This window comes from Lepisma saccharinum, chromosome 3 (genome assembly GCF_977018435.1).
Source record: "Lepisma saccharinum chromosome 3, izLepSacc3.1, whole genome shotgun sequence".
NCBI lineage: Eukaryota > Metazoa > Arthropoda > Insecta > Zygentoma > Lepismatidae > Lepisma > Lepisma saccharinum.
In genome coordinates this window covers 85,652,204-85,787,699 of record NC_139231.1, presented here as the reverse complement: position 1 = coordinate 85,787,699, position 135,496 = coordinate 85,652,204, and the positions used below count along the sequence as shown (strand labels likewise).

Here is a 135,496-nt window from a genome sequence, read left to right as displayed (position 1 = left end):
TCTTTCCAATCAGAACCCAAAAGTTTTCCTATTGAGACAGGGGTGGACGACGCAATCAAGTGTTGCGAATTCTTCGACCTCTTTCTTTTCTGACTCTCTAAAGTAGGACGACCATATTTTCGTTTCCTTTTTTCTAGGTGACCGACATTCCTTAGCTTTATTTTCCACCACTTTTTTTTTTTATTATTAAAGTTATGAATTTATCGTAGAGTTCTCAGATATAGTCAGATGAAACTACTACTGATAAAGTAAACGTTGATTTATGGATTAAACATTTCTGTAAAATTAAGAAAATCCAATTTAATCATTTATTTTTAAAAAAGATAACCTATCGACCAATATTTCTGAACTGGATTTTTCTAGATCCAAAATATCTATGTGTATATATGTACAATAGTTATGATAAGACCTTAGTATTATTTTTAATATTAGCCTTTAAAATGATATTATTTTATCATCTAACAATTTCACTTGACGTAGTAGGTTACTTTTTGTTGCTTTCGTCAACATGTGAATTTGTGGAGATAGGCGGGAGGATTATGATGAAGTAAACAATTCAGTTTCAAACTCCTTTTTAAGTAGAATATATTATAATTGAAACTAAAAAAACACCTATAAAAATAAAATATAAAATGTGCGCTCTCCGTGGCGCAACAGTCCTTTCCAAACGTCTGGTATATTCCATTTTTTAACTAGTCACCCATTTGTCCTGAGGATACTGGGTCAGCACGAAGAGGTTGGGTGGGGTACTGAACAGAGATCGAACCCAGTATCGTTTGCAACATTATAAAGTTTCTTTAATGCAAAATTTAATACCGCAAAATGTGTTGAATTATCTTTAATCGACAAAATGTTTGAAATCTATAATACACTTATCTAATTGTAGAAAAACACTGAAATCCAATAATTAACATAATAACTATTACAAGCTGCAAGTGATTGCCAAGAGAAAGTGTGCATATGACTTTTATTTTTGTATGAAACTTCTTTATTCTCTATGTTAATATTATTTAAAATATTCTCCTTTATGTAGTTTATAATATGTAGTGATCTAAATTTCATATACAAAAAACGTTGATGTAAACATGGTTAGGTAGAAGAGAAGGATCCACAGCCTTAAGTTCGTCATGAAAAAAAGGTAAAATAAATAAATTAAAACCATGAAAATGCGTATCTCATAACATGTTGCAATTTGTGTTAGTACTTCGCGTGGAAAACTTACAGCCCGGCATTCCACAGGGTAGAGAAGGAGAGAACCCGCGAAAGATGCCTCCACCCGCATACATTCAGGGGTATGCATTCTTCTTGTGTTCTTTATTTGTTTTATTTCAATTTGGTTTACAATAATTTATTGTTTACAATATATGGTGATATGGATTATTTATTTGTTTGTGTCCGGGACAGATTCAGGTTTTACAATATGATAGGTTTCAAATATACAAGCTACATCATTAGTTAACAATAGTATATATTTAAGAGGTGTAGAGGGAGAGGAATTTTGATAGACCTATAAGGGTTGCAGAAAAGTAGGAGTTTGTTGAGGATTTCCTGGAAATTCAGGAAGTATAGGTTCCTGTAAACGTCAGGAAAGGAAGATTGTGTAGTTGTGAATGTATTAGAGATTGATGTATGGAGAAACGTGCGTTTGCTTAATCGGTTTTCTGGGAGCGCGGGGAATTGGGATTACTAGGACGTCATGAAAAGATAAGGAAGGTGAGTTTCAGGTATTCAAAAAGATATTCATAGGTGTTAGAGTAGTGGTAGAAGGCGTTTAGTAAGGATGTGTTGATGTTTAAGAAGTTCTTGTAGCTAGTATCTAAATCTATCAAAATGATTCTTCCTTTTCTCTAGACACACCTCATCTCGTTGACATTATGTAGACTCTTCTTTACGAGGTGTTTCTCGAGGTACCTTGTCCTTTGGGCACTCCGTAGCTGGTGAGGGTAGAGGTTGGGTCAGTGGTGCTCTCTATCCCTAAGCCTCGCGGATCTTCTTGGTTGGACGTTTTCTGTGGCTTGTAGTTGAGGAGGTTGAGGATTACTTGAGACGGATTTATTGAGTTCTTCTTGTGATACCAGGTTCGCTAGGATGTTTAACTTGGTGAAATGCTCGGATCTGAATAGCTGGTATGTGCTTAAGTTTGATATTTCCGATCTTAATGTATTAATTCTTTCGTCGTGTATCGGGCAGATGTACACTCCATGTTCCGGTGTGTCGATAGTTCCTGGACAACTTGGGCATAGGGTAATGTAATTACTAGCATCTTGCTCATGTGACTGGCAACCAAACATTTGTTTAAATGGGCTACCCACACGCAAATGATTGTTCACCAAGCCAAATTGTTTTAGTAATCGTACGTATTTGTTTAGAGTTACCAAAGAATAGTGTATACTTGATGAGGGGATAGTAACTAAAGAACACCCACGCCCATGTCGATGTTCATGTCAGGACTCGAACCTGAAACTTTCGATGGATGGACCATGAGTCGGTCACTGAAAGTGCTTGGCCACGGAAGAGGTAATAGATAAGAGGGAAATGAAGAAAGAGATAGATAGAGAGAGAGAGATAGACGAAGAGACGTACGTAGGCTATATGTTGCAGAAATCACGAGCAGCGAGTGACGTCGAAATATTTGTAGGCCACTCCTGCTTTTGGGGATGGAAAAGGTCTCCCTCCCGTCCACGTGCCGTGTTTACCAAGAATACGTTCGTGGTGACGCAGAATCGACGCGCGAAGTGCGTGGCGAGGGAAGCAGTGATACATCGTCGCGCGACGCGGCCCACCAGTCGGTGAACGAATGTTTTTATTTTTGCCCGCCTGAGACGCCATTCACGCCCAGCCTGGGTTGCAACAGATCCTAGTTTCATCACTTTCGTTGCCTGATTGCGATTCGCTGTACACCCTTATGTTCCGATAAACTTATTTTAATTCCATATATTCGAATTCCAAATTTATTGTTATTTTGTTAGTGGTCTCTGTCTATAGTTCTCTTACGCAGGATTTTATTTTTTGGGGAGGTGAACCTGATTTATTGTTTAATTACTTCTACTTTCACCTAGCTAGTCTAACACTACGTTTCGACAGAGCACCTCTTCTCTGGTCTTTTGCTGCTGGTGGGATCGAATCTACGACGGATTTCTTTTGCTTACTACAAAACCCGGTGTGCTAACCTAAAGATGCATCCTCACTATGCCAGCTGGCAAGGCCGCGCCCAGAAGTCGTTCTGCTTTGCCGAATTCAATAGACATCCCCACAGCACTGCGGCTGCGGTATGGAGACGTGCATCAGTCTTGATCGACGGCTTGTTGGCAGCGCACGTGAAATACTCCGTGAAAATGAATGATTAGACGGATGACAAAACTTGTATTTTTTTAAAAAGAAACAAATAAAACAGTTTTTTGTTTTAAATATGTTTTAATGAAGAACAAAAAACATGTTTTAAACAAATGAAAAAAATAATTATTTTGCTTTATAATGCTAAATAGGATGCTAAATCTAAATCTGTTAATACTAAATCTGTTAATCATTAAAGGAAGGACTGTGTTTCTAATTATAAAGAAAACACAATTGATTAACTTCTTAAAATACCTATTTAAGCTACTCTCAAATGTAGCATGTAAGCTGTTCGAGACAGTTCAACCAATCCACACTATGCACGTGCTAGCTACCCTTTTTCCCTAAATACATTTAATCGTGAATGCAACAAAAGACATTAACAGCTATGTGCAGTGTGTCAACTGCGGAACAAATCTGTTTCATCCATATAAAGGGTCTACCAATTTGAACGTCAGATCTTTGAAAGAGTGTTATGGCAACACTGAATGGAATGACGAGATCGAACTGTGACATCTGTGTGCAGTAGTCTGTGGCAAGTTATCATGGAGATATACACAATGCAACAACGCATAGAAATTATGTCAATTCGTGTTCAGTTCGACAGACATTTCGTGCATTTTCCGATGAAGCACATTTTCTTCTTCATGACTACGTTAAGAAACAAAACTGTAGGATTTGGGCAGATGAAAATCCGCAAGTGATTCTGGGCGTACCCCTTCATCCTAAGAAAGTGACTGTGTGATGTGGTTTTTGGGCCAATGGCGTGATCGGGTTTTATTTTTTTGAGGACCAACATGGAAATCACGTGACTCAATAGAAAGCTATACAGGAATATGGTGGTGCAGTTTTTTTGGCCTAAACTGGTAAATCTTGACATCAACAATGTGTTTTTCCAACAGGACGGTGCAACTTGCCACACAGCTCGCCAAACAATGGAATTATTGCAGGAAAAGTTCCCCGGACGAGTTCTGTTCAGAAAGGGTGATGTGAACTGGCCACAAAGATCATGTGACCTAACCCCCTGGATTATTTTCTATGGGGTTATGTCAAATCTAAGGTCTATGAGACTAAGCCACGCACAGTTCGTGACCTGAAACGGAACATCGAACGAACCATTGAGGCTATACCGCTCAATATGTGTGCAGACGTGCTGGAAAATTGGACATTCAGAATCCATTCCACCCACCGAATCAGAGGAGGACATTTGAACGACATATTGTTCAAGACATAGAGCCATTGTTTGCTCTTCAAAATAAATAAATATATAGATATATATATATATGTCATTATCACTTGTGGTTTTCATTCTATCTAATTTTAAAGATCTGACGCTCAAATTGGTAGACCCTATACTATTCAACTTTATGAATGTTATAAACACTTCTAAAAAAAAAAAAGTAAATTAAACAGCCAGGTGTTTTAAACGTGCCCCACAGGTACTCATTACGATATGTTTTTGTTAATTGAAATTACATTTTCAGCCACTGAACAGACTTCTGTTCACAAATAACTACAACAGTGGCGTAGAAACATATCGCGAGACCCTGGGCGAGATTAAAATGCGAGGCCCCCGTTTTCTAAATTTGAAACAAGTGTTGTTCGATACAAAATCTCCAGTCATACGTTAGCAAAATTTTAACAACAATAATAATAATAAGTTCTTGCCATTTTTCATTATTCTGTGATAGTGAAAATTGCTAAAATTTCTACTGTGATCATCCTTTGGGTACTGTTCGTCACTCAGCAAAGGCGCAATGGGCCGTTGCGTACTATTTGGCAGCGCTGTTGATCACTTACAGGTAATATCCAAGGAATATAGAGATTAGGTAAAGCCATCCGAAGATTGCCGATCTTGCACGAACGCGTGACGTCACCGGAGAAGCAGTGAGCTCGGCTGAAGCAGACGTCCCCTAGCATTTATATGGGAAATTCAGAGAGCGAAAGTATATTATTACTTTTAGGAGGGGGAAAATAATAATTGTCATCCTCCAAGATGGTATTGAGGCATCCTTTTAATGATTAGTAACATAATTGAAAACGCGCTACTTTTGAAAGGGGGCAAAGTACATGTGAAATAATACATTTTGAAAATCCATATTCCTGAAACTTTCTGACCGATGCGCTACAAAGAAAGTTGCGTGTTCTCCTTTAGAATTTCGTCATTTTACAAATTGTAATATAATTTTAACAAAAACGTTGCATGCTAAAGAAGAATTAAGGAGTTTAAAAAAAATAATTGATTAATAGACTTAGATTCTTTTACTTCGCTTATCTGTCACATTATGGCTAATCGCAAAGATGAGGATGCGTGATGATATGATTAAATTGAAGAAAGGAAAGTAGACCCATGCCCGGGCGGGGATTCGAACCTGGGGGCCCTTGGCATATTAAAGCGTTGTGCTAACCACTTTGCCACGGAGGTCAGCATTACGAGGACATAAACAGAAAATGGCATCTATGTTTTAATATGCGAGAAACATTTGCGAGGAGGTTATTGAAGTAACAAATAATTATTACAAGACGTTGTGATGAAAATTATTAATATATTTGAAATATCGAGAGTTGACCTTGCAGTCTCTAAATGTACAAGGGTCGTTCAAGGTTGACCGGGATTTTCGTACGTAAAAAATCGATGAATAGCAGGATCATGATGAAACGTGCGGGTGACGTAATGTATTCCTTCGCGAGGAACTAGCGCCCGGCATGACGTATTTCGTGCATGTGCAGCAGTTGCAGCGAACATGGCGGCAAGCAGTGTGTCTGTGGCTGTGGAGCAGCGGTGTGTAATCAAATTTCTCGTGAAGGAGAAAGTGAAACCAGCTGAGATTTTCAAACGAATTCAAGCACAGTATGGTGAACAAACGATGTCGCGGACAAGAGTGTACGAATGGTGTGAGCAGTTTCGCGAAGGTTGGGAGCTAGTGACAAATGAAGCGCATGGATACATTCGCCCGACTGCAGTCACACCAGTGAATATCGCACGTGTTGAGCAAATGATTCTTGAGAACCGGCGAGTAACAATGCGGTATATTTCTGCCGAGGTGAATATCAGTGTCGGGAGTGTTGAGACAATCATTCACGACCACTTACGCTTCCGCAAAATTTGTGCAAGGTGGGTTCCCCGCATGTGGATTTTCTGGACAAAGGGAGCACGATTAATGCCCAGTATTACTCCACATTGTTGAGTGGTGCTGTACGAAAGTCCATTCGCAAGAAAAGACCTGGGATGTTGTCTGGAAATGTCATTCTTCTCAATGACAATGCCTGCCCTCACACGGCCAATGTGACAACAACAACTCTGGCCGACATGCGCTGGGAAGTTCTGCCCCATCCCCCCTCCAGTCCGGATTTAGCCCCCAGTGATTATCATTTGTTTGCACCCCTCAAAGACCATCTGGGAGGAAAGAAATTCACGACAGACGAAGCACTGCGGAGCGATGTCCTCCAGTGGCTACGACAACAACCAAGTTCTTTCTACGCCAAAGGAATTCGGGAGCTGCCAGAACGATGGCAACGGTGCCTCGGCGCGCACGGAGAATACTTTGAAAAACTGACATAGTTTGGTGTTTCTTCTGCTACCTATTTCCTCTGCAGAAATAAAAGTCCCGGTCAACCTTGAACGACCCTTGTACTTTTAGGGTTACGCAAAACCTTTACTCAAAATTGATAGTGTAAATTTATAAGCTATTAAAATTTAAAACTTATTCCTGTTCGAAAAGAGAAACTGCCAAGTCAAATTAATATTTCGTAGAAATACATATATTTGTCTTTCATGAGGCCAAGAGAGTATTTGGAGGGGACGCTGGCTTGGGAAGGCTATAGCCCCGGATCTCGATCTGCAAAGGGGCTTCCAGTGGGAAAACATTCCTATGAAATAGTCCAGAAGAAGGGGCAAAATGATTTTTTTTAAATGGCCCAAGAATACAAAGATATAAGTGGATATTTGACAAGCTTAGTCTAAAACTTACAACTGAAGTCGTACGTGTGTGGGGGTGGGTGGGGGGTGGTGGCTACGTGAGGTAACACAGTGGAATATGATTCACAATACTAAAATTAAAATAAATATGTGGGAACAATAGAAATCAAAATATGTTGTAGCTAGTGACAGCGCAATAGTAAAGATGGAGGGGTAAATCATATTTTCCTGGGGCAATCATTTTTATTATTCAGTTACATACAACATAAAAATGCATATTTTGGCTAAAAGAGCATTCATTCATTTATTTATTTTGTCGTTTTACTGGGGGCAGATAAGAGAGAGAGAGAAATTGTCGAACGAGAATTGGGGGGCGTTCCTGCCCCCCCCCCCCCCCGTAGTGTGGTCACTGCCTATGGCTATGCTGGAGAAGAATGCACCAATTAATACGTTATTAAATAAAACAGGTACTTTTAAAACTTTTAATCAAATTATTTGTGAACTATGATTTAAATTTAGAGAGAGCACATACCTGTTTAATTTAATTTGGATGAGTTAACTTCTGAAGACTGCCATTTCCGAGCCTTCTTCCGGTGTAACTTCACTGCCCTTTGAGCCCTAGCTGCTGCGTTCAGGTGGCGGAACGAGCAGAATACTAATTAAAACAAATATGTGACAAATATATATATATAAAAAAACAACGTGTTGAAGCTATTGACGGCGCCAAAGAAAAGACAGAAGAAAAAGAACGTGGAGAGTGCAGTGATATTTTACGGGAAGCAGCAGGCACGTATCCAGGATTTCCTTTCGGGGCGGCGGCTGAACACCATTTTTTAAAGGGGTATCACAATTATTTCTTTTTTAATAAATCGCTCCAATGCCCAGCCCGATACTGCCGAAATATTCACTTTAGAGAGAGACACCTTCGATCTCTTCGTCTTTCCACCCGAACTACTCGTAGCACTACTCGAAGTTCCGCTGTCGTCAATGTCTTTAGATTTGGGACCGAACTGGAACTAGTAGTAGACTTCGTTACTTTACGGTATTTAGTCCATTTCACTTTCGAATCACTATATCTTATAAAGCAACCAATGGACACTGACTGATCACTAATCGACTGTATGAATTGTCACACTTACCTCTAAAGTCTCCACCCTTATATTCTAGAACGTTTCGCAGATATCACGATTCGTAAATATTGCCAGTAGTTCGACTCCTTCTCTTTTTCAAGAACGTTCCCTCTCGCGCTTTCCAGAGATTAAAAAATTACAATGAATCCGAATCGCCCTACCTGCGGCGCTACCTTTGTTGTGCAGCTTCCAAATGCTGACAAGTCTCTTCTACATAGTGTTTAAGTTCGCTACGACAACACCGAAAGCGTAAGAAAAGTTTACGTTCAATATTATCAACAACAGGGTTATAGAACATTCTCCGTCTTGTCTTGATAAGTATTTCTCTCCTAAAATTATCGTCACATTATTCAAGAAGACAAAAACCTAATTTTATCTAGTGTAAAATGAAAACTTTCCTGGTGGGGGAGTCCACGAGTTACGATCCCCACCTTGGATACGCGCTATAAACAATAACAGGGTCCGTAGAACATTCTCCGTCTTGCCTCAATAATTATTTATTTCCTTAAATTATCGTCACATTATTGAAGAAGACAAAAACCTAATTTTATCTCGTGTAAACTGAAAAATTTCCTGGGGGAGGGGGCTCGAGACACCTGATGCCCACCTTGGATACGCACTATTAACAATAACAGGGTTATAGAACATTCTCCGTCTTGTCTCGATAATTATTCCTCTCCTTAAATTATCGTCACATTATTCAAGAAGTCAAAAACCTAATTTTATCATTGTAAACTGAAAAATTTCCTTGGGGAGCGGGGGGGGGGTGCTCGAACCACCTGATCCCTACCTTGGATACGCGCTATTAACAATAACAGGCTTATAGAACATTCTCCGTCTTGCCTAGATAATTATCTCTCTCAAATTATCACCATATTATTCAAGAAGCCAAAAACCTAATTTTATCTAGCGTAAACTGAAAATTTTCTGAAGGGGGGCTTGAGCCCCCTGATTCCCACCTTGGATACGAGCTGTTACCAATAACAGGGTTATAGAATATTCTCCGTCTTGCCTCGATAATTATTTCTCTCCTTAAATTAACGTCACAGTATTTTATTTGACACCACAAGAAACAAAAAAAATCTCATTTTATCTAGTGTAAACCGAAAACTTTCGGGGGGGGCTTGAGCCCCAAAAGCCCCCCCCCCCTTGGATACGTGCCTGGGAAGCAGTCACGTTTATTACACCCTTACATTTACATACAATATTATAAAGTTCTGTTTTTAGATCTCGCACAATGCCTTTTTCACAAAAATGGGCAATCTCGCATTTTTTATATCAATCAAGCTGTGATATTTTAGATTTCTTCCGTTAGTTTTCTGATAATAGTTTTCACAGCTTTCCATAGCATTTAGGCATGATTTCAGTTGACAAGAACAAAATAATCTTATTTCAAAACATAGAGCAAAAAGAAATCCAACGCGCTTAAGTTAAAACTCCCTTACATTGGAAGCCTGGAGAGAACAAAACAGGGGTTCCTTCGTAACACGATTTCTTGAAAACCATTTTACACATTTGAATCAACTTTGTGATAAATTGATTAGAAAGGATGAATCTTAACAGTGAAAGTTGTAACTTTTCCCTTGCTACTATATTTTAGAAGATATTCGTTGTCAAATTTCTCAATATTTGCATAAGGAACAAGCCTTTTCCGTGCCGAGTGTTTCGATGGTGACGTCATGCATCCACGGACAACTGCGCATACGATCTGCGCCGCCGAACGAGCACCCCCTGGGTATTATCCACTTACCTGGATCTTTGAAACTTGGTTCCGCTAAGTCTTTGCTTACTGATGAACAGGAACTCGAATTATCGGTAATACTTTACTATAGTACCGGAGACGGATTTCTTCAAATTTACAGGAGAAAGTACTTACGCAAATCATTTTCTGTAGCGTTGTTGATGTTCGGGAATGTAGTTTCGATCCATTTTAATGCGAATGCATGTGGTTTTCTACGAAAATCTATTTCCGACGCACTATTGCTGCCGCCATTCGCTTTCTACACGAGAGCACAATACGCTCTCGTATTGTCCGTATATCTATGCTAAAATGAACGAAAGGAGTGCTAATGGAACCTAACCTAACGGGCCTAACTAACCTATAGTAGACATACCTCGTCCCCGTGATGGTTCGTGGGACTATCGTGAATTTTTGGGCTAACGTCAATGGTTTTTGGGGCTACCCGTGGATGGTTTGTGGGAAATAAGGAACAAGAGTAAGTACTCGTTAATGTAAGAAATATACATTATTTTCGTTAGAAATTCATTATTTCACCTAAAGAAATGTTCCGCAATGCAGAATAGTACGTTAGCAATGTAAAATATTGCGAAATAAATCATTGATAGGTGTCTCCGGTATAGTAAAGTAGTACCGAATTATCTTCTATAGCAGTAACACAATGTAATTCATTTACACTATGATCTACACATGCACCATCCTCTGAATGTACCGGTTGACACTCATCTTCATGTATTTCATTAACATCACTTGCAACACTTTCCCTGCATTTGTTTTCAGATATTTCATCAGTGAACCACATGAACTTTTAATCTGTTTTGTTATTTCAGCTTTTCTTTTTCTCTTAGACGCACCAGACGGGAATTTTCTTTCCACATCGCGATCTCTACCCGATATTACTGTAATATCATTACCGAACACTACATACGATGGAGAGTTAATAAAGCGAGCAACGCTAAGAAAAGCTTGTTACCGTGCACAACATTCTGTGTGCATTGCTGTGTCTGGCTTCAAGGCTTCAAAATATGTCAGCAGTGAAGATCTTACAGTTACAACAATCGCAATAACGCTTGTGTTTAACAGAACTCCAAAACAGAAAAATTGTTGTATTTTTTCCGTCTCTTTTGCCGCGTAAGGTTTGGATTTCAATGCATTGCGACATCTACCGCTGTGGGTTGCAAGTTTGTAACAATAAGTAAGACTATTCTTTCGTTTGCGTTTCATGATATCAGAATTCAGATCTAACTTAAACCAGGAGACAGAAACCAGCCCGTTTTATGTTCAAAGGTTTCCAACACTGCTTCCAAGCGCATAAAACAAATGAATAATAGACAGAGAATTGATAAAACGGAAAATTATTTTATTCTTAGTTTGTTTACAGAGACGTGGCTTCTCAAATGCTAAACATGTAACGTATTCAGTATTACTTTTATTGCCGGGCAAACAATATAACTTTTTCACATATTTTTCTCACTTCTAATTATTATATATTTTTATCGTATAAACCTGGGAGCGCGAGGTCCTTTCAGGCGCGAGGCCCCGGGAGGTCGCACGCCTCGGCCAACCCTTGCTACGCCTCTGAGTATCAAATATCAAAATGTGTTTTGAACAATTTTTTAAAAAAATTACAACACTGTATTTTAAACGTTTTTAATATTTGTAAAAAAAATGGCGTGAGTTTTAAAGGTTTAAAATAAGTTATATGTTGTTCTTTATTTGAAGACTAAAATTGGTACACGCTGTAAGTGCCACAATAATTCAAACACCGTTTTCCACGTTAAACTGTGAAATGTGCCATGCTTTATAATGTGGTAAACGTGAAAAAAAAAAATTCCCTCAAAATTGTGTGGCTGGTAGCCCTCTGAGTAGTTCAAAGGGCGTGTAAAGAGATTGTGTGAACGTTTTTACGGGCTGATGTGCGGAACGATGCGATTTCCCAACACTTTCGCTTTTGGCACTTACAACGTTTACCACTTTTAGTCCTCATTTCTATAATGCTGTAACTTGCGACTTGCGAGGCCGTCCACTCCTCCACAGTCCACTCCACTCCATGATCAAAAGTTGAAGAAACAAGACCTAATCCTTCCCCAGACACACTCGATGCCAGTCGTTGCGTCCCCTACTTCGAGCGTCGGCACGATTTCCTTTGAAGAAACTCTAGTCGGGTTGGATTCGGCCTGACAACAGGCCTGTCGACAGAGGCCGACGACACGTATTTTGCGTGCGGGCCTTGCCACCTGGCATAGTGGGGACGCGTCTTAATACTAACCTGGATTCTATATTACTTTTAGCCGTGTATAAGTAGCTATTTTTATTTCCTTAGAAAGGGGGGCATATTTGCTTCAAATATAGGGTTTTGGGCCAGGACTACGAAGGCTGCTTCTTTGATTCTTTTCAGTTTTCAAATAATTTAGAAAGAATTACAAAGAGAAAGGTCGAAAATAACCGAACACGCAAGGAAAAAACCACATAAAATTCAATGGAACGACACCACAATAATGAAACTGGCGTGGTTGGTTTTTGCATACGTCTGTCGTAGGTTGGATCCACAGCGTAAAATGAAATTTATTTCCCTGAAGACGAGAGAAGATGTGCTCTTTCGAAACGTAGTATTAGAATAGGTATATGTAGCAGGGGTACTGGCCAATGGACAATGTCCAATTAACATTTAATGCTAATAAACAGGGAATGAATTAATATGTAGTAAAAATGTGCTAAATATGTAAATACATATTTAGTTTTTTTCACCAAAATTTGGAATTAAATATGGACTTAAAATTGTAAAAAATTACCCTTTTAATAGTACAAGACACTACACGAGCTTCAAAAAATACAATATGTATTGTTCGGATGACATAAAACTTGTAATTAACGCAATTGAAGGATATGAAAAGTTATAAACTTTCGTTTGTTTAACGTCACTTCAGACTTTGTCAGTTATTCACAATAAATTCACCGAACTTTTTCAGTCACATGGGGACATGTAATTATTGCGCGAATATGGGGTATGTGTTGAGAAATGTCCTGAAATACGGAAATAATGCGTAAAAATAACTAAAATATGAGCCAAAACCTAAATATGTACAAATATGGAAAATAAGAAGCAAATTTTTCGAGTCTACATGCCATGATGTGCAAAGATAATACAAAAAATAACCGATTTCAGTTTCATACAAAAAATATGTATTTACATATAAATCCGTTAGCTGCTAATAAAGAACAATTGTCACTAACATTAAAGATATGTTACAGTAACCTGAAAAAGAAAATTTATTAGCTTATTTCTTATTTTACATATCTTTACTGCCACTTTCGGCTAATGATGATGACAAAGATGTATTGTGATTAGAAAAAAAAAAATATAAAAGGACGCTCAAAGAATAACAACCATGCCCAGCCGAGACTCGATGCGCTTCAACTTGGTGTATTCTAAACCTATAATAACCAGACTTTGGTGGTTGATGTGCGGGGAAGTAAAATATGTATTGTTCATAGTAAAATCTTTCACGACCCGTCCTTTTTTTCCTAGGCGCTGATGGGTCTTAGGAGTTTGGAGAATAAGTAAGTACGGGGAAATGGGATGTGGGCGGAAATAAACATGTTTTGGCTTCGTATTTTTAGCTTTATTTGCGTCGGGAGTTGCTAATTGCGTAGGGCTCTCTCGCGTGCGTAGAGCGACACGCGTTGTCGTTTCGAAGTCCTTCACCTCTACGCAGAAACGTGGCGCGGTTTTACATACGAGGGGATGAATGGAATTTTTCTTCATTCTTCTAGAGGCTGAAGCTGGTGATAATTATGAAGACAAATCTCGAGTCCGATGTGTTCTGCCAGAACCTATCAAAAGGAAAGTTGACGAATTCGAATATTATTGTGCATTGATTACTGACGAGTCAAGAACTCGATGGATATGCATAATTGATCCGTTATTATTTTCGTATCGCGGGTTATGTGTACAATTAAGGATTTGAACGTCTCATTTTTAAAAAAAATCCATATAGACACTAAACAGGTGTTCAAAATAAATTATCTGATCTTTATGTTGGACTACGCATTTACTAATCATTCCTAATCATTCTGTTGCTCATGCTTATATTTTAATCACGGGGGGAAAGGGAACCATTGCATAGTATCCCAGTGTCATATGTATTTGTATTTGCATCTGTTACTACAAATTCTTTGGTTCTACGTACAAAAAAAGAGTGCATTATTAAGATTTATATGTTAATTCAACTAAAAGTCTGGAAATTTGACCAAAATATAAAATGTGAAATATGGCAATTATCGTATTAAAGGAAAAGTAAAATTTCGTTATTTATTTATGTAGGAGGCTAATTAAAACAGATAGACATTATTTATGGCTGTTTACATCTGTAAACAACGAGGCTAATTTGGACTGAACGTACAGTTCTGGATGTCTATGCTCGCCGAGAAAAAACATATTAGTTTGTCACAATAAGTATTACATAAATTTCTTTCATATATTATTATTATTATTATTATTATTATTATTATTGAAGGAAAGTCTAAGAGTGTAGAAGTCTCTTGGCGGACATGCCCTCCCCTGTAAGATTCCTCCTCATTGTGTAAGATTTTATGTGTTTAATGTGTCAGAATAGAGCTTGCATTAGATTATGATTACGTTAGAATATCTAAATTATCATCTTTCTCTTTTGTTACGAAAGTAGAAAATAGAACACCATTCTGTATATATAATACGAAGTCCTAATCTTTGAAGATAGCGTTTAGACATTTCTTTGATGGTTTGGTAACGTAAAGTGCATCCTAGTATAAATATTTTCTTCCTGTGTCCCTGCCGCTTCACTGACAACACGTACGAATGATGTGAAGGTTGACCTTGAACTGTTTACGTCGCTGATTGGTGATAGTCCCTGTTACCAAGTTGCTCTGCTTCTCAATGATCTTGTCAGTTTGTTGAGTGCACCGAGCCCCATTGCGTATCTGTTCCTCTGCTTTGGATTTTCCATCAGTAACTACATTCTAGATAGTACCATAGCTGTTTTTATGAGATTTTTTGACGGATCCAATTGGTTTAATAAACATTTTGCATCAATTGAATTATTCAATTTATTTGAATAATCAACTCAACAATTATTCGAAACACCACATTTGTAGAAAGAGTTTCGAAAATGTTATATATGGTTCAGTAGGAGGTGTGGCTCAGTGGCTCTTTATATCTCAGAAAACTATTTCATAAATTGTTAAAAACTTATTTTTCCGGCGCCAACACTGCTACGAAACTGAATCAAGTTATAATTCAAACAATATTCCACACTCAGAAATTCAAATCACAGTATATGGATGTGGCATTTCTTGTGTTTGATTAGTAAAGATTTGTCTTCGTTTTAGTGTTATTTAGAAATAAAAATGACAAGGGCATGGCTAGAAGGGTTTGGGGAGTTCAGCGTTTCCTGAACTAGCTAATCTCAAAGTACTAATGAAACATGAAAAATTAACATTATTTGACCTTATTTTTCCTTTTCATTCATTTGAATCCAACTAAAACTTGCATTTTTGTTTGTTACTTCTCTGCACCAGTAGGCTAATCGCAACGATGGGGTTGAAATTGAAATTCTAGCTCGATCGTCTCAGACTTTTGTAAAACGTTGAATACATTTTTGAAAATAAATTACTGACTTTGGTTTATGAACGTCCATTAATACAACATGCCGACGTTTCGGAGAGGTTTAAAAGAAACACCCTCTAAATACGGCCATGCCTCTGACCATTTTTTTACTGTCTGGATAACAGATTCTGTCTTGATAAAGGACGCTAAATATGCTGAATTAACACACTCGCTGCGTGGCTACGCCTACTTAGGCTATCTAGCGAAATATATAGTAACTTGTTGAGTTGGTTGCAATGAGAAGCACCGTAAATTTCTATCCTCAACAAGTTTTAAGATATTAATGCTAAAATTCGTCAGAGGCTTTCGGAACATGCTGTGTGTGCAAAATAATTTAAATGGAAACGGTCAAGATATGACATGGGTGAAAAATAAAGATTTCAATTCTTCACCAACCTGCCTCCACCCAGTGGTAGGTGTAGTCTGTAGTATATACATTTAACCTATATGCAACCCCATTAAACACATACTTTGTGTAGTGCATGGTGACTGTATATAATGCTCTTTGTTAAGTATAAGAACAATTATGAACATCGGTAGGGAAGGATCAAATCGGTCCATAGACCCCCTTGAACTGACATCGTTTATTTCAAGATACAAAATATTTTTATTGTTATTATTGTTAATAAGAGAGATAAAGTTCAGTTAGTTAGTTAGTATTCAAATAGAACAACCAAAGTAAAAACTTCGTTAGATCGAAAATTTTAGTGTGCAATACAACAGAAATCAGTACATGTATTTTTCATAATCTACCATTTCATCGAAAGAATAAATCGTTCCACAGTTTTGAAAATTGTAAATTTTAATTTATGTGAGAGATCAAACAACATAAAATTTATGACTACGAGGGTCACTATTTATATTTTGAGCCTAACAATGAAAAAACAGGAATTTTGCATTGAAAACTGCTTTATTGTTTTTCGAAGTATTCTCTTTTATGGTCAATACACTTTTGCATTCGTTCGAACTATTTGTCAAAGCAGTTTTTCCAATCTTCTTGAGACCCCTCCATAATACGGTTTTTGAACGCATCAACGGCGTCTTCCGCCGACGAAAATCGTTGTCCACCCAATTTATTCTTGACATTCGGGAACAAGAAGAAGTCATTGGGTGCCAAATCAGGACTGTACGGCGGATGAACATCAATTCGATTTTTTGACTGTTCATAAAGTCGGTTGGTAGACGAGCTGTGTGACAGCTGGCATTGTCTTGATGAAGAATGATCCGACGGCGTTTGTTTGTTTTCCGTATTTGACCGAAGACCTCTGGCAAACAAAGTGTTGTGTACCATTCAGAGTTGACCGTTCTACGTTCCTCTAAAGGCACAGTTGCCACATGACCAGTTTTCGCGAAAAAAACAGGCGACCATTTGTTTCGATGTGCTTCGAGCGCGAACAACTTTTGTTGGATTGGGTTCACCTTGAAACACCCATACAGTCGCCTGCTGTTTACGTTCCGGCTCATATGCATATATCCATGATTCGTCACCTGTTACAATCTTATATACGTGTTTTGAAGGACCACGATTGTATTTATTGAGCATTTGTTTGCACCAATTCACGCGAGCGACTTTTTGAGTTTTTGTCAAATTGTGTGGGATCCAACGAGAACATACCTTTCTCACACCTAAATGATCATGTAATATTTTATATATGCTGGTGGAACTAATTGTTCCTGGTTGCCTCAATCTCACAGTATGTCACATGACGATCTTGCAGTATTAGGTTTTGCACAGCATCAATGTTTTCTTGAACAACAACTGATTTTGGACGACCTTCGCGAATCTTGTCGGTGAGCGAATGACGGCCACGATTAAATTCGTTATACCAGCGTTTCACAGTGGCAAAGGATGGGGTTTCATCGCCAAATGTGGAAGTAAGTTGATCGATGCACTCTTGTCTTGATAATCCACGTCGAAAATCGTAAAAAATCATCGCACGAAAATGTTCACGAGTTAATTCCATTTTATTGTTGTCGCGCAATCTCCAAGGCAACATAAACAACACAAATGAAGCTATTGACAAAACATTTGTGGGCCTCCCCGATGGCGCAGTGGTAACGTCTTCGCCTTGTAATCAAGGGGTCCCGGGTTCGATACCCGGTGGAGGCACAAGTGCTTCGGATCCCATTTTAAACTGTAGGTCCAGTCCCAATTAGCCTTACTGTGCATAAAGTGGACTTAAAAAACAACAAATCAAATCAAACAAATCAAAATCAAACAAAACATTTGAAGTACGTTATGGTCAATAATGCCAGACGATTCCGTGCAAACGTCAAATCGCGCCTAACTTCATTCAGTGTTGCCAAGGCTCAAAATATAAATAGTGACCCTCGTAAAATTTCCATCTAATTTTGATAAGTTTTTCTTGAACAAAACAGTTATGCTGGATATTCATTCTTTCATCTGGTGGATCGAGTAGAAGCGTCATCTCAAGGATGTAATAATAATAATAATAATAATAATAATAATAATAATAATAAAATTATTTTATATTTTGATTATTATTATGTAATAATATTCATTATAATTGTTATAATTTTTATTCTTTCAATGGCCTGATCCCTCCTAAAAAGTCTGGCGAAGCCCCCTGAAAGTTTTTGCTGTCTACGGCCATGGTCAGATGGACGCGGACAACTAAAGGAGCCCATGTTGAAGAGTAAAGGCAGAGACAATACATCTTTCTGAGTTGCCGATTATAATCCCCCCTAAAAGTACAGCTCTGGAAAAACTAAAGAAGGTCGTACCTTACCTTGCTCACAATATTGACGACGCGTGAAGAGGTGTGTGGCCGCCACATATCTCTTCGATGTTGCGAACTCCCTCGCCAAAATGGTGGTCTGTGAATATATTTTCGTAGATAAAGTTGAGAAGATGGCACGGGGGGAGGGGAAGGCAACAACACGAAAAATGTGGCATCGGCGTAAACCTAGCCAGTGGCGTACGCAAGGGGGGTGTTACGGGGTTTAACCCCCCCCCTTGAGCTTTTGAAATATTATGAAAAATGCTGTGGAAAAATAAAAATGACCAATTTATCACTGTCAAGGACCTGCGACAGTACTACTACTACTACTACTACTACTACTACTACTACTACTAATAATAATAATAATAATAATATAATTTGAATTATTATTCCCATGCAGCACGGAGAAAGCACAGAATTCCAAACACGCGTCTTTAAGAGTGAATGCCTTGAAAATAAACACGAATTCTTGAAAATAATATATACGGGCAACTATGATTTTAAAGATCAAAAAAGTTGTTTTGTATCTCGGCTGCAACAATGTTCAATGATTATTTTTGTGTGTGTGTGAACAAAGAGCATTAAGTAAAGAAAGTTCTTGATTCGTTGAAAGCGTCTAATGCATAGACATAGGCTAGGTCGACAAGAGTAACTCAGTCATCAGTCCGCCTTCCCGCGGCACGTTTGAATTTCTGAATTCAAACGACAATGACCTTAATTATTGTAAAATGTTTTGTTGGTAATAACAGTGAGACAATCCAGATGTGAATAATCGGGGATATTTATGCGGCGACAAAGCCAGAAAAATTCCAACCAATTCCGGGAATCGAATCCGGATCTCCCGCATGGTTGTCAGATGCCCTACTGACCAGACCCCCGCAGCTTCTTGGATGAGTTCCGTACTTTGATTATTTCAATTTATTTTAATATATTTTCTTGTTTTTATAGATTTTCTTCACACTTAAAATGTCTCATCTCGTTGAGTAGACAATTATTTCGTAAGAAAGAAAAAATGCTCTAGGATTTGTTAAAAATCGAATTACTAGAAATTTATTTCGTTTTATTGCTTCCATAAATACTATATTTATGTAGATCTCTACTACTTAATAGTAGTAGTGGTATTAGTAGTATTATTAGTAGTAATTCAACTAATTAATTAATTATAAGTAATATTAATTAATTATGAGTATTATTATTTAATTAAAGTATAATAAAACAATGGTAATGTGAATTTGGAGAAAGTTTTAGATATAACCTCCCCCTTTTGATGAAATCCTGCGTACGCTACTGGGTGGATGGATACATTGTGGTGTGAAGACTGTATATCATGAAAGCCCATTTTGCGAATTCGCCTTTCTCGCGCCAGTAGGGAGAGCATACAAAACCAGGCGTGTAGTGTTGCCTACGAGACGAGACTTTGGCCTGTCTCGTCTCGTGGAAATGCTGTGAAATGCTGTCTCGTCTCGAAAATATTAGTTTGTCTCGGGACACACGATCAATCTCGTCTCGTCTCGAATTTTCTGTCCCGTCTCGTCCCGTGGGTAACACTACAGGCGTGGCAGATGTTTTGCTTCGGCCAAGCCTGCACAGCACGTCCATCGATGAGACGTATACCCTGCCCAGTAATCTAGGGAGCAAGGCCTCTTATAGCGTCAGAGAAGGGAAGAAAATCGAGTAGGCAGAGCTAAGCAGTACATTCTACTGGGAAGGCTGGTAACTGCAGTCACTGCCCCCTCCACTCAATCCCGTTCCTCTCACGTGTTCATTGGTGGAGCCGTCTCGCGTCACTGCGCAGACTTGTTTTCGTTCGCCTGCTCCAAAGATAGTTGGGACAGTGTATAGATATCCGCAGTGGCGTACGCAAGAGGGGGGTTACGGGGTGTTAACCCCCCTTGAAGTTGTGAAATATTATGAAAAATGCTGTGAAAAAAAATTAAATGGCCAATTTTTCAGTCAAAGATCTTGGACAAAAATATTACTATTACTACTTCTACTACTACTACTACTACTAATAATAATAATAATAATAATTTGAATTATTATTTCCATGCAACATGGAGAAAAGCACAGCATTCCAAACACACGCGTCTTTCAGAATGATGCATTGAAAATAAACACGAGTTTATGAGGTTAGGTTAGGGTAACCCTTCTCGCCCCCTAAGATGCGCTTCTCGCCCCCTAAACCGCCATTTCGGGAAAAGGCCGTTAAATATGATTTAAAAGAGAAAAAAGTTGTTTTGTATCTCAGTTGCAACAATGTTCAATACACTGCCGTACGCAGGATTTTTTTTCGGGAGGGGCTGGAATAGTAAATGTGGATAGCACATGGCTTCGTTTTGGAGGGCAGGATGCATAATAAAATATTTCGTATTTTTGGAGCTTTTCAGTCTATTAAAATTGTATTCAAAGACAAAAATGGTAATCGGGATTCACTTTAAAAGAGGTTTCGCATTTACACATTTTGATTTTTTAAAGTTCTTAACGGATTTTTATTTGAAAATTCTGATTTTCTCAAAATTTCGGTAGGGGCTGGAACACCATCGGCCATCCCTCTACGTACGCCAGTGTTCAACGAACATGTATTTTTTTGTGTGTGAACAATGAGAATTAACTAAATAAAGTTATTGGTACGTTGTAAGAGGCTAATGTATAGATAGACAAAGGTTGGCGGATAAGAATACAGTCACCAGTTCGCCTTCCCATTGTATTGTTTACCGCAGCACGTTTGAGTGTCTCTCTTTAAAATGTGTCACCTTGTTGACTAGACAATTATTCAAACGACAATAAGCTTAACTATTGTAAAATGTTTTGTTGGTAAGAACAGGGAGACAATCCAGATGTGAATTATCGGGGACATTTAAGCGGGGAAGAAGCCGGAAAAATTCCAACCAATTTCGGGAATCGAATCCGGATCTCCCGCGTGATTGTCACTTGTCGGACGCTCTACCGACCAGATCACCGCAGCTCCTTGGATGAGTTCCATACTTTGATTATTTCAATTTTTAATATATTTTCTTGTATTTATGGATTTTCTTCACCCTTGAAATGTCTCACCTCATTGACCAGACAATTATTTCGTAACAAAGAAACAAAAAAAATCGAATGACTAGAAAGTAATTTCGTTCTATTGTTTTCATAAATACTATATTTATGTAGATCTCTACTACTTAATAGTAGTAGTAGTGGTATTAGTAGTATTATTAGTATTAATTCAGCTAATTAATTAATTATTAATTATAATGTGGCCGCGGTGGCTCGGTCGGTAACGCGTCTGACTACCATGCTCAAGGTCCCGGGTTCGATCCCCGGCCGGTTCAAATCCGGGAACTTTTCTAACGTTGGCGCCCACCCAGCGTCGAATAATATGGGTAAGCGCTGGGAAAAGGCGCTCAGGGGCGTGATGCTGATCACCCCCACTCACGACCGGATCAAGAAAGTGTGGGGCGTTACCCCCTATACGCCTTCATGACGTGGTGCCAAGGACAGGGGAGCACTTTACCTTCTTTTAATTAATTCATTATAAGTATTATTAATTAATTGTGATTATTATTATTATTTAATTAAAGTATAATAAAACAATGGTAATGTGAATTTGGAAAAAAGTTTTAGAAATAACACCCCCTTGATGAAATCCTGCGTACGCTACTGAACCTAGCTTCGTGCTATGTTCCCCCGGTCCGTATGTTGGGAGAAGCAGGGTAAGTATTGTTTAATTTCAGATTTATGTCGGGAAGAAAAAAAAAATTACCAGGACTTTTAAGTTGCAATTTTCACTATTTTTTTGAGTTATTAATGAATGACTGAAATACGTCATGGACTTCTGGAACACCCTGTACTATTTGTCGTTTCTGCTACATTGTTCTACATTACAAATTCGTTGCCAAAAATCGTAATACTTTAACTGTTTTTGAATAATAAATAAACATAATGTGACTCACACAAACGTTTGTATTACGGTCTGAGAAAGCTGTTACTAAATCTATTTCCTTGCAAATCTAAAACAATCTGAATTTCGAACAGCGTCAATACTTTTACAGGGTATCGTTTCGATTACTTTTATCTAGCTTTTCTCTTGCTCGTACTGCGCCCTTTTTTTAGCGTCCGAGGCGGTTGCACCGTTCTTCCTCCATTAGTTATGGTTGGCTCTGTCAACATTCCAGACATTACATGTTAGGAGTTCGATAATGCAGAGATGATTCGCGACCTTCGTCATCAGAAACAGAAAAAAAAAGAGAGGAAAGGTTTGTCTGAGACAATACAATCAGACAGATAGATATTTGATGAATTCGACGAGTTGGTGTGTAGTAAATTCCACTAATGGTGATGTAGAGACAGGCGATGCAGCAGAATGTCCAGAACAAAGTTGAAACACTTGGAAACTTATCACGATTTGAAGCGATCTGATGCCAAAGTACACAGTCTTGTGTTAGGTTTTTGTTGTCGTGGAACGTTCCAGTTATTTCTGAAACAACCAAGAGGTGACCTGAAGGAATTAAGGGTGAATTATAAAGCAATTGAATCTCAGGCTGGCAGTATAAGGAAAAACTAAAGGGGCTCTGATAATCTTTGGCTGTTGACGGCTTTTCTGGGAAGCCGAAGATAAGAGCCGATATTTACAGAACAGCGCGGTTGGGGGGAATTCTAGATGCGTGCGAGACCTCCTCGGTCATTTCTGTGGCAGCGGGTGGCACCATGACGGAGCTGGTGATACTTCAGGGATCTACTGCAGGATGTTCAACGGACAGTGAAGTGGGGAGGTAAAAAGAAAGAAAATTTTAGGATCTTAAAGTTTTACCATTATATATTTTTTGTTAAATCATTGATTTTTCGTCTTATCCTTTTATTTATTTATTTATTTATTTATCGAACTCAACAGGTACATACCTAATTACAGAGCCCACGTGAAGTATACATAGTGAATACAATTACATATATTTCTGTAATATATATATATATATATATATATATATATATATATATACACACACACCTACATAAAATACATTTAAAATTATTTCCTATATATATACACACACACACTTGATCACATATCATTTCATTAGGAAATTATGTGTTTAAGCTTAGGTTATTGTATTAATAGTGGCTTTACTGAGGTCCCTTAGGTTCATAGAAAAGATGTCAATGGTGTTATTCTTGATTAGCAATTTATTGTAACTGGTGCACATTCTCCACAATGGAGATTTCTTTTTAATTTCCGATCTAGCCTTCTTTATAAGAAAAACTTCGTTCTTGACTAGTTTTCGACGACGGGATTCGAAAATTTATCTGGCAGAGTAGATGTTCAGCATCTACTTCGTTATTTAACGACTTCCACAAGAATACAATTTCCTGTAACGTTCTTCTATGACACAGCTTTGTAAACCGACTTTCATATATTAGGTTGTCGTAGTGTTCAAATGTGGGGTAAACTTTCTGAAATTTGTATTTTAAAAATCTAAGAAATCGTGATTGGACTCTTTCAATTGCTTCACTGTACTTTGCTGTGTCTGTATTCCATATAACAGATGCATATTCGAGTTTTGGTCTTACATACGAATAATGCAAAACTTTTAGTGTGTCTATACTCTTGAAATCCCTCCCCATTCTAAGAATGAACCCAAGGCTCTTGAACGCTTCACTAATTATTTGTTCTACGTGTTTATTAAAAGTAAGATTTGAATAAAAAATAACCCCTAAATCCTTGACTAAAATATTTCTTGCTAGATTATGGTTGTATATTTGATACTGAAATTCAACTGGGTTTTTCTTTCGAGTATATGATACAAAATGGCATTTATTGATATTTAGTGTTAAATCATTGTTTATTGTCCACGTTTCTAAATTTGTAATATCATTTTGAAGTTGAACACTATCATCTTGTTTGCTTATTTTCCTGTAGAATTTCAGGTCATCTGCGAAAAGCAATTTGTGTGAATTTTTTAAATGAATCAGGCAAATCGTTAATAAGTAATGTGAAAAGAAGTGGCCCAAGGTTAGACCCCTGAGGTACTCCATCCCTGCATTTTTCTCATTTTCCAATTCATTTTCTCTCGAGACTGTTTCCTTGCTTTTTTTACTTCACTTTTGTTTTTTCTGTATTGTTTTAGTTACCACCAGCTTTACTTCTTCGTGCTCAACTCTCCGTTTCTTTCTTTCCTTCGTGTGCTGTGCCTTCCGCTCCTATTCCACATCTAGCAATTTTATTCCATTCCACTGACTTCTTTTCTCTCTCTCCCTCCTTCCATCTCTCTCTCTCGCGCGCGGGGGCGCTCTCTCAACGTCAACTATATTATATACTTACTTTGCTCTCAACTGCCTCTTGGTATTTTAACTCCCATTTCTGCTGTTCTCCATGACGTTTTGTACTCCACATAAGTATTGTTTCATTCGTTAATCTTCTCTACATGTTTTTCCCTTTTTTTCATTTTTACTCTTACTTTTATTTTCATGTGGGTCTTTACTCTTTTTTTATATACGCAATTTCCTTAATTTATAGTTTCATGCTGTAATGTTATATGTATGATTTCTGCATTATCAGCAATTCTGAATTTTTATTTATATTATTTCTCTCCCATGTTCATACTTCGCGATGGTGTTATTCTCACATCTTTCATATCCGTAGTTTGATGTTATTCGTTCGCGTGATTTTTGTTCCTCTAATGCAAAAGAACCATTAAAGATTGACTTTACTGCATTATGACGGTATCAGTGGCTCGTCCAATGGCGGTTTCGAGCGAGGGTCAACGGGATTCACTAAGCCTCCTCTGGGATAAGGAAGAATTGTCTATTTATTTTTCCCTCCTCTCTTGAATTTGTAACTCCTTTCTGAGTTTTCTTAACCGTCTTGTCTTCTCAGCCGTACTCTCTCTTTATCTTTCCTATCTTCTTGGTGATTTTTTCTGTTTTCTCTCCAATTGTCTACTCTAGTAGACAATTTTTATTTATATTATTTCTCTCCCATGTTCATACTTCGCGATGGTGTTATTCTCAAATCTTTCATATCCGTAGTTTGATGTTATTCGTTCGCGTGATTTTTGTTCCTCTAATGCAAAAGAACCATTAAAGATTGACTTTACTGCATTATAACGGTATCAGTGGCTCGTCCAAAGATTCACTAAGCCTCCTCTAAAGTCTAAAGACTCTCTCTCTCTCTCTCTCTCTCTCTCTCTCTCTCTCTCTATTTCTTTCGCTTATTTTATTTTGCTTAGTCTCTCTCCCTCTCTGTCTGTCTTTTTCTGTATCTTCTTTATTTCTCTCCCTCTTTCACTTCTTTTCCCCCTCTTCTCGGTCTGTCTTCTTTAATTTTCTCCCCCTTTTCCTCTCTCTCATTCTCTATCACTTCTTTTGATCCCTTCTACCCCATTTTCCTCAAACATTCCTGTCTTCTGATGATACGTAAGCATGCCATAACGAATTCCCCTTAAAGAAAAAACTTTTTAGATTTTGACTCCATTTCGAAAAGGGTCCTAGACGTCTTTAATAATGTTCCATGCCTCACATTAGCAAGATATACATGTCACTTATAAGCTAAAATAAAGAATGACTTTTCTAGTTCATGGTGACAGGTTTTACGATTATTGCGTTGTAAATAAATATTTATGGTTTCGATCCGATGTAAAATTGTAGATTGTGTCTTTATTAAGTTCCATGAGTAAATGATTTAAAATAAATACTATTCATTTTTGTACGAACATGACTACTTTAACACACTGTTAAGAATAATCTTCTAAAACACATTTAGTGTTTTTGTTTCAATATTCTGTATTTTTTTCTCTCGATAATTTACGATATTTTCTTACCTTTATACAATGAAAGGCCACAAAATTTATCGGCATACAATTAATCTTGAAATATTTATTAAACAATTGACAATTCTATCAGATGAAATGTAGCCTATTGTGTTCGGAGGGTGGAATGTGAAATACATGCCAAATATATAGCCTAAAACGCTTACGTTGAAGGAAAAAAAAGCAGATATTGTCATTAATCTAAACTTTTCTGGGTGGTTGGTAATGTATGCATAGTGTAAGCTGATCTTAAAAAGTATGTTTCTTTTTTGTTTTCAGATCTCCTCCCAATCTCCGCCGCATCATGAAGGCCGTGGTCGTGCTGGTCGTCGTCGCCTGCGCCGCTACCCTTCTCATCAATAGGTGAGCACTTTTTTCCACCTACAGGCAATCGAAGAAATAGTCATGCGTAAGACAAATGACGAGTACATATCAAACAAGTAACGTCGGCAGCAAGGAAGTGCGTGGGAGATAATACTTTGTTGGGACAGTATCATTACCATACCCCTAAATATTAGAAGTAAAATATCACCACATTGTCACCTATAATTGGATGACTGGGTGTGTCTCTCTCTCTTGCCCCTCCTTTACGCCTATCTCCAGGATTGAAAGCAAGCGTAACACAATTATTATCAACATTTTAGACAAATTTTGATAATTGTGTTCACGCGTAGCACTCTCGTATTTGGTTCAATCCCCGGAGGGAGCTCCAAAATTTTGATGTTGACCCAGCATCATGAGTATATTGGGGAATTACTTGAAAGCCATAGTAACAGAGACTGGTTGCGAAATTCAGAAAACGGCGGTGATGCGACTCGATGCTGTGATCCCTAGTCACCCGATCAAAAGCCGCTTAGCAGACCCTGGACCCCAAAAGGCTGTTGCACGAAGAAAGAAAATGTAATTATAGTATACAATTGACTCAATTATGATTGTTCATTATATTTATATTTTACTCCGTGACTGCCATGGAGTGAGAGATAATAATGTATTTATTTTTATTTAAGTATAACTTGCAAACTGCTCACAAGGATATGTTCTTTCTTTTTTTTAATAACTTTCTTTTCCTATGGTGCATAGTTGCAGTATTTGAGACTGTACAGCATTATATGTGTATTTTGCGAGCTAACACATTTACTTCTACAACGAACTCTGAAAAAAAATCATTTGTTATTACTATTAGGTTCTGTGAAGGTTTTTTTTTTTTATTACCGCTGGTTTGAAGTTTGTAGATTTATTGATATCACAATATACATGTAACATCGAGGGTAGTTCACTGGCCGCCATATTGAATTTGCTATATTTGGTGAACTCAGATGCAAGGTTTTTGGAGGCTTTTAGTGTGCTATTCAGGATTATCTACAGTCACTCATTCTACTGTAAATTCCATACTTTACACCAATTTTGCATAGTAAAAAAACTGAAATAAAACATTATGTGACTAGCGTAACTTACCAAACTTGACTAACACAATTTAGCCGAACTTAAAACTACTTGTAGAATAACGTAATCTAAATCAACGTAACTTAATTGAATTCAGTCTAGCTCAACCTAACCTTCTCCATTGTATTAAATTAAGTATATATACTTCCATTGGAACCTCTTAGAATGTCTTTGCATTGAAGCATGTCTCCTTCTATTCCTACAGCACAGTGGCCTTTCCCCGATGCACCCCATGCCCCAACGGCATATGTGAGGACATTGAGGACTGCCAATATGGCGTCGTCACAGACCATTGCAAGCAACAGGTTTGCGCAAAGGTGAGTGAAGACAACCGAACATAACATGAGTTGGGTATCACCGAATGTAAACTGGGAATGGCATGTGAGAATGTGTGAACTGAAAGGTCATCCTGTGGTCATATCTATACTAGTTATATTTTCGTTTTAGTTCTTTGTATTTCTCAATTATCGTGTGTATGTCGTCTGTGGTTGATTTTTTTTTCATGTTCATAACCTGATATTTTTGGCGTTGAATGCCTTTCAGTTTCTTTTGTATTGATGCTTCGTGCCCATGTGAACTTTGTATGTGCTTTGGATCCACATCATAATTGTGTACAAGTATCAAAATAGTGTTATGTAGACAAAGTACTGTATTTTAGTTACAGTTTAGAGATGACACAATATGGCAATTACTACTAAATAGGCCATACCCCCCCCCCCCCCGCTCTTTTCCTAGACATGTATTTCATGCAACGCAAAATATCAACGTCGATCTCCTATTTACCACTAAATGGCGACACACCCCTATTGTAGAGTGTTATGTAAATGTTTTACCAAGCAAATTGTCCATGACCATATTTATTCTCTTTGTTTTACGCAATGAGAGATTCGAGAACTGAAAAGAGAATGCTAAACAAGATTCTGACAACCTCTGCACCAGCAGACGTAAAAATCCATTCCTTAAAAACATGCAGGAAACAAGAGAAAAATTCATGAAAAAAGTCATGGACAATTTACCGAGTAGTATTTGTGCACCCCACTGTGCAAATAAATAAACTAATCTTGCTTGCTTCCAGGGCCCAGGAGAGAGTTGCGGTGGACGTTGGAACATCAGAGGGATATGCGGAAACGGCATGTACTGCTCCTGCGGCAAGTGCAGCGGCTGCTTTCTCCCAACGCTCGAATGCTTCGAAAGCAACTGCGTCTAACCTCCTGCGCGATCCCCACCTGCCAGTATTACAGCCAGCGCCAGTCTCCACGGATGTTGATCTCAGGCGACGATCCTTTCCCCCAGTGATCTTTTATTTATTTTATTTACAAAGGATCATTATTATTGTACAAAAAAAGTATTAGTTTATTAACATTTGTACAAAATACCAGCTTGTCTATCCATTCTGCGCATGCGCAGAAAGGCAGAAAGACGGAGCAAATGAAGTCTTTTACTTTGCGGTGAAGCAACCGACACTGGAACTTTTCATTTGTAACTTACTTACCTCATTACACCACTAAGCAAATCCCCGTGTTCTCTTTTTTTTTTTACCACATTAAATAAACTAGTACATTTGTGAGTTGAGCGTTTTTATTGATTAAACAGACTGGCAGTTGCACCGCACTAGTATCCAAAGGGCAGTGGTTAACCTCATCCTCATCCTCCAGAGATTATGTTCTGGAAAACAGATAGAGTGAATGACATAAATATGTCAAAGCTATAGCTTGCGACAGAAAAGTGTAACAATACTCGGAAAAGGTCTTAGTTCGTGAAACTGCAGACAGTGGTGTTACAAGTGGGGTTTGAGTGCATGTGTAAACATATACATATGTATATAAACGTATATAAACTATTAACTCGGTTTTCCTGAACCAAAGGGAAAAGTCTGAAAGGTGAAGAGGTGGTATAATATGGTCATACCCCCTACTTTCTAGACACGCCACTGTTTCTCGTAATGCTATTTCTAATCAGAAACGTGTTTAATGGCAACTTTGCTTTTCTATTTACCATTATTAGGTATATTTTGATCGAAACAAGTCAACTAATCTTTACAGCGTTTCACTGTAGAGCCATGAGAAGTGACAATCACTTTTTCAAATGTACATGCAAGGACATACCCCAAAAATAGTTTCAAATTCGGAATTATTGTCTACTGCTAGAAAACACGATCAGAATATTTCTACATTTTGTTGCTTAAAATGAAATGTGGTGTATCGGCTGCTTGGCTACGAACATCTGTCTCGATACGAAGTAGCTCCCTATACGCCTTCATAGCGTGGTGCTAAGTGCAAGGGAGCACTTTACCTTTTTTTACTATAAATTCGGTTCAGTGACATCACTAAAGTTCTGTCGAGAGTTGAATTCGTTCGCAACAACGTAGTAGGATCTACTGTTTTAGAGGAATTTTAGAGAAACTATGACTACAATAGAAGCCTGAAGCAAGATAGGCAAGAGCAGCGACCAAAGTTTAGAGGTTGTTACTCCCTGCCCTCGTGTTCAGCAGAGGGAGGGTAACATTTGAATCGTTTTCCTACCTCGGTCTTCACCGCAGCAGATGTTTCACGTTGTCTGTCCCATTTTCGCATCATCTCTCTCTCTGTCTGTGTGTGTGTGTGTGGTGGGGGGGGGGGGTTCAGACTCGGATTTAGGTGGGGTCTTGGATGATTCCGGAGCTCCAGAAAAAGGGGAAACATTGTTTTGAAATGGGCACAAAAGTGTACTTTCTTTCTGGGAAGAAGGGTTCCGGTACTCTTCAAGTTGGTTTGTCATTGTTATTGTATTCATAATAAGAACTACTCAAAATGTTGTGTGTGGGCCTCCCCAATGGCGCAATTGTTGCGTCGTCGCCTTGTAATCAAGGGGTCCCGGGTTCGATTACCGGTGGAGGCTCATAGTGGTTCGGATCCCACTTTAAACTGTAGGTCCAGTCCCAATTAGCCTTACTGTGCATAAAGTGGACTTAAACCACCAACTCAATCAATCAAAATGTTGTGGCATGTTTATAGATTATCGTGCTTTCATGTAGTTAAAAGCACGTGCTTCTTTCATTAAATTAAATTGTTATTAATTTTATTCTCATTCATAAGGTGCCGGTAGGGCGTACTGCTATAAAAAACAGTGTGTGCATATGTGTATGTGTGTGTATACATACATTGGCCATGTGACATAAATTGGGCTAAAAGTAGTAGGTGAAATTGTAATATATAGGGAGAGAGAGTGTACGATGTTATGAGCCCTGGCCCTCTTCACATATAAATCATCCCTGCTCGCGCTGTCACTCCGTCACCATGTGTGTGTGTGTCTCTATATTTCTCTCCCCCCCCCCCTTCTCTCTATCTGTGTGTATGTCTGCGTCTGTCTTTCGATATTTCTCTCTCTCTTTCATTGTATGGATGTTTAGCCCCCTATCTCTCTCCCCTCCCTCTCTTCGAGCATTCGGTAAATCGAATCTCTCTTTGTCTATCATTCCCCTCCCCCTCTCTATCTCTGCTGAATTGACAGGCGATTATTTTAGCGTTTAGAGAAGGCATTGTGGAAACTGCAGCGCAACTTGGCCCAGAGGGAGCAAAGTCCTGTTTATGTCCGAAAATAACTCTCCTCGGACAGCGAACCTGCCTTCGAAGTGTTAGTAAGCGGCGATAAACAGAGGCTAATATATACAGTCGCCCGACCAACTGTTCCACAGTAATGTGCCAATACTTGATGTTTGTTAGAAGTGCATTATCTGAAGATATTATTGAATGATACTGGTTATAAATAAATATCCGTGTCTAAGCCACTCTAAACATGTATGATGATGGACATAAATGATATAATGAAAACATGGAAATTACGCAGAGAAAGCTATTTTTTCCTAAGGAATTGTACGTCTGTATATAAATCGTGCATACAGTATGTAACATTGTTATTCGTACACATAGAATTTCCGAGGAAAAAATGTCATATGTACTAGTAAATATAATAATTTTCATATGTACCTGGAATTTAATGTTAATGAAGGTTTCACCAACAAATGTCAATAAAAATGTATGTTCAAAGTGTATAAACAGAACATATAATTTGTGTGAAAAGAGAAAAACACGCTGTTTCATGCAACATTGTTATTCGTACAGGCAAGAGTTTCAATCTTCCTCGCATACAGCGCCACCGCTATTCCGGCGATTTCGTGCAGTTTGCAACTTCGTAACAAGTTTGAACATGCAGGCGCGCTCCCCAAGCTGAATACTGGCATAGGTATTGTTGTAGGCCTATCGTCTATCTATCATCGAGTTCGAAATGGGCAAGGTGAAGGAACTTAGTTTCGATCTGAAGGATGTTATTATAAATTTGGCCCTTAGAGGTTTTTCGTTAAGAACAATTGGCCAAACAGTCAATAAATCACACTCCACAGTTCAATACATATAAGTAAACAAATTTAGAGAGGAAGATTCCACACACAATGTGTCGACAAAACCAGAAGAGAGAAGGTTGAATAAACGTTATGAAAGCTTTATTTTAAAAAGAGTGCGAGAAAACCCCGACTAAGTGTTCCTCAGTTACGACCGTTAGTAGAAAATGTTGCTGGCAAGATGATGTCCGATCAAACTGTCCGACGTGCCTTGTGGAAGCATGGATATCATGGCAGAATACCACGAAAGAAAGAGCACATCCACAAGGACCAGGAATTTTGGGATAGTGTCATATGGTCAGACGAGTCCAAGATTTATATATACGGGTCAGATGGGCTAAATAGTGTCTGGAGAAAATCAAATAAAGACAATGATCACATTAACACAGTTCCAACAGTTAAACACGGTAGTGGGTCATTAATGATTTGGGGCTGTATGTCGTCCAAAGGTGTTGGTACCATCCAGTTTATTGATGGTATCATGGATGCATATGTCTATTTGGACATATTGAAGAACAATGTAAAACAGAGTGCCCAAAAAATGGACATGCCGCCTATCTACAGATTCCAACAAGATAATGACAGTAAGCATAAGGCGCGAGTTAACATGAATTGGCTAATATCGAATGTACCCAAACTATTACAAACACCAGCTCAAAGTCCAGACTTAAATCCCATTGAGCATTTATGGGCAATTTTGAAGAGGCGAGTCCATAAAGCAGGCGTCAAGTCCAAACAAGAGTTGAAATCTGTTGTGCAAGCCGAGTGGAATAAAATAAGCTCTGAAACATGTCGGAAACTGGTTAATTCTCTGAAGAACAGGTGCCAAGCAGTAATTAAAGCCAAAGGATACGCATCAAAGTACTAGAACTGTCTGAATATACTTTTTTCATTTATATTATTAAGTGTACGAATAGAAAAGTTGTACAAAAAATGGCATGTTTCTCTTTCAGTTTCATTTAATTTATTATTGTCATTGGTTATACAGAATTTGGGTAAGATTTTATGTTCATAATGATATTAGTTATTGAATTGTAAAGAAACAATTATTAAAGCATTTTCTTTAAAAATCCGTGTGTACGAATAAGAATGTTACATACTGTATGTAAATTACTTGCGTTGAAACTGTGTATACCTGTTATGAATTAGTCGAAAACACAAACATCGTATTCATTGGAAGACAAAAAATCAGTTCGTTATTGAAGGACCAACTTAGTAACAACAGCAGCCCTCGCTCATTCCTGTGATCTGCTGACAAGCTCACTGAGCAACATAAAAATAATCGGAACTTATCTGGCATATGTTATTCTCCTGCACAATTCAGAACGTTACGAATTAAAGAACACATGTTCACGTAACATTCGCATTATATCGTAAAAATTCGGATATTAGAGGTATTTCGAGATCTTATTTTGCATTTTAGCTGCATGTATGGCGACGAGAGAGATATCCAAAATCAAACTAAAACCAAATGACCAACAAGAACATCCGAATATTTAAACTGTAAATTATTCATTGTGTGAAAACCGTCAGAGCTACAAGAAAAAGTGATAAGAACATTTCTCGTAGAGTTTCTAATTGTCTTCCATTTTGTAACAATAAAAATTTTGATAAAATGAATCGAAAAAAGAGATAAGATCAAAAATAATTCTTGGGTGTCAGTTTTCCAAAATGACATATCCAGTTTGGCACCACATCACATTTTACTCAGTGGCAAAAGCTCTATCAGTGTACAAAATTCCACGTTACCATGACAAAAGTGAACGACTCGATTAAAGAATCGAGTTAAGCAAGTCTACTAATACTGCAAAGTCCCTTTACAAGCAGCGGCGTTTGACGTTTATATTATTATTATTATTTTGATAATGAGTTGGTCCAAGAAGGGTTATAGCCTTCCAACCCCCCCTTTCGGCATGCTATTATTCGGAATAAACTGACCAATAATATTTTGAAATTTTATTTAGGGAGGATATTTACGGGTTTAGACCTTCGAATCGATGATTTTATAAAGGAATTGAAAGTGGTGTAGATATTTATGATTTTTCATAAATTATTTTTGTTTTGATTAAAGGGAGAATTAAAATCCCCCCCCAACCGTAATCACATACAAATTCTAGGTCGCACGTGAAACTATTATGCATTTAGATATGCATTTCTCCTGTTTCGCAATTGCTACGCGGATTCGCAAGAAATAAGATCAGTCACCAGTTTAATCATAGCCACGAAGTTCATCACAAGACATTCGCACGTAACTGCTGTTGCGTCAGTGTCTTGGCTCTTATTCACCCGATTGTCGATATAGTTTGTCGTTCGTCCGCTAGGTGGCAAGAATGACCATAGGATTAAGTTCTTGACGATTGAAGTAGTTCCGTTTCAAACCGCAAATGACGCTTGCGTTCTTCAGCGACAGAAATTCAAAACGCCGTGATAGATATTGCATGAAATTCATTTTAGTACCAGTTGAGTTTTTCCATTTTACCAGTAGAGTAAAGAAAAATCTTTCATGCATGCTTCAAATACTTTTACCCCTTTCCCAAACACATAATAAGACAATAACAATGGCGCAGCAGAAGTTACACTTGGGAGGTGCAAATTTTATGGTACTCCACCAAGCTGAGAAGCGATTCCCACCTATAACAGCTTTGTTTTATATAAACAACATAATAGTATTATAAACAAGAACCGAGCTGGACCCCGTGGTATAGAAATTAGTGTATTGTCCTATTTAATTAGGAACAGTGGCGGCGATTGAGTTCCAAAACTGGAGGGTAGGGAGCGGCAAGATGCCAAAACTGGGGGGGAGGGGGCAAGGACAATTTACTTTCCTTTGGTGGATAAGGTTTAGCATAGTGTGGGGGCAAAAGTGTGTGTGTGTGGTGGGGGCAACCGCTCCCGCCTAATCGCCGCCACTGATTAAGAGTCTTGGCTTCGAATCCTGGGTAGTGAGAATAATAGCTAAACGATGGCTTCCTGAGAAATAATGAAAGGGCATACACATAAAATTACATTTAAAACCATGCAGAGACTAGCACTCGAACTTTTAAACAATTATTATCATGCGGTACAGTGGGATCCATGAGTAGTACCGTGCAAATTGTCCATCACCATGTTCGAACACTTTATTTGATCCAATAAGAGCTACAATAATTAAAAGGAAACTCAAAACAAGCAGTTGACAACTTCTGCACCAACATACATAAAAATCCATGGCTTAAAAACACATAGGATATAAGATAAAAATTAATGAAAATAGTCATGGACAATTTGCACGGTAATACTCATGGATCCCACTGTATAATTCTATTAACTACTACTACAACAAAAGAAAAGGTGCATTCGATAGTGGGCTAGGATATAAACTGGTGTTAATAAGTGTGGCGCCCCTAGAGGTAATATACAGTACTATATAATATACAGTACTAAGATGGAGTTGCTTCATTGAAGTTTTGAGGAACGTTCTTGATTTTTATCGTCAAATATCGAATGCATCATAGCCTTTTATTACACGAAACTGGTGAAAACTGTGATATCGGAATCCGTTTGCTACTCTTTTTCTTTTTGAAATACTACTTAAAGTGCAGATGAAAAATTTCCTTGAGTAGAATAGGTGACGTCAGACAGGCTGGGTGCTTGAACACCATAAAAAATGAAGAAGGTAAGTACATAATCTTTCTTCATGGTATGTTTTTACTTCTTGCAGTATCGAGAAAGTAGATAGCAATTTGAGAAATATAAAGGAGCATGAGGAACACTGTAACGTGATAGTTTAATTACTTTTACCTAAAATGTTTGCTGTGACTGCCCTTGCACACAAGATTCTTGCACCGAAAATTTTCGTTCGAAAAACAATGAAATGGCAATTCAAGATGATTCCGCATACAAAGTGCATTATCTGTAATATACACGAGAATTCAAGCGACAAAGAATACAACTATTTAGGTACGTTCGTACGCAGGAATTGATCGATAGCTTATCTACGCATGTTTCATTGCACTCAAGTTGGAACATGGAAGCACCTTGTGCCACACACGTAAATTTGCCGTTGCGTAGAAACGAATTTTCGTTTCCCTCTCTCTTAGCATCATGTGTTTTACCCCAAGACTACTAGAAGGAAAGGCTGGGGTCAGACACGCCTCTTTTCGCGACTGCCGCGGGTGTGACGTCATTGGGCGGACAAAACTCAGCTGAGTCTTTACCCCATACGGAAAGAAACGTGGAAAGGCTGATCTGTTTTGTTCTTTTCGCTCCTTTTTTCTTGTATTTCTCGATTGTTGGGTTCAGGGTGCGAAATCCTGGAGGGGACGAGGGGGATTTCCCCCCACCAACAATCTTGGCCACAAAAAAAAAAAAAAAACACCAAAAATTTCCCGGGGGAAAGAGTTTTTGTTATAACAATGAAAAGATAAGCAATTACTTTAAATTTCAAATATACTTTACTAAGAATAATATTGAAAACACACACAAATTAGTGTAGTTGTGAGTGTTGAATGCTTTCTGTCTCAAGAGATCATTAACAAATCTACATCAATACGCACAGTAAAAGTAAAACAAGAATGCAAAACAATAATAACTATGAAATCTAATTGATTTATATTAACATAGTGCACAAACTAAACAAAAACTTACACATAATAAAACCACTTCAACTGCCATAATTTATTAACATCTTTAACCGGTTAGTAAAGGAATTAGTTAGCTGCTTTACACTATCTGATATGTATGAAAGTAACAAATTAATTTCTAATTAATAATCACAATAATTATTTTAATTGAGTAATTTATTTTTACTTTTAATAACATTACAAATATGTACATCGTATAATTCACACATATGTTTGTGGGGAGGGGGTTGTAGGTTACGAACTTTCTCCCCCTCACCAGTTTTCAATGATTTCGCACCCTGGTGGGTTGTGAGGTGTTGCAGTTCACAATGCCTTCAGTGAGGTGTTACGACGTGTCGTGATCTCCGATGAAAAAATAAAAACAGCGGGCGACAATATATAACTGAACACATCGCATCTAACGAGACTTGTTAGTGGATTGCAATACCAGTAGTCTCATTACACAACATCAGGCTACCATACACTTCAAAATACACAACTTGCTATTTTTATACGAGTGATGCTTAAATGACAACGTAGTTCAACTTCCGTCCCCCATTGTTCTATTATTTATTCAGTCAAATTTTCATCACAATCCCCCCCCACCAAAGTTAAGTGGACTCAACCAGCTTTCACATACCCGCCTGTAGGTACCCCTGTTCGACATTCCACTGATTATATATACGTATAAGTATATAAAGTGACCCTCGACTTTCTTCAGTTCTATGTCTCAAGTTTTCGTTCAGTGAAAAGTTTTTTAAAGTGTGTGTTACATAATACACACGGAACTTCCTCACATTCCTCCCTGTGTAGTTCAAAGATTCATAAGACTCAGAATTGTAATCTGAATAAGGAAAATTAATTAAGAAATAAATACCAATAGTCGAAGCAAAGTTACCAAATTTGAAGAAGTTAAGTGAAAACAGCTCCTCTCTCACTCCTAAAAGAGAGCAATAGACGAGATTGTTTTCTTTTACATATTCAACTTATCCATAATTTTGGCTTTCTGCCTTTCTTTATTTAACAAAATTATTTTACGCATTCAACATATATATTTTTCTCTCTGCACTAACAAAATGCATTACTAGGTGTATTAACCGCAATTTTACATGAAACTAATGTTTCACAGAGGAATGTGACGACTTATAAACTACCGATAAAATGTGTGCGTAAATGGCTGTGTAATCCAACTGTAAGGACATACGTTATGTCGGATCCTAAGTAATTCTGTGTATTCACTCCAAATTAGCTTCTGGGCATAATTACGGCTCTTTTTTGTTCATAATTACTGCTTTGATTCGGCTGCGAAACCGGAGCGTAGAGCGATCTGTCCGCGCGTGACGTCACGCCTGACGTCAAGGACCACGTGATCGGGTATGGCCCCAGCCTCCTACTCTACTAGTCTTGGTTTTACCCTGCTCGAAAACCTTCGCTATTGTTGCCACATTGTCATTCCATTCCTGGACACACTCGCGCAAACATCATTGAAAACAATTTAATAGCGCTCCAGCTCGCGGTTCCCACCGTTCGGTAGGGACGCTAATGTGGCAATATAGCACGGCGTAGTGCTTGCTTCTTTTATGCATTGCATGTTCATTGGCTAGCTAGTAACTAGTGTTGCCAACTGTAATAATGAAGCACTATTTCTGTCACGGAAGGGGAAAAGGCAGGTAAAGTGGCGGTGAGTTTTGTTGGATTGGAAGCACCATATTTTTATTTTATACTAAGTATTTGACCGGTTTGACGTTGTGTGCGTGTATTGCGTGTGTGTATGTAAAAGTGTGTGTTTCCTAATGAACGTTAAATTCCATAATGCCTCCAGTTCTGTCGAAGTTGAAATCAAAAACCTTGCATTGCCAAGCTCGGGAAATTCTAAGCAACGTGCACGAGTTCATGAAGGAGGAAGCCGGTCATGGTGTTAGCATCCCAATAAAGCATTTTGGCAAGAGAGCAGCGAACAGCAGCAACAAATTGTTCATATTTCATAATTTTGGAATTATTCAAAATAAATAAATTATATGGCTCCAACATCATTTCTATTCTGGCCCCGGCACGTGTTCTTGTAGAAATTGCATAGAGGAGGCTGTCATTTTTGCTGCTTAATGCGATACATATTGTTTTCTGTGTTAAAATTGCCATGCTTTGATGGGTGACCAAGTTCATAGCAGGGCCGGCGGAAGGGGAGGGCGAACCGTCCCATCGCCAAGAGCGGCAAAATTTGAAGAGAAGAAAAAAATAAGCCTATTGAAAACTGTGATCGAGCGAGATATTATTTTGCGCTGAATAGTATTGAAATAGCATAAGAAGTCTCATTATTTATTTTATATTTTGATGTTTTAGTTAGGAATATATTGATTTTCAATTTTCCGTTGCTGCGTAATGACCGGGGGGGGGGGGGTCGAAATAGAGCGGCATCTGCCGCCACCTCCCAGGGAGGCAAAATGACTAGCGCCGGCCCTGGTTCATAACAAAAGAAAAAGCCGCGCAGCTTATCGTCTAGTGGCAGTATATGTACTTGTTATTGTTGTGGAAGCCGGCATCCTTTGTAAATGTACAACAAAGGCAACCGACTGTCGCCGATCTCAGAGAGGAAATAATAATACTGCTTCAGGAGGAGTGTTATGGTGCAATTGTAGCGGTTTAACACGTTGGCATGTTATTATCTGCCGTTGCAGTTCCATACCAGTGTATACGGGTTTTGGGAGTGAAAAGTTAGAACGCCACCAGTGCATTAATGCAATGAAAAAAAATATATATATTTTTTTATTTTGTTTGAAATCACTCAAACAAGGAATCGTATGAAGAAGTCTTCTTTGCAGCATTTTTGGTAATTTTACTTATGTGTTAGTTCATATTTTGCGAATTTTTAGTCCATATGTATGTAGATACATACAAAGCCACTTGTTAGTACATATTAATCCTAGTCCTGGTATAATGCATGACGTTTAAAACTCAACGTTAGATAGACCTGAATTCTCTAATTTTATTGTTGTACGTAACAGCTGTGCATCGGCGCACTGCAGCGATTTTTCTATCTGCTCCATTAGCAACACTGCTTCTTTAGTTGTTTCGCGCATCGCACGGCAGAATTATCTGCGCTGGACTCTACGCAAAGCCAATCATTCCGAAAGTTGCCAAAGTGGGTAAACTTAGAGTAGGTGTTCGTGTAATGAGGAAGACATTGGTAGTTGCTTTCCAAGTAGTTCACAAGTGAAGTTTGTGTTGTGCGTGTGATACACGGTATATGAATGATAGGGAAGTAAACAGGTAGAAATTGAACGTATCGCCAAGGTTACGTTAACATTAGGGATGTGACGAAGCTGAAAATTTGCCGATGCCGATGTACTCACCGATAATTTTTGGAACCGATTCCGATACATAAGACTATTTAACGAAAATAGAATGTTATTTTGAGCATGACAAAAATAAATTTCCTTTAAACACTTATATTTGCATATTATACACATACATATGTATTTTCAAAGATTTAGCATTAGTACAAAAGCAGTTCTTATTAGGCAAAGGACTTCCTGTTCTTAATAATGGAAGTTCAATTCTGGAAGATTCAACTTTAAAAACACGAGTTTTTGAAGCACTTCTGGAAGTAACCTATTTCTTTTCTTGTCACAAATCTGCCCAGCAAAACTAAACACTCTTTCACTAAACACTGATGCAGCAGGTATGCTCAAATATTTCCTTGCCACTTGCTTGAGGTTCGGATACTCATATTTCAATTTCCAGTACAATAGCGGATCCTGGTCACGTGGAATGGTGGGTTCAGCAATGTACTTCTCAATTTCCGACTTTGATGTAGGTTGCGCATCTGGATGCGAGTTTGCAATAATCTTGTCGCAAAAGCTCCACAGTGATGAAGTTTCAGCTGGTGTACTTGTACTTAAGGTTTCTGCTTCTATGCTAGGCTGCTTTTCAGTGGAACCTTCAATTTCATTTATCAGGCAACGCACTGCCCTGTTGGCGGCTACTGGAGATGAAAACAGCCTGAAATAATAAAATAGGATTACTCTTCTGATGATTAAAAATATATATATATGCAAACGTTAATAGCATTAAACTGATTTTGGCATCTTTCATTCCACTGAATGTAAATCATATTCAGAATTTTTCTTTTAAATTCACTTTGTGCACAAATGGACTAATCAGAAAAGGACCAGTGACCGACTCTACACAATAGAAAATTTATCTTTGAATTTAATATACAGATTTCAATGTTTTACAAAGACAAACTTGAATCGAGATGTGGAAGCTACACATAAGCTGTATATTTAGCCACGAAATGTGATAAGTTAGCATCAAATTCCACGTATTCCAGACCACTTTCTCCACTTTTTAAATATGATTTAAAAAATATGTAAAATGTAAATAAACGCAGGTATTGCTTACAAAATTAAATTTATAATGAAGAGACAGCAGAAAAATCACACCTACCTTGTTTTGTATTTAGGATTCAAGCATGTTGCAACCAAATAATGGTCTGTTTCTTCCAAGTGGGAAAACCGAGAATTCATTGAATTCATCATTTCACTCATCATGACCTTCATGTTTCTGCACTGTTTGAATGCTTCAAGTGCTTGGCTAATTGATGTTGTCATGGGAGTAACATCAGCAATCGAAGCTTCTTCAGAGCTTAAGAAAAGTGTAGCCTCATGAAAGTAGCGCAAAACTGACACCACGTTTTCAGCTAGTGTCCATTCCTGTGAAGTCAATTCTGCAGGTGAATTTCGTATTTTGCTTTGCCCTACAGTAATGGCAAGTCTTTGTTCAAGTAGGCGTTCCAACATAAAAAATGTGGAATCCTAGCGAGTTGGCTCGTCTTGAATAAGTTTATGTTTTGGTAGACCCAGGCTCTCTTGCACTTCTTGAAATATTGTTGAGTCCTTGACTGAGGAATGATAATGGCTTACAATCCTCCTGGCAACTTTGCACATATTTGAAATTGCAGTTTGTTTTAGACACGTTTCGTTTACTACCAGCTGAAGAGTGTGCTGTAAGCAAGGGACGGACTCTATCTCTAGTTTGTGAACAGCGCTGATCATGTTTGGTGCATTATCTGTTACAAGATACTCAACATCTATGTCCCATGCATGAAATGCATCATTCAGATTACTCGCAATTGCACTACCAGTATGAGAGATGCCATGGAATGGCAAAACTTCAAGGCTTACCCTACATGGTTAATTTTCCAGTAATTATCAATAAAATGAGAAGTTACACTTAAAAAATCACTCCCTGAGCAACTACTCCACAAGTCTGCTGTAGCGGAAATATGCATTCTATCTTTGAGAATTGTTTTGACTTTCTCTTTGACTCTGTCATAGAGTCTTGGAAGATGGGTGTACCGAAGTGATTGTCTTGACACCATCTGATATCTGTGGTCCAAATTATTAATAAGTCTATTGAAACCAATGTCCTCTACAACTGTGAAAGGTTGCCCATCAACACAAATAAATTCTAGTATTTTCCGATCAATTTCCACAGATCGTGGGTCTGATCTAGCGTATGGCTTGGTGTTGTGTACATACTCCTTGAGTGTGATCTGTTTTGATTTACTCGTGCTTGGGGCACTTGAACTGCATAAAACACTGTCACTGCACACGATATTTTCCTCACTACATGTTGAAGCAGAAGATTCCTCAGGACATGCAGAACTTTGATCGGTAGTTTCATTTGGAGATGATCTTTGCAATGTTGTGTCCATGCTTGAAGATACGAATTTCTTAAGTGTAGTCAACTTTTCAGGCTCAGACACACTATGCATTGGTTTACTTGTGCATCTTTTTATGTGCTGCAATAAATTTGTTGTGCTGTAAGTTCTAGTTGATTTGCCGTCACGTGAAATTGCTTTATGGCAATTTATGCAGATAGCTTTACTACGATCATCTTCTTTTATTTTGAAGTATTTCCACACGTCACTTTGCCAACTCATCGTTTTTTACAAACTATTCGCAGGTGTAAATCTTCAAAAAAACACAACCAACAAAGAAAACGTTATCGCATGAGTCGTTGTTTCATGCACAGATTACTACTTACTTTAATGTGCATCAATAAGAACAAGAAGGTAAAAGTAAAACAATTTTCACTTTCTTTTCGGAATGAGGATCGATTAGGGATAATAATTTTCCAACACATCGGAATTTTTTTTTCAACGCGCGATATCTTCCTGTCCCTGATATAATTGTCATTTTTTTCCTCATATACCAACAAAAACTTTCACATTTAAAATATTCCTTACTTCTGATTTCCCGACCATTCGTTAATATGAAGTGTGTGCGAGACAATTTTTTTAATAGCGATGGAAAATGTTTTTTAAGTCACCGCTTTCGGAAAGAGAAAAACTCATAATTTCCCAAATAAAATGCCGAAAACATCGATAATAAGCTACTTTCAATCATGACTATCTGGTATTATACCAAAGTTCTTCCCGGTTCCTATTTATCAGGATCCCGCATATCCCTAGCTTCTGATATAAAAACTAAATTGTAGGACTGTGCGTGATCCGGAAAAGTTGGTACCGGGATCGGAGAAAATATTGCCCATTTCGATATCGTCTTCCCGGGATCGCGAGCTGTGAGCAAATTCGGATTTGTCATGTTTAACTCTGATTAAAGCCCCTATCACACGGAACTGGATTTCTAGTTAGTTGGCGATGAACTAACTTTCTGGGTAGTAATCATGGCCGCCTGGCTGACTGCTTGACTGGTTTTGAGGAATAGGACATGTTCTAATTGCTACTAACTTCTTCGACTAGATTCTGTGGAACAGCCAATCAGAGCAAAGTTTGGCCATGTGAAGATATTCTGTGAGTTTGTAAAGTAGCCTTTTTTTGTCTGTGGCTTCCGAGTGCATACAACACGAAAGGCAAGTTTACAATTGAAAAAGCTAAAATATTCTTCCATACGTGTATAGTAAACGTTGTAAAGTACGTATTTTATCAGCGCCGTTCTTCTCTACCTAAAACCATTTAATGCGATGCGATATTCCTCTCGGTTGGATAGTTATCGTATTTTAAAAGTGTGAAGTGATACGTTGTTTACATCTCGCGCGGCCGCCATTATGGAAACGAAAGACTATCGACAAGTACGGTATAACAAGTACCGTGTGAGGCGAAAACTAGCAAATGGGTAGCCAGTCCAGCGTCAACTTGAGCATTCCAAATAGAAATCCAGTTCCGTGTGATAGGGGCTTTATTCTCCATTTTTTTTCCTTGGTATGGGTTTGAAACATTCCAGAAATGCAAAAAGAATCACTTCACAGGAAAAAGGCACCTACAATTTGAGATTTCTAGTGTTGGGAAAAATTGAACATTTCCCGTACTAAAATATCCTAACTTGACCAGGAACTTGTACATTTTTCCTATCCCAAACGTCAGGATTAAAAAAAAAAAACGTCCTAGTGCCATTCCGATCAAAACATTTCTATCCCACACATCCGTACTAATTTAAGAAAATTTCCGATAGTCAAAGTGAAGAAAGCATCGTGAATTAACCCCTTTTAATTCGATTATTGGACAATTTCTGACACTCCGGGATCCCGAAATGTTGGGAAATTATTTCCCGAAATCGTGATCGGGATCTCTTAAAATCCATGAACCGATTTTTCGGAATCACACAACTGAATGCTGATTAGGGATCACATGAAGCATGTGAGAATAGTAGGGGAGTAGAGGCGTGCCGGACAATTTTTTTTTTTTTTTTTTTTTGTCGGGACGGGAAAAATTCGTAATTTCCTGACTAAATTTTGTGAACCTCTGGAAATCTCAAATTCTACACGTCATTTTCACCCTAAGTGATTATTTTTGCATTTCTGAAATAATTAAAATCTAACAACTTCCGATAAGTTCCAGATATTTCCAATGCAGAAAATGTAGAGAATTGACGACTTTTTAAAACAACCTTTCGGTATTTTCCGACTGCTCAGGATCCCGAAAAGTCAGGAACTCATTTCCCGAAGTCGAGATCGGAAGGGAAATGTTTTTTCCGGATCCCGCACACACCAAGAAGAGGGGCGATATTACACTTTATCTGGCACCAATGACAACTTGACTCGAGTTAGTAACACTGGTTACATACACAGGTTCATACTTCATTTTATAACCTGTGTATTAACCTTTTTCTTCTTACGGCGTACGTGCTGTTGCAATGTATGTTAAAATGAGATTATGTCATTCAAATAATAATAAATATATTTTAGTTGTCGATGCAAATATAATTTGGCTTAGCATTTGCTGATTATCCAACCTAAAACACATTAATCATAATAAAATGGAAGAAAGAACTGTACACAGAAGCTCTCGGAAGCAAGTCGGTATGTTTTTTTTTTTAATTCGTTCATTACCGGTATTGTACTTCAGTTGGTTTTCTGTTGTTTATGTGAACATTATAACTACAGTCTTGGATTTATCTCAATTTAACCTAATTTTTAATAAATCTTACAAAATTAAAATATAAAAGGTAAAACTCTAGTATAATCGGTACCGGTTTAAATATCGGACTTTTGCCGATGCTGATGCCGAAGCCGATGTATCCATTTCGGCCGATATTCGTACATCGGTAATCGGCTTCGGTACATCCCTAGTTAATATCCTCACAATCTTTATGAAGGAAGAAGAAAAAGGGGATTAGTCGCAAAGAATTATGCAAGTTACATTATGGTTAAATATTTCACAACACAATACTGCCTTTCAACTGTAACCTACGTCGAATATAAACTTTACATAAATGTGAACCCAGTATTAGCGGCATAAAGAGATCTACTGTGCATGATTTTAATTGAGGGCTGACTGACCGGGGTTAGATCGCAATTTACTGGCGTTGTGGGCAAGAGCGTGCCGAGAGCAGGGTTTTGGGGTCCAACCATCCTCCCTCCCCCAAATTTTTTTGAGTTATTAGTGTGATATTCACATATATTATGAAACACTTTCTTTGCTTACTTCTGTTACGTACGTCGCAATATTTGAACTGCAAAGCACTATCCTTTTATTGTTTACTATTTATCAAAACCGCTGACTTCACTGTGTTTTAATGAAAACCTTTTTAAAGTTTTAAAACCATAGTGATAAGAATATAGCTTGAAAAATCTATCTTGCGCAGTAAATAAAAACTTTTAATTTACCTTGCAAGTGATGGAGAAAGCGTTATCACCAGTGGCGCAACCACAGGGGGGCATTCCCCCCCAACCTTGAACGTAAACCAATTCTAGGGGAGGGGGACATTGAAGTAAAGAAAAGCAAGGCTAGCAGAATCTAAGAGTAGCAGGACAAAATGATACTCACGATGAAATTAGTTTTCATATATTTCTTGAATTTTTCTTCCAGACGGCTAAGTGTACCTGTAGAGAAGGGAGGCACAGAGGCACAATTGCCCCCCCCCCCTCCATTTCAAATTTCATGCAAATAAAAATACGTTTCGTAAAGTTTTCTTGCTCGCTTCGCTCGCGGTTCGTGCTTTTGTTTAGAGTCTCATCAAGTTCAGAGCCCTAGCTAGGGACCGGCAGGAGTCGGACCTGGACACCAAACGATCTACGAGGGGCGATCAGGTTGCTCTGACCCTAACATAGAAAGAGCGGCAATAGGGTTTCAATTATTTTTTTATTTTTCAACATACTCCTCTGCAACTCCAATGTACTTCTCCCATCGGTGCTTCAACGCCTGGATACCTTGAAAAAAAACATCTTCCGACTGGTCCTCCAACCATGAGTCCACAGCCCTTATCACCTCAGAATCATCAGAAAGTTTTGCCCACGAATGTCATTCTTCAAATGTTTGAACAAATGGAAATCACTGGGGACCAAATTTGGGGAATAGGGTGGGTGGGGAAGCAATTCGAACGATGCATCTGCGATAGCGGCCCTCGCAATGCGTGAGGTGTGGACAGGTGCATGGTCCTGGTGAAGGAGCACTCCACGGGTTAACATCCCACGCCTCTTTTTCTTGATAGAATCACGTAATTTCTTGATTAGGTCACTGTAGTATGTGCCAGTGATGGTTTGGACTCTTTGTAGATAGTCCACAAGAAGGACAGCCTTGCAGTCCCAGAAAATTGAGGCCACCATCTTCTTGGCTGACGTTTGCACCTTGAACTTCTTCGTTGGTGGAAAATGTGGGTGTTTCCACTCCATGCTTTCTGATTTTGTTTCTGGGTCGAAGTGATGGACCCATGTTTCATCCATAGTTACAAATCGGGCAAGGAAATTGTCCATATCAGCACGAAACTTGTCAAGAAGTTCTTGACTGATGAGCACTCGGGTGCGCTTCTGATCTGGGGTGAGGTTTCGAGGGACCCATCTTGCAACATTTTTTTCATTTGCAATTCCTGGGTAATTATGTATTGCACAGTGCCATATGACAGGCCACACATCTCAGCAACATGACGGATAGTGACTCGACGATCCTTCAGCACGGTATCGTGGACTTTGTTAATGTTTTCGGTCGTCATGACAGTTTTTGGTGCTTCACCTGCATGTTCATCCTCACACGACTCTCTCCCACAATTAAACTCACGACACCATCTCTTCACCATACTGTATGAAGGAGCACTGTCCCCTAATGTATCCACCAAGTCCTCATGAATTTTGGATACCGTCCACTTCTTCTTCACAAAATATTTGATCACCGCTCTCACCTCAGTTTTCTCCATTCTGGCACATTGACACAACTTCATTCAATTAAACCCCTCTAAAAAGAAAACTGTACGTTATCTAGACTTGTAATTCAGAATGAAAGCATATAAAGGATCACTAAACAATAACAAAATAAAAAATCAATCATAACGTCATTCCTTCTATGTTAGGGTCGGAGCAACCTGATCGCCCCTCGTAAATGAAACAAGTTGTAAAAGAGAGAATACCCTGGCTCTCCGTGAAATTATTTGCGCCCTATTAAATCAATATTGTTTACAGTTTGCAAAAATTGAATGATTTTTTTTTCTCACTTCGCTCCCAATATTATTATTTTCTGTAATGCATTGTAAATTACCAGAGACAGAAGGAAGACCAACTATGTACTTCAGACTGTTGCTGTTAAACGGTTTTGTTTTAAATGTAAGCTATGAAGAATTGTTTTGAGGAAAAGAAGCACACACATGTGAGATACAATTTACGAGGGAGAGTCAAATGAAAACCGCAAAAGTACCATTAAAATCTTATTTTCTTTCTAGGCGTTTTGGAATATGCAGACACAGTCCTTGACGTCTTTCCGAGCTGGTTGTACGAAGCAGTGCCGGTAGGTGGGGTTGGATGTTAGTAACAGCTGATCATCGAGCTGTGACAGAGGAGTCCATAGCCGCAGCAGATCGGCTTATTCAGAAAAACCGGCGTGTCACCCTGGCTGAAATGGCTTACTTGCTGAATATGAGCTTCGGTTCAGTACAACACATAGTGTATGACGAACTCCGATACAGAAAAGTGTCCGCCAGGTGGGTTCCTCGTCAACTGAAGCAGGAACTGAAAATCCGTCGAGTTGACGCATGTCAAGAGTAGGGATGGCCAGATCCGGATCCTGGCGGATCCGAAATCCGGATCCTAAGGATCCTAAAATTTTTCGGATCCGGATCTGCGGATCCGGAATTTTCATATCCGGATCCGGATCCAGAACTTTCGGATCCGGATCCGGTACTTTTGGATCCGGATCCGGAATTTTCGGATCCGGATCCGTTTTGCCATCCCACATGCGCTTCTTTGGAAAGTAAGAATGTGCTTATAACATATTGTTACCTGCTAATATACATATATATATATATTTATATATAATATACATACACATATATATATAGTGTGTGTGCGCGCGTGCGCGATTTGTAATTAATTAATACACTTACAAGGGAGGTCTAAGTCTCCCCCTCCGATTTCCATGAAACTTGGAAGGTGTATAGAGCACCCCCCCCCCTCAAATGTCAAGATGAGGAGAAATTGAAGTGGGGATCTGACCCCGAAACCATGTAAATATGGCTTAGGAAGAAACAGGGAGCATAGGGCCTCTCTATACACCTGTCAAATTTCATGGGAATCGGAGGAGGACACAGGAGTCAGATGATCCCCATGTCAATTTGTCCTCATCTTGACATTTGAGGCGGATTTTACCCCCTAAAACAGTTTTTTTAGCCGAAACAAAAAGAAACACGTATTTCTTCCTTTGAGCCCCTCTATACACCTGCCAAGTTTCATGAAAATCGGAGAGGGACACAGGGGTCAGATCCTTACTTCAATTTGTCCTCATCTTGACATTTGAGAGGAGGTTGCCCCCTAGAACAGATTTTTAGCCGAAACAAAAAAAACACGTATTTCTTGATTTGGGCCCGTTTATACACACACCTGCCAAGTTTCATGGAAATCGGAGGGGGACACAGGGGTCAGATCCCCACTTCAATTTGTCCTCAACTTGACAATTGAGTGGGTTTCGCCCTTTAAAATCGTTTTTTAGCTGAAACAAAAAAAAACACGTATTTCTTCCTTTGGGCCCCACTATATACACCTGCCAAGTTTCATGGAAATCGGAGGGGGACACATAAGTCAAATGCCCACTTAAATTTGTCCTCATATTGACATTTCAGGGGGGGTTGTCCCCTAAAACAGTTTTTTAGCCGAAAAAAAAAAACATATTTCTTCATTTGGGCCCGTTTATACACACACCTGCCAAGTATCATGGAAATCGGAGGGGGACACAGGGGTCAGATCCTCACTTCAATTTGTCCTCATCCTGACATTTGAGGGGGTTTTGCCCCCTAAAACAGTTTTTTAGCTGAAACAAAAAAACACGTATTTCTTCCATTGGCCACCACTATACACCTGCCAAGTTTTATGGAAATCGGAGGGACACAGGGGTCAGATCGTCACTTCAATTTGTCCTCATCTTGCCATTTGAGGGGGTTTTGCCCCCTAAAACAGTTTTTAGTTGAAACAAAAAAACACTATTTCTTCCATTGGGCTCCACTATACACCTGCCAAGTTTCATGGAAATCGGAGGGACACAGGGGTCAGATCCTCACTTCAATTTGTCTTCATCTTGACATTTGAGGGGGGTTTGCCCCTTAAAACCGTTTTTTAGCTGAAACAAAAAAAACACGTAATTCTTCCTTTGGGCCCCACTATACTGCCAAGTTTCATGGAAATCGGAGGGGGACACCTAGATAACCTCCCTTGCGAGTCTTACACTTTGTAATTATATAACACTGCATATATCATAATGTTTTATTTTAATTTGTAAAACTGTAACTGTAGAACAATTGTATAATTTTTGTATAACATTTCTATCTTGTTATATGTGTTAAAGGTTTCATCCTGGAATGGAATGTCTCACATTCATGTGTGTTTTCATTTCCACTACATTCGAATTCGAATACATTCGAATACATATTCGTTTCAATGGCATTTACAAAATCACCTCTGACATTTTATGTTAAACAAGTAAGATTATTTTTGTGCACGAGTGTGTTAGCCGATGCGTAGCAAAGTATTTTAGGAACAACACTTGAAAAAAATTCTTGTAGGACTAACGAAAAAATTATTTGTAATGGAAGATCATAATACCTTTTAAGGTGTTGTAATATTATAATGGGATTGAGATACGAAACTCTCGGATCCAGATCCGAAACTTTCAGACCCGGATCCGGAATTTTCGGATCCGGATCCGTTTGGCCATCCCTAGTCAAGAGCTGCTGAGGCGTTATGAAGAGGAGGGTGAGGATTTTCTAGCTCACATTGTCACCGGGGATGAAAGTTGGGTGCACCATTTTCAACCGCAGACGAAACGTGCAAGCAAAGAATGGCGACATTAGTCTTCGCCGAAACCAAAGAAGTTTCGCAGCCAGCCCTCTGCAGGGAAAGTCATGTTGACTTTATTCTGGGATAAGAAAGGTCCTATTCTGGAATACTACATGCCCCTACGTACGACAGTAACTAGTGCCTCCTACACCGACCTTCTCAAGAACCATTTGAGGCCAGCGATACGCACAAAGCGAAGAGGATTTCTGAGTGCAGGTGTTTTGCTTCAACATGATAACGCCCGTCCTCATTCTGCTCGTGCAACCATGAAAGCCATCGATGACCTACGCTTCAAGTGCCTACCACATCCGCCATACTCACCAGATTTGGCACCATCTGATTTCCACATCTTTGGTCCATTAAAGGAGCACCTTGGAGGGCAGAGGTTCAAGTCTGAGGTTCAAGTCCAATCGGCGGTACACGAGTGGCTACACAGTCAACCGAAAGAATTTTTCTCACGTGGTATCGAAGCACTACATATCCGATGGCGTAAGTGCATTGAACTGGGAGGGGACTATATAGAAAAATAATGTACAATCAAACATTATCCCTGCATTAAAATAGTGGAAAAAAATAATTGCGGTTTTCATTTGATTTTTGCTGTTGGTTTGTTTATGAGGCGGATGAATTGATTATGCAATGTATTTAAATAACATATAGGTATATGTATTAAAGAAGCAAAGATTTAAAGAATACGTGCACAATTTAGTGTTAACATATTGCACATGTATTTTCTTATTTTACGTCGTCCATGTCGCATATGTGCAAAACATGTTCTTCATGAAAGTTACACATGTCACATGTACAAAAATAATTATATTTGTGATTTTTTGTCTTTCAAAAATACAGTTTGTGTGCTTGTTTTCCATTATTAGCTAATGTGTAATTTAATGTGTTGAAAAAATACCAAGAAAAATGCCAATAATATTATTATTGTTGTTATTATTATTATTAACAAGTTTATGCTCCTGGTACTTGCCCCCGAGACAAGAATTCGTGGTTGCGCCTCTGGTTATTACACCTTTAAGGTGAACCACACGAACTTCGATTTGGATCCAATTTTCGATCCACATTAGACATTTCTTTCGTATCTCAACTTGTAGAAAAAAGTAGCGAGACATCATGGTTAGGGCCTGGGTCGGACTGGGATTGTGAAGTGAGTGGTGGCAATTTTCATCAATAAGACGTCTCTGTGAATAATGCGATAGTAAAGAGTCGTTCATTGTAATATAAATTTCTAACAAAACGTGTACAATTTTGTCTCAAGTGCGTGGACTATTATAAAACTTCTTTTTTGTATTCCCTGTATTAAGATAAAACTATCCTGCGACAAAAAGATCGAATCTGATATCAAACCGCTATTCAAAAGACTTAAATTAAGTAGATAACTACATTTTTGCATTGCAATAGTTTAAAGTACTACATTGCCAAAATCCTCCTATCCAATATTAGTATAGCAATTCCCCAAATCCAACCTCTTCTCCAACCACACACTACGTTATTCGATGGGCGTCGCCAGAAATTTTTGAAGGGAGATCACGCAATTGATAAAAATTGACTAGTAGAAATAATAATAATAATAAGTTATTATTATTAAATTTAATAAAGTTATTCTTTGAATGAAATGGTAGAATATGATAATAACTAGACTCTCGCTAATCCGGCCATTCCTTGCACATATGGGTGCCGGATTTGCGGAAGTGCCGGATTATTGAGAGGGTCGGAAATTACGTACTACCGTGCGTCCATTTCGATCTTCAGCCGAGAGATCGGGAGAAGCGTGGCGGGCGGCGCTGACGGAGATGCCAACATTTGCGTCCTGTAATGCCCGCTTATTTTTATGGACATATGCATACATTCATATAAATATTGCAAAACGAGCGCTAACCTGTGTTATAATTCATCATCTGTAATTCATCCAAGTTCTGCCCTTATATACACAAAAAAAAATACGCTTTAGAAACGATGTTAAGAGCCACAGGTAATGAAACATTTTAATCATAGTTTTGACCAGTAACGTCCTGCTTAAGTTTATATCCTTGAAAGAGTTTTGTGTCGATGGGGATCGTTTGGAGGTTTCGAATGTGCAACACTGCATCAAGATTACGCTGCAGGCGAAACCGTTAAAAGCCAATGGTTTTCGTGAGCTTCCTTGCAATCCGAAATCTCCGAGATCGAGTTTTTTGTTCCTTCGTGACTAGATGAAGACAGAGCTGTGAATATAGTGGTGAGCAGATGTAAACCAAGAGCGTGTTAATTTCGTACTGTGCGCAAGAGTGATATTCTTGGTTACTTGCCGTTACTTGTTTTTGTTATTGCAGTGTGTATGTGTGTGTTGTGTCAGTGAGACGATTGGAATGCCAGCCGCAAGGTTCACGTTAGAACAAAGTATTCTTATGTATGACACTTACGTGAAAACAGACTCTTGTCGAGACGTGTGTAGGCAATTTGTACAGAAATTCCCAGGCGTTTCACCTCCACATAGAGATACGGTTAGACATCTTGTCCTTAAATTACGAGAAACTGGATCGTTAAATTTTAAAACACCTAAGCAAAAACGACGGATTCTAACCGAAGCAAAACTCGATTAAATTGGTGCAGCGTTAGAACGTTCTCCAAACAAACCTCTACGCCGTGAGATGGACGTGTCAAAATCATCAGCACATACAGCTACTAAGCTACTAAAATTAAAACCGTACCCTTATAACACAGGTTAGTGCTCGTTTTGCAATCTTTATATGAATGTATGCATATGTCCATAAAAATAAGCGGGCATTACAGGCCGCAAATGTCGGCATCTCCGTCAGAGCCGCCCGCCACGCTTCTCCCGATCTCTCGGCTGAAGATCGAAATGAACGCACGGGGTACTATGTAGTTTAAACACATAGGGACTATACAGGCTGTACTTTACGTGTTTCCTTTTAGAAGCCATAGTATGTACTGAACTTTACTGTAAGAAAGTCACAATTTCAAATACTGTACGTATGTATAGCATTGTTTAACATTTTTAACTAACAACATTGTTGAACACGATAATTCATTGTTGTGCGCGTCATTTCTGCTTGAGTGACTACAGGCCGGATGTGGGTGTATAACCTGGTTCGTGTGTTTTACACTAACTTTTTTCGATCTAACGCAGTTTTTACTTTAAAAATAACAAGCTTTCTTCTTTATTGTAACTTGAAACGATTACAGTTCAGTTTCTCAGACTTTTATTATGAAATATGAAACTTTATACCCGATGAGGCTTGGTGAGGAATTTAATAAAAAATATAATATTTTTCTCTGTGAACGTTAGGGACCAATCAATATGCAACGTTTGACCCAGAGATGTTTTGAATTTTCAAATCTATTTTTTCGATACAGTCTATTGTACAGAGAAGAACAATTCTTGGTTGTAACCACTCTATTTACTTTCAATCGAATCCTTAAAACCCTGAAGTGTCCGTGACCGTAAGCACGTTACCTGTGACTAAAGAATGGTTTAGTTCGCTAATCCATACAGCCCAGCTATCCCCTATAGCTACTACAATGTAAATTGTCCAACACTTTTTTCCTTCTTTTTCTCTTGCATCCTAATTGTTTCTTAGGAATGGAATTGTACTGAATTGGTGCAGAGGTTTCTGGTTGCTTCGTTGGAGATTGGTTTCAATTCTTGAACCTCGCATTGCGTAAAACAGAGTACACCAATAATTTACCAAATAATATTTATGCATTGAATTCTTTGCGGGTCAAAGTCATATCTACTGGGGGGGTCGGTCACTTCGGCCACCAAGATAAAGAGGGGGTGCTGAATGAGCACAAAGAGAAAAAATGGAAAAGAGTAAACGTAGGGGTCCAGGTCTCTGAAAGTATTGGAACCCTATTAAATTAATATTATTATTATCAAACAAATACATTTAGAAACTTTCATGCTCGCTTCGTTCTGTCTGTCACACGTAGGCTATTGACATCTAATCATTTGTTTTGATGATGATGACTAAGTAAATGTATATGCAAAGTCATTGTGCATTACCCAATAGAACAGAGAAATAATGTCAAATGTGGATTTCGAACCTTTTCGAAGGACAATTTTGTCTTAGATGTGCTATAGTTAAGGAACAACATATTTTTGTTGTTCGCGGACGCGAGACCAATTGACCTTTGGCCGACGCCAGCAAAGTTGTTTTGAAAATTCCTCTCCTTTCGAAAAATCGCTATGATATTTCTAATTCTGAAAAATTCCTTCTCGAACATTCATACGAATCTTAGTGTGGTTTGCTCTGCTTTCGCTGTTGTCTAGATATTCGTAATAGTTGCCACAGCAGGCATATAGAGTCACGTGAATACTCTAGAAGGAATTCTAAGCAGACGTAATTGTTCGGACAGGGGGACGACTTCTTCGGTCAGTATCCTTGCAAAAGCGGTTCTGGGACCCATCCAATCTCTCATCGCTGTGAGCTTATCACCCCCCCCCCACTGTAGCCAAGATCGAGAATATGTGGGGCATTACCTTCTTATTGCCTCATGGAGAGATGTAGTAGATAGGGGGAGTTCAACTTTCATATTTTATTATAACTTGGAGAAAATTTATGTGAAATTTACGACATGGGCTTCGTCAGGAATTTTTGTTAGTATCCACAAAGTGCATGCGTGTAAGTAGCCTACCTTCAGCCTCTTTCTTCGAGTAACTTGTGGGCTTCCTCAATGGCGCAGTGGTATCGTCGTCGCCTTGTAATCAAGAGGTGCCGGGTTTGATTGATACTCGGTGGAGGCACATAGTTGTTCGGATCCCACTTTAAACTATAGGCCCAGTCCAGATTAGCCTTTCTGGTCATAAAGTGCAATTAAAACAAAAACTTAAATAAAAAAACAACAACTTGGGAGTAATTTGTAAATAGTTCGCTGTTCAGGGCACCATTATGTAAAGCTCCGATATTGTGTAAAGAAATTATTTTAAATTATATTATTGTGGAGAGAAATTTAATTAAAGGGTACCTTTCAAGAAAGGAATTATTTTCTTTCTTCATTCAATATACCTATTTCGACTATATTTAAATTCATCCTGTATTGGTTTATTTTTCCTATACGAATATCATACATTACACATATTGATATAAAATTCAATAGGAGAAATAGTAATAATAAACTTACAAAACTATTACTACTAATATCATTAGATCCTATGGGGACTCCTCGATACACCAGATGAGGCCCACTGGCCCACTTTTTCTTTTATTTCATATTTCACATCATTAATGCATTGAAATAGCTACATAGTTATTCTCCTATTTTCTTATAACTTGCACCGGTTTAGTTATAAAAAATATTTGAAAGTCAGGAGGGGGTTGTCATGAAGTTTATGTTGTGTAGGCGGTCATATAAAAGTCTTATTTTAGATTTCAGAAAACTCTCACCATTTATTCTTTAGATTACGTGATATAGATTATGAAAACATCTGGTTCCTGTATTTTGCACTCTAGTTTTGAAGTTCGCAAATTTTATCCTTTGGTTATTCTGCAGGAATACTGGTAACTATTTATGTTATTGGTTTTTTTCTTTTTTGCATGGAAATGTAGGATGTCGATTTCCAGGGCGAGGGCGACGTCCATGTAAACCAGGGATTGAACCTAAGCCATTAGAATTCTGAACCAGTCCTTTACAACAGCACCACCGGAGATTCAAATTACGAGAAGGTCATAGGTTAGCTTGGTAGCTCTGTGGCGTCATGTCCTCAGTGGCGGATTGGTCAATGTGGCGCGCCGTGAAGCATATGATCCAATCATAGGATAACGTACTGGAGCTTGCGTTTGTCGTAATGAAGAGGTCAAAGGTCAAATTATTTTTTTTAAAAAAAAAAAGTCATAAAAGAAGTGACAACAGAGGTAGATTTTTTAAAAGTTGTTAAGAGCTAATTTTTTAAAAAAAGTACGACATTGGCACAGAATACCAAAGACTCACTTTCGATCCCTGGTAAGCTACATTTTTCATGTAACTTTTACATAAAATATAATAAGCTATTTCAATCAGTTGATTTGGTTTGTTATCTCAATACAATATTTTCAAATATCGAATATTTGTAACAAATATTTTTTTCTTTTTGCAAAACTTTTTCACTGGCTGCATACATTCATATCTCATAATAATAATTGGACCATGACTATTAAATGGAAGGAAGTGAATGATTATATATCTAATTTCTCGATGTCGTTTGCTCCGGAACTTCATCAATAAATGTCAACTAATAAATATAAGTGTGATAACGAATAGTTGCAATACTGTTACTACAGTAAACTGTGAAATAACTATGATTTCAAAATACTTGAGTGTCAGATCTCAATTTCTTCGAAATCAATGGCAAATGTGTAAACAAAATCTTAGTTTAGAGAAATCGATATTGCTAGATAATATAGTAGACAGTTAAAGCACAGATACGTCTATCCAGGAATTTATTGACATGGGTTGCAAATTACTACAGGGTGGCTCAAAAAGGCACTTAACACCCTCGGTACAAGGCCACAAGGTTCACGATTCGGGTTCAAGTTTATCCAGGCGTTGGGGGCCATTTATCAATTTCATATAATAGTCATTCACCTTCATTTTGCTAAAATGGCAGAAAAGCGACGCAAAAGAACAAAACAGAAAACTGTTTTGAACGTGTTCCTTTTAACAAAGGAAGGACATTTGTATCAGAGAATTTGGTTTCGTACTTAATATTCTGACATTTCACTTAAACTGTGTCAATTTAAAACTCCCTTTGTCCCCATACGCCCGCTTGATAAGTAGAAACAATATGCACAACAAAAACAACATGCTTTGATGTATTATTGGCAGCCCTGGCTTATGGTGACCCTCTGGTGTACATAAAGTCACCATTATTGAGGTGAAGATGTTGTTTGGCGTTTGACCAAGCGTCTCTTCAAACGTCATCACACCTACATTAAATGTATATATTTCCGAATCCAAACACTAACATGTCAGCCATTTCCTACCAAGTCCAACGTGCAAATTAGGAACTAGTTGTTCAGCCCAGGTGTCGAGAAATTTCTGGCACATATCCAGGCCTGCGGAGCCCCAGCAACCGAAGAAAGAGAAAAGGCAGATTTGGACAGAAATGTAATCAAAACACATGACTCTAGATATAGACCTAGGAATGTTATGGTTACATAAAGCGTAGAATTCGGTCAGTGTCTCCAAATCATGTGGGAGTTGGAGTTTCTGGTTCGATGCAGGAATAACCGACCAATCAGCTCCTGACAGATCTGGCGCAGTGTCAGCTGCGAAGGGAACAGAAAGTAGTTCGTAGTTATTGCATTCCTTCTCCAGAAATAGCTCAACGTCGCAAGTGGTGCCAACTTCACCTGGTACCAAGGGCGCTAAAGCAGACTGATCTTGCAGCTGTAAGAAAACTTCTCTTCTACCATATAAACAAAAACACAGAGGCAAAATCAATTACAAATATCAGAAATATTGTGTAAATGACAGTGAACAACAACTTAAAAGTAATAATAATTAATTACAATAAAGATGCATGTTCAATGTCAAAGAAAGCATGAAATATTAAGCGTTTGTAAGTTACCTTAAATTTGAGAAAATCGTTATTTCTGCAAAAATAAGAAAACATATTTTTAAAGTACGATGTTGCAATTAATTTAGATTTTTTGTTATAATCAATTCCCTCAATTAAGAATGATACCATATGTGTTGAAAATATCATATTTATTTACTTGGAAGGCACTGTAGTACATCCCAGTACATCCCAGTAAGAAACATAAAATGCTTAAACTACTCGTCTTTCTTAAATGCAGCAACAATTGTCTTAGAATCTCGTTTTCCTTTTGAAATTAATTAACCAGAATAATTTTACCAGTGACTTACACTTCATAGGATCTTGACAACCGTATCTATGTCGACATTTCGTATATGGGTTTGGAACAAAATTCTTATTTTCGTGTTGTGAGTCTAATTTGCAAGGTTATAAAATATGGCAAAAATGTTTGTGAACTAGGAGTATTTCAAGTAGCGTATATACTTTCCATGCAAACTACAAAGTTGATTCAATAAACGTTGAAATTGTAAAAATAAAAGTTGCAACTTTTTTGCAACAACAGTTTTTATAATATATAATGTATGGTAATCGCGTGTGTTGCGTAAACTAACACTAATTCTAATGCACAAAGTACAAGGCTCTAAAACGGTATTTGCCATTAGCTAAATTACGGAAAGAAAAACCTCAGTCGGACATTCAGTTACTATCACAGCCACAATTCACTCACGAATCTGATGTTTCATGGATTAGAAATACATACGTAATGTACAGTATACCCTACATTATTGCTCCTAGTATGTGTTATCGAAGTGATTCTATGGTGATTACTACTCACCCATTTTTTTTTCGTCCACAAGATTTCCTCCAAGATAACATAACATAAATTTAACACCACTTACATTACAAAACATCACTGCGTAAGGCACAATTCCAGTACACTTATTATAAAACACGTGTTTGCAACTAGATATGTGATTTTTTTGCTGAATGATATGCATTGCAAATCCTTTATGCATGTATGGTAACGTCTCACCAGGGTTTGCCACACTGTTCAACCTTCGCAGCACGATACACCAGGAGCTGACGAAAATATAGGGGGAAAACATAAGATCTTCAATTTTGCTTGATTTGCGCCATTTGTTGTCGCGCTTTGAAACCCCGAAAACCCGCTTGAATTTTCGTGGCAGCATCGGTTTCCTTCTCCTTCTTCTGGACTATTTCTTCTTTCTTCTTTCCGACTTCTTGACGCGCTTTGAACCCTCTGAATCCTGCCTGGATCTTTGTTGCAGCATCCTTCTCCTTTTCTTCTTGGTGTCGCTTGGTGGAGATTTCATGACGCACTTTATAACCTCGGAAACCAGCTTGAATTTTTGTCGCTGCCTTTTCTGCCAATTCGTCGTTTTCCTGTAGTCGTTCCTCACCGTTCAGGGGATTCTCGTCTTGGTCCACGATTTTCTTCAGTTCCTTCCTCGTCTTGTATCCTCGGAAGCCAGCTTGTATCTTAGTCGCGGCGTCAGTCATTGCTTTTTCCGCTCCGTTTGATTTTCTTCTTGGTGATGTTTGCCCTTTCTTCATCTTCTGCCTTACTAGGAAACCACGCACTCCGGCTTGTATCTTGGTGGCGGACTTTTCCTCAGCAGACATCGTTCGCCGAGACTCCAAGAGCTTTCTGGGACCGTTGCTATGTTTGTCTCGCAGATTCTTCCGCACACGGTAGCCACGGAAACCGGCTTGTATGCGAGAGGCGGCGTCGTGCAAGTGCGACTCTCTGACGTTCATCTCCTGGCGCGTTCGGTATCCCCGAAACGTGGCTTGAATTTTAGTCGCAGCCGAATTCAGAGCGTCGTCCTCCGCCGTTTTTTCTTCTCGCGTCTCCTCTCCCCCCTCCTCCTCCTCGTCCTCCCCCCACGTCACCTCTGCGTGTGCGATTCCCGCGGGAACGACCTCGTGCGTCGGGCAGGCGTCTATCTCGAGAATTACGTCGTCGCTTTTGGTCTGGACGAGGCGATGCGACGCGACATCAATAATGTCCGAAACTCTCTCTTCTTTATCTTCCTCCTCTTCCCCAGGATCGGGCTGAGGCAATTCAAGGCTTGATTGCGGAGACAGCGTTTCTGTGTCTAAATCTGGCGGAGGAAGGACCAGCTGGTCGTGGAATTCGCCAGAGTGACGCATTTCGATGGGAGCAAAACCTGGCTCCTTGGCATCAGCCGCCATACCCGGGCCTGCCTTGCGCACTATATATCCGCGGTAGTTAGCTTGGATTTTTGTTGCCGCTTCTTTCTTCTCCGTCTCTTCCATTTCTTCTTCTAATCGCCTCCACACTTTCTCCCCGTCGTCCTCTCCGATGCTCATTGATGCTCTTGAAATATCATCCAAAATCTCCCTGGTCGATCTTCCTCTGAGGGAATCCGAAAGCGACGAGACTGGTGACTTGTTGATACGTTCGATGTCCAAATTCTCGACAGCTTCTACTGAAGGCACCGGCAGCAAAGGCTTTGTACCTTGCTCCTCCGTATTAGCGCCGACGTCCTGGTGCACTTCGGCGGAAACTGTCATGGAACCGGTTTCGTTGTCCTGAGATTGGTTGCGAGGTGACGATGGAGGTCTTACATCTACCGTAGGGCTTTGGCTGCCCTCCATTGGCAAGGAAGGGATCTGGTCTAGAGAGTCAAAAGGCACTGTGTCTGTCGGTGTTTCCTCCATACGGCTAGCTCTAATTCTCTTCACGCGCCTCCTTGCTAGGAATCCTCTGACGCCAGATTGTATTTTAGTAGCTTCGGCGTCAGGGTCTGCGTCCTCTCTAACCCAAATGCCTTGCATTTCCTCGGATTCCGTCCTGCCTTCATCATCTTCATCGTTTTCTCTGGGCGAAACCGGCGGTGTTCCGTTTTCTTCTTCCATGGCTTCGCCAGTACTTTGTCCTCCATTTGTTTCTCCTCCGTCCTCAATCGCTGGTAACTCCACATCTGGGCTTTCAGCCTTAACAGAATCTTTGTCTATGCTCGCTTGCGCCACTACTTCAGGACTAGCAGGTTTTGATGAGGTTTCTTCTACCTGCTCAGGATTGGAACTTTCATCTAGGTTTATTAGATCAGCTGTTGTCACTTCTGCGCCTTCAAGATCCGCTGGTGTTTCGATTTGACTTTCAGTCTCATTCGGCTGTGGTGAGGTTGGATTTGTCGATCCTTCCTCGGGACCGAGGGCCGTTGGCGACGTTTCTGCGGGCATGAGGGATTCGTCTGCGCTCTCTGGTTTCGGCGTCTCACTCGGAGATGTTGCTGGTTCCGTCTCATCAAGCTTTGGTGTTGATTCATCAGCAACAGGACTTTCTTCAGGTTTAGGGGACGTAACGTCTTCGTCCGCTTCGTTAGTCAGCTCCGGTTGGGGGGAGCCTGGACTAGATTCCTCAGGTTTTGGCGATTCAGCTGTTGTAGAAACATCATCCACAGTGGGGGATTTAGGCGACTCAGGATGCGGCGATGCTTCAAGGCTATCAGGCTTTGGTGAAGTCTCAAGTGGACTTTCAGGCTTGGGTGACAGAGCCTCTTCACCCTCATCAACCTTAGGCGACGCTACTTCTTCGTCTGGCTGCGGTGATGCTTGACTTTCGGGTGCGGATGAGGTTGCGTCTGTTGCTTCTGGTTGTGGATCTACTGAACTTTCTGGGTTTGGTGTTGGACTTTGATCTTCCGCTCCAGGAGAAGTTCCTTCCGTGTTCTCCGGTGTTGCAGGTTTGGATGAGGTTTCATTCTGCTCCTCGGCGCTGGGTGGGGGAGCTGGGGATTTTTCTTCGTCGTTTGATGCTGGAGAACCCTCCTCCTCTGGTTTGGGCGAGCTTTCAACTGGGCTCTGGGGCATCGATGCTATCTCTTGACTCTCATCTCTAGACCGCTGTTCCTCGGGGGTTGGAGGTTTAGGTGAGGCTAGAGCCGGGCTTTCAGCGGGATGAGGCGACCCTTCCACAACCTGTGATTCCACAGACGGGCTCACTGGCTTTGAGGACGCATCTTCTTCGTTCTGTGGTGAAGACGTACTACCTTCATGATCTTTTTCTTCTTCAGCTTCTTCTCCTTGAGCACTTGGGTTTGCTGCAGAAACACTCTCTGGCCTGTCTGTCACATCTTCATCGGGAGGTTGTGCCTCGTCAGCTGCAAGGGGCGCCGCCTCTGCATCTTCTATTTGATCCTCCACGCACCAGTTGTCTTCTACGATCGGACCAAACAATGAATCATGTGCGCTACCGCCACGAGCGTCGTTTTCTGGCAGTGGTGACTGGAAAAAACAAAGAAATTGATATAAATACAGCATAGCATACAACAAGTTATTCTTAATTACTTGCTTAACTACTTGGGGACTGAATAAATCCTTATCACAAAATCTAACAAGTCACACGACAAGAAAGTACATGTTGTATGAATGACCTATAAAGTAGGGGGAAAACTGGGTAAACTAGAGACTGCCAAGAAACCAATATCTAGCCATTTGTAGCGTGTTTGCATTGCTAACACCTACATATTATTATCCACGGGTATATTGTATGCGCTATCACGGATGTATTGATTCATTTGTAACTATTACTGTCCATAAGAAGCATTTTCTCCTCTTGGTTCAATAGTTGTTGACTTTTTAAAGTGATACTGTATTTACCTCGAAATTGGGCGCCATTCACTTCTGACGCACAACTCGCTGCTGATTGGCTATGCTACGCGTGATGCTAAGAAAATTAAGACCGAATCTATCTGAAAAATATGTCATGGAATATGGCGTGGCATCGAAATGCTAGAAGATTATTTTCCGTTGATATGTTGAGATTTCCATCGAGAAAGGTTAAGAAAAATGTTTCCGTCTAAAGCACTCTAAACACGAGAGAGGGATAACTTGGAGTAAAGGTTTGTTTTGATTATCAAATTCCCTCTTGCCTGTTGTAGGGTACTGTCCGCCTCCTGTGCCCCGTCTGTCGTCGTCTCTAGTTTGTATACATCAGAACCGATTGACAGCTGCCCAAAGGTAGAACGAGGATCGGTTTGTTTTGTCACTTTTGCACCACTTAAAACAGTTGTAGGAAAATCATGCCATCTCTTTGCTGTCAGACTCAACGAACTCTCAAAAAGAAATCTGCGAATTTCTGCTTCCGTCGTGGATCTTTCAACACCAGTTCACTTGCAGTAACATTTCTGAACTGTTTATTCGTTCCTTGTGATTTATATGTTGTAAATGCAATTCTCGAGGGAGGAAGAAGAGAGTTGATGATAAAAAATAAAATAAAAATATGATGATCAGTATAGGATTGCCATTTTGTCAGTTATAATGGTAACGTCTTTGCCTTGAATCAAGTCTCTCGGGTTAGATACCCGGTGGAAGCACATAGTGGTTCGGATTCCACTTAAAAAACTGCAGGTCCAGTCCCGATTAGCCTTTCTGTACCTAAAGTGGATTTAAAAACAAACTCAAACAAACAATCTTATCAGTTAAAAGTGCTATTGGACAATGGCATTGCAAAAGCCCGTCAGTTTCCGCTGCCATCCAACTTCAGTAAAAAGATATCATTACCGTTTATAAAGTATTAAGTGCGATTACATAGTTATCCTAATGAATGTAATTTTGTGCTACAACGCCAGGGCTCCCGGATTTGAATCCCAGCCGGGGCATGGGTGTTCTTTATGAGTGTCACTTCATCAATTTAAGCATATCATCATTCATCCTCATCTTCTTGATTAGCCAAAAGTGGAAGAAATGCGAAGTAAAATAAGCCAAATCAATCAATCAATCAATAATGTAATTTTAAAGAGTCAATTTTAAAAAATATATTGATGGTGCATGCAACTGTAACTTAGAGCTATAGTCATTATTTATTTTCATGGATGATAAAATATTCAAAACACGATGTCATCTGGTGTCTGTAAATTTTCAAGTGTATAATTTTAAAGTGTACCAATTACAACAGTAAACGAAAGGTTTATCTTAGAATGAAACAGAAGAAGAATTTTGACAGGACGTTCGAACATGGTAAGAGGTGTATATAAACTAACAGAATATCTAAGCGGTAAAATTTCACAAAGCAAAAGTTTAGGCTGATAATATGAGTAATCAAATAAAAAAATTAAAGTTCAGTGACTTTATTGACTAGATATTAGAGCGAAAGTAATTGGACGTCGTATTATTTTAAGGTTTGTGTGGTGAGAACGCAAGAAAGGAGGGGGTAATTTTCGTGACGATGTTACTGTTGTTCAATACCCGGCCAAATTTCAGTTCTCCCTTAATTTTTCTCCAACATTAACCATTTATTTATTGATATGTATATATATGTTATTTTGGTTTGTTATCTACCTGTGCATTGACACATGTTCAAATAATTGACAATTAATTTCTCATTTTACATAACAATGTATGATAATAATTTTTTGGCAGTTTTTGGAAATTTACTGAGCTACTGAGTCATTTTGATCAAAGAGTAACTCTTTTTGACATTATTTTAAAAAAGGAAATGAGTTACCTTAACATTTACTTTACTCTCGATAAGATATAACTCGCAGAGGTATTGCATGCCTGCAGTGGCGGCGATTGGGTTCCAAAACCGGTGGGGGGGGGCAAGGTTCCAAAACTGGGGGGACAAAGACAGTATATTTCCCTTTGTAGTCAAGATTTAGCATAGTGCGGGGGAAAAGTGGCGAAAAGTTTGGGGGCAACTGTCCCCCTCGCAGCCACTGCATGCATGAAGCGCAAGCGGGTTATTTTACTTTTCTCCACTTACCGTCTAAAATTAATATAAATTTTCACTAAATTATCATAACCTTCATAAAGTTTAAATTCGAAATTATAGTGGCAAAAAATTCAATGTAAACCCTTATTCTGGAAAAAATAAATACTTCACGCAAAATATTTTCTGGTAACACAGGCAGAGCCTACCACATAGCGTAGTGGTAACGTAGTTGACTTGTAATCAAGGAGTACCGGGATCAATATCCGGTGGAGGCACATAGTGGTTCGGATCCCACTTTAAACTGTAGGCCCTGTCCCGATTAGCCTTCTGTGCATAAAGTGAATATAAAACCAAACTCAAAATTAAACAAGAAAATAAGGTAATAAAATATTGTTAATCCTTACTAAAATAAGTGAGTTACCGTTACTCATTAAAAAAATTAACTAGTTAGAGTAACTCGATAAACTGCTACTTCCAAACATTGTTTCCATAATTTGTTTTTCGGTATGAGCGATATTTAACCTTTATTTACTGGACTATAATCAGAAAAAATAATTATATAACAGGGCTACAAAATTCAAAATTCCGTGAACAAGAAGATCTTAAAAATATTAACTCAAAGTATCATAAATTACATAGCCTACTTATACTTACGAGTAAACACATATACCACCTCAATAATTAAAAATTTGACACACTGAAAGACAATACCAATTCAACAGATCCACCCGTTTGTCCACGAGAGTCGAACAATAATACATAGAAGTATGTTTATAGAGTTGGAAAGATTAATTTTTCAGGACTCAAATACATTCCAAATTGTAATTTAGTTTAGTGTTAGTCAATTAGTGTTCACGTAAAGTCGATGGATATCGCCTGATCTGTTGATATATGTATGATGCAAGTTGCAAAGGCAACACTGTGATCGAGGAATCTGAACGTACTTCATAGAAGGTATGAGGGTTGAGGGGTCGCGGGTTCGAACCCTATTCTGGGCATGAGTGTTACCTGTGAGTGTCTTTCATCAATTTCATCATATCACTACTCATCCCCACCGTCGCAATTAGCCAAAAGTGGAAGAAAAGCGACGTAAAATAACCTAATTCAATCAATAAATTCAATTCAAAGAGGGTTGGACGAAAAACACGATATCCTTGATTCCATATTAACAATATCTCCTTTTCATCAGAAAAATAAATGCTAGGTAAAGCAGAACTCTCTCAGAAGAAAGCCAAGTTTAGGAGTTCTATTGCGGAGCCGTAACAGTAAAATATATAGTATACATAAAGACAAAAACATGATAAGCAGCATAACGCTCAACCACTGAAGATGGCTTGGTTACTTAGTGAGAATGCACAATAAGAAGAAAGAGTTAGAAGGCAAATAATCCAAGTCACAGTCGAAGGCGAGAGACGCAGAGGAATACTATGATGCAACTGGTATGATGCGGTTCTAGCAGTAACTTGCACTGATGAGTAGTTAGTCTAGCAGAGATAGATCAATAAATTTTACATCTCTAATTATTTTCAAATCATTATCTATGGTCTTGTTGAAGACACAGTTCGTATGCAACACTATTTTTTCACGCGCTTCTCGTCCCTCGGTGCCATTAGCGGACAAGGCTGCAAGGAGCTACTCTAGCTGGCTTTTCCACCGCCTCACCAGTTCCAGGTAAAGACGACCGCCAGAAGGAAAAGGGAGGATTTCTGCCTCTACCTCCCTCGCCCCCCGCTGCAGTGGTTGAAAGCCCAAGCCCGTGGTTTCAACAACCCCAGTCTATCGCCTATAGGAACAGATAGAAGTTTTTTTTTTCGATTTCTTAATAAATCCTCTCAAGAACTCGGGGGAGAAATTTCTGCAGTACTTATGTTCTCTGTATTTACACCACAACCTTTTACACGTTGTATAATATGTATGTATAACATGGGATGTAGTTTCATTATTTATGAAATGGGAATGTATTATGTGTGGACAAAAATATTTGGAAATGTTATGCTTTCTTTTTTTTCTAATATGGAAGATATAATGATTAAAAGCAAATATTTACTTACATACACACTCACTCTCTCTCACTCTCTCTCTCTCTCTCTCTCTCTCTCTCTCTCTCTCTCTCTCTCTCTCTCTCTTGTTTTAGAAGTGTTTTATTGAAATAAATTGAATCTCCTGGCCTCCAATGAAAACAATTGGGAAATAAATACGGTTGTATTTATTTGAGCAAGAGAACACGCGTTCTTATTGTTGTTATTGCTTTGGTTTATTTTACTTTGCTTGGTATGGTGAAATTGATGAAGGGACCTCTCAAAGAACATCCATTCCCAGACCGGGATTCGAACCCCTGACGAGCGCCCATTTTTGATCCTACGTGTTGTACTCTGCAGTGTATAATGAAATAATGTGGAATGAAAATTTTATCCCAGAACTCAAGAAGTCAAATGAATATTATTGAGGGCCTCCCCGATGGTACAGTGGTATTCTCCTTGTAATCAAGGGGTCCTGGGTTCGATACCCGGTGGAGTCACAAGTGGTTCGGATTCAACTTTAAACTGTAGGTCCAGTCCCAATTGGCCTTACTGTGCATAAAGTGGACTTAAAACAACAAATCAATCAATCAATATTATTGAAGAAACTACAATAAGTGTATTTTTTCACCAGTTTATCCTCCTTTAGTTATTGAATTTTTGCCATCTCCCATCACTTTTTCTAGTTGTACTCGTATAGATTTAATCGCGATAATCAGTAGCTAATGAGCTTATGGGAGCCATGAGATACAATCATAAACAGAGAACTCTAGATTGCTGATTTTGCAGTGCCCTGCAGATGCACTGGAAGGAAATTATTTGTAATTAATTTCTGCCATGACGATGAACGTTAATTAAATTAAACGGGTTAATGGTGGATACAAAAAGACACTCATGAACAGGCTAAGGCTTGAGCCCGGATCCTTCAGTAACGAAATCTTGAGATGGAGGAATTGGGGAAATCAAGAAGAATACTGCAAAGTTTTTCAAAAAACATTAATCACATACAACGATGGTGTTTCAAAAATCCAATTGAAAAATACCACTGTGGCAAAATGCAGTTTGCTTTACCGATACCCACATATCCGAATGGTTAGCGCTTTCCTCTCGTCTTTGTTGTCGCCCGACCTCCGTGGGGGAGTGCTAATCACTACGCCACCACGGGTTCCGGGTTCGAATCCCGACCTGGTTGCTACCTCAAGTGTCGACGTCACCGCACGTCATTGGGTTCTAGTTGATACCAGAGACGCAGAAACTGAAAACTGGACAAAAGAGGAACAGATGGGAAGGAATTGAGGCAAACTCTGATGAAGGTAAGTGAAGGTTTGCCTAAGAGTTGTTAAACCATAGAAGAAGAAAGAGGAGGAGTTTTTCATAACTTGAAATGAGATTAGCACTCGAGAACTTCCAGAAATCAACTAGTTAGGGGTTAGGTGGGAAAACAGCCACAAGCGGAACCTCGCCCATCAATAAAGAAAATTTGAATTTGAATTAGTCCATGATCATAGTAATTTCATACAATGCTCTTATTCCCTTATTTTCATCATTATTCTCCATATTTTTAGTCTCTGGAAGGGTTGGTATGGACGTCGAGCTTCTTCAACTTTTTCATAATTTCTTTCCAATGTCCCATCTTTTTAACTCCTCATTATTTCCACTGCCTGATTATCTCATCGAGATTCTAACTTCCCCCTCTGGTTTCCCTGATGGGGTAGTGGTAACGCCGTCGCCTTGTAATCATTAGGTCACGGGTTCGATCCCCGGTGAAGGCACATTGCCCAGTCGTTCAGTTCAAACTTTAAACTGTAGGTTCATCCCCAATTAGCCATTCTGAGCATAATGTGGATTTAAAATAAACTTTGACATCTTATCCTTTTATTCTCGGTTCAATTTATAATGAAACGCCGATTTTGTCTTGAGGACAGATAATATTCTCCTGGAGGTACTTTTGCTAACCTCATGGAAACTGAAAACTAACCACACTTAACATAATTGCACGCAACATGGTGATGTGCGATTTAAAAAGTAACGATTATAATTCGTAAATCCACCACTTACCTTGCTTTCTCCGCCAGCCAGGCGTTTCCGTGTTCTATAGCCTCTGTAAGTGGCCTGAATCTTCGTGGCGGCTTCGTCTGGTGTGTAGGCGACACTTCTGGATGGCGGGCCTTCCGATGCATCAGCCGCACTGGACGACACTGCGTCATCCATTGCGGAATCTTCGACTGGCTCTTGGAGTCCGTCGGCATCGTTCGCAACAGGGGAACCGAGCACATCGCACATCTCAGAAGGCTCTGCTTCTCCCTCTATCAGGTTCTCTTCCTCTGCGGAACTTTCAGGACGACTCTCTGCTCTCACAATGCTTCCAGTTTCGGCATCCATCACGGTGTCTGCTCTGCTTGGTGCGTTGCTACCTTCCTCCACGTCTACACTACCTTCAGGAGCCACAGAACTTCCAGGCCGACTGCTATCAAAAGGCAAATCAATTGACTGAGACTTGCTAGCATCATCTACGTTTGATTCTGATTCTCCGACAGGTGATTGGACTGTTCCAATGGACTCTGCCTGGCTAGATCTGCCTTCTCGTTCAGCAACTGACGGTGTTCGGAGCGCAGTTGATGGTCTACTACATGTATCCAATTCCAAAGACTGCGATGGGCTTCCTAGCTTGCCTTCTGCATCCTGGCTTGCACTATCTGGTCTGCAGGTTCCTGGTGAAACTGGTGGTGCCTCGGTGCTACCTTCACTTATCAATGGTGGAGGAATGGTTTCTACATCAGCACTTTCAGCTTCAGCAGAACTACCAGCTCTGCTGCTCTTTTCTGCGGCACCATCTTCTACTTCAGTTGGTGAGTGGCTTAGTTTATCTCCAAAAACTACTGAATGAGCAGTGCTTGCTGGTCTACTTGCACCTTCCTCAGCATCACCTTCATCAGCTTCCTGCTGTTCTTCAGTGCCTTGATCTTCATCAACCTTTTCTTCAACAGGAGTCTGGTTCTCATCTGCTGCTGCAACTTCACTTGGTGGCCTGCTACTTTCTGCTGCCTCCTGAGCGACGCTAGTTGCTCTAGTACCGTCTTCATGGACAGGTGACTGAGTAGTGCTTGTAACCTTGCTTTCATCTTCAGGTACTGGTGACTGAATTGTATTTTCAGTTTCGCTGCCATCGTCGGGCACTGCCGGCGATTCAGCTGGACTTGCTGCTGTGCTGGCACCTTCGGGAACAGCTTGTGACTGAGTTGCACTTTCAGCCCCACTGCCGTCTTCAGGAGCAGTGGGTGACTGAGCTGCACTTCCTGCTGTGCTTTCATCTTCAGGCACAGAGGGTGACTGAGTTGCACTTTTAGCCCCACTGCCGTCTTCAGGATCAGTGGGTGACTGAGCTTCACTTCCTGTTTTGGTCTCTTCTTCAAGCACAGCGGGTGACTGAGTTGAACCTTCAGCCCTACTGCCGTCTTCAGGAGCAGTGGGTGACTGAGCTGCACTTCCTGCTTTGATCTCATCTTCAGGCACAATGGGTGATTGAGCTGCACTTCCGACCTTACTTTCAACTTCACGTACAGTCGGCGATTCAGCTGCACTTTCTGCTCTGTTCTCATCTTCTGTAACAACGGGTGACTGAGCTACACTTTCAGCTTTACTTTCATCTTCAGGAACTGTGGGTGATTGAGCTGCACTATCATTCATGCTGCCATCTTCAGGGGCAACGGGAGGTTCAGTTGTACTTTCAGCTCTGCTATCATCTTGGGGAACGGTAGGTGACTGAGCAGTACTTGCTGCTACGTTAGTGTCAATTTCTGACTCATTTTCTGGCGCTGCAACTGATTCATCTTCAGTACCAGGCCTATCGGTATCTCCCTCCACGGCTGGAGAATGAGGGCTCACTACAGTACTTGCTTCTTCTGGAGCTACTGATGCTTGTGAAGGACTCATAAAATCTCTAATTTGTTCACCAAATACAGATTCAATTTCCTCGAGAAGTTTCGGCGATTCAGTTTTGAATTCATCGAACTCCATATCTTGCTGTTCGATATCATCAGAGACCTCAGCGGCAGGTTCCTGCATAGTAGAGTTGCTTCTTGATTTTGCTGCTTCATCACCAATAAGCTGTTCTTGGGCTTCACTGACAACATTATCCTCTTCAGCGACTGGCGAACTTGGACTACCTTCTTCAGCAGTTTCTGGTGTCTTTACTCTGCTTTCAGTTCTACTGCCATCTTCAGGTGTGGGTGATTGTTCTGTACTTTGAGGTTTTTCTTCTTCAGCTTCATCCTTAGGGCTTGCTGGAGGTTGCTCATCTGTGCTGATATGTCTGCTGGATTGTTCTACGTCTTCTGCTATTTGTTCAGGTGATGCGGTTGCCTCTTCTCTTGTCTCGTCTTCAAGTATAGTGGGTGACTGTACTGTACTGGTCGGTTGGCTCCCTTCTTCAGCGACGCTTGCAGATTGGCTAGCACTTTGTGGCCTGGAACTTTCGTCTGCTGGAGCTGGTGATTGAGCAGCGCTTGGAGGCTTGGAAGCATCTTCAGAGCCCTCTGGAGACTCTTGCTGTGCAGTATCAGGTGTCTCTTCCCCATCTTCTGAAACTGGCTTTTCACTGGATGGCCTATCATCGTTGCCAGTTTCTGTGGATTGAACGGGGCTGGCGTCTGTGGGTTTCTCAGCATCTTCCTCTGGTTCTTCTTCGTCCATAGTCGCGGCAGCAACAGCTCCCAGTGCTGCTACAGCTGTAGCTCCCCCTCCAGCTAATGCTGCCGCTTTTAGCATTCCATTTCCCTCTGCTTCTTTACTTTCGTCGCCATCTTTGCTGTCCGTCGTTTTCCCGCTATCGAGGTCTTCAATTTTGAGGCCATCCTTCAAGAATTCCGGCTCGTCCGTTGGTATCTTGATGTCATTATTTTCGACTTTGCCACTTGGCGATTTCAGTGTTTGGCCTAGAAATAAAAAGAAAGATAAACTTACATTAATGTTAAAGTTTGTATCATTATACAGGAACAGAAATGAATATATCATGTATAAAGTCTCCTTTGTTATTCTCGTGGTCCATCTTTTGGTTAGTACTAGTATTTATTGGGTCTTATATCACTGGCATGGGCAGGTACAGTCATCTAAACGTAATTTAATCTGCTGCGCAGTTATATTACACTAATTTAGTACACATGTAAAATTTCCGTTATTTTTTCTGATAATCTTATACAGAAAATGGTGGAGTGATCACACTTACGCAGGGATTTTTTTGTGCTCGAATTGTACCATTTAGTGCGTGACGTTGCAAAAAAATGTTTATACTAGGGTAATGTGTACTATTCTGTGCGTGTGCTTGCGAAGAGAGGGGAATATGGGAGTAGTTAACACAACGCATGACAGGACATACGAAAATAGATAGTATGTTTGTAACCACTTAGCATTTATAGGCTTTACACACAGTAGAATGATATGTGTAGTCACTCTTGGATAAACAACAGATATGTTGAAAGCTCTAGGTAAAAGAAGAATTACCTTAAATGTTTTTCTCCCTTTCTTCCAAGATTTTACATGCTATTGTGGGCTCTTACCTAGCCGCATTATCTATCTAGTAATCACAAACTAGAAGCCGTGCAAGAAGTTAATTACAGTGAGCGAGTTAGTTACCATAGCCACTTATTCTATTGGAACGATTTAGAGTTATTTTTATGTGCATCCATGTTGAAGACTATCGACTTTTATATCTCAAGTTCTGGCAACACTGTTCAATGCTATTATTGGGGTCAAATCTGTACACTGCTCAATAGGTCTTGAGTGTCGGTGACAAACGTTTTCATAATACTTCGAGCTTCTAAAAATAGGTTTAATACTTCGATTGAAGGTCGAGGAGTGTGCGTTATTTTCAATCAACAAGGATCACATCACTCAGTTGGATGTCAGCCATATAGACTACGTAAACGCCTTGCAAATATAGCATGTCATTCATCAGCTGGAATTTCCTCTTCCTCTTGCGTTGAATGTTTTGCTTCTGACGTATGCAATTCGTACAGTCAACGGCAAAGATAATGGTAGGCAAAATGTCCACAGCTATTTTCATTACTTTTTTATTCTACATCCTGTGTTGATTTAAGGAATGAAACTATCTTGGTTCGAAGCAGGCATTGTTCTCTGCTTATTGAAGTCATTATTTCAATTCATTGTCATCATATTGTGTAATTCAGACCGAATGAAAATGGTGGTGGACAATTGCATACTGTTTCTTTCGCCGTTGGGTGTACAATGTGTAGGAAAATTTACTGTTCATTTAGTTTGTAAACAATTCAACGGAGCAATTAATCTCGTATGAACTGTATGAACAATCACTGTGACATTCGAAAACTATCCAGAAGGGCTGAAATTCCAGCAACGGCTTTTGAAGGGTGTGTGACTCGACGGCTTTGTGAGGGCCAAGGATGATGCATGGAGAGTGTATCGAGTCCCATCGACATTGATTCTTGACTATCGAGCAGAGATGTCCAGCCTCCGGAGGCCGGGCCTCAGCCTCAGCCTCGGCCTCCAGAGCCTTGCGAGGCTGAGGCCCAGTGAGGCCGGAGGCCGAGTTGGAGGTCGGAGGCTGAGGCCCTGTGAGGCCGGAGGAAGTGTTGGAGGTCGGAGGCTGAGGCCGTGTGAGGCCGGAGGCCGACCTTGAGGTTGGAGGCTGAGGCCATTTGAGGCCGGAGGCAGAGTTGGAGGTCGGAGGCTGAGACCTTGTGAGGGCGGAGGCCGACCTTCAACTTGGAGGCCGGGCCTCGCGAGGCCGAAGTAAAATGGCCATCTCTGCTTTCGAGACCGGAGCTCACCACCTCTTTTTCACATTTCTTTCTCACGATGTTGCGTCAAAACAGAAACTTTTGTAGATCTCATTGGTGATCGATTGATTGACTGATTTGGTGTTTTAAGTTCACTTTATGCACAGTAAGGCTAATCGGGACTGGACCTACAGTTTAAAGTAGGGATGGCCACTTTTTTTTCTTACGAAAAATTGAAAATCGAAAAATCGTTTTTTTCGAAAACGAAAAATTGAAGTACTAATTTTTTCTCTAAAAACGAAAAATTTGTCGAAAGAGAAAAAAATTTCGAAAAACGAAAAACATTTTTTCGAGAAACGCAAGACTAATTTTTCTTCCCCAAAAAATTGAAAATCGAAATATTCACTTTCAAAGTTGGGTGATTTCACTTCAGATCACACAGGTGCTGTCAACTCAACATCACGAATTTTGCTGAAAAAATATATGTTAAAGAACCACATGATAGATGTCCAAAAAACAAAATATTTTTCTTTTCTGTTGATTTGTTACAGTGTTTCAAGCTCTCGAAGAAAGACACTATTTGATAAAAAAAAAATACGCAAGGAAAATATAACAATATTCAAACCACTATAAATCAAAAACCAAAAATGGTAGAGACTTAAGGTCTTCCAAAACCTTATTAAGGAACATATTTATGAAACTCTCTTCAATTCTAAAATTAAGAATCAAAATACGAAAATTTGTAAAAAATTTCAGTTATTTTTTTTTTTAAAAAAAAGTGAAGAACAACAGGGCATGAGTTTTGCTAGGATAATAGAATATTGGAAGCGGACTAATTATTTGCAATGGCATTTCTGCACGAACTTCTAACGTTTGTAGAAAATTCTTTGTAAAAATGAAGAAAATGCATTTTAACCTTTTTTCAGAAATAATTTTGTCAACACACCCATCTCAATATTCTTGAAAATTGTACAATATAGTCTTTGGTTACTGTACTTGCAGCAGGTGCAATCAGACCTTGCAATATCTTTGTGTGTAACTGGGTAGACTTTTATTAAAAGTGCCCTCCATGTTCCATAATATTTTGTAAAATATATTACACTGGCAACACCGTGTCTGACTGCTGCTTGTCAGGCAAGCTGTAGTAGTGGTGAGGAACTACTTAAAATAGGGTCATTTCACACCATTTCAAACAACCCATGTTACATCATAATTTTTAAAAATATTTATAATTTAATAACTTATTTCTATATCCTTCAAGTGTTTATAATCGACATTTCAGGCATGCGTGTAGATCTGCCGGCCATTTTTGATTTGTCGCATGCGATGATTTTACCGTTTTCAGACGTATCTGAAAATAGCTATAACTTCTGTTGTATAATTCCATATGTAAAGATCCAAAATTCATTTTCTTCAGAAATAAAATCTCGCGTACTAGAGTTACCCAACTTTGATATTAGTTTGTAAAATATGACGAAATTGTGAATGTGATTCTATCCAGCGATAGGAGATTAAATGTTCAGAGGAAAGTGGCGGAAATAAGTTCTATCAGATGGAATGTGCCTAAAAATGTTATGTTGATAGAATAAATACTCGTGGGCTTAAAAATATCGTCCCACTGGAAATCAATATTTGAAGCCACTTTAAGAAAGGTTCGATCTTATTGCTTTCACGTCAAAAGATTCCAAACATTTTGCTTGAAATATTTCGTCAACTTGCAAAATACCAAGCACACTAACAATACTGCAATCAGGTTCGTTTTGTACAAAATAAAATGTATTTCATTTTTGAACTTATCCAAACGACAAAGCAACTGAAATCGTGTGACAAAGGTATTATAATATCCAAGATGCCCATTAGACCATCCCCTACACACTGAACTTAAGTGTTAAAATACCGTCATTTTTTGGAATTGTACGTAAAACTTATGCGATATTATATTTTAATATAAAACCCGTCTACGGCTTTTAATGATTATATCTTAAATAATACACTTTGTTGCTATTTAATGTAATAGCGCCTACAGTAGATGTGCAAAAAATAAATTTCTGAAGTTTACCTACGATGGTACCGAGACAGATACGACCTTTTAAAATCGAGACGTGAACGGGTCCATGTCTTTCGAGGTTTGTCAAGAGACCGAGAACTAGAGAAACGTCTGTAAAATAGAGACGAGACTAGACCCAGTGTCTGAGATATTCGGTCTCGTTCGAGACATCGGTAATCCATAATGCATTATGCTTGAATCGCAATTAGGCAAAAGTAGCAGAAAAGCGAAGTAAAATAAAGCAAATAGATCAATCAAATGAATATTTTACCAAAGTCAAAATTATTTACCTGTGCGACTTGTTCACCGAGCGGATATCTACTTAATTATTGCCAAGTTAAGTTATTAGTGGTAACTGTGATATTGTCAAGCGTAGTTGCATACATTCAGGATAAAATTACGATTTTCTAGTGTTCGTGCCGACATTCATGGCGGAGTTGCTAGCACAGCGTGATAAGACGCCAGAGATCCTCGTGTTTGAATCCCTTTTCGGCCATAGTTGTTATTGGTGAGGGCACAGATAAGGGTGAGTGTCACTTCATCAATTGTAGTATATCATCACTCACTCTCATCTGCTTGGTTAAATAAGTAAAATAATCTAAATCAATCAGTGTATCAATCAAGTGTTCGTAGTGTCGAAACGAGCTGTATACGTTGATTATGCTATGAATCTCGAGACTCGAGACAGGCACCTCGAGACGAGACTGCCAAGTCGAATACTGCTCCTACACAAACTAAATGTCTAACTCCTCCCTAGTATTTTGCCGAAAGGAACAAGATCAAAAGTGTGCTTCAACACTGCTTCAGCCAATCAAAAAGAACTTCAATTCCCTAACAGTTTTTTAACGATCGCCTATTATTTGAGAACGAATCGCATTATTGAATCAAAAATTGGATCGTGGGTGTTAATCTTGGTACACACATCAGCCTCTTGTTCCCGAGACCATGTTCTGTGAAGTGCATGTTCGAATCAATTCCCAGGGCGGCCAACTTGAAAGGGATTCTTTTTGTCCAACCCCAGTGAGAATTAAACGCAGATAGAATGTCTGCACGGGGGAGATATCTGGACTCTCTCTTCAATAACCACAGATTCTTCCTTTACGTTAGAGTATGTAGTGTTGCCAAACGGGAACAGCAAAAAGAAGCTAAATCAGGTATGAAAATCACTATCAAGGAGTTATATTTACTAAAGCGTTCAGTGTTTCTATCCTCCAAAATATGGCACATCGCGTTCCTAGGCTAGAGGTCCACGGTTCGATTTCCGCATGAAGGTGCATACGCATGGGGGAAAGACATAAAGTGTTTTCTAACTTTCTTATGGAAATAACGCGTCAGTGGCCGAGTGGGTTGAAGTTTCCGAGTTCGAGTCCCGGCCTGGGCATTGGTCTGTGAATGTCTCTACATAAATTTCATCTATTTGTGTGGAGGCACAAGTGGTTCTGATCCCACTTTAAACTGTAGGTCTTGTCCCGATTAGCCTTACTGTGCATAAAGTGGACTTAAAACAGCAACTCAAACCAAACTCATCTATTTGTATTTTATATAATTTTCGATCGCTTTTCTTCCATTCTTAGCTGACCTCTATGATGAGGTTGACTAATAACTACATGAATCTTACGAAGGGACACTCGCAAAAGGAATACCCGTATCCGGACTGGGACTCGAACACGGGATCTTCGGTGGTGAAGTCGTGAGTCGGCCTTTCGACGCGCCTGGCAATCGAGCCGGCGTTAATGTGAATTTATCATAATTTATCATCTCTCATTGCCTAAAGTAGTAATAGTAATTTATTTTGCACATTAGCGTCGTCGCCTTGTAATCATGGGGTCTCGGGTTCGAGGCACATAGTGGTTCGGATCCCACTTTAAACTGTAAGTCCAAACCCGATTAGCCTTAACGTGCATAAAGTGGACTTAAAGCACCAAATAAACCAACCAACCAAATCAATCACTGCCAAGCCTTTCTGTAGTAGTACTGAATGAAAAGTTACGTATTGGGGAGAAGCACAATGAGAAAGTTCTCCTGTGTGATTTGCTTAATACATTAGGGTCTCTCATTCAGGAGGTCAAAGGTTCAAATCTCAGCCAGCTTGGCCATTTTTTTCTTTCTTACTGGGATACACTGTGCGAATTACGTTTTTAGCTTTGGGGGTATGTGCACTCAGTGGCGTATTTGTGATTTTATTTTGAGAGGAGATTTTTTTCGGAATGCAAATTTGCACGTATATGTTACCAGTTAGTAAACTAGATTTTGATTTGATTTTGATTTGATTTAGTTTATTTTACTTCGCGTTTTGTGCCTCTTGGCTAATTTGCGAAGATGGGGATGAATGATGAAATGATGAAATTGATGAATGGACATTCACAAAGAACCAAGCCCGACCGGGATTCGAACCCGGGACCCTTGGCGTCGCAGCGCGATAGTAAACTAGACTATTGCTTTGTGGTTCTAAGTACCTTAGAACATTGGTTCCAACCTAGGTTATAAAACCTTATGATAATATTTACACGTTATTTTAAAAACACTTACTATATTTACATTCTAAGAAAACCTAAAGTCATACACAAAATGAGCTATCGAACTAGCTAGTGGGATGTTACCTTGAATGAAGGCCTGGAATTTGTTCTCCCAATTCTCTTCTATGGTGCTCTCGCCTTCTCGTCGCAATTAACCTACTGGTTCCAACAAGCGACACTCAGAGAAGCAACAAAGTATAATAAAGTGCTGATTTTTTCCCTTGCGTAACTAGAAAATTGTGTTTGCAGGGGCTAAGCAAGAAGCACCAAAGTACTAGATTTGGCTTTAAAAATCGTAATTGGCAACAGTGAAGGTGGAGAACCCCTCATGGCAGATCGATTGCTCTTCTACACCCTCCGACTGGTCCCCTTGTTCTGAGTCACTGAGGTGGGCACTAGGGGGAAAATATTTTGGGGGAGGAAAGGAAAACTTTCCCCTCTTCTAAGAGGGAAATGATAAAGAACTTCAGCATAAGGGAAAGTTATCAGCACTTCGTGAAGAGGAAAGAAGACGAGAATATGCACTCAGAAAGAAAAAGTACTCCACACTGCACTAGAACTGGCGGGGATTCGGAAAATGAAGACACAAACGTTTAATTAAGGATTCAACATTCGGTTATCGGATACAGGAACTGAGATTCGGATATCGCATCCAGGCTTGGGCTTCGAATGTTGGATCCAGCATTTAGGATTCGGATATAATAGCCCGTGCTGCAAAAGCCCTTGAAGGTCAGGGCTTACCTACCGACCGCCCACCTCACTTCCACGTCCCTCAACAGAGGTGGGCGATCATTCAACCAGTTACGGATGACGTGTGGTCAACACGATGGCCCCTCAGACATTGTTGAAGGTTTTCCATGACCGGCTCACGATGGTGGGTGGCCACCGGCAAAATCTCAGGAGAAAAGTTGTTAGGCTGCTCCCAGGAGACTCGAACCAGCGCGCTTCCCGTAGCTCGAGTCCAAAGCCTGACGCCATACCGTACAGATACGGTGCGAGGCGGGATATAGGATATGGGATTCAGATATTGGTTTCAGGAATCGAGGTTGGGATATCGGACATGAATCCAACATTCAAAATATGCGATTCTGATATCAGATCTACGATCCATATGTAGGATCCAGATTTCGCGATTCAGATATATGGTATATGGGATTGGCACATCGTATCCAGGATACGAGATTTGAATATCGATTCACATACGTATTGGATTGAGATTTCCCGATTCAGATATTGGATATTGGTTCCAGGAATCTAGATTCGGATATCCGCTGCGGGATTCGGATATCAGATCCAAGACTCGGGATTTGTGTATTACATCCATGATTCTAATCCAATAGGATTGTAATAATTCAGATTGGTTCGCTTATCCATAGCCTCTCTCTGCCTGTATTCGACAGGACGGCATTCGTAAATATGAATTTCAGGTGTTATAATGTGAGCTTAAGATATCTTATTCCTATTCACAGTATGTAATGTGAGTGTGAAATAATATGCTACCAAGAGAGTACAGCACATGTGTGAACGTGCATGAACATAAATGTCCCATGCATGGCGTGGAATGTAATTATCAGCTACCTAAAGGACCAGGTGTACTGCCGAGATTCTTTTTGGATACTATAAGCACGTGTGAACTTTTTTGTGGAGAGGAAGTATACAGGGAAGGGGAGAAGAACACATACCTACACCTGCAGAGCATAATAATACATTGTTTGAAACACGTGCATGGCTTAATCCTTCAATAATTTCTTCATAGTAACGGGCAGGGACAAGGCGGGGGGGGGGGGAACCGCGTCTTTGGGAGGTGGGAGAGTTATACCTTTTAAAAAATTGTGATTATTACTTTTTCAATAAGTTCTGCATCCCACTGCCACTAATACTTCACCTTCGTGGTGCTGAATAAATAATTTCGAATATCGTGTAAATATTGTAGGATCATTTAAATTAATGGGGTAGGTTTTCAAAATCTGCCATCCTACCGTGGGTTGTGTAAGTCGTAATTTTCCTAAAACGTCCGCATAAATCCTATCCTTCCGTCAATTACTAAAGCGAGTTTTCCTGCATGGGCAGTAACAATCAGTGGTATGCACTGGCGCACGCAGGATTTCATTTCTGGAGGGGCTGGAATTGTAAAGGTGGATAGTGCATAGCTGCTTTCTAGGTGGGCGGCATACACAATAAGATATTTCGTATATTATAAGATTTCCACTTGCAACAATGGCAAAGAGGGTAATTTTAAGCCGAATATGCACTTATGACTGGTTTTTCTCTAGTTCTTCACCGCTTTCATTTGAAAATGTTGATTTTCTCAAACTTTCGGAGAGGGCTGTAGCCCCTTCCGCCACTAATGGATTGGCTTCGTGATTACTGTAAACAAAATATGTGACTTATCTATATAAACGGTCAGGTAGGCATTTCAGAAGAAGTCGCAAACAAAATATTTTTTGTTCACATAAGCGTTTCCCGAATACGAAACTCTCGGACACTAAATCTCAGTCTCGTATGGATTTTGCAGAGGTCTGTCTGACTCTGTATCGCCTCGACAAATCTCGAAGGATCTTGTCTCGTTATCGTCTCGATCTCTGTCTCATCTCGCTAGCAACCCTATTCAATACTTAGGATGTTCCGCCAGTGTGCTGCTGAATCCTGTAGGTTTGAAATTTGTATTGCCCACCCGGTAGCGTCAAACGAGATTTTTTTACGGGTGGCCTCAAGGGTGAATGAAATATTTTCAGGCAGGTTCTGCCTCGGTGATCGAAATGATCTCGTTCTCTCTCTTCTCCTATCAACATTTCTTTAAGCTTTCTCTCTTTCTTTCTTTTCTCTCTTCCTCTGTTGCTCCTTTTCATTTCATTTTCTTCCATTTCATCTTCCTTCCTTCTTTTTCTCTCTCCCTGTTCCTTGACTGATTATTCCATTCTCTTTATTTCTTTCTTCTCCCCCTCTTTCTCTCTCCTCCTGTTTCATGAACTCTTTCCCTCTTCGATCCTCTTTCTCTCGCCTTTCCTCGCTGCAAGCGGAAGCAGGTTGGGTGAAAACTGAAAATCAATTTTGTTTCACTTCGAAAGTGTTTGTTATGAGTTCTTAAAAATCATGACAGGAAATATGACAGACAGACACTCATCTGAAACTCACAGAACACATACACACACACACATGTTTATTATACTGCTTCCCCTTTCCTTTCGTGTTTGGATTCGTCTACTCGAGCAAATGTGTTTCCTCAGTGTTCAAACGGTCAGTGATTCATACACCCTTTTAACACTTACCAAATTATCTCAACACCCCCTAAATTGGCTACAAAACCCAATTTATCGGTTTTTTTGTTCAAAATTTACACTTACGCTCCCACCCCAAAGGAAGGTGGATGTGGGGGGGAACAAGAAAAGAACAAAAATATGAAGCGAGTAGGAAAATAATTGAGAGAAATTTGGATTGAGAACTTGAGAAGAAGAAGAAACGAACCATCTCGGTTTGTATGAAATAAACGTTTATAGCTATTATTGAAATTTTATCGAAGGGTTTGTTACTTTAGTATAAAAATGCGCTTCTTTTTATATTTTAGTACTTTTTTAAAAAATGTCGCTTTTCTGATAATTCTGTAACAACGAGTAAAACAATATAGTTTATACAATAACGTCGTGGCGTTGTAATCAAGGGGTCCCGAGTTTTATTCTCGGCGGAGGCATATGGCTCAGTGGTTCGGGTCCCACTTTAAACTGTAGGCCCAGTCTCGATTAGCCTCTCCGTGCATAAAGTGGGCTCAAAACAACAATTATAAAATTTCTACTACACGCCATGTTTTTTTTTTCTCCTGCTTCAGCACCGTCAACAATGAAGTCACCAAACAGATATTTACGGCAGGAAGTAAGGGATGAGAATTTCATAACAACACGACCAGTGACGGCTCAATAAATGATAAACTCTGCCTCAGTCTTCCCCATTCTCAGTTTCAGGTCACTCGCGTCGTCTTTCCTTCGTTCCCATGCTTCAGGAATGTCTCCACTCCCTTATCTTTGCTGCCACTGTCGCAACGGTGTCCGCGTTTCGAAGAAGGAAAAACAGAGGCTCTGCTGTCCCTTCGCGTTCGCCACATTCTTCACCTTTGAACCGGCGATGCTGAAACTAATACTGAGCCAGAGTTCTGGCAGATAAGGAAGGCATTGAAGAAAGATGTCAAAACATGCGGCCGACGCTGGCATTTGGATGGTTTATGATATGGAATCTCTGTAACCAGGTGGCTTTCACTGGTTGCGTCAACTACCATAACCGCTTTCTACTGGCTTTTTTAGATAGAAGCAGTGGCGAGACGAGACTTGGCAGTGTCGGTCTCGTCTTGCGTTGTAAATGCCTGTATTGTTCTCGCTCACTACATAGCGTGTAAGTAAAAAAAAGGGGGGGTTTGCGTAGCCAAATGGTTATCCCTCTCACCTTTGGTGCGAGAGGTCCCGGGTTCGATTCTGGGTGGGAGCTCCCAAATATCGGCTTTGACACAGCATCGTGAGAGCAGTTGGAGAGCTACTTGAAAAAGAAGTAGCGATCTCCGGTCTCAAAACGCTGAAAACAGCGGCGATGGGACTCGATAAGCTGACCACGAGACACCCAGGCCAGGCCCTGGCCCTCAGAGGGCTGTTGCGCGCAAAGAAAACAACTTTTGTCAACCATGTTTTTCTGGTAGACGCCTCCTTTTACTATGCCAGGGGTCCCGAGTTCGAATCTACGTCTGGGTATGGTCGTTCTTTCTGAGTGTTCCTTCATCAATATCATCCTTATCGTCGCGATTATCCAAATGTGGAGGAAAATCGACGCTAAAGAACGAAAAATAAAAAATTGCAACGCTACGAACCCTGAAAAAACGGGATTTTATTCTGCATATACACACACAGATCTCGAAATGCCTCAAATCAAGGTTAATGCATTTTAATGCATCGATTGGCATATTTAAATGTGTAATTTTGTGATCTTTGAAATGATCTTGTCTGATCTTCCCAATTGATGCATTTTTAGTGCATCACACGGAGCACCAGCTGATAAAAGTACCTTTTTATGTATTTCTGTGGATATTTTGGCACACCAAAAAGTGCATCATCTGTGTCAATTGACATGCTTTGGGATCTGTGAGCTGCTACCACACAGCTCCGAGAGGTTCGACGACACGTCTCTGTCACAACTCGAAGGATCTTGTTTCGTTCTCGTCTCTTTTTTTACCGATGGTTATGTACATATAGTTTTTGCAACATTAAATTCCAATGAATAATAGTTCTCTTCGTAGCATGCAGGGAAAGAAAGATCAAGGTTGCAACCTACATATCGTTGGAACTTCAAAAAATTATTCAGGAAGATCTGTTGCGTGCCAAAGGAGGGTAATTTACATTCAAGAAATGCATTACGGTCACAAATTGAATATTTTAGCACTTCTAAGGTATAAACTAGGACTGAATATATCGTAACAGGACACGTGACTTCACTCTACTGCCTACTATGATTATAAATTGTTGTTGGATGAAATTAAAGGGGCAGTCACCCTTACTAAATTTGGAAATTTTCGCTAAATTATTTGGTAACCATGAACAAAAATGCATGGAAGCCTTCACTAAATATAACTAATTATTTGGTAACCATAAGCAAAAAAACATGTTAGCCTTTACTAAATACGCTAATTTGGCTATTTCGTAAACATAAGCAAAAATGCATGCTGGCCTTTTGTAAACCTGGTAATTTTGACTAAATTATCTAGTAATTTAAATACATTTGCCGTTTAATTAAAAAAAATTATTATGGTGAACAATAATTTGTCGCCTAAGTAAATAATTTTTCGGTCACCAGCAGCTATTCTTTGGTTATTGCAAACATTTATTTCAAGAGAATTGAACCACCCGAAATAAGTTTCCAAATTCGACGCAGGGGAAGAAGGATGACGTCATGTTATTGGCATTGGCAAAGGATAAAAACATACGCACACTGTAAACCCACAACGGGATCAAAATAGCTCAAAACTGGCCTTGCACTGTCCTTTTGATGTGGTTCACGCAGGTTTCCGCATAAAAAAAATGGAAGGAATTGATTGTGGTGTGATAGAGAGCCAATGTTCAAGTGCCAAAATCCCCCCCGCTCAGTCTTCCTGTACAAGTTCCAATGCCAAATAGTCTTTGCCAATTTTTTTGGTGTCAAAGTTAATTGCCGAGAAATCTGTGTACTTCTTTCCGAGCTTGTATACCAAATTTTCTTCTTGGACATCACATGCTTGTTTTTTAACCACTGACCTACGGCTATGGTTCTCTTCTTGGTGCTGTGACCTAGGATGTGTTTAAATTTTTATTTCGTTTGCATTTGACACTCCTTAAATGCATCTTGTTGTCGCGGGCCCGCAGATCGTAACTCAATATTTAAATTCCAAAGTACATCAAACATTGATTTCGAAGACAAAATCAAAGTTCGTTTTAGTCCGTTTTATTCAGAGATAGGCCACTCATCAGGAGACTGAACCTACAGTTTAAAATGGGATCTAAATCATTATGCAATGTGCCTGCAATAGGGATCGAATCGGGAACCCCCGACAGCGTTACCACTACGCCATCCAGGTCCTCCTCAAGGGTATATTATCAGTTATACAATACAATCGAAGGGGTCGGGTGTAAAACCTGGTAAGTGACATTTTGGTTATTTTTGAGTTACAAAGTAAAACGTGCCATCCTTCAATGTTCGAGTGAAATTGCCATGTCATGCAATTTGCATTGGACTCAGTGAAGCCTTCTGAAATTGGTAAACACAATACGAAAACAAGTTATCTATAGTATAGCTTCTAATAAACTTTTTCTTAATAAACTCATAAATGACCAAAATGTCATGTTTTACACCCGAGTCCTTCAATTTATAACTACACTCATTGCACGGGGGGAGGGGGTAAATAACTGAATGTTGTAATTGTGAGCAGGGCCTGATTAAGACGAAATTGGGCCTGATGCTGCATACCGTCGATTTTTTTTCTGTACAACTAACTTTCAAGGTGAAAAATTTACTACCTGTGTCTAGGCGTCCGAAATCGGGGCTCCAAATTTCATTCTAAGATTTATTTTCAGGTTAATATAGCAAAAGAAAACTGTTCAGCTTTCGGAAAATTCTCGTCTGTTTTCGTCTGGGCCTATTCCAGGAATGGGCCTAATGCTGCAGCATCAATAGCACCCACCTTAATCCGGCCCTGATCGTGAGTTCTTCTCTAGCAAGCCGTGGAACATACGAGCCTCGAATCTTCGCAATAAACATAAAAGCTCATAAGAATTCTGCAAGGGAACCTCCCGGAGAGTGCATGGCGTTCCACCCCATTGAAGTCCGTTGACCACAGGTTATGAAGCGCCGATCTATTTCATTCTGGAGCTACAGACACGTAGGTTATCTGGACGTGGTCACGTCTTGAATGGGTTCTCGTCTACTTTGGGAGAGATAAGATAAGAATAAGGACGCCTCTCTTTCTCTCGTTCTCCGTTTAGTCTCGAATTGCAAATGCCGACGCTAAAGAGGGTCCAAGTTGGGCTAGGCCTCCTTTCAGAAAAGTAATTGTCCTCCCTACTCCCTAGTTTTGAGAAAAATATTTCGACAGCCAACATATAATGGCATCATTATTACCATGCAAAATATTCTTTATTAAATTTCGAACTTCTTATATTTTTTTTTCTGCAGCCCCTCCCCTACCCCGGATTTTTTGTGATGTGTTTTAAATTCTAGCGTGAATAAAATTTTATGCAAATTGTTCCAAATTAAAACTGTAAATTATTGTTTACGCTTTGCACCACTTGGAGGTCCCCATGGAGATAACTATGTATCTTCAGTAAAAGTATCTGTCAGCGTTTGACAGCTATATAAAAAACCTCATTCGCCCCCCCCCCCATGAGAAAAGATCGTAAATCCGACAGTGACTTAGCACCTTCACACAGATACTTAAGTCGCTGCTTTTTTCAGCGGATTTCAGAGGATGAGTTCTAAATTCTAATCCTGAGAAAGACATGGACGAGCCACTGAGTTCGTCACATCTTCTATTTAATTAATTCAGCATTCATCCTCATCGCAGCGATTAACCTAGAGAGGTGGAAAAGAGGAGGGAATTGACTACAATAGAAAAACAGAGCTGCTATGATTCCTGATACGGCAAAAAAATAAACTGTAGGATTTCCGACTCAAGGAAAGGTACAAGTAAGTTGTACTGTCAAAATCTACCACATTTCTTTTTACCATGCATGGGCGACGTTATGTTAACGTTGTCATCAGAAAAAATAAATGTTTCAAATTGTGAGAAAAAGAAGATAAAGAACGAGAGAGAAGAGGAAGGAAGTGAAAGAAAAGATGCGATAAAGAAAAACGAAGGGAAGAGAAATCAAGAAGTGAGTCGGAGAGTGAGAAAGAGGAGACAGAATGCACAGTTAAACTGTATTAACACTTCAGTTTATATATAAAAGTGCGCTAACGATTAACATACTATAGTACCCTTTTGATTGAAATCCACATTTGCGGTGAATCATCAGTTAAAGTGATTTTCACAAAAAGAGCTTGTGCAGCTAACGACTGTGCGAATTTGAACAAATTATGAAAAAAAAAAGAATTTGTACCATTGTAACAAAAAAATATATTTAAAACAATTGCACCATTGTAACAAAGAAAATATTTAAAACAATGTTCCAATTCAGTCCATCAAATCTGGCGAATTCGAGATTTCAGTCAGTACAACATCAACAAAGCCCTACATCTTTCAATATAGGGAAAGTCAAAGGCACGTAAAAAGCTGAAGTATGCAACAATTGCAAATATCCATTTTTTTTTTGCCACGATTAAGCAAAATAGGCACTAACCATCAAAATAGGAATTTATAGGCACTATAAAAACGTGTTTTCAGAATAGAAACTTCATGAAACGAACTTTAAAGTTTAAACATGAAAGCCTATGTTTTACTACAAATGAATAAGAAAGGCACATAGGCAAATTTCCGCACCCCAGTCATTAGCATTAAGCGCTGAGACTGCTGGAACGCACGTAGTCTGTGAAATTCCTTTTCGATTGATTGATTTGGTTTATTTTACTTCGCTTTTCTGCCACTTTTGGCTAATCGCGAAGATAGGTATGAGCGATGATATGAGATTTTGATGAAGGACACTCACAAATAACACCCATGCCCAGGCCGGGATTCGAAACTGAGGCCTCTGGTTTGCTAACTACTCCACAACGGAGGTCGACCAGTTCCTTTTCGAGTTATACATACGCGATACAGAAATGCGTAGTGAGAATTATGATTATTAAGTAATATTTACTTTCATGAAATAACGAAGCGAAAGTGTAAATTCAACAATGATCTTGCAAGAAAATATCCAGCTTTATAGGATGAAAGAAACGAATATGGGCTAAAGTGTAAGGTGGCTGCCACTTTCCCCTGCTGTTGAAAGAGTGCTAGAAATGTTCGTGGCATTAAAATCATACTTCTCTACCCAATCTAAACTACCTGAAATTTTAATTTGGATTTTCGAAATAAGTTAAGCGAATCTTACTTGTTATATTTGCATTCACTTGTGGGAATATTTCAGTCTAATATCCAAGAATTAGAAAAGGAGTAAAATTCTGTGCTTCAAATTATAGATAGTCTTTGTCATTTGTGAAATAACAGATTAGGCTTTCTTTGCTTAAAGGTAAGAAGAAGTTATTGAAAGAAATCTTATGAAAAGTATCTGTGAGCAAAATGTTGGTAAGATTTTTTGTATATTGATTAAATTATGAGTATTGGCAAGTGTATAGCCATTTTTTGCGATGTCCTCTTTTTTAAATGTATGTGTCTGGTCACCCTACTTCCATGGGGCCTTCTACGTCTTCAATAAGATTATGATTGTTCCGCTTTCAGAAATATGCCAATGACAGAATTATTAAGGTAAGATAAATGGCATTCTGCAATTACCACACTATTGCAATCCTGGTTGTGACAGCGAAACACCTTGTCTTCACTAAGAGACGAATAGAAATCTAACCTACACATTTAAAGGCCATGCATTTTTTAAAGCTCGTAACACGCACATGTACGTACTACAACAAGCAGCAAGATTCCCTCACTTGCATGGAATGTGTAGCTAAGAATTACAAATATCTGATAGGAAGGAAGCTACAATATTGTCACAGTAGAGTGGTGAAGCGGAGCATACTTGGTGAAATAACAAATCCCTTTCACTCCAATCTAAACCTCCTTGTACTTATACGAAAACAAGGAAACGTTTTGTCGCTCGTGAGTTTCACGGAACAGTAACTTCTACCTCCTTTTTTGTGTGTTGCGTGTGTTAAAGATATTGCCGAAGCGTTTTTACGCTGACAATGGAACTAGGATTGTCGGCTAATATTAGTCGCTTTTTTCTAGGTTAGATTTATTTGTTTCGTCTTATTTTCCCATGACAAAGTTCAATTTAAGTGCACTATATGTACGGATATGAATTCGAGAACAGACTTGCTGTTTAAAGCAAAATCTGAACCAGTGACTAATGCCCTTCTTTCCCTCCAATTTCTATTGTGCCTCTTTTATTTCGCTTCGTTTCTTTCTCGCTCTGTCTTGTTTCTTTACTATTTTTTTTATTTATTATTCATTATTTATCTCCCCCCTCTCTCTTTGTCTATGTGACTTTGTGCTTGCGTGTACGTGTGTGTTACAAATGGGTGTCTTTTTTATTTATTTTCCTCACTCCTTCCTATCATTATCTGTTTTACTTTCTTTCTCTCTTTTATAACTCAAAAAATGAGGACACCCTAAAAAATTAGGCCAATGAGTTTTTTCACTTTTAGTTTTTTTTTAGACTCGTGGCTAATCACGTCGACTAGGATGAGTGGCAATTAGATGAAAGTGACGAACGGACATTCACAGAAAACTTAATATATGCACAGGCCGGGACTCGAACCCGGGAAATTCGGTCGCGAGATGGAAAGTCACCCTCTGCCACCAAGCCAATACTTTTCGATATGGATTCCCCTTGGAAAATACGTCATGATAACGCATGCAGACACCACACTCTACTCAGCATTCTTCATGCTTGTTTTGTAGAGCTGTGCACGTGTTCCGACGTCGCTCTGGAGTACTAACCGTGCGCTAATTCAGTTCTCCAATCACCGCCCTTATTTCACATTGCGGTTATTTTTTAGGTGACAAGCCGTGTTCCTTGCATCTTTATAGGAAGCAGGATCAGGTGCGGCGGAAACGCCAAGTACTTGCTGCACCTGCTCCTTGCAATTCATGCGTTAGTTCCAGAAGAACTCGCCAGGGGCAGCTGAGGTGTCGGGGGTGAATGGGGTCTGTCTGCGCTCTGTTTTATGTCACGCTCCCTCGACTGTTTATGGGCCCAGACGCCGAAGGGTTCGCTGGAAGGGGAAACTTATGATCTGACGTCCAATTTCTGCACCACGAGTAATTTTCTTTTGCCGCGAACCGTTCTTACAGCGAAGTGGTTCGTTAGTAGGAATCGTTCTCGCTGAATCCTGAAAAAAACGGTTTCGAAGGTAACTGAGTTCAGTCCCGTGTAAATAACTCAAAACAGCAAGCTAATTTCCGAATGGTGCAAGCAGGCCCCTACCCAGGATCTTTTTGAGGGAGAGGCCAGATCCGAAAATAAGGAACAAAGGCGAGACCCGAAATGCTGTTGGACTGATTGAATTAGGATATTTACGTCGCTTAGTTCCACTTTTGGTTAATCGCGACGATGAGGATGAGTGATAAAATTAATGAAGGGAAACATATCCAGGCCGGCATTCGAACCCGTGACCCCTTAAGTCGTAGCGCGCTGTGCTAACCACTTCGCCATGGTGATCGGCGAAATGCTGTTGGAGTATTAGATGTGAGCACCAATGCTATGGTAGTATTGCAGCTAAAGCTAAACGTACAAGCATAGAATTGCAATATTATGGTCCATAATAACGGGGGAAAACTCAACTGACCGATAGAACCTGACAATGAGCAACACAGTTGCTCACAGACCAAGGTTGTCACACGGCGGCGTACAGCTTGGTGCTTATTGTTTACATTCAGTTCTCAGATGTACTTATTCGAAGGGCATCAATGTTTTCAATTTTCCTTTAATTTTCTTATACCAGGACCATTGAAGAGCCATGATAACTGTATGTTTAAAAAAGAATATATTTATAAATATAAAGAAAGGTGGGTACTATTATCGTATGGGTGAAACACCTACGAATCATATATTTCGGACTTCTTTACATTGCTAACGTGTTGCGGAACATTTCTTAAGGCGAAATAATGCATTTCTAACTAAGATAATGTTTATTTTCTCTATTTACGAGTACTTACTGTTACTTGTTGTTTCGAATCTGTAACACATTATGGCCGTCATAGCATACGTGTTTAGGGGGCGTTCTGAGAGTGTTTTGTCGATTTATGCAGTGGTGCAACCTCGTTCACCGGAAAATATCTACTTTCGTGCCCCTATTTGAAATTATGCTAATACGTCGCATTTACGTGTAGAACTTGTAAAATAACCTTGCGATTTACCACGTTCATTGTCCATACACAGCAATTCGGAACCATCTTTCTTTCGCAATTCGTTAATGCTCTTCCTTTACGCACAACACTCTTGCAACCTTGAATATTGACGTCAGACGAGGAATGCCTACGTGGTTAGGTTAGGTTCCATTAGCATAAATACAAAGAAAAAATAATATTGTCGCTAAGAGACGCGTTACCTTTGTATTGCCTAACATGAAAAAGGTCTCTCCTGTGACGTCAGAACACAATGTTGCTAGAGTGTTGTGCGATAAGTGACACCCATTCGGGTCGGAAGCATCTTTCTTTCGAAATTTGTTAATGCTCTTCCTTTACGCACAACACTCTTGCAACCTTGAATATTGACGTCAGACGAGGAATGCCTACGTGGTTAGGTTAGGTTCCATTAGCATAAATACAAAGAAAAAATAATATTGTCGCTAAGAGACGCGTTACCTTTGTATTGCCTAACATGAAAAAGGTCTCTCCTGTGACGTCAGAACACAATGTTGCTAGAGTGTTGTGCGATAAGTGACACCCATTCGGGTCGGAAGCATCTTTCTTTCGAAATTTGTTAATGCTCTTCCTTTACGCATAACCATCTTGCAACCTTGAATATTGACGTCAGACGAGGAATGCCTACGTGGTTAGGTTAGGCCTGTTGGGTTAGGTTCCATTAGCATAGATACAAAGAAAAATTATTATTTTCGCTAAGAGACGCGTTAGCTTGTATTGCCTAACATGAAAAAGATCTTTCCTGTGACGTCAGAACACAATGTTGCTACAATGTTGTGCGATAAGTGACACCCATTCGGGTCGGAACCATCTTTCTTTCGTAATTCGTTAATTCTCTTCCTTTACGTACAACAATCTTGCAACCTTGAATATTGACGTCAGACGAGGAATGCCTACGTGGTTAGGTTAGGCCTGTTAGGTTAGGTTCCATTAGCATAAATACAAAGAAAACTTGTAAAAACAGCTCTCTCCTGTGACGTCCGAACACAATGTTGCTACAATGTTGTGCGATAAGTGACACCCATTCGGGGAAAATGGCTTGTTCCGAACTCGACAGGTGGTTCTAGTGAAAACACGGCGAGGCTGAAACACTGGCTACGGGGTTGCATCGTCTTAACACACGGAACATTGCACTCTCATGCAAAAAGCAAATGGCAGGAGCAGAAACAGCGTGTCGGACAGAGATTTTCGCAGAAAACAAAACGCATTCACATTAAAATGGATCAAATCTACATTCAGGAACTTCCAAAACGCTCAAGAAAATGATTTCCGTAAGTACTTTCTCCTGTAAATTTGAAGGAAATTTGAAGGAATCCGTTTTACCCATACGATAATGTTACCGAAAGGGTGTTAGAAATGATTATTAAAATTAAGGACATGTATATATGTGAGATAACCAAAAAAACGAGACATTTTTGCATCACAACAGCAGTTAAAAAAAGTCGGGATAGGGAAATTACTCAATACTGCAGATTGCAGAATTCTGAAGCCTGGTTTCCCTACAACAAATCCATTTTTTTTATTGAAGGACGAAATCTAAATTCTTGCAAAATCTCAAAAAGTTGTTAGTGTTATTTTGGTAGGATATTATGGGTTCCCATTCAAATATTTCATACTTCGAGGGGGGCATGGATGCCATGGTCCCTCCTCTGGGTACGGGCCTGCAGTTATGTTATTAGACGAATGCAGTAACAGCGAGAGATGCTAAAAATAATTTTCGGTAAAAGCTCCGTCAAAAGTTTACCGGTACGTCATTGAGAAGATAACGACAGGTGCAATTGCTTGGATCTTGGATAATAGGCGGGGAGATATTGCAGGGCGGGAGTAAACGTTGACACATTCCCTCAGAAGTCGTTACGTATCATTTGGCACGGCCTCTGAGAAAAGGTTGCTAACTCCACTCAAAACAAGCTAAATCCAGTGAACTAAAAACGAAACTTGTGGCAATCACAAAATTAACGTGATTATTAAGAGCAACGTGAGAAACAAAAAGGGAAAAGTTTTGGATAGCGGAAGAAAAGATATAGTAGAAGAGGTAAAACAAATGTGAAGAGAAAACGATAGGAATATATTACAAAGAGAAAGGAAGGTAGAATACTATGGAAGGAATGTACTAATATGAACATATTAGAAGGGGAAAAGGTTGAGGAGAAACAAGGAGAAAAGGAAATGGAATGAAATTCTCGAACACCCAAAGATATGCCTAGAAGTCTCAGGAGAAGGGCATTTTATGTTAGTCAACCCAATTTACCCAAGTTGTTGTTGTTGGTCTGTTAGAGTAATACTAATTCCAGAGTCGCCGTGCGGACAATATATATTCGTCAAATACACGAAAAGAATAAGAGAGTATTATTTATTAAAACAATAATAATTTTGTATTACCAAATGCATGGGCGTTCAGAAGGGAAAGGGGCCACTCCCACACTTGGAAAATGCCATGCGATAATTACAGTTCTCACGTATGTGCATTGTTACCGGGGTCTGATACACAGACTAGTTACAGATTCGTATCATGAATATCACGCCAGCACAACTTTGGAAAAATGTCTTGCTTGCTCCTCCATCAAAAGGAAGGAACTTCACCCAACGTCACCCGTTTTGTTCCGTGTTATTGGAATATTTCGCATTTTTATCTTCAGATGGAACTTTTTTTTTCACAAGAAGTAATATAAGAAACAACAGAACAGAAAATTATAAAGCGAAGGAGAAAATATATAGAGATACTTAGAAAATATTAAAGGAGAGAGAGAGAGGAGAAATAGAAAACAAAGACGAACGAAAAGAATACAAGTGGAGGAAGCAAGAGATAGAAGAAGCATATAAACTCAAGATGAAACAGAAGATGGCAATAGTTTAAAGGAAATAACATAACATATCCCGTGACTCTACATCCCTGGAAGGACCTTGGTATTGGGGTGTCGTGAGGTCAGCACGTCGAACCCTCAGTCGTTATGGGAGATTTTTATGACCGGGTTACGCTACTCACTCGTAGCTCCCCAATTCCCTCACGATGGTGGGTTGCCACCGGTTCTAAACACAGGCCGAAACCCCAGGAGGACCCAGGAGGACTCGAACCCATGCGGCCCCGCAGTCGGAGTCCAAAAAACAACGCCTTAGACCGCACGGCCGCGGAGGAGGACAGTTTAAAGGGAAGAAAGGCCAGAAATGCATCTTAGTACGGCTCGGTTTATTCTTGTGTTAAAAAAAGTCCTCATTATTCGGTATATGTAACAACTCTTTCCACAGGCAATGTTTAGTGCTGGGTACAATTTACTAATTTTTTGTGTACCCCAAACAAATCCGTTCTCTCTGGGTGGAGATAGTTTTTTGTCCACATTTTTTAAAAACTTTTGTAGGTTTGTTACACTACAGTAAACTAGCAACATGCCAATTAGCAATTAGCACGTTGCTAGTTTACTGTAATGTAACAAACCTACAAAAGGTTTTAAAAAATGTGGACAAAAAACTATCTCCAACCAGAGAGAACGGATTTGTTTGCGGTACATAAAAAAAAAAATTGGTAGCCGTTAATGGATTTGATAATTTTGACTAAATTCATAACTCTAAACAAATGTGAAAGATTAGTCAAATAATTTGGTTCTGTGAACAAACATTTGTTTCCAAAAAAACATTTTGTTCTGTGTATCCGGCGCTCTAAGAGAAACAAATGCCTATTTATGAATAAAATTAAGAGAGTGTTGAGGAAGTTTTTGGGGGTTGTTGTGAATATGTGCATAAATCACCGTCAAGGTGATCAACCTTTCTTTGCAACGTTATGCTCGCTAAGGACTCGTTTCAACCTTACGAGACCTGGTAAAAACATTCTCCATCTATGCAGGCCGCCGCAACCGAATTGCGCACACTTTAGATCCAGGATTGCGCACAAATCTCACTGTCTTGTTTTGCGCACAGATTTTGATCGAACGTTGCCACTTTGATAGCTTTAAAGTCTGTGCGCAAAACTGTTTTTTTCCTTAGACAAGAAGAAAGAGAAAAATTAGAAATAAAATAGTAAATCATACCAATTTACTCAAACTCAAAAGTTTGGTTAGGTTAAGGACTGCAAAAACACGTGTAAGTCCACATACACACACAAAAGAACACAACAGAAGTGAGAACGGCTTGAGAACATTTTACATCTGACAACATAGCATCATTTTTTGTGCGCAATCATGTACATTGTGACAGTTTGTCAACGGCTTATCAGATACCACTGATAAAACCGGAAAAGTGTGCGCAATCCGGCTGTAGCCATGCAGGCAAGCAAATCCACGGTTGCCACTGACAGGCAAAACAGAGAATGGCCACCAAAGCAGGGCCCACTCATGGGCGTCCGGAAAGAGGGGCAAGAGGGGCCGTGGCACCCCCTGGAAAATGAAAGTCAACCAAAAATTATGTATTTCACACATATAATTTCATTTTAGCCACAATAATATGTGTTAATTATTGCATTAACACCATAAATTCAAATTTAAGCAATGTTTTTTTTAGGGAACTACTCTCTTTTGGGGGGAAATGTGACTTGTTTGCCCCCCTGGAAAAAATAACTTCCTTGCCCCTCCCTGGAAAATATTCTGCGGACGTCCATGAGCCCACTGAAAATATTTTGTCCATCCATGAGCCTACCAAGATTCTCCACTGACGTCACGTTACAGTCTACCCTACTAAAGCCTCAAATGAGACGAGAATATTGGACAGCAAAGTCTGGACAATTCTCGAAAGGGAAAGTCGTCGTGATTTTTTAAAACAATAATCTCCGGAACATGACTGTTCAGCTCATCCGCCCGTTCGAAGGCAAACCACTGCAATTAGGCGCGTCTCCGTTCTTAAATTTAAACATTCCCATTTCCGTTCTTCTGTAATAAGAACTGCAACTTGTGAATGAAGCGACAACCACCCCCAGCTCCATACAGAGCACATGTTAACCGAGAAAGACCGATTTCTGTAATGTAAATTATTGTAAAGTTTGGCCTAGCTAGGCCAATAGCGAGCCCTGATTTGGGAGTTTCGGTCCTGTGCATCCACTTGAAAACAAAAATTGTTTTGAAAAGGACCATAAAGTTAAAAATATGAGGTACTTGAAATGTGGTAAAATATTAAAAACAACTCAAATTATGTCAGATGGTTAGTTATTTCTAATATATGCATATATTTGTATGTATGTGTGTCAGAGTGGAAGGGTGTTACGATGCTGTGTTCTCGTGTCGCTAATAGGGAACGGAGCTGGAGTTGAAGCGAGATCCAACTCAATGTGCGATGCGTTCCACTGAGAATCGAACGCGAGATCCAATCACTGTATTCACTCTTCATTGTAATGAAAACTTAGTTGAGACACGAATAAGCTCAGTTCCATCCTATCTGGAAAATCCATGAAAAGGCCAAACTAGGGAAAGGAAACAAAGTACTTTCTACCGTGCCATGAAAGCACATCGAGTGTGCAAAAATAGGGCTCTACTTGTTTCGATCTCGACCAATGACGGAGGATGTGTGGCCAACACCACGTTTCCTGCTGCCTTTACTTCCCAAGGTGTGCCTGGGGCCGTTTTTACAGGGATATTGACGGAAGAATTCTTGCCTGATATCATTAATCCTGAGAATCGAACTCGGGTCATCCTCGAAACTACAAGTAATGCTTTTGATCTCTTTCACGGAGCACAGATGCTGCTATCTTGATTTCGAGACAGATACGTAACCTCGGCAAATAATAATAATAAAAAAAGTTGCACAAGTGAAATATGGTCATCATTCCTCGCTTCCCATCTCCAAATGGTACTCCACCCCATCACTTCTCCCCATAAGCTGAAGGTGTGGACTTCGATTCTCCTCGAGATATCTTAAAATTGTATTTTGCCTAATGTATTATTTCTATAACGAGCGTAAATATGTCAATGTGCAATAATTCACCGTGTGGCGAAGGCGCGTAAATTGCGTGGAGGTAAGGTTCCACACATTCTTCATTTCGACCATAATTGAAGTGATATCAGCTTCAAACTCAGACCGCCATTACCCTTTCACGGTTGCCCCCCCCCCCCACCACCACTGGTGCCCATTGTTGAGAGGCTGAGTGAGCTCTAGATCCCACCTGCGATCACACACACTAGGAATCGAACTCTGATCAATCATGACAGTCAGGCACTTTATCGACTGTACAACTGGGGCTCAATCCTCACTTTTCTGCCACTTTTGGCTAATTGCGACGATGGGACTGGATGAAACTGATGAAGGGACACGAACAAAGAACGCCCATGCCAGGCCGAGACTCGCCCGGTGGCGAGATTGAAAGTCTTTCACCGACCAGGAGGATGAATAACGAGCAAGTTGTCAAAGATGTGAGGTAAATCTACGGAATCGAACATTGGACTTCTAGCTTCATAGGGCGACACGGCAACCACACTTTGGCTCTAGATTCTCCGGTGCCACAGACTCCCCACATTTAATGACTATTGGCCTAAAATATATTTTTGGGAATGTCATCAAATAAGAAAAAAAAAATGTGTATATACCTTCACAGGCAGCATAAGCACTCTTCCTGAAGTACGACTGCACACACCCCATCGCTCCTACGGGAAGAGTTCTTGCATCCCAGTTCCAGTCCTCCGATTTCTTTCTCCACACACGGGAAACCGTCCACAGACACCAACAAAAAGCAAGGATGTCCACACTGCCACTACACCACCACTGAAATCCCTCCAAAAATGTCAAGAAACAAAAGAAAAAGACAGTTGAGAGATGGTGACGTCACTGAGAACAAGGTCTTGTGCGTACAGCGTTCGCTTATAGACTGGAGCAACCAGCGTGCGCTCGTTATTTTCAGTCGCCGCGATAGTCCACTGCCTTGTGCCTTCCTCCTCGGAGCGTGAGTGTGCTGGAGGGAGGGGCGACCTCTAGAGGGATCTCTGCGATTGAGCTTTCAGGGCCACCTCCCCTCCTCCCCCTTCCTTCCAGTCTCCCTCGCAAGCAGACGTCGGGGTTCCCTTGCAATGACCCAGCATCATTGAGGTAAACAAACCAATGTGCGAGGGGAAAAACCTTATCGACTACAGACGAGCCCTCAGCCACATAAGTCAATCGCTTGAAACAAAGCACATGGGACATGCACACAGGTTACAAAGTCTTTTGTCTTTAGAATGTTGTTACATTCGCTCCCTCTCTTTACAGCCCAACATTTACATAGTAGGGGAGCGGTTCGCCGAAAGAATTGATCTTTTTCCAGCAGTGCTTCCCCATATGTACCTTGAATTATCATCACCGTATGTCAAATCCAAGCATCCATTTGATGCAGTTTCAAAGCATGGGCGTTGCCAGTTTTGTGTGTGTGTGGGGGGGGGGCGTGTACTTTATGTCTTATTGCTTCTTTATTGAGAAGCTGGAGATGATTGTATCGTTTGATATAAATGTGTTTAAATATTAGAAATAATAAACTAATCAGAACGTATAGCACCTGTTTCCTCATTTAAGTGTTTCATTATTACTGTTGCCGGCCCCCGTGGCAAAGTGGTTAGCACATTGCGCTACGACGCCAGGGGTCCCGTAGATTTGGATCCATTAAGTTTTCATGTAACTATTTTTTTTTCCTATTTTATATAATTTGGTACTTTGTAATATTTTTTCTTCTTTCGATTTTATATGATGTGACAAGGGTTTGTTGTTTCGAGGCCGAAAATACCCGTTCGAATAAAGGCAAGTTGCTGTGTGGTTGCATATACATTCAGGGTTAAATCCCGTTTTTCGAATGCTCTTGGAGTCATCTTCGAGACCGAGATAATTGTTAATAAATCGATACAATACCGAGAACAAGATAGGCTGTTTCGACTTGAAACGAGATCGAGAATGAAACAGGCACTTAGAACTTGAGACGAGACCGAGACACTTGGCAGTGCAGTCTCGTCACATCTCTACAACCATGCCACTCCCATATCTAAATTCAAGGGAATGATTATGATTATTCCAGAAATGCATTTCCTTCTTAATTTGCACAGTCTTTTCCTCAACAATTGCATCACAATCCTGTTGTTCATGATTTATGCTCGTATCCATTCCTGCATTTCGTACATTGAACCCAAAGGAAAAGGAAAGTTTACTGGTTTATTTCCTATTCGTGCGAATACCTGAAAACTGGAATTTGCATTATCACTGCACTTCCAGTAATTCCGTTGACCTTGGCTAGTTATAAACGCTGTGATCCATCATGCACGTAAACGTTTAAGTTATTTCAGCTCATTCTTCTCTTACGATATTCAGAGTAGTAATTTTTAGTGCTTAGGCGCTCGTTTCTTGTTTCCAATTCTTGTGGAATGGCGGCCATTTGCTTCTTTAACGAGCAAACAAATAGTTTGTTGTTATAAATGGATCCTTAAAACAGCAATAAGTACATCTTAAACTAGCAAGGCGCGTAAATTCCATAAAAACCAATTAAGCACATTATTAGAAAAATGTAATGACTGCTTGAAGTGCGATAAACTCTTCACGTTCTACTAATGTAACTTTTGGGACAATAAACAGCGCTTGTACTGTACATGAACAAAAGAATGAGTATGGAGGTTGGCTGTCAAAAATAAATTAGGGTTCGTCTTCAATGGACCTGTGTTCGAATCTTGACCAAGGCCATGACTTGTCGTTTTTGTTCATAACCGTGTGGAGTCTCACTGGGAAATTCAATTCTCTACTGTTAATTTGAAAATAAGTTCTTTTTAATCTTGTTTTTTTGATAATTATTTTCGTCCCCTCCCAGGGAAGAATCAATATGGTACAAATGGAAACCATGAAGAGAATATGCAAGTCATTAATTGTTTATATAAACAATCCCGGCATTTATTTAAACTATGCATAAAATTTCTGTATTTATCATACTTCTTCTTACAAGTAAATTGGCTTGTGAGGGTACATTCTCCCCTTGAATTTCACTTGATTGAATTACCTCTGTGGCTATTTTCTCTATAACCGTTTCAAAAAATTCAGTTTTGCCTATTGTTATTAGATGTAAATTATAATTTGAAATGTCGCGTTTTTAGTTTAAATTGCACATTGATTGTATTATCTTCCTTTTTTACATAACTTTGTAATCCCCACCCTCTTTCTGCTTAATCTGGTTGATTGATTGATTTGCTTTATTTTATTTCGCTTTTCTGCCACTTTTGTCTATTCGCGAAGATACGGATGAATGGTGATAAGTTGAAATTGATGAAAGGACAATCGCAGAGACGCAGACTCATATGGACAGCACACAGCACAAATCTCAAAGAGGATTATACAGGCTGTAATTCCAGACACCAGCGCCTCGTTAGCCTGCAAAATGCAGTCCAGGGTGTGCTATGCGGAAGTGAGGTTGACATTTGAGTGCCTTCCGAAACGGTCACCCCTTACACCCACCGCTTCATCAGGCCCGTAGCGACTGATGCCTAAGGCTCCATACACAGAAACGCCATTCATTTTTTTAAGACAACAAATTAAGAAAATGTGACGGAGATATTTGCACTTGGGAAAGGTATATTCTGGTAACACACTGATGGAATTTTATGTTTCGCAAATTAGTAGTAAAAGTACGTTTTTAAAGATGGTCCTCAGAAAATAAGAAATAACTGAAATATTCTTAAATATGCTAAACTTTTTTAAAAATCAGATATGCAAATTACCAATCTTTAATATAACCTGTATTATTTTTAATGAGTTTCTCTTTGTTTCCATCGAAGGATGCACATACAGTGTCGGTGATTGGTAGTGTGGGGGGTTTTCAAGCCACTAGGGCGCTAAAATATCTAGCTGCAGGACTGGCTTAAATCACTATGATTGGTTGATTTAGTTTTAAGTCCACTTTATGCACAGTAAGGCTAATCGGTACTGGACTTATTATACAGTTTTAAGTGAGATCCGAACCACCATGTGCCTCTACCGGGTATCGAACCCGAGATTCCTTGATTACAAGGCGACGGCGTTGCCATTACGCAATCGGGGAGGGCCTTGAATCACTATGAGAGCAACTGGGCATTGTTACTGTCTGAAAATCCGCAATTTCAAGTTTCCTCCCCCTCTTTGAAATTACAAATTGTTATACACGATGCATTTTTGCTGTTGAGAAACTGTATTACTTCCAAGGAAAGTTCGAGATTCGAGTCCCAGCTCAGACATAGTTCTCCAATTGTGTTTGTTCTTTCATATGTTTCATCGACGTGTCGCGATTAACCTAGAAAGGAACCATATTGACCAACCTGTTATTTACTCGCCTTGAAATCCAACTTAGAAATAATGTAGCAGAGAGATATATACCTAACTCACCACTCACGAGCGACCTCATATTTCAAGTTTCCTGATTTAGCAATAAAAGCCATCCCAACGTGTTGCGGTTAAGTATGAAGTGAAGAAGCAATCAAAAGTTTTACAGCACGCGTCTGCGTTTAATTTCACCTCCACGCACCAGAAATTCATCAGTGAGTACTTTTAATTGTTACGGTGCTCCACTAGCCGTTTCTCTGGGTTTGAGAGTAAAGAATGCAGACTATGCGGTTGTAAAAACCTGGAAACTGGAACAGCAAAAAAGCTGGATGGAAAATTAAGCATTGTTTCTCGTTTCAGAAGAGTGATAATCCAAGCAGCTGCATCCTAAAAGCTGCACGTTAACCAGAATGCATTTGATTGAAATGCATTATGTGCAAATGTGCAAGCAAGAAAATGTTAGGACTCAAACTAAAAACACGTAATTACTACTAATGACGAGCAAATGCATTTTATTAATATTAGTTATGTTTTATTTGCATGTAAGCTTATGCAATATTAACGTTGCCTTAATATCTCTTTTGGCTAATCAGTGATGATAAGTGGTGATTAATGATGAGACAGAAAGGAACTTCGTTACCCAGACCGGAACTCGAACCCGGAATCTTAGATGACAGGATCGTGAGTTTTCGACTCATTGTATTGAATTATCGTAAAGAAAGACAGGCAAAACAAGATATTACGAGTTCACAATTATATTATTGTTCAGATTGTTTAAGGAAAAAGACACTGCTTGTAACGAAATGGTATATATCGGTGCATTCGTTGAAATATACGTTCAACACAACGAATTTATTTACGTGTAAGTGTAATAGCCACTGAATTGGAAGTAGTAAATTATTTCACACAAAACTCTAGTGAGTAGAATTTAGTGAAATTACTAAATAATGACTAGAATTCTATGTTTTTTTAAAAAAAGAAATGTGACTGTCCATTATAATCTTTACACAGAAGCTTGGAGTAATCCAATAAAAGCTGACTATTTTACACGAAATATGGATTTAAAACATGATAAAAGGAAACCAAGAGAGAAAGAAACAGCTCTATAAACCTACTCAAAGGACATCAAAGTGAAAATACTTCAAACTACGTAGAACACACAAACACACACACACATTGTTAACGGGTTCGAATCCCGGCCTGGGCATGGTTATGGGTATTCCTTGTGAGTGTTTCTTCATCAATTTCATCATATCATCAATCATCCTGATCTTCATGATTAGCCAAGAGAGACAGAAAATCAATCAATCAACATTTAAATTTCAGACATAGTAACGTCGCCGGTAAATTACTTTATGATGGAAGTTAAGTGTTGTAAAAACCATTAAAAAAACAACAAAGCGAGCGAAAATAAGCAAAGCAACCAAACGTACACAATAATACAAACGAAATACTGATCTGGAACCTACAGCGTTGTTTCGTGCATGTTTCTACCTAATTCCTCTATTGCGTGTAGATTCATCCTCTCGAGCTAGTCTTGTCTTCCGCGGTCGGAAAGTATGTTGAATATGGCTACTATTCCGTTATCAGAATTTGAGAATTTGTTTGACTTTATGCCAAGGGTAGTCTTCCGTTTACTTTCTATTGCTCAATCATAAATTAAGATATGCTAATGGTGTTCTTTTATTATCCAATTAAACTTTACCGTTCTATCACTTCTTTTCATGCTACTTTATCTGAAAGCTTGTTTTCTAATGGCCTGGTTTACTCTCTCTTTAAATACATTGCTGTCGGCTTTTCTGTGAAGTTTGTTCAATGCATATCTCCATGTTGACCGTGACCTTGGTTGGTTGTTTCCTGTCCCTCGTTCAACAAACATGAAAATACAAAGTACGCAGATATAGCTTCTTCTGTGGATCACGTTACCAGAAACCAACAGCAATAGGTATACCCGGGGAACAATATAATATATAAATATGAATGTGGAAGAAGTACTTCAGAACAATTCTAAATTTAAAAATGTGTGAATAATATACATATTTCTTCCACCTGGGGAGGGGACTATTTCCTGTTGTTCGTGACAAAGTAAGCTATTTTCTATAGCAGATATCTAGACAACAGCCAAAGCAAACGACACGAAGAATTACTTGACTGTTCTAGAAGGAATTCTAAAAGAGTTTTTACTTCTGAATTTGGAATATCGTAGCGAATTTTTTAGAATGTTTTTGCTTGCACAGTCTAAAAACCCAGAAAAAAATAGGTAGCTACTATTGATTCTGTAACGATACAATCGGCATTTGTCTTATTTTATGCCCCCTTCCTGCCTCTTTTGACTAAGTGTGACGATGAGGATGAAATGGTGATTATACGAAATTATTGAAGGAACAGTCACAGAGGACTCAAAATTATTGAAGGGACAGTCACAGAGGACTCAATATTATTGAAGAGACAGTCACAGAGGACTCAAAATTATTGAAGGAACAGTCACAGAGGACTCAATATTATTGAAGAGACAGTCACAGAGGACTCAAAATTATTGAAGGGACAGTCACAGAGGACTCAAACCTGGAACCATCGGTGGAGCGAAATGACAGAATTTTTAAATGTCTTGTATTAGATAATTTGTGATTTGATTTGATTTGCTTTATTTTACATCGCTCTTTGTGCCACTTTTGGCTAATTTGCAAAGATGGGGATGAGTGATGATATGATGAAATTGATGAATGGACACTCACAAATATCCATGCCCAGGCCAGGATTCGAACCCGGTACCTCTGGCGTCGTAGCACGATGTGCTAACCACTCCGCCACAGGGTTCGGCTTGTATTAGATAAGTCAAGTCCCCCCCGGTGTCACTGTGTCAAAAGTCTTCTGAAATCGAGAGCAAAATTTTATTATGTACTCCTTCCGTCTGATTCAGCGTATCCTTCCAAAACACCCTCCCGGTGATCCACCCACGACGGGGACGTAGCTATTCTTGCCAAGACGGTGACGCGGTGGAAGAGTATCTCAGTCAGAGCGAACGCTGGAGTGCCTGATTGGTGAGGCTGCACCTCTTGGAAATGGTCCCAGTGCGTCATGGAGAAGCCCCCAGACTTCACGATGCACCGACATCTTTCGCCAGATGAAGCCGTATATATTTTCTCGGCGATGAGTCCCAGACGCATCTACACCTCTTCGACGGCATTCTTGGTCCATGAGTCAGTTTGTTTCCAGGCATAACTTACGAGCACCTTAACCTTTCTGGACGTAGATGAAACTATCATTTTTCCTTCGTAATGGGAAAGTTTCCTGCTGTCCATATTGCCTTGAAGTGTACAATGTTCTCCTTATATATGAATGCATTTTTCCGTTTCAATTTCTTCCTATTACCATCAGCCTATTTTAAAGAATTCATGAAAGAACGAATATAGTAGACCTTCAATGCATTGAAACTTTAGAGCTAGTAATATATCAAACTAATCAGTTTCCTAGATACGATAAGGATCTCAGTTTAACATTCTCAATCAGCAGGTATAACACAGGTTGAATTTGTCTTTGGTATATTTGCTACACATGTGACCAAGCCTCCATTTACCTGTATGCAGTTGCAAAGTATTCTAATCATACTTCATCATCCATCCTAATAATTCTTCGTGTATTGTACAGGGTTATTAAAAAAGAACTCGACAACAAGTCGGAAATGTAATTAATTACTATTGGAGTTCTTACTTTGGAGTGTTTGACCCACCCCTTTCTTAGAGGACTTACGAGGACGCATGTGTATCCCACTTTAAACTGAAGGTCAAGTCCCGATTAGCCTAACTGTGCAAAAAGTAGACTGAAAGCAAAAACTGAAACGAGGACGCATGACTGAAGCCGTCGTAAAGGTCGATGGGGAGTTAATCGAGAAAGTATGGACTGAATTTGACATGTGTACGGTGACCCGTGGAGCACTTATACAGAACTTGTATTTGTCACTGTAAGTGAATTCCCTAATACGTAATCCTTCATTTGGTATTCCTCATTTGAATAATTATAAACTTCTATTGCAATAAACGTTTAATATTGCCAACGTCATTTTCAATAATCCTGTATTTTCTTGTACTTTTTAACCTCTCTAGGTTAATCGCGGCGACGAAATCGGCAACTTCAATCCAAGTCCAGAGCCTGCCAAGCGGCTTTTCGTTGGGTGATGCGTGGCCAGTTTCTCACCGATATTTTCTGGTTTTCGAGTCAGGTAGCTTCCAATTATCATCTCGATTTTTAAAAGCTTTCACCAGGGATCGAATTCGAGACGGCTCGGGCCAAAGACGAAAGAATGTTAATCATTCGCCTACGTGGGAGCGACATAACATGAAGTTATTCAATTTATTGGTAGCTTAAAGAGTCTAGTAAAATTGAAAGAAATATTGATCTCCTGTTTGCTCTTCAATCCGAGAAGAAATCCAACATCTTCATGTCGCTGGCAAAACCCGTAAGGTGAATTGCGACAATCACACGTGTTATATCATGGGCTTCGCCCTGACGTCAATGCATTGACCATGTGTCCATCACATGTTCCTTCAATCAGAGCTGCTTATAGCTCATACCCCTGAAATTTGGCACAGGAACTTCTGCTCCATCATCACTGTTAAGCTTAGTTCTATTTTTTTTCTTGGCAATTCTGCAAACACTGTGTGTATTGATTCTGAATAGGATTAAATAAAAACTGCAAGATATGCGTATACTAGTGCGTTAATAAAGGGTGTCTCAGAAATAGTTTCGTTTTTAAAACTATTAAAATAAATACTTAATTTTTTTGTATAAAGATAAATTTATTACCAAAAATAAGCTTCTACGTTAAATTTTTATTTGTGAAAAAGAGTATTGGACAAATGGTGACAGTTTATGTTTTCAAATTCAATTATTCTTGAACTAAAGTTTTCGATCACTCACCGAAGCATTGTACGAGGAATAGCATTGATTTCATCTGTAATTCTTTGCTTCAGTTCTCTCACTAATTTAGTTTACTCGTCATAGTGCTTCCAGGGTTTTCAAACTTTCTCACCCAATATTTAATTAAATCTGCGCTTGGGACATCTCAAATTCCTGCCAGGTTATAATGATGCCGGTACAAACGACGCACAACAACATAAAAATCATTATTTTCATAAAACGCACGAACACAAAAAGCATGTTGCTGCCCCGTAAAGAGCTCCATGGCAACTAAATATTAGGTAACATTTCTCCGTAATGTGCGAATTACCCCAGAGGGCGGATTCAAAAACGAAAATTTTTCTGAGACACCCCTTATAACGAAGATTTTATGCTTAACAACCCTCTTATTATTACAGTAGAATGCATTGTAATTAGCACATTTTATCTTATCATGCAAGAAGTGAGTTAAATGACAAAAGAGAAAGATGGCTAGAATGACAGAAAGAAAAAAGATAAAGAAGAAGAAGAAACCCACAGAGAGGGGGAGAGAAATGAAGAAACAGAGATAGAAATAGAAATAAAATAGGAAAGTGAGTGAATGAGAGAGAGACTGAAAGAAAGAGAAAGGAAGAAACACACACACACACAGAGAGAGAGAGAGAGAGAGAGAGAGAGAGATAGGAAAGCAAAAATGAAATCTAGAGAGCGAGAGAGGGGGTTAGAGTGTCGAGAGAGTTAAGAAGTAAGAGAAAACACAAATAGAAAAGGTACGAAAATGGGGAGAGATAATACGAGAGCATCAGCACCAACTTACATGGGCCGGTAGGCCTAAAGCCCACCCAATATCATGTCTATTGGTAGTAGACGATCTCATGTATGTTTTCAATTATGACACGTGAGAGGAGGAGAGATATAGACAGAAAAATATCAAACTGCATGTGCTGAGAGAGAGAGAGGGGGTGGAGGGTGAAGAGAAGAAATTAGAAAAAATATGAATATTCAGAGAAAAACATAAAGAGTGGGTTTTATTCAAAGAGAGTTAATCAAAAAGAGACAGAAGAGAAAACTGGAATGCAGAATTAGAATTGCTGGTCATCAGAGAGTAATGTGAAACTAGAACCAAGAAACAAGGAGCCTCTTGTGTTCCATATTGCGAAGTGACTGAGGTGACTTATGGCCATTGTATGAATGTCTGTCTCAGCCCCTCCTACTTCCTCCAGTATGACGCGAGCTGATGATCATATGTCTCGCACAGACAAGCCTAACATCAAGATTGCCAGTATCTTTAATATTTTACGACTTGTCCTTCATTTAAGTGGAGTGCGAAACTAATATCCTTGCAAGGACGTCACGACCGGTTGGTCTGTAACCCACCGTCAAATGGTCTTAGAGCACTTAGCCAACGCAATTAGCCCGCGCGTGAAAGAATGGCACACACACAGAGGGGTAGCTACAAATGGAGATAGAAAGACTGAACGAGAGACAAATAAAGAGAGAGAAAATGAGAAGCAGAGAAAGAAAGGAAGGAAAATAGAAAGGCAGGTGTAAAAAACAGGGAAATAAAGAAACTAAAGAAGAAAGATAAATAAACAACAGATACAGTGGCGCAGGAACGGAGGGGACAGGAGTACATTGTACCCCAAAAATTCTTGAAGGGGTACTGTACCCCCTAAATTCGTAAATTCAGTTGTACCCCCCTTAGATAATTTAACAGAGGCAAGGCACTACTGTTAAAAGAACGTATTTCCAATTCACTCAATAAAATAAAGCATTATCTTCCTTACCACAGGAAAAACAATTGTAAACTTATTCTACTACATTGTGCTTGCTAGTTAGTTCATTGACCTGTGTTCTTGGAAACCTCTTTAAGGAGATGAAAAATGTTTAAAATCTGTGTGGAACGATGGAATCAGTTAAAGCTTACTCTCACAAAATCACTCTCCAGAAGAATGCTCTTTTGCGTAAGGGGGGTACACTTTTCTAAGAAGTGGTCAATTCGAAGATAAGATACAAATCTTCATCAGAAGAGTATATGACCGACCTCCTTTTTTTTGTATTTTTCAAATGGAATTTTCCGAAACGAAATACTTACCCAATCGAGACGAGACACGACAGACCAATTGGGGGGGGGAGGGGAGGTACAATGTACTCCTGTACCCCACTCATAATTTTCATAGTTTTTTAGAGGGTGTTCGGAAAACTATACTTAAATCTATATATTAAGAGATTTTTTTGAAAGTAGAGATGGTACTGAGACAAGAAAAGTCTGTTTCCTCTCAATTTTCTAGACGAGACTGAAATAAATCTCTGCAAAATCAAAGTGGGACGATCCTTGATGCCAGAGACGATCTCGTTCGAAACTCTGGTATCATATTAGGAGAAATTGCTTAAAATAAATTTAAATTACTATTTGTCTTATCCAGGCATATCAAGCTTATATCTTATTGATTTTTTTTTCAAATAAGTTGTATATTTTGTTTACTGTCATTGCAAAGTTAATCCATTACTGACAATTGCAAGCCTGTGCTGTCCGGTTTCATCTATTCAGAATAAAATTCCATATTTCGACTGTTCGCAGCGTCGAAGTAAGATGTAAATAAGAAAAGCGTTATTGAGAAAAGTTTTTGCTTTAATGGCGTATATACGTTGTGAAACTTTGAGTGGTGACACAATGTACCGTATGTGTTGCTTATACTAAACATTTCGTGGGTCAGGACGAGATATATCACCTTGTAATTGAGAGGTCCACATGCACAGCGCTTTGGATTTCACTTTAAACTATATATAGTCCCGAATAGCCTATCTGAACATGAAGTGAATCTAGAATAAGTTTTGATAACTTCTAAGTGGAAACCGAAAGAAAAATAAGCACAAACAAGAACGAGAAAGACCTCACTACAGAGGAGACGAGATGAGCCTGTGCCAATTCTCGACTCGTCGCATCGCGATATCATTCCTACGTGAAATTAAATGTTTCATAGACATTAAAACAGGGATCAATTTGTGATTTTATTAAAGGGGGAGGACTTATTTTTACCTATATATTAGGTATACTTAGAATTGGACATTAATTGCTTAAAATCTAATTGTGATATCGAATGCAAGATAAACACAACGGACTTTTAAGTTGAACTCTAAAGTCAAACTATAAGAAAATTACATTAGTCAGATGAATGCACGAGATAAATGTGCCTCAATGCAGGTTCTCTGGTTTGCCATTGGCTTGTCAAGGGCACTGTGATGCTTAGACTTGATCTAATTTCTTGCAAATTCCTTTGCATCAAAGCAATGCACTGGAGGTCTAAGGAAAGGAAAAATAGGTTTAAAACTTCTAAATGATTTCTCTAATCAGTGAAGGTTAGGGTTGACATTAAACACGCTTTCACATTCTTCTATAGATATTGGTAGATTTTGGATTGGATTCACAAGATCTTTGAGTGAGATGGGATTGTTTGATTGATTGACTTGTTTGACTACGCATCTGCCACTTTTGGCCAATCGCGAAGAACTACTTAGAGGACTACCAGCCACTTTTCACGTTTACCACATTATAAAGCATGGCACATTCACAGTTTAACGTGGAAAACGGTGTTTGAATTCTTGTGGCACTTACAGCGTTTACCAATTTTAGTCTTCAATTATACTGTAGTACTTTCAGTGCTTGAAGAGCGTCATTAAGTACAGCTAATTATATTACAAATAAATGCTTTGTCAAATGTTTTACAAGTATTCCAAAGTTGATCGTAAGTCAACTTACGAGTTGATCGGGAACCATCTCAACTGCTTTTTTTGTTTTGTTTTATAATACAATACAACGTCCTTTAGATGTCTGAGAAAATACCGGCTTCTAAAATGCATTAGAATACATCATCAGCCAAAAATTATTTAAATATATTTTTATGTGTAGCTATGGGACTTTAAAATTAAAATGAGGGGAGAATCCTCCTTAACCCCTTTAATCTCACCCTGCATTAAAATGAATAGATATATCTTTGTTCGGAATTTTCACATTTCGAACTCTTGATTTTCCGTTCCGTTAAATTCAAAATTAGCCCAGAACAAGGTCCAGACCTTGATATGTTTTGGAATCGTTATCTGGTCTCAATAGCTGTTTTTAAAATAACCATAAATTCTAAGAAAAACAAAGAAATTAAAATTACATTCCATTTACGCATTTTAAAAAAACAACAACACAAAATCGTGTGTACTGTTCTATGGAATATTTCCATGCCTTCACATTATAAAGCACCTGTAAAGCAGAATGTGTGTGTGTGGGTGTGGGTGTGTGTGTGTGTGTGTGTGTGTGTGTGTGTGTGTGTGTGTGTGTGTGTGTGTGTACTTACATATAGATATATGTATGTATGTATGTATGGGAGGCTGAATTTTATACCCCACCAAATGAAAAATGTTCCTGCGCCACTGAACAGATATAACAAAGGAAGAGAGGAACGAAGGATAATATAAGCAGAAGAAAGAAGAAAAGAAGAGGCTTAAAGGGGGGAAGACAAACGAAATAAAAAAAGAGAAACAGAGGCAGAAGGAAGGGATGAATGTGAGTGAGTGAGAGAGAGAGAGAGAGAGAGAGAGAGAGAGAGAGAGAGAGAGAGAGAGAGAGAGGCGCGCTACAAATGGAGATAGCAAGACTGAACGAGAGACAAATAAAGAGAGAGAAAATGAGAAGCAGAGAAAGAAGGGAAGGAGATTAGAAAGAGAGACAGAAACGAATAAAGAAAAAGGGAAACAGAGGAAGAAAGAAGGGATATTTGTTTTACTGTGTTGACAACTTGGCCATTTGTGCATAAAGTAGACTTAAAACAGAAAAACACCAACTCAAACAATAAACTCTTCTTACAGCAATATTTGCCAGACCAAGAAAAAGTGAACGTGCAATAACAAAAATTGTGCGTAGTGTTTCCGTTAGGTGACGAGAACACTGGCGTACGCAGGATTTTTTTGGGGGGGGATGGGGGCTGGACGTATTGAACTGGATGATGCATAGCTGCGTTCCGTGGCGGAGGAAAGTTTTTCATTTGCGGCTACAAAATTCAACCTGCATACTCACCCCCCCCCAACACACACACATAGAGTGGCGTAAGTAGCACCCCCGCAACCCCCGCGCTGCGGGGGGGGGGGAGCACGGGCTTCCGGGGCACAGTAAGAATGATAAATTAAGAAAGACCGATAGTTTACAAAAGTTTTCCTTTCGGCGTTAAATTATATTTTCAACCAAACATATTTTATTTCTATGTCCTTACAACTGCAAACAGAAAATGTTAATCACTAGAAAAGTAGAAAGTGAAATACCAGATTAAAAGAAAACCTTCATTAGCTGAATAGTTCTTCATTGATTGCGTTGCCGAAGGGTAGACAACAGGGAAGGAAATACATTTTTCTACTGCGTTTAGAAATTGTAGTAAATCAAGTAAACAATAGATTTCAGAGTATGAAACAAATCAAAGAAAGCTTCACCTTTTTAAGCCCCACCACCCTAACGGAACACACAGACAGACAGTTAGTGGAATCTGCTATTTTCTGGGAGAAATATGAAAACAATGTATTTTGCACTGTAGCTACAGACATTGTTTGTTTTCGGAATGTAGTGTCAAAACTGAAATAATAATAAAAATTTTAAAAACGTCGAACATCAGCGAAGCTTTAGAATTCCTCTTGACAGAAAGCAAAATTCTGGCTAGTAGCATTCCTGACGTATGCACTGCTTATATTAATATAGCCTATGCTGTATTTGACCATACCTGTGGCTGTGGCGTCTTCTGAGACACTGACGTATGCAGGATTTTATTTCGGGAGGTGCTGAAATTGTAAAGGCGGATAGTGCATAGCTGCTTTCTGTGGGGGTGGAATACACAATAAGATATTTCGTAAATGTATTACTTTACACTTTCAAAAATGGCAATCAGTGGTCATTTCAAGATCAGGGGTTACGTTTACCACTGTTTTTTCCTGACTTCTTGACTGCTTTTATTTGTATTTTGTTGATTTTCTCAAAATTTCGGAGGGGCTGTAGCCCCTTCAGTCCCCCTCTACGTACGCCGGTGAACTGAGAGGTCGTCTTCGAAGCTAAAATTGATCAAAACTTACTTGAAGAGCACAATGACAAGAGTGAGATTGAGTCGACTGGCGCTGTTTAGTATCGAAAGGGATTCGGCTTGAAAACTGTTCTTGACCAAACTAGCAAAATAATTTGCTTCCATCAAAAAACGCAGAGGACTGGTAATGGGCATTTAACAATATCGTAATTTTTGTAGTAACAGTGTATTGTCATATCTAATTATAAAAAAAATGTTTACAGTTTGTCTCTTGTCTAAACGTTTCGTACCAGCTTTTATATTGATTAAAATTACATGTATGCATTTTCATATTTGTATATGTCTAATATAAATGTAAGCGTGAATTAATATTTTAGAAAGGAAAGATAAGAAGAAGAAAAAAAAGAGTAGGTGCGCACAACTGAAAGTTGCGGGGGGGGGGGGGCACAGAGCGTGTTAGTTACGCTACTGCACACATATATTATATATAATGTGGTGGCATGAAAATTTCATTTTAGAGTAGCAGATTCCCTTTTTTTAATGTACACTTTACATAAATAAATGTTATTTCTTTATTTTTTAGAATTAGTGGCCATTTTTAAAACAGATTATTCCCGAAACTTACAATAATTATTATTATGATCATCTTAGTAGGGTTACAATTTAGTCATGCAATATTTCAGTTAATAAAATATTAATACAAATAATTGGGCTTTATGCCAAATATATAAAGCTCCAGATCTCGTTCTGGGCTCGTTTCGAATGTGACGCAACGGAAAATTAGACGTTTGCCATGTGAAAGTAGCGAACAAACATGCATCTATTCATTTTAATGTAGAGTGCGATTTGAACTTGGAATAAGAGGAATTTCTCCCTCTCTCTTGAATCATCAAACCTCTGGTCATGAATAACACATCTCAATAATGGATCATTATTTCCAACCCACGCCCACCTCTTGTGAAACACGGCGTAGAGGTTTGTTTGGAGAACGTTCTAACGCTGCACCAATATCATCGAGTTTTGCTTCGGTTAGAATCCGTCGTTTTTGCTTAGGTGTTTTAAAATTTAACGATACAGTTTCTCGTAATTTAAGGACAAGATGTCTAACCGTATCTCTGTGTGGAGTTGAAACGCATGGGAATTTCTGTACAAATTACCTACACACGTCTCGACGCGAGTTTGTTTTCACGTAGGTACGTGTCATACATAAAAAAAAATCTTTGTTCTAACGTGAATCTTGCGGCTGGCATTCCAATCGTCTCACTGACACGTCACACATACACACTACAATAACACAAACAAGTAACTGCAAGTAACCAAGAATAACAAACACTCTTGCGCACAGTACGAAATTAACACGCTCTTGGTTTACATTGCTCGCCACTATATTTACAACTCTGTCTTCATCTAGTCGCGAAGGAACAAAAAACTCGAGCTCGGAGATTTCGGATTGCAAGGAAGCTCACGAACCCTATTGACTTTTAACGGTTTCTTCTACAGCGTAATCTTGATACAGTGTTGCACATTCAAAACCTCCAAACGATCCCCATCGGCACAAAACTCATTCAAGGATATAAACTTAAGCAGGACGTTACTGGTCAAAACTATGATTAAAATGTTTTATTATCTGTGGCTCTTAACATCGTTTCTAAAGCGTATTTATTTGTGCATATAAGAGCAGAACTTGGATGAATTACAGAAGAACTTTTGCGTGTTATAACACAGGTTAGTGATCGTTTTGCAATATTTATATAAATGTCTGCATATGTCTATAAAAATAAGCGGGCATTACAGGCCGCAAATGTCGGCATCTCCGTCAGCGCCGCCCGCCACGCTTCTCCCGATCTCTCGGCTGCAGATAGAAATGAACGCACGGTATAAATTATATACTATACTCATAATGTTCCAGTTCAGTTCAATTAAGTTTACAACCGCATAGCTACATACACAAATTTCGTTACGTAATTTATGGTGACTGTGTACATTGGCATCAACTTACATGGGGCCCGAGCCCACACAATAATTTGTCGTATTATTATTATCGTGATTCGTGTTTTTTTTTTTTAGTTAGGATGCATTGTTTGTGATCAATTATATCATAATACATGGAAGGGATGATTTGTGAGGTTTTTTGTAAGCTTAGTATAATTCAAGTGTCTGAGCGCATCCAATTATTTATGAAAAGTTAGCGCCTCTTGCTGTGTTTCTATTATATGCCATTCATTCGGTATTTTCTCACACCTCTGATGTTTCACAAGTACTTTTCTATCGAATACTAAATCTGGGCTGTGTTTTTGACGTATGTTGGGTGGGTCGCTTCTTGGTTCAATCCTGTTCGAGCGCTTGTTTTCGGATCTACGGCGTGTTGTTGTCTTTCAAATAAGATAATAAGTCGAGATGGTCTCGGATCGACTCGTGAGAGGTCCAAGTTTGTAGGCTTGACAAAGTAGTTATTTATAATGGCATTTGCTATACTTAACGACGCTCTGCAAGTACGGAAAGCACTATCATTGGTTTTGTAATAAAAAAACAACAAGAAATTCATATGCCTACTCTTGAAACATTGAAAACGATTGATTCACCGTGTAGGAAGAACCGTAGTTCAGGATTTAGAGGAAAAACATACGTTCGAAATAATTTTTTCCATCTTTGGCGGGCAAAATGAATAGCCAGTTTGAAGATTTCGGTTCATTTTCTATTAAATGCACCTACATGGCATTTAGACGTCATGTGAACTTAATGCAAGCGAAAGCATGTGTGCGTTACTAGTTAAAGGGTTTCTCATCTAAAAAGAGAATCCAAAACACATTTCCACCTAATTCAAAGATTACGTGAATTCAATCGAAATTGTGTCAATATTTACAGTTGAATGTTAACGCGATTTCAGTGCCATGAATCTAACCTTTACATCGCCGTTAATGAATTTCGTTGTTGTTCTTTTTCATGAGATATGAGATCCAATTATGATTTTTAACCTTCGTTTTAAAAGTTATTCAAAGGAAAAATGGTTATCGTGGGTCATTTTAAGGAGGTTTGCGCTAACAACTTTGGGTTTTCCCGACTTTTATACTGCTTTCATTTCATTTGTTTTTATTTTCTGAAAAATTCGGGGGAGGTAATAGCCTTTTCAGCCTCCTCTGCGTACGCCAGTGGACGAGGGTGATGTTTATATGAATTTGATGAAGAGACAAACACAAAGGAACACCTTTGCCTAGATATGAACTCGAACCTAGAATTTTTAGTTGCTTGCTTTGCTTATCATTGTGAGAATTGCCCGGAAGGGAAAGATCCAAAATTTCTTCTTTATGCCGTAAAAGGACCTAAAGTGTGTCGTAAAATCCCTCAGCATCTTCAAAATGTACAATTGTTGTTCTTCTTTACACAGGAATGAATTATGTTTCCCTAATCTGCGCTAAAAACGACTAAAATACCTCCATGCTGTAAAAATGAACTAAAAAATTGTCATCCCAGATTGTAAAAATGAACTTAAAAACATCTAAACTATAGTGGATTATTCCCACTAGTATACAAAACTTTTCTTCTAGATTCCGAAAGTGGATTTAAATTTCCCTCTACATTGTTAAAAAAATTGAGTTTATGAGATCAAAATAAGTTTTCCTCGAGTCTGCCAAAAGCTGCTAAAATCCTCTAGGATGAAAAAAGAATGAATTTAAATTTTCACTCCAAAATTTAAAAAAAACAACAACAACTAAACATTCCTCTAGAATGCAAAAATGAATTTAAATATCCCTTCAGATTGTAAAAGTAGATGGTTTTCCCCATCACTTACCTGACTCCCTCTCGTTGACTAACTTCTCAAAGTGTTCGGCTGCAAACCAGTAGATATTGACTGGCTGGTGCTTCAGCACTTCGCGGGCTAAGTCCTCCAGGAGCCCTTCCAGCCCAGGAGGGACCGTCACCTTCATAAACAGCGGGCCACCTTTCTCCATGCTGCAAATGTAGAAGACTGTTAGAATATGTTATGTAGTGGACATCATCAAAATTCAACTAGGATTCTGGGGTCGTACAAGTCTCGCACTACATATCGTATACTTAACTGTATTTTTCTCATCTCGGGTTACAAATACCTGTATCGTTTTCGGTGTCATCTCGATATATAAAGAACAGCCTTGTTCTTGTCTGGATCTTAGAGATGGTACCGAGGCAATTTTTGAAACTCTTGACGAGAACAAGACATTTTGAGACTTGTCGAGACCGGGACAGATCTATGTAAAATCTAAACATGCCTTTGGTATGTTTGAATAAATTACTCACTACATTTAGACTCTAGTGATGTTTTCATTTCTGTCCTCCCGTTTCGCCTTATCCCATTTCGCCATATTGCGTTTTCACCTCCCCAAATACAATTTCAAATGATTTAAGTGACACGAACTTTCTAAGGCGAAACGGGACATCCCATTTCGCCTTATCCTGTTTCGCCTTCTACACAAAAAAATCCCCACCTGGGAATATCGACTTGAAGGGTAATTCATAATGGGAGCTCCCATTGTCCTGTCGGTCAGGGTAGGTTAGGTTAGGTTAATAATGCATTAATAATAATAACCCTTCATGTCGATAATATTTCCTGGTGGGAAATTTTTTGTGTGTAAGGCGAAATGGGATGTCCCGTTTCGCCTTAGAAAGTCAGTGTCACATAAATCAGGCGAAATTGTATTGGGGGAGGTGAAAACGCAATAAGGCGAAACGGTATAAGGGAAATTGGCCGTAATCTTTTCATTTAACTTGCATTCAGGAGCATTCCGAGAACTCACCCCCGCCCCTCGCTCGGGGTTGAGGGTTCAAGTTCCTCTCAAATATCTTCGAACAAGTACTCCTAGTTCTCTCTCTCCTTACTCTCTTCGTTCTTTACATCATATATGAAGGGAAGGGAACTAAGACTCACCATCTCATTTCAAGGCAAAAATAATCTTACTGTGCATGGCTAGGAGATTAAGGACAGTGATTGTTGAATAGCAGTGCCAGTGTTTCAAACTGTGCTTATTTTCGCTTTCCTTCATTTCTGGGAAGCCAAGATTACGCCACTGATGTTGGCAGGAATTTTTGCAAGGTCACGTGATTATTATTAATAATATAATCATTTTAAACTACCCCCTGCATATTGCAACATGACGTTAAGTCATATTGGGGGTGGGGGTAAGATAAGACCCTACGCAACCTCGGCCACTTGTGGAGGTGATGTGGTTAGCACCACTCACCGGCCGCCTTTATCCTCCCCCAGTACCCATTTATCAGAGGCTGGTTGAACCCCAGAGCCATTCCACAAAGGGACATTTCTGGATAAACTACCGCCTGAAATCATCCACCTCGAGAATAGAACTCGAGTCTCCCGTGTGAGTCAGTCAGACGTTCTACCAATTGGGCTACCGCTGCTCGCCAATGTAATTATATCATGAATAATAATAATTATTACAAACCAATAATATTACTATTGTTGTTAGTAGTAGTAGTGCTGGGTGGTGGTGCTAGTAGTAGGTTCGATACGATTAGTCAGAAGTGACAGAAAAATCGACGTAAAGTAAGAAAAATGCAATACTCGATACATTGAACGAATATCCTCATATATTATTCTATATTTTACCCATTTGAATCGAGGAAAATCTTCGGAAGTTAGGGGGAAAATTATAGTCACAGCATTATGATGTGTCACCTCTCACATAGTTATTTTATTTTTGAATTTTTTGTTACCTCTCTTTCTTGCTTCGTTTGCTGGTGGAATTAACTGAAGTTTATTTAATTTGTATACTATCATTCACAATGGGCTTATACATTATTTATAAAATCAAATTGCCGGCCCCCGTGCGGAGTGGTTAGCTAGGGGTTCCGGGTTCGAATCCCGGTCTGGACATGGATATTTGTGAGTGTCAATTCATCAATTTCATCATATCATCACTCATCCCCATCTTCGCAAATTAGCCAAAAGTGGCACAAAAGCGAAGTAAAATAAAGCAAATCAATCAATCTATCAATATAATCAAATTAACGATATCAGTTCCCTGGAGGGTTGAATAAGCCGTTCGATTGATTGATTTGGTTTACTTTACTTCGCATTTCTGCCACCTTTGGCTAATCGCGAAGATGAGGATGAGTGCTGATATGATGAAACTGAAGAAGATACACCCACAAAGAACACCCATGACCATGCCGGGATTCGAACCCAGGACTCCTGGGGTCGTAGCGCGCTATGGTAACCACTCCGCCACGGTGGCTGGCGAATAAACCTCCCTCTTATACAAAAAATCCGGTTGTGCTCCCTCCGCTGCCAATCACTAATACATCTAAAAACATTATTTTACAAATAAAAATATTTATTTTCAATTATGACATTAAATATATACTTCTCTCAATTAACGATGCGTAACATAATGCTGATCACAAAAAAAATATTAATTTTACTAAATCAAGGTAAGTATTTGTTATTGCGAGAAACTAAATACAAATTCTTTCTTCTCATTTTATTTGTCACAATTGTAATCTGTTATGGCATCCACCTAGCGTGTAACAAATAAGCCTAGGGTTAATCATAAACATAACAGAAATCGTCAGTTATTATAAAGATTAATTTTATAATTCACGAATGTATATAAACTTTTAAAGTTTTCGTGTTTAGTGTAATAGGACATATCTTATCACATTAAACATTTCGTAGGAAGCACGCCTCCCCGATGGCGCAGTGGTAGCGGCGTCGCCTTGTAAACAAGGAGTCCCGGGTTCGATACCCGGTGGAGGCACAAGTGGTTCGGATCCCACTTTAAACTGTAGATCCAGTCCCGATTAGCCTTACTGTGCATAAAGTGGACTTTAAACACCAAATCAATCAATCAATCAATGAATCGTAGGAAGCACAAATCCAACACCTCTTTTTCTATTTTCAGCTGAAACATGACCGTTTATTTCCCTATAAAAGTAGTTCAGCTCAGCTCAGGAGATTCTGGTTCTTTCTTTCTTTTTCTCTTTTTAAAGAAAATCCCAAAATTATATGTATATAAGACCAAGTAGTGATATTTTGCGGCAAAAATTGCGAATCTAACAAATTCATGTGTTCTGTGGCGTGCATATTTGTGAAGTAGATTGAAAAGGTTCCGGTGCAACGTGATGTAAGGTCAATAACACATGTTTTCAATTACTTCATAATCTAACTGTATTGTGCCGTAAAGTGCAACACCCATCTCCAGTGCAAGAACTATAATTGCGTTCCTCAAATCTCATTCGAGTTATTTGCTTCATTCTCTCTGTTCATGCAATTACCTGTTTTGTATCCTAATAAGCTGCAACACGCTGTTTTTTACTCGACGCTGGCGTTCTGAGAGTTTTCGTCACCAAGAATGCCAAGCCGAAAGAACGAACTTGCCCGAAGACGGCTCACTGGCCAGCCAGCGCGTCTCTTACCCCGCATCCTTGCTGCTCGGAGCGAGTCGCGATATTATCGATCCAGCAAGAAGAAGTTTCAAAAGTTTGCGTGCTGAGTAAATCAGGAACGGAATTACTTATTTAAAAAAGTCTCGAGGGTAGAGAAGGTCAGTCACGCTAACCAGAATTGAAGGAACGATTAATTCTTGTACGAAGTCATCTCATAGTTGTTTGAACTGCGCACTTCAATGTACAACATGAAAGAGTAAATTAGTTGTAAAGAGTAAGTAGGTTTTGTGAAGTTTGCAACCCGATTATACAAGAGTCTCCTTCGTGCTTTATGCCTTACTGTTTATTCTCCCCTCTCTCGTGTCATATATTTCAGTCTGTACAATACCACGGATAATAATTAAAATCAACACTTTCAGATTTCAAACACGACAGACAATTACGCTGAATTTTTGGGAAATTTAACTTTTCAGTAATCTTTTTAACAATACAAGACTCGTGGACCGATTATAATATTTTTTTTTATGAAAAAATGCTACAATAGGGCTTGTCCGTATATTTATTCGTGTGTAGAACTCTATACTATGAATATTTGCTCAAAACTTTCTCTTTTGCATTATCTTACTCATCTGGCGTACTAAAACTATTTACGGCCGTATTTTATTTGCTGATTTGCTGGATCGTATACAATTCAAGATACGTTAGTGCGTGGACTTAAGTGTAGTTGCGGTATTTTTACAAGAAAAACAAGCCGATGCGCAAATCATATATTCTGTTAGGTTGTGGAAGACTACGAGGCAGTCCATTTTGGATATTTGTAATCTAATTTGAATTTTAAAACTCATAAACTTAGTTTGAATTTGTTCTAGTTTATTTACAATTAGACGTGAAATTTCACGTTTAAATTCCATGTAAAGAATAAGACTTGTTTTATTATAAAGAAAAATCATACAAATTGAAATACAGAGAAGCTACATATAAGTGAGACATAATGCTTTTATTTTTAAAATGTTCATATTAATATAATGTAATAAATGCAAATTGTATTAGCTATTATCAAAATAGCTTATAACTATCACCATTAATAAAATAATAGAGCATAAATTGCGATTTATCCCTTGCTTTCCCCTTCAGTGTACCCACGGTTTTATGCGTTGTATACCAGCGATTGAGACTGGCACAAGAAGCAAAGTATTTGCAAACCACTTCCGCCCCCTATTCGCGAATCAACATCCATGAATCTGTGGTCTATTTCCTATTTGTGTATTGATTGGAAGCAATGTTGTTGAACCATACATCCGAAGTACACTCAAGGAACTTATCGTTGTTCGTCAGCAGTGTTACCACGTGATACTTTGGAAAAATGGCAGGAAATATCTTTCCCAGATACCTTGGAAGTTACTTTTCTTTCTCTTTTTTAATACTTACTGACGATACGAATACAGAAGAGACACAGTATACTCCAACAAGCAGGGTTGAGGAATAACGTTGATTTATATTTGCAACTTTGTTATTTAGCGTCGCTTTTCTATATATTTTTGGCTAATCACGACGATGAGGATGAGTGATGGTTAGATGAAGGGACAAAGAACCACCGAAAAATGCCCTCCTCCACCGCATACATTTGGAGGTATGCGCTATTGTCCCGGTGCCTAAAATTATACCAAAACGTCAGTTACATAAATTGTTTACCATATACTCCCGTTTTTCTTTGTTATTTATTCTATGTTTGTAATTTCCATATTTTTACATGATAGCATGATTTAATATCATACCAGAATGAGAACCAAAGATTATTTGGTATCCAGAATAATCATTGGTTTACATAGAAAACTGCGAGTAGGATTAATATTTTCATCTTGTCTTGGTTACCGTATAACCGAGGCTAAAGCTTGGAAGTGATTGGTCTAACATTTACTAATCTTTAGGTCTTGAAATTAGAGAGAACAAGTTACTAAAAATAAAGTTAATACGAGTATAGTGGATATGATATCGAATAAAATTTACTAGGGACACTTACAAAGAACACCCATACAGGGCGAGACTTCAACCAGGTAACTTAGATGGCGAGATAAAGCCGGCCATTTAACGTACCCGACCACCAAGCCGCACTTACCTTGATAAATTCACAATTGAATGATTAATGGACGAAACATGCCTTGTTGTGTTGTTTTAAACCTGTGAATATAAAGTTTCACGGGGGAAACATACACTACAGATAACAGATTTGATGCTTGTGTAAACAGTTAAATGTCCTTGCAGCATGATAAAGTAACGCCAATGGTAACGCGTTATTTTTGGAAACAAAGTAACGATAATTGTAACGTATTACTTTTTTGAGTAATTTACCCAAATCTGCCAACAAAGAATCACCATCACAGCACACGTTCGCGTTTTCGGCCTCGTGACGATCGTCTCGTACTTTGCAACTAAGCATGAGGAAAAAAAAGTGTTAAAACTGCAGCGTGTCGAAACGACTTTTACTGCGATGGTGTACTGGCAACACTGCGTGTTGGTACGTGACCTAGCTGAACATTCCGGCCGCACAGACAAACAGAGCTCGCTGCGACCGTTGTACCCATCAAGGCAGTGCAACCAATGTATATCGACAAGACAAACAAACCACTGAACATTTGCAAACAAAGCAATAAAAGCTTTCTTTTTCACCTCAGTAATTACTCCGTATTTTCCAATGAGAACTTTGTCGCAGGTCCCAACTTCACTTGTCTTAAATGCTAAAAAAAAATATTGTTAGTTTTTAAATTTTACTTGCAGATGTATATTTCTGCCACCACTGCTTCTTTTTATGGGTCCTATACAAGGGCGCTCGCAGGATTTTTTCTGAGTGAGGCAGAGTAAGATTTAATATCTTGCCTTTCAGTCATAGAACTTGTATTTAACCTTTTATTATTAGTAGTAGTAGTATTATTGTTATTATTTTACAAATCATAAAATTGAAATTGAGTGAAAATACCTTGACATAATTTTTGTTTTACAATCAAGTCCAGACCAAACGTTTTCGTCCCGCCCACCCTTAGTTACGGCAGTCTAGAAGTGGTCGAGTCCTGTGGTGAAAATGTTATTTCCTTATTTTGTTAGAGATGGCAGTAATTGATGTAACTTACAGCCTGTAAGTCACAGAAAACATTATTATTTAGAATAAAATATTACCATTCGAATTACATTGTATTTTCCTGGTTATCTCGGGGGAGAGCGCCCAACCTGCCCCCTTGCGGGCACCCATGGTTCTATGGAAGTGTATGATAAAAAAATGTATGATTTATCTACAAATAATCACGTGGATCTTCACTTGATATTCTAAGTTGCACAACCAAGTAATTTTGATTTTCAAATATCATGCACTATGGTCTACCAAAGTATCGAACGAGAGAGAGAGAGACTCTCTCCATCTTTTCTCCCTCTATTTTAAAGTAAATAATCTTGTCTGTAAGAGACAAACGATAGAAAGTCGATCGATATAGTTGAGACTGCTTTATAAGTAACTCAGCTCTTCGTAATTCTGTTTTATACGTAAATTACTGTAGGTCCCAGAAAAATATAATTTAAAAACGTGTTAATTAAACCTTATTTGTAAGTAATGCGTTTATACGTAATTCGGGGTTTTACGTACTAATTTTCATAAAATACAGTTGATTTGTACATAACCAAGCTACAAAAGTATACATTTCTTGTGGTTACAAAAACACAAGGTGTTTTTTCAAGTACATGTTCAGAACATGAGACGCATTTCCGTTTGAACGTTATCGCGATACGAAAGTGCTGATAACTGACGTTTGCCGTGTTCCATAATAAAAACAGAGCAGCGGTTCCTTCCTTCAGTGAATATTTTCAGTGACTACTGGTCGGCCATGGAAAACAGAAAGAGTAAACATTACACGCTTGACTAGAAAGTAAAATTTATACGGGAAGTGGACGGTAATACACATAAAACTTAAGAATGAAACTTTTAGATTCGTTAATTTACCACTTTACGTATATCTTGTTTCTGAAAATAGATACAATTACACTATTTTCATAATGATATGACATGGTACCTAAATCTGATTTGTAATTCTCAGTTGTACGTATTATTTTGTCTTCATCTTGACATACGTATAACTCAGGTTCAACTGGGTGTGCCGATTAATAATTCTTAATTGATCCGAAAGAAAACAAGTGTATCTGGGGAGAAAGGTAAGAAATGCTTTATTCAAAGTATGCGCCATCGCTAGCTATACATTGTACCCATCTGTCCATCAAATTGTGGATGCCCTTCCAGAAAAATCGTTCACATTTTGAGGTGATCCAGTCATGGTACTCCCAATCTGGGCACTTTTCGATCGATGCATGGTTCAAATTGATGAGTTGTTGATGGTAGCGAATGGCATTCACTGTTTCACCTGGTTTCAGAAGCTCATGGTACACCACACCCTTCTGATCCCACCAAATGCACAGCATTGTCTTCCTTCCGAAGTGATTCGGTTTTGCGGTCGGTGTTGAAGGTTGTCGTGGGTCAACCCATGACTTTTTGAGTTTTGTCTTCTCGAAGTAGATCCATTTTTCGTCCCCAGTCACTATCCGATGCAAGAAAGACTTTCTTTCATTCCGAGAAAGCAACACTTCACACACCGTTTTTCGCTTTTCCATTTGTCTGTTGTTCAGATGATGTGGGACCCATTTTCCTGCCTTCTGGATCTTTCCCATGGCATGAAGACGATGAGATATGGTTTGGCGACCAACATTTAACTTCTCTGCCAGTTGTTGTTGTGTTTGCGTATCGTCTTCGTCCAACAGTGCTTGCAATTCGGCGTCTTGGAATTTTTTCGGCTAGCCCGTGCGATCTTTGTCCTTCAAGTCGAAATCACCACTTTTGAATCGTCGAAACCAACGCACACACGAGTCTTGCGTTAGGACATTGTCACCGTACGTTTCCACAAGGATACGATGGCTTTCACTCGCGTTTTTCTTTTGATTGAACAAGAAAAGCAGGATGTGCCGCACATGCTCCTTATTTGGTTTGAAGATCAACATGTTTCCCACACAAACCCAATACCACGATCACTCGCACTCGGTTGCACATCCACGGCGTTTTGACAGGTACTGTCCTGGCAACACACTGACGTAACAATTGAGACTGTGCACCAACCCTTGCTTCCAGCGCCATCCAGCGACGAAATTAAGAATTATTAACCGGCACACCTGTAAACTTTCGATATATCGGAAACAACTAAAGAAGCAAATATGCAATTCGGAGAACCGAAAGACTATACTTTTATTATGAATTCAAAATATTAATGATATGCTCATCCATATACGTATATGTTCGAATCAATAAGCGAACGAGCCGACCCCGTGGCGGAGTGGTTAGCACATCGCGCTACGACGTCAGGTGTCCCGGGTTCGAATCCCGGCCTGGGCATGGATGTTTGAGAGTGTCCACTCATCCCCATTTTCGCAAATCAGCTAAAAGTATCACAAAAAGCGAAGTAAAATAGTAGTACAGGTGGCCGGGTTCACAAACCGAAAATGGGGCTCGGTGGGGCTCGCAGTGTTGCCAACCCCTTGCTCGAAAAAAGCACCAAGTTTTTTTTTTGGGTCTAACCTAACCTAAAGCAAAGGGTTGGCAACACTGCTTGAGGCTTGCCTTGCAGCGTTGCCAACATCTTACTCGAAAAAATCACCAAGGTTTTTATCTTGGTCTAACCTAACCTAAAGCAAGGAGCTGGCAACTTTGCTTGAGGCTTGTTTTACAGTGCATAAAGCAATTTGCCAACCTACTGGTACTTTTGCCATAGCCTTTTACAAAAAAAAAGAGGGAAGAGTTAAACAACCGACAGTGTTGGGCAACACTGCTTGAGGCTTGCCTTGCAGCGTTGCCAACATCTTACTCGAAAAAATCACCAAGGTTTTTATCTTGGTCTAACCTAACCTAAAGCAAGGAGCTGGCAATACTGCTTGAGGCTTGTCTTGCAGTATTGCCAACATCTTACTCGAAAAGTCACCAAGGTTTTTATTTTGGTCTAACCTAACCTAAAGCAAGGAGCTGGCAACTTTGCTTGAGGCTTGTTTTACAGTGCATAAAGCAATTTGCCAACCTACTGGTACTTTTGCCATAGCCTTTTACAAAAAAAAAAAGAGAGAGGGAAGAGTTAAACAACCGACAGTGTTGGGCAACCTTGCTTGAGGCTTGCCTTGCAGCGTTGCCAACATCTTACTCGAAAAAATCACCAAGGTTTTTATCTTGGTCTAACCTAACCTAAAGCAAGGAGCTGGCAACACTGCTTGAGGCTTGCCTTGCAGCGTTGCCAACATCTTACTCGAAAAGTCACCAAGGTTTTTATCTTGGTCTAACCTAACCTAAAGCAAGGAGCTGGCAACTTTGCTTGAGGCTTGTTTTACAGTGCATAAAGCAATTTGCCAACCTACTGGTACTTTTGCCATAGCCTTTTACAAAACAAAAAAGAGAGGGAAGAGTTAAACAACCGACAGTGTTGCCAACACCTACCTACAGCCCTTTTTTACTTGGCAAGGGTTTAGCCAATTTATATACTGGCGTAACATAGGGGAAAGTGGGGCAAAGCGAAATAAGGGGCAAAGTGAAATGATCGAATTGCCAAGCACACACGCAGCGCCATCTTTTGGTTTGCCGATGTATTGTCACCATCACGTACAGGTGCATCTCCCTCATAGGTGGTAGCACGCGACAACTTTTCCTCCGGCTTCAGTAACAAAGAAGGTGTTTGGAGCACATGGTCTTGTAATATTGGCGCCCTGCTTCGTTGCACACTGAGAGGTATGTATTTTGTTAACATTATTCTCTTGATATTTTTATCATTACTTATAAAGTCATGCATCATGTGGCAATGGCAAAATGTGTAAAGACGAAATAAATTAAATGCAAATAATTTATAAACCTGTACTGTGTGCCAGGGGCAAAATGAAAGGGGCAAAGAGAAATGTTATTCCACTTTGCCCCGGGCTACAGTTTCTCGAAGTATCTAAATAGTAATGGTTAGATTTTAATACAATTCCAATAAAATTGTGTATTATTTATGTTACATCTTCTTGTTTCAGGCAAGATGGTACGTAATTACAAACGCACAACTAATCAGCAATCCTGGACAGAGGAGTCTATGGCTCTAGCTGTAACAGCTGTAAAAGATAATATTATGAGTTTCCAGAAGGCTGCTGACTCATTCGCCGTTCCTGTTGCCACGCTGTACCGTCGAGTAAAACGAGATGGTAAGAGTTTCAATTTGTATTATTTAATACATTTTATTTTTGTAGAACTGCAGCTTATGGATATAGCCTAGTGCATTTTAGTGTGTAGGCTAATAAGTTTCTCATTGTTTATTTTAAATCAAATCGTATTGTGAATGAGCAGAAGGCCTAAGTAGGCTTAAGCAATTATGAAGACATTTATCCTCACTGTGACACCAACTTGAAAACATTAAAGGTGTGACCTAATTTGAAACAGTATTGGATTGAAAAAAGAAATAATGAATATATTAACTTTATTTTTATCACTTTATCTGCTATTAATTAACATTATTAAACAAATTATTGATAAAAGGCCTACATGTGATGAATAATGTAGCTAATAAAACTTATATTCCCCCCCTCCCATTTTTGACATCAGAAACCCAGAGTGGGGACCGCACCCAAGACTGTCGGATTTAGAGACTAGTTTCCTAACCACTGTGCCATGAAGCCTGCTGTGCAGCTCATAAATCCCAGCTGATTGGACTGTTAGTTTTTGATTAAAAATTAGCTCTTAACATTGTATAAATTGATTCACGAATGGTCAGTAGGCTATAAACATTCTATCCGTATTTGAAAGGACCTAGACGTGTGGACCTACATTGTAACACAGGATAATGTTTGGAAACTTTTCAGTCTTGTTGTGAAAATTGAATTGTTATGAGTATAAAGAGAAATAAAGTAAACCAAAATAGACATATTTGAAGGTTCAAGTGACAAACGTAATTACATACAATAGGCTGATACTAATTGTATTAACACTTTTTTTTCTTTATTGCAGTGGACGTTGACCAGTCATGTGAGAAACGACTAGGAAGATTCAGGACGATTTTCACAGAATCTCAGGAGGCAGAATTAGAGGAACATGTCATTCTTATGGAATCACGACTATTCAGACTCGCGACGAAGGATCTTCGCTGCCTGGCGTTTCAGTATGCTGAGTGTAATAATATTGCACATCCATTCTCTAAGCAGTCTGGAATGGCTGGTGTAGACTGGCTGTATGGATTTTTGAAACGTCATCCTGCTTTAACACTTCGAACTCCAGAGTCTACTTCTCAAGCTAGAGCCTCATCTTTCAACAAGGTGACTGTAGCTAAATTTTTCGATCTCCTTACAGCACTGATGGACACCCACAAGTTTTCTCCTAGTCGCATTTATAATGTCGACGAGACAGGTATGAGCACTGTTCCCAATAAAACTTCCAAGGTTATCAGTTTAAAGGGTAGGAGACAAGTTGGACAAATTTCATCAGCAGAAAGAGGAACAACAACAACTGCTGTGATCTGCTTTAGTGCAGCAGGATACTACATTCCACCTCTTCTTATTTTCCCACGTGTTAGAAATAATCCAGCCTTTTCCCATGGAACACCTCCAGATACGATTGTTCATTGCCACCCTTCAGGCTGGATGCAGACAGATATTTTTACAAAGTGGTTTGATCATTTCATCCATTGTACCAAACCTTCCGTTCATGATCCTGCACTCCTTATTCTCGATCGCCACGCGACCCACACAAAGAACCTTCAATTTGTCCTAAAGGCACGCGACAACCACGTGCATATCCTGTGTATCCCTCCTCGCACGAGTCATAAACTCCAACCTCTAGATGTTGCCTTCATGGGCCCATTAAGCACATTTTATTCTCAGGAATGTGCAACGTGGCTACGTAATCACCCAGAAAAGGTAGTCTCTATAACTGAAGTTGGTGAACTGTTTGGGAAAGCGTACATGAAGGCAGCCACCACAGTGACCGCATTAAATGGATTCAGGTCAACTGGAGTCTGTCCTTGTGACCCCAACATCTTTCCGGAAGAGGCTTTTGTAGCTGCAGAAACGACGAACAGACCACCTCCAGCTGAGGACGATGTAATTCCAAACCAATCGGCAGTTCCAGGAGAGGCATCAGCTGGTCCATCAGGAGTAGGAGTACAAATAGTTCGCGATGAGCCAAAAGTTCGTCCATTTGACGTCCTAACGGTACAGCCACAACCTAGCACTCCATCAAAAGTGTGTAAACAGGTGAGCCCTAAGGACATCTTGCCTTTGCCTGCAATGATAAGAGACAACAGTATCCGAAAAACATCGAGAAAGACAGGAGTGACAGCAGTTTTGACTTCTAGTCCTTACTTGACAGAGCTGAAGGTTCATAACTCTTCAGCTACAGGAAACAGCAAAGATTCATCATGTAAGAACAGGCCAGCGCGTAAACAATTGTTTGGGGGTCGAGCTCTAAGCAAGGGTAAGAACAAAAAACCAAAACTACCAGTAGGCCTAGATGATGAATCTTCTGATGAGAGTGACGAAGAAGAGTGCATGTTTGGTAGTGAGCCCTTTTCAAGATCGAAGCCAGGCGAGGGATGGATCACGTGCTCCAAGTGCAAGAAATGGGCTCATGAGGAATGCACAACATTTGATAATGAGATTGATGATGAAAACCATTACATTTGTGACAATTGTAACACATAATTAATTGTAATGTTTCACAATTAGTGTATTTCACTTTGCCCCAATTAGTTTTTCACTTTGCCCCATATATGGGGCAAAGTGAAATTTTTGCAGTGTTTATAAATATTGTATGTCTTTCCTAAAGTAAAGATGGCTACATCTCATTGTTTTTATTATATGTAGCCAACATATGTAGGTATTACACTGTGTATTTAGATTTGTTATTTCTGTAATTACATGCATTTCAAATATTATTATTTGTTAGCTATTTCACTTTGCCCCACCTTCCCCTACATACACTGGGCAAGGAGAGCCGGCAACAAACACACACTGCCGTAAAAGAGAGAGAGGGATGGATGGATGGCAACACAGTATGCGTGTGCGTGTGTGTGTGTATAATATGTAGCATTATTAACTAGATTGTGTTGGCAACCCACCTGCAACTAAAAAAAAATAGAGATACCAACATTGCTGTAAGATAAAGAGGGAGAGACCTATCGTGACCTTTGTAAACCTCTCTCGGGGGAAACACGATGTGCTATACACACGTGCGCGCGCTGGCGCCTCTCATTATTTTTGTATTGTGACGCAAGCAAAACAAATAATTTTTTTTATTTTTTTAAGATTCCTGGCCTCTAACCCCGCCAGGGTGCGTGGTGCCCAACCCAAAAAGGTTCTAACGGCTGCGGTTCTGTACAGCTTTCGAACGTAGAATTGATTAATGTTGGGTTTAATTCGTACATCTGACTATACACGCTGTTTATCATCAATTTAGCTGTATTTTGTTTGTCGTCTATTTCGAGCAGTTTGCCCGGCACAAAAGTTGATGTTTATCGCGGCGTTATGAATCCAACAGGATACACGTGGAGACCTGCTTTTGTGCAGCCGGTGACATTTGTGCTCCTGCCGAAAATGAGGCTCGGTGAGGCTCGCCTTATGGATTTCTCTCGTAAGGTATGAGCCTTATTTTCTCGCAGTGTTGCCAACACCTTACTCGAAAAAATCACCAAGGTTTTTTTTGGGTCTAACCTAACCTAAAGCAAGGAGCTGGCAACCTTGCTTGAGGCTTGCCTTGCAGCGTTGCCAACATCTTACTTGAAAAAATCACCAAGGTTTTTATCTTGGTCTAACCTAACCTAAAGCAAGGAGCTGGCAATACTGCTTGAGGCTTGTCTTGCAGTATTGCCAACATCTTACTCGAAAAGTCACCAAGGTTTTTATTTTGGTCTAACCTAACCTAAAGCAAGGAGCTGGCAACTTTGCTTGAGGCTTGTCTTACAGTGCATAAAGCAATTTGCCAACCTACTGGTACTTTTGCCATAGCTTTTTACAAAAAAAAGAGAGAGGGAAGAGTTAAACAACCGACAGTGTTGCCAACACCTACCTACAGCTTTTTTTTTTTTTACTTGGCAAGGGCTACCTTGCTTGAGGCTTAGCTAATTGTAGACCAATCAACCCGGTTCTACGCCCGAAAGTGGGGCTCAGTGGGTCTCAACCCACCCCAAGAAAATTTCACCATGTGATTTTTCACAGGCGAAGCTAACCTACCAATAGGAGTTGGCAACACTGACTAGTTGCTTCACAAACCTCTTGTTTTTTTAAACATATGATATTTCACAGGCGAGGCTAACCTACAAGTTACAAGTTGACGGCGTAATCTTCTATAAGATGATAAGTATGCAATAAGATGAAGAAGACGCTAACTGGCAATAGCGGTGTCAATGTTTCTAGCTCTCCACCCCCACCTCTCTCTCACCGGACCTCCTCCTCTATGGCGCAGTGGTATTCAAGGATTCGATACTCGCACAAGTGGTTCTTGAAACTGTAGGTCCAGCCCCGATTAGTCTTACTTACAGGGGGCTCTTGTAAACGCCACGGGGGCGAAAAAACATGCATACTTTTGTTTTTCCACATGTATGTATGTATGTATGTAATGCGATTTGTGTGGGGGCCAAAATTTTGAACTTACGACTTAATTAATCTGCATGAATGCTTAATGTTTGATTTTTTTTTATTTCTAGTTCGACATGAGATACACACAATTTTATTTTTGAAGTACAGTTAATATTACCTAGTTTGGGTTAAGCTGTAACATACAACTAGCGATCGACACGACACACAGACAGAGAGAGTGTGAGCAAATTCAAAGTGTGGTCTATCGTGAACTAAACTAACCTCACTCACCCACCCACATATAGTCTTACAGGTAACTCAAAAAGCAGAAAGTAGTACATAGCATGACAGGTCGATCTATCGTAAACTAAACTAATCTCACTCGCCCACCCACATATAGCCTTACAGGTGACTCAAAGGCAGAAAGGCAGCTATATCACTTGTAAGGGCTAACACACAAGATCTATTGCAAACTAAATTAACCTACGACATAAGCCATGGACACATCTTCCAGATAGGGTATAAGCAACTCACCTCTTGCAATTGTATAACGGGGAAAATTAACCTACAGCTGGCAACACTGTTTGAGTTGTTTTCGACGAGCAAAACTTACACTTACTTTGCAAATAGGCTCTACAGCTAGAAGCTTGAAACACATACCCTCGCAGAGTATGCCAACTTACCTCATGTAAAAATATTACCTAGTACGGTTAAGCTGTGACATACAACTAACGATCGACACGACCAGCTGACACACATACGGAGAGAGTGAGACAGCTTATACGCAATATATTTCTACACATGTGCTGGGTTTTAAAAGGTACCTTGCAACAACTATTTCACTCACTCCCTATCAAAATCTTCTAACCACATGTTTTTGATACTTGCTGCCAGAACATGATGGTTTTAGACTGTAAATTCAACCCGATTATTCTATTTGTGCATGATGCCTGCATTTGGAATATTTAATTCTTGGCATACAGTATTTTTGCGTGCTCCAGTAACCTTGCGCTCGATTCACGGAAGCTATGACGTGTATTTCCTGTTTCGCGAACATGCGAGAATCTTTCACAATAGATAATATATTGCAAGAGCGAGTTGTTTGTGTATATAAATCTAGTTTTGGAAATGGACATGAATATAATGTCAAAAATTATTGCACAACTTAAAAATATTGATATTTATTACACTAGCAAAGGTAAATGTGGAATGCCCCGGCCCCTCAGCTGTTAGGTTAAACAGCATAAAAATTTCATTACTGATAGCAAGCATTGTCATATGGACAAAACAGATCTAGTAATGAGCTGTCTTGCAAGTCTCTCGAGTGAAGGAATATGATGCCACTATAAACTGTAAACAAGATATGCAGTCGCTGGCATGAGATGCACGAGGCTTATGAACCTCGACCTATAGAGTTGTACAATGGATGTTTTTTTTTTTTTTTTAAGCATAGCGGTGTGTTTTCGCTTATTTCAATGTCATCGAGCGTGCATGTAAAGAAGGGGAGAGAAAAAAAAAAGAGGAGGAGGGGTTATAACGGATAATTCATATTTCGATTTCAATACTTTTGCTAGTCACGATTCACCTGCTATCTAGAAGGACACCGGACGATGGGTAAAAGCGAGGGAAGGAGAGAAATGTTATTTTTTACTTTTTTTTTGATTGTGTGTGATGAAATAGTTTTAGATAATAATAGTAGGCTAATAGAATTGTAGAAAACGGCTGTATCGTGATGCGAGGCTGAAAGCAATTTCGAAAGCAGTCTCGGGCATCTTCGCGTTCAGCCAACAAGGAAAATGCACATGGAGGGTGCAATGGTATTGTCTATGGATGTTTTTTCTGAATAAACATACATATCAGTTTTTGCAGTCTCCAGATGGGACTGGAGCTTTTGTTTTGCTTGGACAAGGGGGTTCGGATAAATGCATGGACATCAAAATAAAAGAAAAAAAATTTACTCCACTGCTCACATGTATTGAGTCTTCCAATAACACACCTCGCGGGGCGTACCTACATGTATGCAAAATATAGTTAATGTTTTATTTCTCGAACCTGTGGTCTGTAGATTTGCTTTTGTTGGCAACAGAAACAGAAAAATGGCACCATGTTATTGTATACTGATATGGGTGTACTGTAATCATAACAATTTTCTAGTTAAAAATCTATGTCGAAAAGTAAATGTTGGGGTGACTTGTCTGTGTTGGGTCTTATTAACAACTTCACAGCTGTACCTGCACAACTCATCGACTACAAGGCAACAATGTTAGGAAATGTGTGCATGGCTCCGAGAATACAATTTAAAATCACTAATGTGGCATGAACCCCCTTCACTTGTGTGTATTTGAATATGCGAAAATTAGACACTTTGAATAATCGAGGAGAACAATCACAAAAACAGCTTGCACCGGTATGACGTGTTCAAACTTCAGACGATTTTTGTTAATCTACAAAAGCCAAGTGCGAACGGAAATCACTACGAAAATTGTGAAAAAAAAAAGAAGCTAGGCTATTTTGGCTAATGGCAACGATGAGGATGAATAATGGTTGTTTTGATAAAATTGACGAAGTGGGGCACGTTGAATATGCCTAGCCTAAAATAAAATTCAACAATTAATGTTAAACATTTGCCACTCTGAAATGGCGACGGCTATCATCATAACATCACTTGTTTCTAACCTGTCCATATTGGCCCTCTCTCTACCCCTCCATAAATTTGATTCGAAAGGCACAATCATTCCAATTCTTGAATAAGACTCGCATATGCCCTCAGAAAAAAAAAAGAGAAGAAATAAATAAATCAAGTCATGTATATTCTTCATCCCCGAACTTTCTTCCACAACACCGCACGAAGCCTCGAGTTTCGGATATGTTGTTGTGCGACAGGATAGGATAGATGAACCGTATGTTTACCGAGGACCAGACGTAATCAAACATTTTTTTTTTTTTTTTTTTTTGAAAAGATGGTTGAAGAGGTTGAGACCATTGGCAGCCTCTTACGCGAATCGAAACCAAATGCTTCCATTATCCAGCGATGAACTTCAATCTCACAATAACATTGAAACGTGTCCGGTATGCGATCAAAAAGGTTTCACCGACGAGAACCGGAAAGTTATTTCATCATAATCACTTCACCGGAAACTACATCGGTGGAATCTGTAACATAATGTATTCATGTATGTGTTTGACAATCATATATCACTTATTAGAACAATTTTCATATTGTTTTTATTACGTGAGATGACATTTCATTTACATTTACGATAAAATAGAGGTTTTGGGTGTAATAACAGTTTTCATTAATTAATTTAGAGATGCATTTTTATTTGTTGAGTTAATGATTAGGTTAATTTGTTATTTCTCGCGAAAAAAAGGGAACCACAGCTGAAAGAAAATACACAACTTGTATTATTGAGGTCAAGAGTTTGTTTTAACATCATTTTTTGCACACATAGGCTAATCACGACTCGGGATATGTTTAAAATGGAATCTGAAACATTATGCGACCTGACTGGAACTCGGAATAGGATAACAAGTGGAGACACATACTGGTTTGTATCTCATTTTAAAAACTGTAGGTCCAGGCCCTATTAGCCTATCTGTGTATAATGTGGATTTAGAATTCAGTAGAAAATAACATCGATCTAGCACTCTAATGGTCGTAGGTTCAAATCCTCACGGTGGCAAAAACTTTTCGTAAGCTTTATTTGTTCCCGTAGTTACTATTTGAATTAGTCTTCTTTGAAATTAACAACGAAATATTATACAATTAATTCTCTCTTTCAAAATGGTAATATGAGGAAAAGTTTCTTATTATAAGAATTGGTAATTTTAGTGGTCTCAACACATCTAAAATCCAAAAAAAATGCGAGTGACAACCCAGTGCGATAACCACTAGCCCACGAGTTCGTTCCTTCTTACGGCATGATTATGAGTTAAGACCAATTTGTTCAATATGCATTAGAAATATAATCCCCACTCGCCTCTTTATAAACAACACACCCAAACGCTCCTTTGTAGCAAATGAAATAAAGGTGATATGAATGTCACAAGACATTTAAGCAAAATCTACTATATTTACGTCGCAATTGTTTTTTTTACATGGAGAGGCTACATCTTCGAGAATTGAGGTTGTGGTTTGACTGTAATTGTAGGATACCCCATAGGTATTGATAAGCCAAGACTCTAGTGTGCACTAGATTTGTTCATTTGTAGTGACGTGCTCAGGAATTTGTAAAGAGGTATGTGAATATAAAAAAAAATGTGTTAATGCTTATTTTTTAAACAGTGAACTCATATTTTAATATCTCTCTCTGTCCATCTCATTATTTCGGTAAACGTTCTAATACGTTCTTAAACGTTTCAACGTTTATATAAGAACGATAAAAACGTACTGTGATACTCATCTTCACGATTAGTCAAACGTAGTATTCATTCGCTGTTCATATTTTCCGTCCTTAAATTCTAATAGTAACAAAAGCCTTCCATCTCTCATTTTTTATATTTAATTCTGTGCAAATCACATGCCTGGAAGCTTGCGTGTATCACCCTCACTGTTTATTCAGATTTTGACCTTAACTATTGATCATGTATTTTTTTATTGCATATTTCCCATGTCAACACAAAATATATTTTTTTTCTCTTGGATTATTTTTTAACTATGATGATGAAAATTAGAGAAAAAGTAGAGAGAGAGAGAGAGAGAGAGAGAAAGAGAGAGAGACAGACAGAGAGAAAGAGAGAGAGAGTCCGAGTCCTCCTCCGTAGCTGAGCGAGTTACGGCGTTCACTCGTCT

General features: G+C 39.2%; 2 protein-coding genes across 3 annotated transcripts; one reads left to right on the top strand and one right to left on the bottom strand.

Moving 5' to 3' along the window:
- Nucleotides 1-23,165: 23,165 nt before the first annotated feature.
- On the top strand, nucleotides 23,166-29,269 carry LOC145985210 (neuroparsin-A-like). Its single transcript, XM_083118953.1, has 4 exons — nucleotides 23,166-23,265; nucleotides 26,575-26,658; nucleotides 27,944-28,055; nucleotides 28,814-29,269. Exons 1-4 carry the CDS (start codon nucleotides 23,201-23,203, stop codon nucleotides 28,943-28,945), a joined length of 393 nt encoding a protein of 130 aa, XP_082975079.1. The 5' UTR covers nucleotides 23,166-23,200; the 3' UTR covers nucleotides 28,946-29,269.
- Nucleotides 29,270-58,168: 28,899 nt separating this feature from the next.
- Nucleotides 58,169-119,075, bottom strand: LOC145985207 (uncharacterized). Of its 2 annotated transcripts, XM_083118949.1 has the most exons (4): nucleotides 118,993-119,075; nucleotides 115,517-115,677; nucleotides 68,795-71,670; nucleotides 58,169-62,290 (listed from the first exon to the last, which is right to left on the bottom strand). In XM_083118949.1, exons 2-4 carry the CDS (start codon nucleotides 115,674-115,676, stop codon nucleotides 59,129-59,131), a joined length of 6,198 nt encoding a protein of 2,065 aa, XP_082975075.1. In that variant the 5' UTR covers nucleotide 115,677; nucleotides 118,993-119,075; the 3' UTR covers nucleotides 58,169-59,128. The 2 variants fall into 2 exon arrangements, with proteins under 2 accessions (XP_082975075.1, XP_082975076.1); XM_083118950.1 differs by lacking the exons at nucleotides 115,517-115,677; nucleotides 118,993-119,075 and adding an exon at nucleotides 97,075-97,378.
- Between the last annotated feature and the right edge of the window lie 16,421 nt (nucleotides 119,076-135,496).

Bases quoted from the DNA above. Each gene is read 5' to 3' on its own strand.
- LOC145985210 (XM_083118953.1), top strand. From the start codon at position 23,201: ATGACGGAGCTGGTGATACTTCAGGGATCTACTGCAGGATGTTCAACG. The intron at 23,266-26,574 runs GTAAAAAGAAAG...TTTTGTTTTCAG, and splicing joins ACGGACAGTGAAGTGGGGAG to ATCTCCTCCCAATCTCCGCC. The intron at 28,056-28,813 runs GTGAGTGAAGAC...GCTTGCTTCCAG, and splicing joins AGCAACAGGTTTGCGCAAAG to GGCCCAGGAGAGAGTTGCGG.
- LOC145985207 (XM_083118949.1), bottom strand. From the start codon at position 115,676: ATGGAGAAAGGTGGCCCGCTGTTTATGAAGGTGACGGTCCCTCCTGGG. The intron at 71,671-115,516 runs GTAAGTGATGGG...TTTTATTTCTAG, and splicing joins AGTCAACGAGAGGGAGTCAG to GCCAAACACTGAAATCGCCA. The intron at 62,291-68,794 runs GTAAGTGGTGGA...TGTTTTTTCCAG, and splicing joins TGGCTGGCGGAGAAAGCAAG to TCACCACTGCCAGAAAACGA.